This window comes from Bactrocera oleae, chromosome 2 (genome assembly GCF_042242935.1).
Source record: "Bactrocera oleae isolate idBacOlea1 chromosome 2, idBacOlea1, whole genome shotgun sequence".
Lineage (NCBI taxonomy): Eukaryota > Metazoa > Arthropoda > Insecta > Diptera > Tephritidae > Bactrocera > Bactrocera oleae.
In genome coordinates, this window is record NC_091536.1 from 39,567,250 (window position 1) to 39,711,428 (window position 144,179).

At 37.4% G+C, this 144,179-nt stretch overlaps 3 protein-coding genes, 1 long non-coding RNA gene and 1 pseudogene across 5 annotated transcripts; 1 reads left to right on the forward strand and 4 right to left on the reverse strand.

Annotated features, from left to right (window-relative positions):
• Positions 1-5,144: 5,144 nt before the first annotated feature.
• Positions 5,145-12,251, reverse strand: LOC138855731 (uncharacterized; annotated as a pseudogene).
• A 13,938-nt stretch (positions 12,252-26,189) lies between these two features.
• Positions 26,190-73,329, reverse strand: Stt3B (catalytic subunit 3B of the oligosaccharyltransferase complex). Its single transcript, XM_036374032.2, has 5 exons — positions 71,806-73,329; positions 61,420-61,616; positions 30,215-30,685; positions 26,462-26,660; positions 26,190-26,405 (listed from the first exon to the last, which is right to left on the reverse strand). Exons 1-5 carry the CDS (start codon positions 73,198-73,200, stop codon positions 26,328-26,330), a joined length of 2,340 nt encoding a protein of 779 aa, XP_036229925.1. The 5' UTR covers positions 73,201-73,329; the 3' UTR covers positions 26,190-26,327.
• Positions 73,330-78,765: 5,436 nt separating this feature from the next.
• LOC138858948 (uncharacterized) lies at positions 78,766-89,522 on the reverse strand. 2 transcript variants are annotated; one of them, XR_011397985.1, is made up of 4 exons: positions 87,944-89,522; positions 87,603-87,676; positions 80,004-80,152; positions 78,766-79,942 (listed from the first exon to the last, which is right to left on the reverse strand). It is a non-coding gene; the product is annotated as an uncharacterized lncRNA (long non-coding RNA). The 2 variants fall into 2 exon arrangements; XR_011397984.1 differs by lacking the exon at positions 87,603-87,676 and having other exon boundaries at positions 79,790-79,942.
• Positions 89,523-91,188: 1,666 nt separating this feature from the next.
• LOC138855737 (uncharacterized) lies at positions 91,189-104,795 on the reverse strand. Its single transcript, XM_070105583.1, has 6 exons — positions 103,563-104,795; positions 100,037-100,237; positions 97,941-98,363; positions 95,693-95,893; positions 93,596-94,018; positions 91,189-91,548 (listed from the first exon to the last, which is right to left on the reverse strand). The coding sequence occupies exons 1-6, from the start codon at positions 104,793-104,795 to the stop codon at positions 91,189-91,191; spliced, it is 2,841 nt and encodes a 946-aa protein (XP_069961684.1).
• Positions 104,796-108,312: 3,517 nt separating this feature from the next.
• On the forward strand, positions 108,313-113,370 carry LOC138855746 (uncharacterized). Its single transcript, XM_070105608.1, has 3 exons — positions 108,313-109,545; positions 109,600-111,159; positions 113,011-113,370. The coding sequence occupies exons 1-3, from the start codon at positions 108,313-108,315 to the stop codon at positions 113,368-113,370; spliced, it is 3,153 nt and encodes a 1,050-aa protein (XP_069961709.1).
• The last annotated feature ends 30,809 nt before the right edge of the window (positions 113,371-144,179 follow it).

The window sequence follows — 144,179 nt, forward strand, 5'->3', positions numbered from 1 at the left end:
TACAAGGACTCCTTCTGAAGGAATTCGCGTCAGGTCGTAGTTGCATGGGTGACCTTACCCCTCATCCAAGAATCTGGTATGGGTGCACGTAACAGTGATGAACGGGGTTGTGTGGTGCTAGGACTACACGCTTTCCGAAGATGTCGATGTTCCGTATCCAGCGTATTGTGCTTTTCGGGCGAAATTCGGTTTCCAGGCGCTTCGTCCAGGCATCGATGACGGTGTCTGTTATCAAGGATCCATCTTCCAGGGAGAGTAAGTCCCCTCGATGCAGGGAGACTACACCTTGTTCCGGTGGAAAGGTTAGTTCCGCCTTCTCCCTCTCTGGTTGTGTATTCCCTTGGTCTGATGAGAGTTCGACCACCGATGATTGTCGTGCTGTATCCTGCGGTATCGTCTGAACTAGACGCATCATAACTGGTCAAGCTGTTGTCGTTTGATGGTATTCTAACGGTTAGATTTCTGCGGGTGTTTTCGTGGTTTGGTTCACTCACTTCTTGGACAGCCACTCAGCCGATGATACATGGCGTCGTGGACGGGTTGGTTCTCAACGAGGCAGCAGTCCAAGATGATTAACGAGTCTTACCTACGTGGGCCGCGATAGTGCTTCTCATAGCGGCGTGTATTGTGCGTGCTTTGATTGCCCTTGTCGTGTCTTTTTGGTCAGTTAGCTGTATGGTGGTGTTGGTGTACTTATATACGTTGGCGATGCTATGTCCGTTTTAGGTGTCACGCCGCCGCGTACATAGCGTCTGCACATGCTGAGCTAACACTTCTCTACTGGGAAACTTTAGTTTCTTCTCCTCCATCTGTACACGGAACCGCTTTAAGCTATTTGCCCACTTATCGTCGTTGTTCATATTCGCAGTTTACTTGACTCCCGAAATGGCCGGTATGTGTTGTCTTGCTGACAGCTCGCGGTTGAATGAATGTGATTGTCTCGTTTGGTCACAAAATTTTGACATTTAAATAAAAGGATTTGTTTTAACACTGGCGGGGTGATATGATTTCAATTCGCTGATGTTCGTCGTCCTGCTGTAGTCTCTGCAGTACTTTTTGTAAATTCTGTATGTGTTTCGTCGAATGTAGAGCCTATGACGATTATGTCGTCGAGATAGGCGGAGGCGTGTGGTTCCATCTCAGGGCCAATGACCTGGTCGAGTACCCTCTGGAACGTCGCAGATGAAAAATGTAAGCTGAATGGCATGACGTGCCATTAGAATAGGTTACACCCAGGTACGGTGAAGGCTGTGTATGTGCGGCTGCCCTGCTCTAAAAATATCTGCCAGCAGCCGTTCTTGAGGTCAAGACTGCTAATATACCTTGCTTGTCGTAATTTGTCTAATATGTCCTAGGTAAAGGGTATGCGTCGGGTACTGATCGGGCGTTGCCGATAATCCACGCATAGACGCCACTCACCGTTTTTCATCCGGGCCAATACTTCGTACTCTTCTGCAAGCGTGATAAGTTCGGCTAGTGTCTTGAAATCTCGACGAAGAATGTAGAGTTGATAATGGATGGCTATTTCAAAAGATCCTTTCCAATCGCTGCTTCTGGTTATATCCAGCGTGTCTCATTAGATTCTACATATCATAGTCTTTGTATTTCTCGGACGTATTGTCTTCGTTGACGTATGTCATTTTCGAGGCGTTCGATGTAACGTGCTAATAAGAAGAAACGTAAGAAATATTTTTTAAAAGTGGTCCAACTCTTCCCATGTTCGTTTTTGTTGCGATATTATTGGACAGAAGAAGATCTATGCCTATCATATATTCTTCGGTGAGCTCTTCCAATCGCTCGATGAACGCTAATGGGTCTCGCCCGCCGTCGTATTTTAAGGACCACTACGTCACCTGGTCGATGATAGGAGCGAATGTAGCTATCTGGTTCTGTTGAGGTATCATGCCGTTATTCGGCAGTTCTATTAGCTCAAAATATGCTGAGTCTGCTGTTTAGGTCACGTATTGGCGAATCATGCGATGTGGTGCAGTGCATGCTGTCGTTATACAAACCTCCTCCACAGCCACTCTGAGAAGTCTCCTGACTTCTTTTATTTATAATTTTAAAACTTCCATTCTTATTTTTTTTTCTTAAGATGAGAAAAACAGCACTTATACTTATTAGTGTAATTATAATTACGGTGGCGCTATCACCATTATATACTATTATACTCAACCTCTCATCCTCCTGTTCGGTGCCTAACTTCTCTGCTTTAGATAATTTATGTTTTCTCTACGCCTTCTGCATTAAAGAAATGTATCAATTGTTCGGCCCTGAATTCATTATCCATTATGATTGGTTTTGGTTTCCCAAATTTCGCGAAATATTCAATTCTATAATCCTTCTTTGCCCTCCAATTTCTGTCAGTTATGCTGTATGCTGCCGCGAATTTTGTCAGTTTGTGAATAACTGTGACAAAATACTGCTTTTTGAAATGAAAAATGTCTACATGTATATTTCGTTTTTATCTGTTGGTGTTACTGTTAGTTTTAACTTTGGTATTATCAGTATCCTACCATACTTAACTCTTTGGCACTTTTCACAGATGTTTATTATTAACTGTATGTGATTTTTAAATTTGGGATAGTATATTTTGTCCCTAAGTGTATTGTAAGTTTCGTTTATTCCGCTATGCATTGACTCATTAGTATGGTAAAGTGAGATCTGATTATATAAATCTTCTTCTTTTTCTATTTCTGTTGCTCGAAATTTCGAAATCATTAATATCGGAATTTTGTGATAATCAAATTCAGTGACTTGTGATAATATGCCGACACTCCCTTTTCCTTTAATGTGCCGACTTAACACCTCTTTTATTATGTACTCTTCCTCCATTGGGTTGATCTCTATCATCTTCCCCCCATGGAGTATCTGCATTTCAAATTTTGGGCTGTACGTTAATATGATTTGAATTGCATGTTTATTCCCTATTTCTACCTTGATTACAAAGTGGTTTTCTTCTGCAAAATGTACTGTATCCGACATTTCTAAATTTGATTTATCGTCATTCCTTTTTGTTATTTTAGGCGAATTTTAAATTCGACTTATTACATCCGCTACTACGTTATCTTTACCCTTTACATACTCCATTTCGTAATTGTTCTCCTGGAGTTTTAGAAGCCACCTTTAATGGCGTGATGCAAATTCTTTCCTTGTATACTTGTTATTTAGATACTTAATCGGGCAGTGATCAGTTACTATCTTAAACTTTGCTCCGTATATGTATGGTCTAAAATAAGTCACTGCATACATGATTGCAAGGAATTCCTTGTCTGTCGTCGCATTGTTCTGCTCATGATAGTTTAATGTTCTTGAGATAGAGCATATTGGTTGGCCTTGCTGTGATAGAACAGCTCCAATAGCGTAATCGCTTGCATCCGTAGTAATTGTAAATTTTTTGTCATATTCAGGAAATTTTAAAATTAGATGTAATGAGATAAGGGTTTTTAAATTTTTAAAGCTGGCTATATATTTTATTATTGGATAAGCTATTCTTAAATAGTCTTTAATAAAGTTTCTATAATAGCCTGTGGTTCCCAAAACCCCTTTTAATTGCCTTTCTGTCGTTGTGATTGGTAATTTTTGTATGCCTAAAATTTTTTTCGGGTTGGGTTTAATGCCGTCTTTTGTCAAAACGTGGTCCAAAAATTCGATTTTTCTTTTTAACAAACTACACTTATTTGCCTGGATTTTTAGGTTATTTTCCTGAAGCTTTGGGCGTAGAAAATATTAATATGTCATCTAGATAGACTAGACATATATTATTAATATGTTCCCTTAGGATGTCGTTCATTATTCTGTGAAAAGTGGTTGAAGCATTTTAAGCCCAAAAGGTATACTGACGTATTCATACGATACGGGATATTTATCGGCAACAGTAATGTGCTTTAACCTCTTGTAATCAACCACTAATCGAAATTTGTTTATACCGCAATTATCTGATTTCTTTAGCTCAGTTATTATTGGTGAGCTGTATTTGCTTCGACTTTTTCGAATTATTCCTTGCTTTTCCATTTCTTCAATTTGCCTTTCCCTCTCTTCCGCATGTTTTTAGGGCGATCTGTAAATTCGGGAATTAATTTGCTGATCCGCTGTTGTTCTAATTTCATGAACAACGGTATTCGTGCTTGTTAGATTATCTCCTTTATAAATTAGCTTTTCGTATGTTTTTTAAAAGGTTACTTATTTTTCTCCTTTCTTCTGGGTTTAAATAGAAGCTTGACACCATTTCTCAATGCCATTTCTTTGTTTTCAAAGTTTATCGTTTTCACATGTTTAAATATAAAATCATTCCCCAGTATAAGGTCGTATGGCTTGTTAAAATCCTTTTTTAACCATCGCCTTTAGGCGTTATGAGGGCATCTAAATTCAAGTGGACATGGTGTCTTAACTCCTTCGTTCATCGCCCTTATTTCTCCATTCAGTGTTCTAGTTATTGTTTTATTTTTTTCTAAAACTTGTAAATTATACTTTTCGACTCTGGCTCTTTTCATTAGGCTTATGGCAGAGCATGTGTCTACTAATGCACACCATTTTTTATCAAATAAGTGAGTGAGATTAAAATTTTATTTTGATTTTCCGAGGCTAATTGGTAAAAAAATACCTCGTTGTTATATGTTTCCTCTGTTCTGCTTATAACGTCAACCTCCATGGGTGTTGGGCCATTTGAGCGTCTTGATTGCCGAGTGCCATTATGTACAGGTTGCCTTGAAGACTATTCGTAACCGTTATTACTATGATATTGATTATTTTGACCTGAATTTCCTGAATTAGTTTGTCTGTGGGGATTATTTGGGTGATAACTATTTTGCCCTGAAAAGTTTGTATATTTTTGGGAGTATGTTCTCGAACTATTTTGTGATAATATAATAATTATTATTACGGGGATGTTGTCCTGAATTACTTTGGAAACGATCGATATTTTGCTCTGTACCATTTTGTCTGCTAAAGTTGTCTGCTAAAGTTGTTTCTTTAATTATTCTGGTTTCTGTTACTATTAAAATTTCTAGTATTTTGAGAAAATAAGTCCGAATTTCTATACAATTGAGTAATGGCGACTAAACAATCTTGTATATTTTGAGCCATTTTCACAGATTTTTATTTATAGATATAGTAGAATACAATAAATAAATGTATATTGTACATATATTTAACAATTCGTATTTTAAACCTCTCGTAAAAGATTGCTTCAAATTATTTTAATAATATTATATAATATAAACTAATATAAGCTTATAAAAGTAGGCTTTGAATCTATACCATTCACTTGCCGCTTTTACCATTGCCAATGCTCTCCACGTACAACTACTGCTGCTATTTTTTTGTTTTGCCCTTATTGCTACTGTTGCTTGCTGCTAATGCTACTGTTGTTATTGTTGTTTTCCTTACTGCTTCTGTTGCTTGCTGCTTCTGCTATTTATTAAAAAACGCTTTTTGAAAAAGTTCTATTAAGCTTTTACTTTTCTGCGCCTTCGCTATATTAGATTTGCTGAATTTGCGTTTACTGTTAAGTTGTTGAATTGCTTGCTGCTGCCTTGGAGAATTTGTGATTAGCTTCCAATGCGGATATGTAAAATAACTATTAAATACAATTTTTTTTGTAGTTTGAAATCACAACATTTGATTCTGCTTTTACTTTTACCGACTGCGCGAATTATATATTTAATTTTGTGCACGCTAGTTATAGGTATATCAAGAAAACAACTTGGAGAATTTGTGTTTAGCTTCCAATGCGGATATGTAAAATAACTATTAAATTTAATTTTTTTTTTGTAGTTTGAAATCACAACATTTGATTCTGCTTTTACTTTTACCGACTGCGCGAATTATATATTTAATTTTGTGCACGCTAGTTATATATCAAGAAAACAACTTGATTCTTAGCTTACTTCAATCAGATTGCCTCTCGCATCAGATCGGCAACTCGAGCATGCTGCTATGCCTGGCTGTACCGCACATTCCAGCAAGCTCAAAATATGCTGATAGTTTGAGTCACGTATTGATGGATCATGCAGTGTGGTGCGTGATATGCGTTACCATCACACGGAATTAAGGAGGGCAGTGGCAGAGGCCGCGATGCCAAGCGTGGAGCAGGTCAGATCGACTCAATGCCGAACTCACTCTTAACAGACGGCATTGAGAAGTTAAAGCACCAAGACTGGCCTGAGGATCGACTGACTGCTGAGTCTATTGCCGGACGTACGTACGCTGTCCCAGTCCTGTGCTGCCTGACTGATGATCGGCCTGCCAACTTTCCGCCAAGCCGTATGTTGCTTGCTTGCGCATTCGAAACATGTTGCTTTAGGATGACGTGGGTTGCTAGAAGTGTCGTGGTTTTCCCGTTGCAGACCAATACTTGTTGTGTTGTTTATGTGGCGTGGTTTTACAGTTGGGTACGAGTGATATGTCTTGTTTTTCCTTCTTCTTGTATAATTTCTGTGTTTTATTTATTTAACAGGGTGCGCCTTCATGATTTATGTGAGCTAAATTCCGTATGGATATTTAGTTCTCACAGTACCGATACTTTGCATTAGTGCGTTTTCGAGCCATTGTTTCCTCTGTATACAGATTAATTTTAATTCATTAATTCTGTTTTCAAGCCCAAAGAAGGGAGGAACGATGGAAATTAGTAAATTAAGGCAAAATAGAATATATAAAAGAAAGCAAAAAATAGGAAAAAAACAGACATACACATATGCATATTATCTTAATATAGGGCTCAATAATTACAACAACACTGCAAACCTGTTACTTACTTGATTGTTTGTTGCTGATACTCAGCTGATCATCTGCAGTAATATTTAGGGAAATATTATTAAAAGAATAGTTACACAATTTAAAAAAAAAAAAACAATAAAATATTTATTCTAATATTGACTTACTTTTTGTCCTCCATTCCCAATAGAGCAGTGATAAGTCTTAAGCTGCGTTTGTTTTGATAGTGAGCAGCAACAGTTACTAATCGAACACCTGATGTTGTCACTGCTGCCGAAAATTTACAAAAGATCGTGATACTCTATTATAAAAATAAACACTTCCGCTTATGATTACATACCAAACATACCCATATAGAGCAGGGTTGATAATTTTTGAAAGCAAAAAAACTCAAATTTCAAATACATGAAGTACCTATTTTTTCGATATAAAATGAATTTAATACTTATAGTTTTCAATTTTATATCCAATATCACTTTTTTTTTTAATTTTTATTTTACAAAATAAAGAGCAGAAATAGCCTTAATTCAGTATTCAGCTTATTATTCAATTCTATTAATCCCACTATAACAAAATTGTTGCAAAATGACAAATAACCAGTGTTAAAATATTAACATATTTTGCAAACGAAGAAAAATAAAATACAACAGAAAAATTATATCCAAAATACAGGAACCATAATCATTGATGGACAATAATAGATTTTGTAGTATTTTTCTTCAATTGAGAAAACCCGTTGTTGGACCGATCGACCAGGGTAATTTTTTTAAAGCGTGTCCGAAGGCCGCTAACGCAAAAAAAAGTTCTACGCGAAAAAAAAACTGGGTACACCCCGGTTACTTTTTTGGAAGCCCGGCCGAAGGCCGCCAATACAAAAAGGAGTTCAACGCGAAAAAATAATATTGTCATCCTTAAAATTAATGTTCTATAATGGATATTACTACTGCTACTTTTGATACAAAGTACAAACAGTTTCTTTTTATTGTATTTGAAGAATTTCTTAATATATTGTATTTTTCTAGGCTTTGGAATGCCAATTACAGCGTATAATCTGTTTTATTTTTTATTTATTTTAGTTAATTTACAAAAGATGTCGATATAGTAACACTGGTTATATATTGAAATAAAGCTATTTTTGCACTATATAATGTAAAATGAATATGAACAAAAGAATTAGTGAAGTGTTAGTGGATATTAAAGTGAAAAAATATGTGTAAAATTCATTTTAAATCGAAAAAATACGTACTTTAAAAACTTTCAACTTTAAACGTAAATATTTTGAAAACTTCTTCTTGATCTGGAGGAGTTCCTCTATCCTCGGTACTTCCACTTCTTGTAATGTTTTTTATTCACTGTACCCATAAAATGAAAAAGGGTATATTAACGTTGTTTTAACAAGTTATATATACTGTACATGTTATTTACGAAAATTTTAAAAACAAAATTTATAACAAAATTAAAACAGTTCCAATGTATCGATGGCTTTATGCAAAAAGCTGGGATTAAATTTTACCAGCAAATTATTTTCAAGAACATGCTGGCTCAAGCGATTGCGGTAGTCAGGAAGCACAAGTCTTAATATAGAGAATGCTCGTTCAATCAATTCAAAACTAAATGAATAAGCAACTTTAACTAATTGAAATATTTGAATTTACCTGAGTTGGCGGTACAGCATAACAAACATTCCTTATTGCATATAACTCGTGGTCGACGTACTGTTTTCTTTTCCAAAAAACATCTGTGTCAATTCTTTGAATTAAGTTGCAGGTTTTTAATTTTTGAATGAACGTCAATTGTGTTAAAGCTAATTGTGTTAAATATTCACCCAGCAATGCATCTTCCTCATCAAAAAATGTGTTTTTTTATTAGAGCGTGAATTTGGCGTTGTGCATAAATTGCAGGGTTCAGACAATATATTCTATCCCAAATTGATTTTAAATGACTTATGGCATACATTTTTTGTTGGGATGATAAAATATGGTATGTTGGGAACGAAACGACGAATTTATTGTTTTATAATGTCTTCGTTTGTTTGTAGAACTTAATATAAGTTATCCAATAATTTTTGTTTTGTGATGACTTGCTTCATTTACTATCTCTTCAGGCGAAATTTTGAGTTTAAGACATTAAGCTTAAAATCTGCTGTGATGAAGTTGTTCCTTTTGAAAGTTTTTTATTGTCCTTTGTAAAGGACTAAGAACATAACAATAATTTTCAATAAATTCCCTAAAAGAAGAGTCCAGATCAAAATTTTCCTCTTCTGATTTGTTCAGATGCGACTTTACATAGGACTTCTTTAGCATCAAAAAAAAACATGGTGCAAGTCGAACCCAATCTGGTTGGACAATCCAGTTGCGGTATTTTCATTTGAATTTAAAAATTCCTTGTATCCATTTGATGTTTTACTAATGTATTTTGTCATATTGCGACAATTCAACAAGGCTTTTAAATGTCACATGATTTCAAGACGTCAAGAGCAACCAGCTGAGCTGTATGTGCAGCTCAACGACAAACTTGTATTGTTTTATTTAAGGACGATGATGATGAAGAGTTCTCAATAGTCAACAAATTAATTGTATGCCGTTTAATTAAATGTGACTATAAATTATTGTAGATAATCTATTGTTTTTCATAGAAGTTTTGCATATATTGCATATGTCGAAAGTCGACACTTTCTGCGGCTATGAATTATGATCATGACACAGATAAGCAAGAAACAAAAAAATTATAATGACGACTGTTGTAGCTATTTGATTTTTGATGCTGCTTCGACTGGGACTTCGGTTTTTCCCGGTTTTTTAAAACAAATGAAATGAAACTGCCGGCAATTTTTTAAACTCTACGTCCACCTATGTACAGAAAAAGTGTATATTCTATCCGAATAGACCATTTAACCCGTGGTAAAAAAGGGTTTACTCTTACAACTTGCAAAGAACAAAGCTGGGGAAATACCTTCAGGTGTTAGCAAGACTAAACTTAAAAAATGTTGCGAAAGAACTCAACATTTATTATTCGAATAAATTGTAAATGGATTATTGTACAATCAAATTTGGTATTTTATTAAGTTACATTATAGATCATAGGTACATATGGTTCAAATGGTCATAATTTTAACTTTGTATATTTTATTTCCCGTCAGCAAAAATTATAAAAAATGATGTAACAATTCAACATGCATTTTTCTTATTTCCATATACTATATGGATAAGGTATACCGTAGATATATATATATATATATACATGAAAGGCATAATAAAACGAATATATAAAAACATAACAATATTTCTAGTTTCCATAATGAATTTGGAGTTAAAGGAGGGCATGTCTCGTTTCCGGTATTTATCTAAAGAGCGGGTACTGAGGTATACCCCTCCAAACGTCGCGTTTTTGTTTTATGCTTGCATAATTTTCCACATTTTCCACATACTACAAATGCAACATTTAATTATATACAGAAAATATTTAATTTGTAACGTTTTCATATCTTTGTTTTCCATTTTAAATATACTGACAATCCACTTATAGAGATCACCGTAGATAATATTCGATTGTCGGTTTTCGTAACCATCTTGTTTCAAAGACAACATTATATTTTTATTTTTATTGGTAATTATGCTTTTTGACTGCGTTAAAGATTTAATATTTGTTACCGATACTTTTTTATACTCTCGCAACCTGTTGCTACAGAGTATAATAGTTTTGTTCACCTAACGGTTGTTTGTATCACCTAAAACTAATCGAGTTAGATATAGGGTTATATATATATAAATGATCAGGATGAAGAGACGAGTTGAAATCCGGGTGACTGTCTGTCCGTCCGTCCGTCCGTCTGTCCGTCCGTGCAAGCTCTAACTTGAGTAAAAATTGAGATATCTTTATGAAACTTGGTAGACATGTTTCTTGGTACCGTGAGACGGTTGGTATTGCAGATGGGCGTAATCGGACCACTGCCACGCCCACAAAACGCCATTAATCAAAAACAAATAACTTGCCATAACTAAGCTCCGCAATAAGATACAAGACTGTTATTTGGTACACAGGATCACATTAGGGAGGGGCATCTGCAGTTAAAATTTTTTTTTAAAAAGTGGGCGTGGTCCCGCCTCTAATAGGTTTAATGTGCATATCTCCTAAACCGCTAATGCTATAATAACAAAATTCACTAGAAGCAAATGTTTTTAGCACTTCTATTGACGGTGTGAAAATAGTTGAAATCGGGTGGCAACTCCGCCCACTCCCCATATAACGGTATTGTTAAAAACTACTAAAAGCGCGATAAATCAAGCACTAAACACGCCAGAGACATTAAATTTTATCTCTGAGATGGTATGAGTTGGCTTTATAGGAACCGCGTTCAAAATTAGTCAGTGGGCGTGGCACAGCACACTTTTAGGTGAAACCCCATATCTTGAGATCTGCTCAACCGATTTCAACCAAATTCGGTGCATAACGTTCTTTTTATGTTTCTATGTCATAGTGCGAAAATGGGCGAAATCAGACTACAACCACGCCTACTTCCCATGAAACACCATTTTCTATTCCGTCTGATTCTTTCACTTTTAACTATGCTTATCAAGCAACAATGATTATATCGGGGTAAAACTTTGCGTGAATAATACGTTTAAAGTATGCCACCTTGTGACCAAAAATTGTCTAAATCGAACCAAAACTGTTCAAGCCCCTAAGTACTAAATATGTGGACCCCAGTGCCTATAGTTGACCTTCTACCGAAAATATCAGTCAATCCACAAAGAAATCTCAAACGAGTATACCATTTGACTTTGCGAGAGTATAAAATGTTCGGTTACATCCGAACTTAGCCCTTCCTTACTTGTTTCATTCAGCCTTTATCTACATTGTGCTTCGTGTCATTTTTTGTCATATAAACGATTTTTATGATGAAAAGTTGATAAAATATGATTTTGTTCTACAAATGAGGCATGATAAAATGCGAAAGATTGTGCAAAAAAAATATTTTACTTTTTTAATAAATTTTTACAAAATTAATAATTAATGTATGTACATACTTATCTACATCAATATGGAGTTCATATACATTCTTTGGTATGTACACATGGAGGAATAGAATTTTTGATATTATCACTAATCAATAAATACATGTACGTGCACTGCTCTATATGTAAGTATGTATGTACAAATATGCGTATGACATTGCAAAATAAGTAATGCATACACAAATCAACATATATGTATGCGTACAAATGTAAGTATGTGAGCCAATAGAAAAAATACAAACTACAAAAACAGCAATTCTCTCAAATAGCATGAGCAGAAATCAATATGACAGCCAAATCCTCAATTTTAAGTAAATCACACAACAACAACATTTTTATTCATGAATGCTGGCGCACATGCAATAAGCTAAGCCGTTTCATTCATAAAAGCAAACGCTTTACACATCTCCCCGAGCATGCGAGAAATGTTATACCTATTATATGTTACTCCTGCTTGTGAGGTGAAATCCCAGACTGAAATTTTACAATTGGTCGCTGTCGAACCTGCACATTCTCGTCCATTTACGTTCTCTGGTTGCATGATTATTCTAATAGCAAGAGGCCACCATCTAAATCGATTTCAAAATAAAACAAGAAAAAACGTTAACTTCGGTTGCACCGAAGCTATAATACCCTTCACAAATACAAAGGCCCCTTGATTCCGAACGTTCAATTTGTATGGTATCTATATGATATAGTGATCTGATCTGACTAATTTCTGCAGAGAATAATTTGTTGCCTTAAGCGATAACTCGTGTTTAATTTCGTGAAGATACCTCGTCAAGTAAACAAATCTTCCATGCAAGCACTTTTCTCCGATCATTCAGTTAATATGGCAGCTATATGCTATAGTCATCCGATCTATACAATTTCTTTGGCGATTAGATTATTGCCTTAAATAATAATCCATGCCAAGTTCCGTTCAGATACCTCGTCAAATGAAAGAGTTTTCCATACAAGCACTTCATTGCGATTGTTCAGTTTGTATGGCAGCTATATACTATAGTAATCCGATCTCAATAATTTCTTCAGAGATTACATTGTTGCCTCATCAAATAATCCATGCCAAATCTCGTGAAGATATCTCGTCAAATGAAAGAACTCTTGATTCCGATTGATCAGTTTGTATGGCAACTATATGCTATAGTGGTCCGATATCGGCTGTTCCGGCAAATGAGCAGCTTCTTTGTAAGAAAAGGACAGGTGCAAAATTTTAGATCGATAGCTTAAAAACTGAGGAACTAGTTTGTATATATACAGACAGACGGACAGACAGAAGGACATGGCTAAATTAACTCAGCTCATCATGCTGATCATTTATGTATATATTGTATAGGGTCTCCGACGTTTCCTTCTGGGTGTTACAAACTTCGTGGCGAACTTAATATACCCTGTTCAGGGTATAAAAAGGGCGATTTTCAAGTTGCTACTCACGTTGGGGCCATTCAAGAATTTTTTTTAAATCCATTATTCCTTCAAATATACCGAATTTTTCGTTCGCGTAGAGAAAAATATACATGTTAATGATATATTCACACGAAGCTTACAATCAGGCAGAATAAGGATGTTTAACTCACACACCGACCAACATATTCGCATAAAGTCTGCTAGAATAGACAAAATAGATATAGGGTGGCGCACAACACCGTAATAACTTCTTTTTTAATCAATGCATTACATTTACTTTTTTTATTGTAGAGCTAATTTTATTTTATTAGTTATTTTTAAAAATTATGAACCGTAAATGACCTCCATGCTCAGCCGTGCATATGCGACACCTAATTAGAAAATTATTCATTGCGGCCTGAAGGGTTGAAGTCGGGACGACCCCAATTACGGGGGTACCCCCTTGACATAACGCCATAAAAAAATCTGGTGCAGTGGGCCAGCGGAAAGTGGAGTTTTTGATATTAATTTGTTTTCAAGTTTTCGTTGGAGCTCCGCAGTAACCAGTCTGGCTATGTGTGCAGTTGCTCTATCTTGCTGGAACTAAACGCTAGTGAAAGTCATACGTCTTGGTCGCAGTTCTGGGTAAAAAAAACTCATTCAACATATTTAAATAACGGGTAACATTGACAGTTACTGTTACAATTTTTTCTTCAAAGAAGTATGTCCCGACAGTACACCTTGATGAAACTGCGCACCACACAGTGGCTCATTCTGGATGAGGATCCGTCCGCTTCGATTATTTCTGGATTTAATTCACTCCATATACGGAAATTTTTCTTTTTTTTACATTTCTGTTTAGATCAAAATGGGCCACATTAGACATAAACAGGCAATTTATCAAGATATTGTCTTCTTTGGCCATTTCAATAATTTTTTGTCCATATACTCGGGAGAGAGCTGACGGGATCTCGTCTGAGATCCCTTTGGATGGAAATGACGGTCCGTAAAGCGTGGTACCGCTGCACTATCCAAACCCTCTTTTCGGTATCCCAAACATTCATTAAAAAAAAATATATATAATAACCTGCCAAATAAAAAACAAGTAAGTCGATTACTTACACAGAAGTTCTTACCATACCTTTTGTAGCACGGTTCGTAAGCCACATACTATCACCGATATATAAGTAGTAAAATCCACCGGATGTTTGAAATTTCTAATATTAGTTATATAGGGACTATGGCAAGTTTTAAAAAAAAACTCAATTTATTTATGATAACTAACATATCGATCGATATATGCGGTATAAAGTCAGCTAAAAGTTTTAAAATCTTTATATCATTTTTTGTTGGGCTACGGGAAGTTTTGACCCGATCCAGGCATACTATTAACTTTCTCCGAATTTAAATTATATATATTACCGATATTTTCGGTAAAAAGTCAGCTATAGGCACTGGAATCCATATCATCGGTATCTTGGGCTTAAACAGTTATAGTCCGATTTTGAAAATTTGTATACTTGAGTTGGCATACCTTAAAGGCACTATTTGTGCAAAGTTTTATCCCGATATATTCATTGGAGCTTGATTTGTATACTGGAAAGTGAAAGAATCAGATGGAACTTAAAGTTATGTTATATGGAAAGTTGGCGTGGTTTTTTTTTGCCATTTTCATATTGTAACATAGGAATTTCAAGATAAAGTTACCTATCAAATTTGGTTGAAATTGATTATTTTTGGGAATTTGGTTAGTGTGTAGTGTAAGAAAAAAATAAAATATATTTTTCCACAAACAAAAAAAATATACGTTCACGTTATTAATTCAATTTTTTTATTCTTTACCAAACTTGAGATACACGAGTATAAATACATTTTACACATATAACATTTAGTTTTACTTTATACACATATGTATATAACAAAACAAATATTAGATATTCTTCTGGCTTTTATGCTAAAATATATTATCACTAAACATATTCGATATATTATCACTAAACATATTCGAAGTTTAATATAATGTCTTAATTTGGTTTTTATTAAACTTAATTCAACGAATTTTCGCTCGGCAGTGGTTGAACTGTGCGGAAGACTAAATACATTATAAACAAAGTCGCTCAAATATCCGAAAGCTGCTTTTCCTAATCCATTCTTTATGCAAACTGCTATTTCCCATTAAAAGTTCTGTCTTGAAACAGTTCTGAAAGATTCCTTTTTATCTTCATCTTCATCTTCCTATTCATCTTCAACATGCTAAATTGAGATTCGATTACGTCCGAATCATATACCAATTTAGGGAATTGGACAAGTAGTGGCAAAATTGATATATCGGTATCAGATATTACTTTTGATGATGTGATAAGTTTCATAAATTTCAAATCTTCTCTATTAAATTAAAATTAGATTTCCATTTGTTGTAAGAGATCGACATAAAAGCTTATAATTGTACATTTAATTTTTCGCCGATATGTATCAGAAAACTTACTGTTTTGTAAATGTTTCTCAGTTCGAGAGACTATAAATATTTTATCAACTTCTAAAAATTTTAACTTATTATTAATATCAACTTGACTCAAACATGTCTTAACATACTGGTTTTGCATGTAATTGCTGAGAATGAGTTTGAAGTTAACTTCCAGGACTGAGTAAAGATAGTAAAGCTATACTGGTTCAGATTGGAATTATTTGTTCAAATCATTAATGAACTTTAAAATAGATGTCAGAAACAACATGTAAATTTCATTATTACCCATTAAGGTAGCAAGCTCCACCGATTTAATAACACTTATTTCGAGACAACAAAACAAAAGTAGTTATAGTCTGAGAGGTATTCACTGTTCAACAATTCGCTCAATTGCAGCCTCAAGCGCAAGCCACAATGCAATTTTCTGCACCATCTTTATTTTACAGCCAGTCAAACTGGCCAATCCAGTTAGGTCGAAACTTTCTTTTATTGGAATCGTCAACAGAGTCATAACTAAATTAAAATTTCGATGACCAACAGGAGGCAATCTTTACTTACCGATCTTTGTTTTCCTCAGATTCTGGCTTCTCTACTTTTTGGAAGTATCTGCATATAGGATTAACAAATTTAGATTATATAAAAATATATAAGTGACATTTTTTAACCTTTTCATTTCTTTTTCACAACTAAAGAGTAATAGCTTAAACACAATACGGGCGACGACGTCGGGCGGATTTTCGCAAAGTGTTGCCGCCGTGTAAAACACAATACGGACGATTTGCGTCACAGCTAGTGTATAATCCGCGCTCAAAAATATCACAATTAATGACGAAACCAAACATAAACAATCTTAATATTGCCAACGCAGACATTTTCTTCTTTTTTGAAAATCCTTAAGATTTTTACTGAAAATAATCTTCCTTTGATATGGTGATGCCGTTTTTGCCGCGGCGGTCGGCGATAAAATTAAAAATAGCTCTATCTCAAAAATGGTCATGGGGGGCGAAATTCGCCGCCGTCGCGTGTTGTGTTCATCGTCATACACAATCGCGTGTTCTTATCACCGACGGCGTCGCCGAGTACGCCGAATATTCGTCTTCGCCGGTATTGAGTTTACGCTATAACAGTTTAAAACTATGTTTGCACACCGTGTAACTTTTCCAGTGTTGCCACAAAATGTTCATAAAAAATCTGTCACGTGAAGATTAAATATTCAAAAATCGAACAAATTTAAGAAGATAAATCTGAATAATGATGATTTTTTACATGAAATTTCGTTTTAGTGTCTTCGCTTTAAGATTTTGATGCTATTTTTTATAAAAATTCTTCATTTTGGAGATAAATCTTCACCACTGGCAACACTGAACTTGTCCCAAATTTCACAGCTGATAACAAATTTTACAGCCAGATTCGATAACTTGGAGAATAGGCGGAGAATTATTTAGCAACGCAAGCTTTGAATATATGTGTGTTTCACACATTCTTGCGACAATTATTATACCATATAGTTCAAACAGTCACTGAAATTCCTCCCTTTCGTACTTAGCACCCGTATCAAACCAAATTTGTCAAAAACTAAGCCCGTAGTTGCAACGCAGGAATCAGTTGTTCTCTTTTGTTTTCATTTCACCAATGTTGCCATTGTTCTATTTTCATACACTTAGTTTTTAAGTTATAATTTTTCATAATGTAAAGCTCAAAACTAAAATCCCACTATTAAAACCAGTTTACCTATTTATAAATATATGTATTCGACTGTGATTTTGAGATATTTTAAGAATATTTCAAATATATTCAAGTTTATTTTTTAATTACTACAAAATATCCAGACTGGCAACCCTGCGTTGCAAGAGATTGGGCTCTCACTCGTTTCTACGACATCATCCTGATCATTTATTAATATATGTATAACACCATATCCAACTCGATTATTATTAGGTGATCTATCTCGATTAGTTTTGAATGTTACAAGCAACCGCTAAGTGAACAAAACTATTATACTTAATTATTCTGCAAGTCTGTTAAGTACCCTGTAGCAAGATGTTATGAGAGTAAAAAAATAAAAAACACACCTGCAGAAACACGCTCAAAATAGAGTGTAAAAAACGGCAAACGGGTTTGAAAGTGACATATTAATAATATTCAGGACTAGATTTTCGAAAATTACGTAGACATTCCACATCCGATAGTAGTGCTGCAGCAAATGCAAACAAGAGAGACAAGCTCAGGCATTTACCTCAAGAACACAGAACTAGCTGGAAATAGCATAAGCTTTTATTTCGCATACCAACAAGCCTTTATTTCGCATCTAAACAAAATAATGGTCTAAACAGCGAAACGTAGCATAACAGCGCTGCGCATAGACAGCGCATGAGAAACATAAAGCTGTTTAGTCTTTGCAAACATAGCACATGACTGTTGTCAAATTTTTTGTGTTTACCATTATGAAAAATATTGTATATAAACATAAATTATGGGACTGAAAATTTTATTTTTAATTTATAAAGCTTAAAATATTATAATTATAATTTTCATACTTACATTTTTTTAGCTACCAACATACCACTAAAAACTAGGATATTAGCTGCACTGTTATGACATTTGTTATTGGCAAAACATAAAAATCAAAATTTAAGAGACCTTTGTGTACTGTTCTGTTATGATAAGTTTCAGCAAAACTCATATAACAGAACCTTGATGTGACAGCTTCATTTATATGCACTGTGCTGCCATGTGCTAATCAGACCATAACAATACGCCATGCGAACTTGGAAGATGTTTATTAAAATCTAAAAATAAATTTAAAAAAACAAGTATGGAAAGACTCAGCTCGGGTGTAACCCAACATTTTATACTCTTGCAACTTGCAAGGATTAAAGCCGGGAAAATACTTTTAGGTGTTGGCAAAACTTTATATTAAAAAAAAAGGTTGCGAAAGAGTTCAACATTCAATATTCGACGAAATCGTGAATGGATAACAATCAAGTTTAGTATCTTATTAACTTATATTGAAGGTCATGTACTCACTTAGTTTTATAATTATATTTTAATCGCGTCAACGAAAATTTTATTAAAATCACCTTCAAATGAGAAATATAAATTCAACCGAAGATGCTAAACTTAAGATACTGAGTTGATGCGGAAAACGACCGTGGTCTCGACCAGTTCCGTTCATAGTCAGTGGTAAACCACATAATTTTCTACGAAACTTGTCCATTTAATTTCAACAAAATATCACACATTATGACCAGGTATACGGTTTGACGTCAGGTAAAAAGTCTATGCTATATTTGGGGCAGAGTAAGGATTTATTGAATTAATTTGGACGTTGCTCAGGTAAACTTGAGAATATATTTTCATGCAATTTTATAAATAAATAACTCACACACAGAACGATATGCCGTCATAAGGCTGAAAAATTGTATTAAGTATATGAGGTCAATGGGATGTATTGACCTGATTTTATTATATTATTATATGTATATTAACATGCCACATACTAGTAATATGCTCCTGAGTTTCATTATGGCACACTTATCATCACCAAAATCGTGATATTAGTTATGTTGGATCTAGGGAAAGTTTTAACCGGATTTTATATATTTTAGGCATAAAGATACATTGTTGGTAGTAAAACACGTATATGTTCGCTGTAGGAACTGGGGTCCACATATTCTGTATCTGGGGGCTTGCACAGTTGTACTCCAATGCTGCTTTATTTGCATACTGGAAAGTGAAGGAATCAGATGGAATTTAAAATTGTGTTATATGAGTAGTAGGCATTGTTATAGTCCGATAGTGCCCATTTTTAAATTGTAACATAGGATCGTCGGATGGTCCTGAGATTTGGGTTTTCACCTAAATATGGGCGGTGCCACGCCCATCGTCTTATTTTGACCACGGCTCCTATAAAGCCTTCTCGTATCATCTCGGGCGTAAAATTTAATGTCTTTGACACATTTATTTATTGATTTATCAAAACCGCTATGTGGGGAGTAGGCGGGGTTATCATCAGATTTCATCCTTTTATTCATTCATAGCAAATTTGGTTATTGTATCCTACATGGGTAGGAGATATGTACAAGTACATTAAAACTCTTAGACGGCGCGGCCCACAGGTGCTCCTTGCTACTGCAATCCCCTTTGCCAAAATAAAAGTTTTATATCTTAAGCTAGTGCTTAGTTATTGAACTTTAGGGATTTTTGTTTAATGGCGTTTTGTGGACTTGGCAGTGGTCCGATTACCCTGTCTACGAACTCGTCCTCTTTTTTTTTGCCAAGGTATCCCACGTGTACAAAGTTTCATGGCGATATCTCATTTTTTACTCAAGCTCCAACTTGCACAGACAGACGGACATCCGTCTCAACTCGTCTCGTCATCTTCATCATATACTATATATTATGTATATAACTCTATATCTGTATATATTAGTTTTATGTGATACAAACAACCTTTAAGTGAACAAGCAATATGTTGCAAGAGTATAAAAAACAAGAAAAGAAACGTTATATTCGGCAGCACCGATCTGAACAATTCAGATTGTCAGCTATATCCTCCATTAGTCCGGTTTGAACCATATTTCGGAGATTTTAGCACTGCCTTGGATAATAATCTATGCCAAATTTCGGTACCTTGTCAAAAATAAAAGTTGTCTATACCACTGAGTTTTATCGATCAGGTTGTATGACAACTGTATGCTTCTTGGGAAGAAAATGTCAAAATTTCAGATCGATATCTCGAAAACTGAGGGACTTACTCGCGTATATACATATGTACATACGGATAAAGCTAAATTGACTCAGCTCATCACGCCCATCTGTTCAGGGCAAATACCAACTACAGCACCCCTATTCGCACAGTAGAATACTTTTAAGCAAGGGTTACTAATAAATTTAACTTCGAAGTAAGTCCAAAAAAATGAAACAACATAGTCTTTAGAATAACAAAAAACAAAGCAACTGAACGCCAGCAGAGAATGAATGACACTTATTCCGTTAGTTTCGAGCGAGTCACCCCAAACCAGACATCGCCGGGCAATGCTACTTACTTGCTTTAATCATTTTGCACATTAATCTTAAGAAATGGTGTGTTTGTTGTAAGTGATGCTGTTGCAAGCCACTTGTTGTTCGGAGCTATAGAGCTTTAAAGGGACGAACAAATTTCAAACACACTTCTTGCTCTAAATATTATTTTCGGCTAGATACAAAGTAGACAAGTTACAGAAGCAGTTCGCACATTAACAACTTCAGTAGGGGAGATATCCAACAAAACCATAATTAGCAATTAAGCAAATTTTGGGAGTTTGAAGAACTCCTTACATAATACAACAGAAAATGGATTAACGCCTCGGGTAAATCATTAGCTCTACACAGCACGATTATGACAAACTGTATATTGGTATTGTGGCCGTCAGTGGAGCTGAGTGGAGTGAAGTCATCTTTTAGAGTGATGGAATCCTCCCTATTAGTCGCCTTTAATAAGGAACATTCTAAGATACTTAGTAAATTTCTACCCGTTTCTACACAATACCACGGATTTTCGTAATCCTATAGAATTGAACTTGAATTCGGTCACCAATATTGCCTTTCCTTTCAGAGAAGAGTGGAAAAAGGGATACCAAAACCGCCTTCCGTCTACAAGACCACCCCAGTGTCTTCCAAACGGAGATCACAGCAATTTAAAAAAAATATTCTTGTTCTGACAAGGAGTGTGCTCACAACAAGGAATATATTTATACATATGTATATACAGATAGCGTAGCGGCTTTAAAATGACTAAAGTTCCATAGAGTTTCGTCAAAGTAAATGAACTTTTTGATCGATAAGTGGATCTGACATCCTATTTCACGATAAACCTGCAATAGGTTCCAGGACAAAGTGATATTCCTGGTAACTGTGAAACATATGAACTAGCTAGAACTGGCACCACCCTCCTCAATTAGACCCCGGAAAAAAGGAAATTTATATGCCCCTGACTACTTGTAGATATTTAATCGACAGACACGTTGTAAATATTGCGGAGTCTCGGTGGAGGCAATTGCTAGTTTTTTTCAAAAAGCAAGCAAATGTGGCGTGAACGGGATATTAAAAAAGTAAGCCTATTCGCAAAAACAATTGAAGGTAAAACGTCATAGAAACGAACAAAATTTTCAACGACTTATCTTCTGAAAATCATCCACTCGTTTACAACGCGTCTATGAATCAAAAACAGTTACCACTGACACTGGAAGCGACTGTGAAGACTAAGAGAAACGATTCCCATGACAGCCGGTTCTACGCCTGTTTGGTTCGGCAAATTTGCATTGAGTCGACCCGAGCCCGCAGGAATTTTTCTGCTGCGTTTGCGCTAATATAATTTCTTCAAACTTCAACTATGTTAAGTTATCATATATATACTATATATTGTAAATCCATTGACCCAGACTGGATAAACATGTTGATGCTGAAGAATCTAGGGTCAACGGGAGTAAACTACCTAACCAAGGTCCACAATCTATCGCTTAAATTAAAAAGAAGAAAAGAGAGGTGTTAGAAACCCCGACTGCTAACAATCCTAAGATTGTAGGTTTAAGTAAGGTGAATTTGTTTATAATATGTAACTTCTTTATTTATTTTTTCACTTGTGAACGCTTTTTCCAGTCCTCGAAAGAGTCGGAATTGAATTATTCCGGTATAGCCTTCAGGACCTTGTTGGATTCTGTTTTTATCTCGTCAATCGTGTCAAAACGGTGTCCCCACCTTGAGCATTTCAGATTGCTGAATAGCCAGAAGCGGAGCCAAATCAGGCGAATACGGTGGTTACGAAATGATATAAATTGAGTTTTTGGCAAAAAGTCGCGAAGAACAGATGCAATATGACATGGTGCATTTGAACGATTCAAAATGATTGGGCTGAGTCAAATAGTATTCTAACGCTAACAGCGAGGTCTCTAAATGTCAATCGACGATTTTGAAGCAATAAGTATTTTTTTAACGTGGTCCTCGTCGGTATTGGTTGATGGTCGTCCAGAGCGCGGTTCATTTTAAATGCGTTCTCAGCCTACTTTGAACTCGTTGTACCACTTATAAACGTTTTTTTGTACCATACTTTGATAACCAAAGGCCTACAACAACATTTCCAACAGGTTCGCACAATAATATTCTTTCGGCAAACAAAAATTTAAGCAAGTTATTTGCTTAGCAAAAACAACCATTGTAAAAATCGAAAAACTCACTTTTGTTTGTTTACAACAACACGTGTAACTCAGAGATAATTCAATTTTTTGAGAAACAATTGGCAATTCTTATAGACAGCCCTACCAACCTGTATAAAATGTACCTGCCTTCCTGATGCCCGGAGTTTTAAATGACAATTTCAACTTATTTTTTGATCACAGTAGTACACTCGATGGCAGCAATTACCACAACAGCCGGTTCTAGGATACCAGAATTGACCTGCATTTTATTCGGCCAAGGGCGGTTATTTCCTATATCTGACCCTATTTCGATCGGTAATATGTTTCTAACCCGGGTCCGGAGGAATTATTCTGCTGCGTCTGGCCATTATAATACCTGTTCAGGCCTTAAGACACATAGGGAGTGGTACTCACGTTACGTAAACCAATGCTGCCAAAGCAATACTGCAACAAAGCCTATACGGCCGTGCAAAATGCACCTAGTTCCCACAATGCGCCACACTTCAGTGAAGTGGGGCAACAAGGAAGATCTACGGTCTCGCGGAGAGTAACTCAGTCTAATCAATATATATAAGATATCCGGTCAGGCGATGTCGACCTCGAAATATTTAACATATACATCCCCCAGTTACGTGTTGCCCAACAGGATATAACTTTAACATAGGCGCGCTGCATCATGGTGAGAACGGATTGGTACTTGGCGATTTTAACGCGCGTCATAATCTTTGGCACTCCTGCCTTTTAAACGATCTTATAGGGATGGAACTGGCGGAACAGGAAGACCATTCGATATTCTGCACAATGAATGACGAAGCCTTCACCAGAAATTTTGGCACCTGTAGCAGCTTGCCTGATATAACCAATGTGTGTTACCCGACGGTTGCACAAAATGCCAATATAGCAGCTGAAAAGGAATTTGTTCTTTTTTAGTTACGGAACCCACCGATTTTTACATTATTCTTCATACTCTCAAAAAATAAATACAATTTCAACTCCCATAACTCCCGACGAGTAGTTTAAGAGTGTCATTAACAAAGCAAAGGCATCTTAGTCCATCGGCGCAGGCGGAATATATATGCTAAAGTTAAAACTCCTGCGCTCGACGGGAGTAAGCTATCTCACCAAGGTCCTCAACTTGTCACTGACCACACTTGACATACGCGATGTGTGGAAAATCGTAATATTGGTTTCACTACTGAAGCCAGGGAAGCCTGCCAACTTTCCTATCTCCAGTAGTGAAAATGAGGCCATGCTACTCCCGACGTTCACACTATCTGAGCCTAGCCGAATACCAGCACGGCGTAATTAACGCCCAGATAGCTCGTGGCCTCAACCAGAAACCACCCAGTGAGAGGTCTGTCCTAAAGTCTAAAGTTTCTCGGTTCTTCACTGCAAAGGCTTAACATTCTCCCTCACTAAATCTACAGCGACCATATTCACGAACTTGACGAAGGAGTACAGACTGGATCTAAACATTGCAGTCGATGGCGTTAAAATTCCGGCGGTAGCTCATAGGGAAAAAAACAAAGAAACGTTATGGGCAACCGACCGGCCGGTCTTAAATTACGGCGCACCGATATGGTCGCCTGGATGTTGTGCAACGCAGACGAAGAAGCTTCAGACATGTCAGAACAATGCACTCCGAACTATCACGGAATGCCTCTTGATGTCTTCAATCAAACACCTACGCAGCGAAGCCCGTATGCTTCCTGTTAAAGAACATAACGAGGTCCACTCTAAGCAGTTTCTGCTGAGATGTTTTCGCAGAAATCACCCCTGCTCCGTCTGCTTGAATCGGAACCGCCTCCCAGGAACATCAAGAGATCCGTCCTTGGCTACGTCGTCGGCATTGAACAGTAGACCGACCAGACTTCGGACGCAACAAACTTTAGACATGCACTGACCGCCATTCACAGTAGAGCCATTAACACCTTCACCGACTCTCTCTCAGTGAATGGCGTACTTGGAGTCAACCCACCACCCATCGCAGACGAAGAGCTCGAGTTGCCACGAGAATCTACAGTGATCCTTGCTCAACTTCGTGCTGGATACTGTATCATGTTTATATGTTCAGCATGCAATGAGTCCCCGCATGACACTAACCACCTCTTTGCATGCCCAAACCTCGTTGAAACAGTTCTTTTTCTGGGACTTCCATTAGATGACTTCGACGACAACCAAACTGAACCTTACCATCCAAGCGGTTATTAGATAACCGTTACAACAAGAACAGGATTGTCCTCGTAGCGTTGTCAAACGCTTTTGACAATCAACCCTCAAACGCTACTTGATGACACCTAACAAATTACGCTCACTGAAGGACTGAAGAGTTGGACCATTAACTATCTGAGCGGTCGACAATCACGGATATTATTTCGAGCTAAATTAAGGAGAATTAAACAGGGGGTTCCGCAGGGTGGTGTTCTCTCCCCGCATATGATTGTACTATAATGACGTCGGGTAATAGAATTGATAGCATATGTTCAAATATCCTAGAACTTTCTCGCTTCTTCACTGCAAGGAGCCTAAGACTCTCCCCTGGCTAATCAACGGCCACCGTATTTACAAACTGGACCTCAACATTTCCGTCGATGATGTCAAAACTCTGACGGTAAACCACCGACAAATTTTAGCTACAGACGTGTCAGATAACTGTACGCCGAAATATTCAAGGATGCCTATGTCTACTGTCGAGCACGTACATAGTGAGATATGCATGCTTCCGGTTAAAAAACGCAATGCACTCCTCGTTTGGTAGAAATCATGCCTGCAGTCGTCTGCCTGATTCCGTCGACGTCATTGAACGAAACGCCGACCAGACTGCAGATGCAACTAACACCTTGGCCGACCCTCACCCTGTGAATGAATCTAGAGTGACCCTTCCGCAACTTCGTTATTAATATTGTAGCAGGTTAAACTCATACTTATCCAGAATTGAAACCGACATACTAAATATATGTCCAGCGTGCAATGAGTGCTCTCATGACACTAACCACGTCGAAACCGCAAGTTTCTTGAGCTTGTCATAATATGACTTCGATGACAGCCAACTTGAACCTTACCACCCTAGCTGGCATTATATAATCGCTACAACAACAACTAAGAGAAACCTCTTTGCTTAGACAAATGGTCCAGTTCGCACATAATCTAGGTGATATTTCACAGATGGAAATCCCACAATGGATAAACTATTTCCCTAAGCTTCCGCTAGCTTCTGCGACGCCTGTGAAAAAACATATTGCGCAAGCCACGAACTTACTTGACTCATCTGATCCACTTGTTATGTTTGTGGTGGAGCAGGTGTAGAAGGAGTTGTTTTATATCTGCAATATATCAAGCTCTTAAGAGTATAGTCGTAGTAATCATCTTGTAATTCATGGTATTTAAGGAAACATGTTATATGTTTTAATGTACTCTTATAACAAAACATTGGAATTATAAAAAAAATAGGCTTTTATTAACATAGCGACAGATATAATTTGCTATGCATGATGACATTTTCTAAAGTGATATTAAACCGAAAATAAGAGCTTGTCGCATGTGAAATAAAAACGTTTTAGTTTTTGGCTTTTATTATTGTAATTTTTTGGTTCTTTTTCCTTTGATAACAGTTGGTCGACTTCTTATGTATCCTTTACGACGTTTAGGATTCTGAAAGTATTCAAGGTATTAAAAATTGAATATTTATTTTCAAAATATAATAACACCTTTTTAGTGATATAATTGGTTGGTGTTAGTATCCTTTCACTGAGTTTTAATGAAGGTCGATTGAATTCATATGGCTTTTTTACGCGGTAGATGCGTACTAACCAATGTTCAGTAGTATAAGCTTCCTCAAGATAAGTAAGTTCGAAATCTTTGTTTCCTATAATTGCATTCCTTGTTCGATCGTATCCTGCAGGACCCCTGAAAAATAGAACCAAAAGCGATTATAATTATTATTCTATTGGGTATTGTGTATTTAATTATAATACACTGTCATTCCAAAATTGTAGGATTATTACAATAATTAAAACATATGAATATTAGGACTAAACACGTAAAGAAGGGCAAAGTACGGGTGTGATCGAAGATTTTATAATCTCGCAATTGGCAAGGATCTAAGCTGAGAAAATGATTTCGGTTTCATTAAAATAACACATCATTGGCCAACATAAACGGTTTAAAATCAGATGGAAAGTAGGAAACCACTATATCGGGTTCCAAATCCGCTGGAAAGTCTGAACTGACATCATTATGAACCAAGAGCACATTTTAATCGCAGAAAGATCCTTTCTGAATTTCAATACAATGTGATGTCGATAATTGACGTCCACTGACGGCCGTGATACGCATACATGCACTTTTAGTGCAAAATTTTTTTCCGATACGTTCATTGGTGTTTGTTTTATATTTTGTATAGTAAAAAAATCATATAAAATTTAAAATTGGAATCTATGATTCTAATAATATTACGCACCTAATTTGATTAAATAATTTCCGAGACAGTTTCTTAGCCAATTCCTATGAATATCTTAAGTACAAGCTTGGCTGTAGCATATATGGTATATTTACTGACTTATAGCACTTTTAGAAGTTTTCAACATAACCGAGCATGAAGGAGTGGGCGTGATTACCATCTCATTTCCACCCTTTTCCCAGAGAAGGAGAATGTGGGACCTATCCTCAGCAAGTTTGGTTGTTTCATCTTCAATGATTGGACATACATTTAAATTTAACCTATGAGGGGGCTGGGCCATGCTCATCTTTTAAAAAATTTCAAACTAGAGATGCTCTTCTATACTTCTATGACCTGTTCCAAATTGCAATTTTGTATCTTAATTTGTAGCTTACTTATAGCCCTTTATAGTTTTTTGCTTAACGGCATTTTTGGGCGTGCGTGACAGTGATCCGATTCCGAATTGTTGCAATACCACCCACCCTAGTGTGCAAATGAAGACGTGTACCATTCATTGTCATGTTACATCTATTTTTACTTAAGTTATCGCTTGCATGAACAGACGGCAAAATATTCAAAAAGTTTCTCATTTCAAAAATTGGGAAAGAAAATCAGTATTTAAAAATAAATGTAATCAGCATTTACATAAAAAAAATTATAATATAGTTAAACAAAACAAAAGATGTTTTCATTCCATACATAATAATTTTGTTTTCGACGGTAAATTACTTGCATGACTATTACGGGCGGACATCGCAAAAAAAAATTTCACTTTTTTAATATATATTTATATAAATCTGTTTATTTATATGAACAAAACTTACAAATGCGGTGTTATTACAGGATAATAAGATCATGAAATACCTATTAATTAAGGCACTGCAACAGAAGTAACAATATAATTTAACAAATCAAAATGCTCTTTATTCATTTGTATTTAAATAAAGAAAAAAATTTCAAGTTTAAACCAGTAACGATGGTTATTTCCAGTTATAAATTTAAGATTAATTTTAAATTTTGTTATTAAAATGAATTAATTATTTGATTATTTTTCAGGATTTAGGTAAATTTTTATATTATTTTTAATTCACTATTCAATAAATCTTCATTAACTGTGGGTTCGGTATACGTATATTTTTATATAAGCGCTTAAACGCACTTTGTCCTGACTGACTATCGCGATGCTTTAAATTAATTTTTTTCAAATCTGGAACTAATTCCAAGAAAGGAAATTACATCAGTATAGGAATGTAATAAAAAAAAGTGGTCGTCATGAGAGGAACTACGACTGTGTAGGTGAGCACGAAATAAAAGACACCCAGTGAGAACTCTCTTACCTTAAATTTTGTGAATCTTTTCTATTCTTTGTTTAAACAAGTATCTTCATGCTTTCTGATTTATTTTATGTATTCAACGATTAAAATAAATATATTAGAACCTAAAAACATTCATTTTTATTGTATTTAAGTAAAGTAAAACACAAAATGTAATTCATAATACCATAAAGCATAAATAATGACAAAAAATTTCGTGCAGTGCACATTTATCTTAACAGCAGGACCATACTCGATGTTGTTTTATCGATGTCTCGACAACGACTGAACGATAGAGCGTAAGCGTGTGAAGTTTGCTTGCACAATTGTGCAAAGAAATGCGGACCACTGATTTAGAGCGATGTAAACTTGAATAGCAATAGAACTTAATCAAAATAGTAATATGTAAAACAGCACTATTAAAATAACTTACATATTAATAGTTCACAAATAGTGGAAATAGATAAAGAAACTTATATTATGCTTCTTTGCAGAAAAAAGTGATATTATTTTTTATTATAATTTGTATGCAGTGTCCACTCATATATGAAAGTCAGTTCAGTGTTTGCTTTCGCTTATTAACAATGGAATGTGGAACGAAAGAAAATCGTATTGCGGTTAATATTTCGAGAATGCTTGTTTGTTCACTGCACTATTGATCTTTTTTTTTTTTAAATTAGTTGATGTGAAGAAGTGGTCGTTCTTGCTCTGTTCGAACTGATTCAGCCATAAAAATTGTCCACGAACGCATTCGGAGAAATCTCCGTAGAAAACAGAATCGACCAGATCAATGTCCAGACTTGTTCAAGGTGATTTTCATATTAAAGCCTACCGTCGATCAACACGTCATCTTGTGACAACGCGGTTGAAGCAAAGAAGGCTCAACAGATGCGAGCACGCGGTCAACAGCTATGAAAGTATCCTTTTTAGAGAGGAAAAATTTTCATTGTTGCAGAAGTTTTTAATAAGCAAAACCACAAAATCTACGCTAACATTTCCAAAGGCGCAAAAAATGTTATTCCAATGGTTCAACATGAGCACCATCTAGCTGATGAAATGGTTTGTCGTTACACCTCTTCATTTCTGTGAAAAAGCGGTTAAAACTGGGGCAAAAGTGTAGCTGTGTAGGATATTTTAGAAGGCGTGGTAATCAATACTCCTTTCGATGGAGAGCATTGGATCGTCCAGTAAGATTCTGCTTCAGCACAGAAGGCAAAAACCACCCAGCAGTTGCTTAAAAGCAATATTCCTGGTTTAATAGCGTAACTATGCCTGCCACTATTGATCAATAGCCGAATCATTTGAGGATTCTGTTAAATCAAAAGGAGACGATTTCGAAAAAAATTTTGCACATCGTTTATCTATTATATACATTATTAAATAATATTAACTTTATTAAACAATGTATTATAGTTTTATTTTTATAACGCTCTGAACTTGTAACAGAGCTTATGGCAGGACTAAGTAGTGTTGAATGTTATTTGAATAATAACACAAACATCCAACGTATTTTCAATATTTTATACTTAGTGAAATGATAATGATTTGTAATGAGTGATTTTTTTTTCCAGTTTTGTAGGTTTTATTATATTTTAATTGTTGTAAAGTTTAGATACTTATTAAAGGGAATATTATTTTCTATACAACCCCGGTAAAAAAAAAAAATATGTAACATTTAATATATATAGAAATATATATGCAAGCCTTACCTGTAATCAAGCTTTAATTCTCCGAATCGATAGTAACTTAGTTTATACATAAGACAGTTAAGAAGAGCAGGTGCACCTTCGGAATCTATACGAAACTCTCCCCTGTCTGTAAAGTAATCACTTTCTTTAATGTCCTTGGGATGCTCACCCTCAGCGATTCGAACCATCCACAAAAACTTATTAATATCATCACCGGAATAACCAATAACTCCACCGAATATAACGAGCACATAATCCACATCTAGAGAAGTCATAATTTCAAACGATTTTTCCTCCGTAGATGACATAGCTTTTCCAACTAATGCTATATGACTATTATTCCAAGTGTTATTGTCAACCAATGTAGTTCTGTTTGCCATTCCAGCAATTTGATAACCATAGTCCCACCATGACATAATACGGGCATTATCGTCAGTATTTTGCGATAGCCAATAATAAGCTTCCCGGAAGTCATCCAATATATTACGTGACCTATAAAATAAAAAAATATTAATTTTAATGTAAATATAACACCATTTAAGCATTTAATTAAATTAAGATTTAAAAAATTATGTTATTTTTAATCATGATTACTTATAAGAATAGAAGGACAGTATACTAGCATTACTACCTGTGAATTTTATTTGTAGTGGACAAGTAATTTCTAAACGTGCACCGCATACATTATATATGTACTTTCCTAGATTGATAGCTGTTAAACAGTTATTAACATGTGTTTGATATTTATGTTCAGTATATTTTGGTAACTCGAGTTCTATGGGACAAAATTACATTAACAATTACATCCTGAACATATCCATTAATAAGCAAATTGAGATATTTAGAGTGCGAATACCTTACAAGACTGGGCGGTGAAATTTTCTATTTTTTATATCATACAATTTTTTGAAAATTACAAATTTAAATGATGCTAATTCGTCTGTATGAACATAACGGTGTTAAGTCTTTCCTAGATTAGAGAAACATTGGCGGTTGACTAAATGAGCCTACGTCGTCCCGAAAACGTACACACCAACACACCTCCCACATCAACTAACACAATCTACATCACACATCAGCAACATTCACCACATCACCTCTCGCAACATTCACCATACACCTCACACAACGACACTACCACCCAGGATATCCAACACACCGGCCGATCACCCCACCAACCATCAACAAAACCTAAACACTGGAAGTGGCTGACCTCTTTTTGCGTATCAAATTCGAAGCAGACACCTCGTCAACGTACAGATTCCCGTCGCGTATCGTGCATGAGCAGACCTGAGCCGGGCAGTTCCATTTTTTTCTTATAATATAAGGCATTTTTATACACATTTTATACACTTTGATTGTTCTATTAAGTGGGTGCAAAATAAACGATAATTTCATTTTATTCCATTGTTGCGACACGTTATTGAAGAGTGAGTGGTGAGTGCAATAATTCCAAAGGGTTGGAATTTAAATATGGTGCTTCGAGCCTAAAAGAAAGGCATTATCGATTTACAACAAAAAAAAAATCTAAATTTATATATTATATATATATATATGCATATCCAAAAAGTGACAGTGCAGTGCAGTGTTAAAAAAACACATCCAAAGTGCTGTGCAGTGTACTAATCATATATACAGAAAGTTATACCTATATATAAATTTTTCCGATTTAAGTCAAATAAGTGCCGTTTTGTTCATAAACTTGTTGCCAACGAGATGCCAACTTCATAATACCCCTCTCGTAGAAGGCTGCGTCCCTATTGCCAAAAAACTCGGAGAGCAAATTTTCACAGGCCTCTCTTGAGGCTAACTTCTCACCATTAAGCGCGTTCGCCATGGACAGGAAAAGATGGTAATCACTTGGTGCCAGGTCCGGACTATAAGGTGGGTGCATTAGGACCCCCCATCCGAGCTCCCAGGGCTTCTGGCGCGTCACCAAAGACGTATGTGACCTGGCGTTGTCTTGATGGAACACAATTCGGTCTCTGTTGATCAAAGATGGCCTCTTCTGGATGAGTGCTGCCTTCAAGCGGTCCAGTTGTTGGCAGTAGAGGGCCGAATTGAGCGTTTGGCCATAGGGGAGCAACTCGTAGTAGATGTTTCCTTGCCAATCCCACCAAACACACAGCAAAACCTTCCTGGCCGTCAATCCGGTCTGGCCACCGTCTGGGCCGCTTCCCTGAGCTTTGACCACGACCGTTTGCGCTCGATGTTGTCGTAAGTGACCCATTTTTCATCGCCAGTCACAATCCGCTTCAGAAACGGGTCGATTTTGTTGCGATTCAGCAGCGATTCGCAGATGGAAATTCGGTGCATCATGTTTTTTTGGTTCCAAGCGGTTTTCTGGCTTATCTTTAGTTCCTCAGCAATTAAATAAATGCTCACGTGACGGTCTGTTTCCACTATTTTCATGATTTTATCGCAATTTTCGACGACAGGCCTCCCGACGCGTGGTGCATCTTTGACATCGAAATTACCGGAACGGAACCTAGCAAACCACTTTTGTGCTACACGTTCGTTTACAGTATCGGGCCCATAAACTAAATTAATTTTTTCAGTTGCTTTGGCTGCTTTTTCACCTTGATCGAAGAAAAATTGTAAAATATAGCGAGTTTTCTCTTTGTTGGTGTCCATCTTTGACGATAAACACGTTTTCAGCGCCGTATAGTATGACATGATGCGACACGTAACACTAAGACTATGGACAATAACGCCATCTCTTAGATAAAAACCGAACGAACTTTTTACTTTACCGAATATATACACGGTGTTTTCCTTGAGAAAAAAAAAATAACCTATGTGTGCATATGAAAAAACAAACAAAAAATAATTAAGACTTAAAAATGGTGTGACAAAAAACAAAAAACAGGAGATAAAAACTTAAACTAATTTACATACAAATAACAACAATAAACACAAAACGGGCGCGAAAATAATCCCAAAGTCATACCGGGTGCGGACCTAAAACCAAATTTAATCCTACAAGTATATACAAATATCACATACGGGCGCGAATTAACAAAAAAGAAATACACAAAGGCAACACCTAGCACATAAAATCAGAAACAACAGAGGACAAAGGAATTCGAAAGAAACACAGAAGCACACATAGACGTACATACACGTAACTATTGTATATACACGAAATTTCATATATTCCCCAAAAGTCCCTGGAGGAAATCAAAGTGAGTCATTTCGATTCCTTTACTAATATTTATGCACTTACATATGTATATTATTTCAATTTACAGTTTTTATTTTGTACAAACAATCTGTAATAATATAATAAAAAAAAAAAAACCGTTCAATATTTTAGTAACGGCTGGCAAGTTGGCCTAACTTACCGGTTTAAATTGCGGGTTCAACTTACGAAAATCCGTTTATTGTAATATATATAAACATTCATACACATACATTTCATATATAATATATAATAATTGACTACCTGTACATGCTTACCTTCGTGTATTCAAACACAATATACAAAAAAAAAACTAAAAATTTAAGTATTTTAATACTTACAAAATTTTCCGGCAATACCCCTTACGCTTAATTAAGCAGAAAGCAGGATTGCGTAATATATGTGAGCAAAGGTAAAGTCAAACTTAAAGCATAAAAGGCAAAATAAATATATTATACATACATATATACAATAAATGAAGTTAAACGAAAAAAAAAGAAAAAAAACAAGTAAGGAAGGGCTAAGTTCGGATGTAACCGAACATTTTATACTCTCGCAAAGTCAAATGGTATACTCGTTTAAGATTTCTTTGTGGATTGACTGATATTTTCGGTAGAAGGTCAACTATAGGCACTGGGATCCACATATTTAGTACTTAGGGGTTTGAACAGTTTTGGTTCGATTTAGACAATTTTTGGCCGCAAGGTGGCATACTTTAATTGCATTATTCACGCAAAGTTTTACCCCGATATAATCATTGTTACCTGATTTGCATAGTGGAAAGTGAAAGAATCAGATGGAATTGAAAATGGTGTTATATGGGAAGTAAGCGTGGTTGTAGTCCGATTTCGCCCATTTTCGCACTATGATATAGAAACATGAAAAGAACGTTATGCACCGAATTTGGTTGAAATCGGTTGAGCAGATCTCAAGATATGGGTTTTCACCTAAAAGTGGGCTGTGCCACGCCCACTGTCTAATTTTGAACGCGGTTCCTATAAAGTCATCTTATACCATCTCAGAGATAAAATTTAATGTCTCTGGCGTGTTTAGTGCTTGAGGAGTGGGCGGAGTTGCCACCCGATTTCAACTATTTTCACACCGTCAATAGAAGTGCTAAAAACATTTGCTTCTAGTGAATTTTGTTATTATAGCAGTAGCGGTTTAGGAGATATGCACATTAAACCTATTAGAGGCGGGACCACGCCTACTTTTTACAAAAAAGTTTTAACTGCAGATGCCCCTCCCTAATGTGATCCTGTGTACCAAATAACAGTCTTGTATCTTATTGCGGAGCTTAGTTATGGCAAGTTATTTGTTTTTGATTAATGGCGTTTGGTGGGCGTGGCAGTGGTCCGATTACGCCCATCTGCAATACCTACCGTCTCACGGTACCAAGAAACATGTCTACCAAGTTTCATAAAGATATCTCAATTTTACTCAAGTTAGAGCTTGCACGGACGGACAGACGGACGGACAGACAGTCACCCGGATTTCAACTCGTCTCTTCATCCTGATCATTTATATATATATAACCCTATATCTAACTCGATTAGTTTTAGGTGATACAAACAACCGTTAGGTGAACAAAACTATTATACTCTGTAGCAACAGGTTGCGAGAGTATAAATATATATGCGTACAAAAAAGAGTACTTATATTTACTTCTAACGTATATATAACAATTACATATATAAAATTATATACAGCGTGCATAGTTACGTATACATACATATGTATTTTAAATATTAAATCTTAAATATAAATATCGTATATCACATATCGTATTTTACCTTACATACGTACATACAGTGCTTACGGAAAATTGCGTCATTACCTGCTATTACCAATTTCTCTCTCCCGCTCTTTTACGATTATACATAATTCGCTTTTTTACATTACATTGAGTATACAATCCGCTTATACTTATATACCCTATATATGTACATAGGGTACAACTATAAGAAAACCAATCGGAACATTTCGCGTAACTACGGTTCGGTAAATAAACCGCGGATTATTTCATAAAAATCATACTATATTATATAAAAAATACAGAATTTTGAACAATATGCATACATATTGTTTCAAACTAAATTTATATTTTATATTCAAAAGTCCACTTTGGCATATATCCCGCAATACCCCTTGCAGCAAGCAAGCAGGATTGCGTAGAACATTTTTCAGCACAAATAATTCGTGCTTACTAGTACATAGGTACAAAGTGCATTGATCTCTTCAACGAGCTCTCAATTGCACAAGTACATATATACATACCTACAAGTCCACGCATTAGGGTGTACCTTCATACTCCTAAATAAAGAAAATAAAATAGATAAAAAGTTTTTCAATAAATTGTTAAATAAAATTAAATTAAAAATAAATACGAACCGGTATCTATAACAACTAAATTCGGGTATTTCAGTTATTTATGTCAAATTAAGAATGCTAATTAACAAAAAAAAGAGGGGTAGAGACATTTCTTACACAAAATTCATTTCGGAAAGTGACAGTTTAATAAGATACTGCACTAGATTCTCATCTTCGCCGATTCAGGACAACTCTGAATCGGTATTAGAATTCAAAACAGACAATCTTGACAATTTTTGGTCATGTCTCCAATTTACATATGACGCAATTGTAGAATCTGACGACTCAAATCTACCAGAAAATTTCAAATCTTCGGCTTACGCCAAATACGAAAACTGTTTAGACCAGTTCGAAGAAACTAAAGCAATGATTTTCAATCAACTTAAGCTAATAAAATCAATTGCACCTACTCCACATCAGCGAGTAGAGCTGCCACAAGTACAAAATCATGAGGCAAGTTCAGGCATCCATCTCAAGGTGCCCACATGTGATACAGAAATCATTCATGGTGGTTATGAACAATGGCCGATACAAAACAAAAGGTCAAGCAGGCGTCATAGTCAAACAGTTCGCACTAAATGACAATAATTTCAATCTGGCTTGGGAAGCTCTAAAAGCAAGATATGAAAATCAAAGAATATTGGTCGATAAGCAAGTAACGATACTAATGAACTTGCCTAAGATTCAAAAGGAAACAAGTGAAGAGTTTATAAAACTGCAATCCACTCTTTCTAATTGCTTGTCGGTTCTATCGACACAAAATATTCCCACAGACAGCTGGAACACAATACTGGTAAATATATGCACCTCCGCTTTACCAGAAAAATCGTTACTTTTGTGGGAGCAATCGCTCTCATCTCGGAAAAAATGCCCAACGTGGCAACAGATGAAAGACTTTTTAATAACCCAATACGAAATCGCAGAAAGGGTAGATAAAAAAATGGTCAGAACGAAAACCGTTCAACACGACCTAAATAGAAGCTTCCACAAACCCCAAGCCAGTAGCAACAACAATATAAACAGAAGCTTCTTCAGAAATCAAACGTTCACATCCGAACAGTACAAGCAAACGTCATGCGAACTATGTACAGGGGGGCATAAGCTCAAATCTTGCGAAAGATTCAAAAAGATGAATATTATCAACCGAAAAAATTTTATAAAAACAAAAATACTTTGTACAAATTGCCTATCACATGCACATACACTTAAAGAGTGCGAAAGCAAATTTAATTGCGTTTATTGTCATAAACGACATCATTCTATGCTGCATTACAACACATTTTCCAGCTCACCCCCAAACAGCGCAAATATGAAAAGAGCCACGGGTTTAGTTGCAACAGCAAATCCCGAAGTGCGAAATCCCGAAAATTGCCAAGAAATCAAAGTAGAGTACTACTACCCACAGCAGTCATCTGCATCGAACACCGAGCAGAACTTAAACTTAGGCCCTTAATAGACCAAGGATCACAACGATCTTTCGTAGCGTCTAGGGCTCAAAATAGGCTACAACTGCCAACAAAACAAGCCAATTTTGAAATCACGGGAATGGGCGGAAGAGTAGTTCAAAACTCAAATAAAATCTGCCCCATTACGCTAATTTCCCCTTATGCGGATAAGCACATACAAGTAGAAGCTATAGTCTTACCGCAACTTACAAATATGCTTCCAAGCTATCACATAAATAGCAAGCATTGGCAAAAGGTTTCACACCTAAAGCTAGCAGATCCCAACTGCAACACTCCTGCTCAAATAGATTTTCTTGTTGTTGTTGTTGTAGCGGCAGAATTCTGCCGAGTTGACACTCCTTGGCCGGAATAAACCCGGGTCCGTTCCGGTTACGTAGACTCGACTGTCGTGGGAACAGAAATAGATTTTCTATTAGGCAGCGATCTCATACCACAGATAATACTCGAAGGTATTAAGAAAATTTCAAATACACTATTGGCACAAAATACTATTTTTGGTTGGATCCTAAGTGGACTAGTTATGGAACCAGTTACCACCATGACCACTCAGGTTGAGGAAATCTCAAACGAATACCTCAATTCACAGTTAAAGAAATTTTGGGAGTTAGAAGAACTTCCCATTTCAATTACAACCCCAGAAGATCAGTATTGTGAAGACTTTTACAAAGCCACAACTATTAGATCAGATAATGGTCGGTACGTCGTACGACTACCACTAAAACAACAATTTCCTAACACACTCGGTTTAGGTCACTCTCGCAACTCTGCAATACAGCAGTTTCAAAGTATGGAGGCAAACCTACTTAAAAAAGGCGAACTCAAACCAGTATATGATGGTGTGTTGGAAGAATACCTCCATTTAGACCACATGGAGGAAGTAAGTCCCTGCGAAAAAATCATCAACGGCAAATACTACTCATTTTACTTGCCGCATCATGCAGTGGTAAAGCCAGACAGAAAAACAAATAAAGTGAGAGTTGTCTTTAATGCATCAAGATCCACCAGCTCGCGGAATTCCCTAAATGATATCCTATTTACGGGACCCACGCTCCAACCAGATTTAATGCTACTCATTTTAAATTGGCGTATATTTAAATACGTATTTAACGGAGACGTCGAAAAAATGTATAGGCAAATAGTCGTACATAAAGACGATCAAGATTTTCAGCGAATTATTTTCCGAAAATCTCCCAATAGTCCACTACGCGACTATAAACTTAAAACAGTTACCTTTGGCGTCAACTGTGCTCCATATTTAGCCATTCGAACACTCCACGAACTGGCAGAAAACACAAGGTCAGAATTTCCTCTGGCAACCAAAGTGTTAAAAACACAAACATATGTAGACGATATCTTGTCTGGAAGTCACAGTCTTCCACAAGCATACGAGTCACTCTCACAAGTGGTAAAAGCCCTCAAAACCGCAGGGTTTCCGTTGAAAAAGATAACGGCGAACCACCCTAATATCTTAAAGGACATACCTAAAGAAAATCTGTTGGATACTAATTTCCTTAAATTCGAAAAGGAAAGTACAACAAAAACTCTGGGGATCCAATGGAATGCGATATCTTACCAGTTTTCATACACTACAGAGTCAAAATCTGCATTATCCGCCATAACGAAGCGACAAATTCTATCCTCTGTGGCAAAACTTTTCGACCCCACAGGATGGCTTTCGCCAGTTATGATATAAGCCAAAATCCTAATACAAGAATTATGGTTAGATGGAACCGACTGGGACGAACAAGTAAAACCACTTCGTTTAGAAAAGTGGTCCCAGTTTGCGAGCAATCTAAATGATATTTCACAGATACAAATCCCACGTTGGGTAAATTATGCCCCAGAGCACAAAGTCGAACTACACGACTTCTGTGACGCTTCTGAAAAGGCATATTGCGCAACTATATATGTTCGCACACAAAGCGACACCGCGACCACAAGCCACTTATTAGTAGCAAAAGCAAAAGTGGCTCCTTTAAAAACAATAAGTCTACCACGACTTGAATTATGTGGATCGCTATTACTAGCCAAACTAGTGTCCATCTTACAAACGCATTTAAACATGGCACAATATAAATTATATCTATGGTCCGATTCCAAAATTGTACTAGCATGGTTAGAAAAACCACCACGTATATTTCCAATCGAACGTCTCAAATCCTTTGCCTAGTAGGATCAGCCACTTGGCGACATGTAGCCAGTGATGATAATCCTGCTGATCTAGGTACAAGAGGGTGCAAACCCCTGCATCTTGCCACCACCACCCTCTGGTGGAATGGCCCCTGATGGTTAACAGAATCTCACGATTCTTGGCCACAAGCGCCCATGCGTACTATAATTGCCTCAGAAAGTCGAAAAATCGACTATTTTCATGATACTGACATCCTTGAGCGATTCTCATCGTTCCCCCGAGCCCTTAGAGTAGTTGCCTACATGATCAAATTTATAGAGCAGCTCAAAACTGAAGTTAACGGAACACCTCCAATATACCCCCAATGCGATACATTAACGCACCTACACTTACAAAAGGCAAAAGGCGCTCTTATCGCATCTACTCAAACGCGCTACTTCAGCCGAGAAATATCATTGCTAAAAGATTCGAAGCCGATGGATAAAAAGAGCTCATTTTTAGTACTAAATCCATTTCTGGACACAAAGGGGCTGCTTCGTGCGAATGGTCGGCTTGTCAACTCCAGCCTGACATACAACGAACGACATCCTATAATCATACCAGAAAAAGCACGGCTTGCCACATTATGTCCAGATACTGATGCTACACGCCGAGCACCGCCTCATGCAACAAATAGTCCGCCAAGAGTTTTATATTCCCCGTCTTAAGCCTCAAATAAAGAAGTGCATTTACATGTGCAAAGTTTGCACAACGTACAAGCAAAAAATGCGAACGCAGATAATGGCAGCACTTCCACCTGAACGCTGCAACTTTGCTCTGCCCTTCAAAACAACAGGTGTCGATTTTGCTGGGCCTTTCCAGATAAAGGCTTCAATGTTAAGATCTCCCACTTTAATGAAAGGCTATGTGGCAGTTTTTGTTTGTTTTACTACAAAAGCTGATCACCTTGAGCTATGTACAAATCTGACGACAGAGGCTTTTCTCGCGGCATTCGCTCGCTTCGTCGGACGGCGTGGTTTTCCCTCAAAAATAATGAGTGACAACGGCAAAACGTTTATTGGAGCCAAAAGAGCCACTGAGAAACAGTTTGTGGACTTTATCAAACAAGTCTCACCTGAGATTGTACAGAAGTACTCACCCCAAGGCATTAATTGGCAGTTTAACCCTCCAAGCGCTCCTTATATAGGTAGTTTATGGGAATCAGCTGTAAAAAACTTCAAGTCCCACTTCAAAAAAGTAGCTGAAAACTACAAGTTTAATTATGAAGAATTCACGACCTTATTAATTCGAATTGAAGCCGTACTCAATTCACGGCCAATCACAATCCTCTCGCAAGATCCCTCCGATTTCACCGCCCAAACTCCTGGGCATTTTCTCAAAGGAGCACCAATTCTGACCATACCTGAGCCAGACGTCGAGTCGCTATCCTTATTAAACCGATGGGAAAGAATCAAAATTCTCCATCACAATTTTAGCCGCCGATGGAAAGAAGATTATCTAAAGGACCTCCACAAGAGGTACCGCTGGAAAGCTCCAGAAAAGGCGCCGAAGCTTGGAGATTGCGTGCTAGTACACGATGATTGTCTCCCCCTACCGAATGGCGGCTTGGCCGCATAGAAAACCTTCACCATGGTTCCGATGGTCACATCCGAGTAGTCGATCTCCGTACGCAAACCGGAACACTAACTAGACCGCTCGTAAAGCTATGCTTTTTACTCACAGCCGATAATACCGAACAGACGTAAATAATAACCCGAGAAGAACCAAAAACCGCTAAAATTAATAAATCAAAAAAAAGCCTAAATGCGGTAAAAGGTCGATCGAACTAACGACCCATGATGCCACTTAACGTGGCCCAAATTTCAAACTCAATCATGAGACAAACTTATAATCTAATTAACTTTTTTCCCATATAGATCATTATGGACGGAAACGCACCAACCCCAACGCCAGCAATACGTTCGGCCGTTAATGTGCTACGCCCTGGGGCAAATCCTGTACCTTGAACTACGGCTACCACAGCCCCTTCAATCGCTGTGGTAGCCTCCTGGCGCCCACGCAACGAAGCAATTACGCGCCGTTGTTGTTGTTGTTGTTGTAACGATTACCTAATTCCTGTTTGGGTGATAAATTCTAGATTCGTTGTCGTCGAGGTCATCTAACGGAAGGCCCAGGAAACGAGCTGTTTCGACGGGGTCGGACCATAGGGAGAGGGGTGTTAGATGAGTGGGGTTTGTTGGGCATGCAAAGAGGAGGTTAGTGTCATGCGGAGACTCATTGCATGCAGGACATGTGTTTGGTATGTCAGGCTCTATTCTGGATAGGTAGGAGTTTAACCTGCTACAGTATCCAGAACGAAGTTGCGCGAGGGTCACTCTAGATTCGCGAGGCAACTCGAGCTCTGTGTCTGCAATGGGTGGTGGTTTGACTCGTATTACGCCATTCACTGAGAGGGAGTCGGTGAAGGTGTTAATGGCTCCACTGTGAATGGCGGTCAGTGCCTGTCTGAAGTTAGTTGCATCCTAAGTCTGGTCGGCGTACTGTCTAATGTCGTCGACGTAGTCAAGGAAGGACCTCTTGATGTTCCTAGGAGGCGGCTCCGCTACAAGCAGGCGCCTGCAGGGGTGGTTTCTGCGGAAACATCTCAGCAGAAACTGCTTGGAGAGGAGCTCGTTATGTTCCTTAACCGGAAGCATACGGGCCTCACTATGTAGGTGTTCGATTGGAGACATTAAGAGGCATCCCGTGATAGTCCGGAGTTCAGTGTTCTGACAAGTCTGAAGCTTTTTCTTCTGCGTGTCACTGCATCCAGGCGACCATATTGCGGCTGCATAATTAAGGACCGGTCGGCCGATTGCCTTGTATGTTGCCAACAACGTTTCTTTGTCTTTTCCCCATAAGCTGCCGGCAAGCGACTTGAGGATTTTGTTGCGGCTCTGTACTTTGGCAGTTATCGCGGTCGTATGAGGAGTGAAAGAGCACAGACTGTCCAAAGTGACGCCTAAAATTTTAGGGTTATTTACTGTCGGAATTTTTGTGCCATCGACTGAAATGTTCAGGTCCTGTCTGTACTCCTTCGTCCAATTTGTGAAGATGGTCGCTGTGGATTTGGTGGGGGAGAGTGTTAGGTTCCTTGCAGAAAAGAAGCGAGAAAGATCGGAGAGGTAGCCGTTTACTTTTGAACACATGCCATCGATTCCATTGCCCGACGTCAATATCGTACAGTCATCAGCGTACGAGGTCATTGAAATTCCCGCTGGTGCTGGGGGAGTTTTGAAATATAGAAATTAAATAGTAGCGGGGTAGGACACCGCCCTGCGGAACCCCCTGTTTAATTTTCCTGAGTTTGGAGTTTTGACCTCGAAACAGTACGGATGAGTGCCGACCGCTCAGGTAGTTCATAGTCCACCGCTTCAGTCCTGGAGGGAGCGTTGATTGTTCCAGGTCCTCAAGTAGCATTGCGTGATTGACTGTGTCAAAAGCTTTTGACAAGTCCAACGGTACGAGGATCGTCCTCTCGCCGGGTGGCTTCTGGTTCAGGCCATGAACTATCTGGGCGTTTATGACGCTAAGTGCTGTGGTGGTACTGTGCACTCTACGGAAGCCATGCTGATGGTCTGATAGACTCAGGTGGTGAGTGAACGTCGAGAGTAGCAAGGCCTCAAGTGTCTTCACTACTGAGGAAAGGAGAGTTATCGGGCGATAAGACTCCCCTTTGTTGGCGGGTTTCCCAGGTTTCAGCAGTGGGACCACTCTTCCGACTTTCCACACATCGGGTATTTGAAGAGTGGATATCGACAGGTTGAGGACCTTGGTGAGGTAGTTTACTCCCGTTGGCCCTAGGTGTTTTAACATCAGCATGCTTATTCCATCAGGGCCGATGGATTTAGACGATTTCGCCTTTTTGATGACACTCTGAACCTCCCCATCGGTGAAAGTAAGTGGTGCGCAGTCTTTTGGCATTTTGCGCCGCCGTCGGGTAACACATCGTTTGGCCTTGTCGGTCGAAGGGTGCAGTATAAACTGCCGGCTAAAGTAGCTCGCGCACTTCTTCGGGTCCGAGGAGGCATGGCCATCGAATTGAATTTCAACCCGATCGTCATGTCTCCTCGGATTTGACAGGGCCTTGACAGTAGTCCAAAGCTTACTCACACCGGTGGAGAGGTTGCAGGACTTCAGGTGCTCTATCCATTTTGTCCGCTTATGATGATTTACCATTTGCCGAATCTCCAAATTGAGATCCCTTATTCGGGGATCACAGGGATCGGCATGGCGTAAGGTGTCGCGCTCATTTGCTAATACAGCTGCTTCGGCTGGGAAATTGGGGCGGAGTTCCGCGATTCTTCCAGCCGGTATGAAGCGAGCAGTAGCAGCAGCGATCACCTTGCGGAATTGACGCTCGCCAACGATGACGTCCGTAGGAATGGATAGTGCGTTGAAGGTGCTCTCAGTAAATTCTGTGAAACCGACCCAGTTAGCTTTGTTAAAGTTAACATAAGTGCGGTTGTCCACAGAAATAAAGTCAGGAGGTTTCTCGATCGAGATAATTATGGGCAGATGGTCTGATGCAAGAGTTAGCATAGGTCGCCAGGTTATACTATTTATCAGACCACCGCTAGCGATGGTAATATCTGGCGAGCTATAACAGGTGCCCATAATTCTGGTGGGGTCTTCGTCATTCATTGTGCATAATGTCGAATCGTCTATCTGTTCCGCCAGCTCCATCCCCTACGATCGTTTGACAGACAGGAATGGCAAAGATCGCGATGCGCGTTAAAGTCGCCTAGCACCAGACGGTTTTCACTACGAAGTAGCGCATCTATATTCGGGTGATATCCTGTTGGGCAACATGTAACTGGGGGATGTATATATTAAATATTTCGAGCTCGACATCGCCTGACCGGACAGCTATACCCTGACATTCTAGGGTGGTGTCCCTGCGGTCGATGTCAACATCGATTAGACGATATTGCACGGTGTTGTGCAATATGAAGGCTAGGCCTCCACCATTATCCCGCTCGCGATCCTTACGTAAAACGTTGAAACCTGCACAACTCAGAAGATCTGAGCGGCTGTTTAACTTGGTTTCTTGGACCGCAGCTATCGTTACGCGCCCCCGGCTCATAAATGCAACTATCTCCTCGATCTTGCTCTGGAGTCCGTTGCAGTTAAATTGTAAGAGTCGCGGGTGTCCAGTCGTGATCCTAGGGGTGAGTGGGGTGCGTGTAGGTGGTGGTTGTTGCAGCTGTGCTATCCGCATGGGCGGTTGTCGCACTGTGGTGTTGGTTGGCGACGCCACTGTATGTGATTGCGGGGGCAGACTCCTACAGCATGGGGCAACATACGACGCACTCCACTCTCGTGTGGTGCGCAGGCCAGAACACGACAGAAAGTGACACCAGCCAGTACAAGAATTGCACTTGACTGATGTGACATTCCGGCGTATTATGGTCTGACACACGGAACAGACTGTGCGAGGAACCAGGAGTTGCTGGGTGGTTCTCGCACGAGGATTGGAGCTGGATGAAGGTTGGGGTGGGGGGGTGGTGGGAGTTTGGTCAGATTGGGAGTTATGCTGTCTGTGTGAGCTCCTTGGGACCGTGGAGGTCCTATCTTGGCCACTCGACTGGAGTGGCAGCGCAGTGCGCGAACATGCTGCAGGTTGCACAGCCGTTGAGGCAGATGTCGCATTATTGCGTTGACAGCATGGGGCCACGTAACTCGTGGTCCACTCCCTGAGGCCTGAGCAGGTCTTAAGATGGCTCCATTCATTGCATGTATTGCACCTAACCGAGGTGGAATTTGGATGGAGCCTTTTTGCGCATACACAGCAGTAGAATTCCTCGGGGCCCGGCTTGGACTCGATGCCAGCACGGGTCAGGAGGATACGTAGCAACCCTGCTGCTAGGCGTTGCTCCAATGACGACAAACTTAATCTAAAACTTACCGATCCAAACAGGGTTAGATCGCCGAAATAACAGCCCTTGGCCGGATAAAATCCGGGTCAATTCCGGTATCGCAGAACCGGCTGTTGTGGGAATTGCAATTACGCGCCGTATCCAGCTTCGGTCACCACCCCGCCGTGCCAATGGGCTTAACAGCGTCGTTAACGCGCTGCAACAACTTCAGCGTCTGCTAGGCTAATATTCGCCTAGGGGGGCCGGGATGGCTAAATGAGCCTACGTCATCCCGAAAACGTACACACCAACACACCTCCCACATCACCTAACACAATCCACATCACCTCTCGCAACATTCATCATACACCTCACACAACGACACTACCACCCAGGATATCCAACACACCGGCCGATCACCCCACCAACCATCAATAAAACCAAAACACTGGAAGTGGCTGACCTCTTTTTGCGTATCAAATTCGAAGCAGACACCTCGTCAACGTACAGATTTCCATCGTGTATCGTGCATCAGCAGACCTGAGCCGGACGATTCCATTTTTTTCTTATAATATAAGGCATTTTTATACACATTTTATACACTTTGATTGTTCTATTAAGTGGGTGCAGAATATACGATAATTTCATTTTATTCCATTGTTGCGACACGTTATTGAAGAGTGAGTGGTGAGTGCAATAATTAAAAAGGGTTGGAATTTAAATAGCGGTATAGCTAATACAAGGTGTGTTCCAAAGTAAACAGGACTTTAAAAAAAACAGGCAGAACAAATGGTTTTATCGGCAAAATCAATTAATTTTATTCAAAATAGTCTCCTTCTTCTTTATTCCAGCTTTTTGCACGGTCCAAAAGCATATCGAATGAGTGTTTTAGCTCGTTGCTCGGTATGGCCGCCAGTATGCCGGTGCAAGCCTTTTGAATGGCCTCCACGTCTGCATAACGCTTTCCTTTCATCGGCAAATGCATTTTTCCGAAAAGGTAGAAGTCGCACGGTACCATATCAGGTGAATACGGGGAGTGGTTGATTGTTAAAATATGATTTTTGGCCAAATAATCGTCCGCAAGCGTCGATCGATGAGACGGCGCATTATCGTGCAACAAACGCCAACTTCCATCTTCGCGATATTCGGGCCGAATACGGCGCACCAAATGCTTCAAAACTCCAAGGTAGAATACCGCATTAACGTTTTGGCCGGGTGGAACAAATTCTTTGTGGACAATACCCTTGGAATCATAAAAACAGATCAGCATTGTCTTCACTTTTGACTTCTCCAGGCGCGATTTTTTGGGGTTCGGCTCATTTCTCATTTATGTCCTCACGACCACTTTGAAAACATTGAAACCACTCGTGCACTCTGCTATGGGATAGGCAACCATCGCCATAAACTTGTTTCATCAATTGAAACGTTTCGGTAAAAGTTTTACGAATTTAAAAAACAAAATTTATTGTTGGCTCTTTGTTCGAAGCTCATTTTCGCACCGATGACAAAAACATACTGACACTTAGAACGCAATAACTTCACTTCCAATAGATGAAATGTCTTTTACTAAAAGCCGACAAAGGATAGCAGATCCTAACGCACTAGTCGACATATAGATGGCGCCACTAGAGTTTACTTGGCTACTTTTTTACTGTTTACTTTGGAACGCACCTTGTAGATAGTATTAAAGTTGTTTGCTGCTAAGTTAAGCTAAAGTATTTTGTTTAAGTGCAACAAATTTGTAATTATTAATATTCCTTTTAATTTCAAGCACAATTAGCGCTCAAATCTCTGGCATACTGAAATCGACTGATGTCATAGTGCGCTCTTGGGCTTTAGATAGTAAATTTCAAGTGTTTTTAAGCAAATCTCAATTGAAACTGAAGCGACGAAGAGCAACTGCCATTTCATTTCTGTTTTTTATGAGGCCAAAAGGATTATTTGTTTAATTTGGCGTTGCTAAAAGAGCTACATTTAATATTATATAAATAAAAAATGCTAACGAAGTCAACTAACGCGCACATTTTTATACTCTCGCAACATGTTGCTACAGAGTATAATAGTTTTGTTCACCTAACTAGGTTTGTATCACCTAAAACTAATTGAGTTAGATATAGGGTTACGTATATATAAATGATCAGGAAGAAGAGACGAGTTGAAATCCGGGTGACTGTCTGTCCGTCCGTCTGTGCAAGCTGTAACTTGAGTAAAAATTGAGATATCTTTATGAAACTTGGTACACATGTTTCTTGATACCCTAAGACGGTTGGTGTTGCAGATGGGCGTAATCGGACCACTTCCGCGCCCACCAAACGCCATTAATCAAAAACAAATAAATTGCCATAATGTTTTAAGCACCCTTATCCACGGTCTGAAAATGGGTGACAACCCCGCCCACTCTCCATATAACGGTACTGTTTAAAACTGCTAAAAGCGCGATAAATCAAGCACTAAACACGCCAGAGTCATTACATTTTAACACAGGGATCATATGAGCTGACTTTATAGGGGCCGCGTTCGAAATTAGACAATGGGCGTCGCACCGCCCACATTAAGGTGAAAACCCATATCTTAGGATCTGCTTAACCGACTTCAACCAAATTCGGTACATAATATTCTTCTCATATTTCTATGCTATAGTGCGAAATGAGCGAAATCGGATTACAACCACGCCTATTTCCCATATAACACCATTTAATTTGATTTTTTCACTTTCCACTATGCGAATCAAACAACAATGATTGTATCGGGGTAAAACTTTGCGTGAATAATGCGTTTGAAGTATGCCACCTTGTGAGCAAAAATTTCCGAAATCGAATCAAAACTATTCAAGTCCCTATGTACTGAATTTGTAATAAAATAAATAAATAAAACTCTCGATAATAGTTTGTTTGTGTCAAAGAATGGGTTTCATCGAATCAATACTTCCTATAGCCCCCATATACCTAAATGAAGATTTTTGAGCTTCCGGGTGACTTTATACCGCATAAATCGGCCAATATGTGAGTTATCTGAATGAAAATGAGAGAGCGTGTTTTACTCATAACAAGGTATTTTTGTGCATAAAATGGATGAAATCGAGTGAAAATTTTACCTGGCCCCCATGTCACTAATATCAAGATTTTCGAACATTTGTCTGACTTTACATCATATGATTGGTGATGGTATGTGAGGTACTTTAATGAAACAGTGGAAGCATTTTATTAGTCTGTGGCATGTTAGTAGTATGTAGTATTGGCAAAAATTGATAAAATCGGGTTAATGCTACCCTCAACTTCCATATACTACTTATAATACTTCTCGTATGTCGTTCAGTGAGTATTAAAATTTTTTTTATATATAAAATTGCTTCAGAATATGTTCTCTATGCTCTAGTATAGCTGAGCAATGTAAAAATTAATATCTTTCTCTATCCCGAATATATACATGATTTCCGTCTTTCCTCTTGACTTTAAACCGTTCCGGTTGATCGAAATGTGATATTTTAATGTAATTAAGTGAATAAGTTTAAAAATAATGTGTTTATCGCTGCATATGAATGAAATTGGTCTTGACCTTTGTTTAAACCTTATAACCCTAATATACTGATTTCCGCTCCTTTCGTACAACAGCAAACTCATATACCCCACATATTAAATCTAACCCCTTTGGTTCAGTTTATATTACATATACCATGTTTGAGTTAAATAGCTTCTTTTTGTAAAGATACCAAATAATAATCGAATAATAAATGTTGAATTCTTTCGCAACATTTTTATACTTTCGCAACATGTTGCAAAAGAGTATAGTTTTGTTCACCAAACGATTGTTTGCATCACCTAAAACTAATCGAGATAGATATAGATTTCTATATACAAATATTTCTTCTAATATTTGGCGATAAGCGATTTCTTCTAAGATTTGGCGGGCCCAGCGCCGTTGGCAGCTTATGAAAGGTTTAGATATTAGGACAGAAAGAAGAAAATCTACATACCTGCTCTACATATGTGTATACCACACTTAATTATATGTAAGTTATTGTTAATTTAGCCTTCATGAGCAGACCTTTCAAAATAGGTACCATAGAACCCTGTTTTAAAAAGCGTTAGACAAAAGCAATTTACGGAGGGGTTTTTCGTGCACTTAATTTCAATACAATGAAATAAACTACTAATTTCTAAAATATAAATATAACTAAATAATCTGTACTATTATGTTAGTGAATAGCTAAGTAATGTATAGGTATACAAAAGTACGTAAGCTGTGTGTACAAAAATATACCATAATAAAACTATTATACACTGTAGCAACATGTTGCAAGAGTATAATAAATATCAGTACACTGTGTTTGTAGTTTCAATTATACTAGATTTCTTGACTAGCAAAGTGCTGTATTCAAACTAATTTCAGTGTATTAGTTATATAGTGTTTAAACTATTGTTATATACAGTGGCGAGCAAACACATATGTGCTCCAGTATACCATAGTACCTATACACCCAACAGGAAAGGAGTCATAGCAAGGATTCAATTACAGTGAAAGAGAGCAGCACCTAGGATCCAACTTTTCAGACCCGGACGGACGGAATTATATAAGTATTATATATAAGTATTTTATATTATATATTAAGCCATTTATTATTTATTAATTATGCCTAGATTAAGTAGAAAATCTGTATTACTAAGTCGTCTTCAGAATGGAAAACGTATGAGAGTTCTTCGTGCAAACTCTTTATATAGAGATAGTGAGCAGTCACAAGCTACTGTAAGTCACGCTAATCGTAGATTAGATTCCGATATATGTCTGTCCGAACAAAATATCAATACAAATCAACATAGAACCAGGCGGGAAAATCTCGAGGTAGAGTCTTTTGAACAAAATTTAAATACTGTTCAACATAGGACAAGACGTCTAAATCCCCAAATCCGCTCTGAAGAGCAAATAAGAAATACTCAAGGTCATAGATCTCGGTGCGAAGACCCCGAGGTTCGATCTGTTGAGCAAGTTGAAAATACTGTTCAACATAGAACAAGGCGGCAAGATCCACAAATTCGCTCTGAAGAGCAAATAGGAAATACTCGAGGTCATAGATCTCGGCGCGAAGACCCCGAGGTTCGATCTGTTGAGCAAATGAGAAATACTGTTTAACATAGAACAAGACGGCAAGATCCACAAATTCGCTCTGAAGAGCAAATAAAAAATACTCGAGGTCGTAGGTCTCGTCGAGAAAATCCCGAGGTACGTTATGATGAGCAAAGTAGGAACATTAGGGATCATAGAGAATTTCGCGCTAGAAATCCTGAGCATAGGAATTTAGAGCGCATTCGTGATCAAATGCAAAGAGAACATCCAAGAAGAAATCCTGAAATAAGGAGAGATTAGCGTGATAGAGAAACACAACGTCGACAGCTTAGTAGGAGGGGTATGAGGGAAGAAATTTTGAATCAGAGACGTCTTAGACAAAGTCAAGTTCGCCTTTGTAGAGATAACCTGGTCAATAGGCAAATTGAAAACGAAAGACAGTCCCAAGGAATCCGATTAACGAGAAAAAATAATGTTATAGAAAATGATTGTAATGGCAATTTAACAGATTTTAAAAACATTTATTTCCAAAATATAAATAAGGGCCCTACTGAAATATGTATTTGCTGCGGCGGATTATGGTTTTCACACCAAGTTCGCAAATTAAATTTCGAAACTATTGCGCAAGGTTACCCGAATGCTGCATCCGCCTTCTATTTAATGCAAAAATTAACTTCGGAAGATGGAAATTACAATTATTTTTACGATTGTTAAAAAGAACGTTCCAAAAATATGTTTACCTAACTAGTCTAGACTTTCTTGAAATACCGGATTGTTTGAAAGATTTAACCCTAATTGAACAACGTCTCATAATGCCTAGATAACCTTTTATGACAATGTCCGTTAGGATATCAAGGTCAGAGCTCTCTCAAAGGTGCTGTTGTTAATATACCAATTTCTGTTAACAATATGGTGACATCTCTACCAAGGTCCTTTGATGAAGCTCATGTGATACAAATTCACTTAAGAAGGCGTTTGGAGTACAATCATGATTACATGATCGATACCATCCGCCCCGCAAAGATTATGGAAGCTTTGCAATTCTTAGTGAATACCCCTCTGTATCGTGAGCACAATATACATATTAATGAGTAATGAATACGCCCACAAAACGCCATTAATCAAAAACAAATAAATTGCCATAAATAAGCTCCACAACAAGATACAAGACTCTTATTTGGTATACAGGATCACATTAGGAAAGGGTAACTGCAGTTGAAATTTTTTTTTTTAAGTGAGCGTGGTCCCCCCCTAATAGGTTTAATGTGCATATCTCCTATACCACTGAAGCCATAATAATAAAAATTCACTGGGAAATCGGGTGACAACCCAGCCCACTCCCCATATAACGGTACTGTTAAAAACTACTAAAAGCGCGATAAATCACGCACTAAACAAGCCAGAGACATTAAATTTTTATCTCTGGGATGGTATGAGATGACTTTATAGGAACCACGTTCAAAATTAGTCAGTGGGCGTGGCACCGCCCACTTTTAGGTGAAAACCCATATCTTGGGATCTGCTTAACCGATTTCAACCAAATTCGGTACATAATATTATTCTCATATTTCTATATTATAGTACGAAAATGGGCGAAATCGGATTACAACCACGCCTATTTCCCATATAACAGCATTTTAAATTCCATCTGATGTCTTCACTTTCGAGTATGCAAATGAAGCAACAATGATTATATCGGCGTAAAACTTTGCGTGAATAATACGTTTAAAGTATGCCACTTTGTGACCAAAAATGTCTAAATCGAATCAAAACTGTTCAAGCCCCTAGGTACTGAATATGTGGACCCCAGTGCCTATAGCTGACTTATTACCGAAAATATCGGTCAACATAGAACAAGGCGGCAAGATCCACAAAGAAATCTAAACGAGTATACCATTTGACTTTGCGAGAGTATAAAATGTACGGTTACTTCCGAACTTGGCCCTTCCTTACTTGTTTTCATTTTCGTTTATCCGACAAAATTTACGATTTTTGTGCAATGTTTTTCGACGTTACTGCATCTGTGCCTCAAATGCTTAAGAAAATACGAAACTAATTTTATTTTCATAGTAAAATTGTTGTATTTGTTTAATAGTATGGATATTTAGTTCTCACAACACACAACGTGTATTTAAATAGGGTGCGTTCGATTTATGTAATAATTGCAACAGTACAGCAGCTCTGTTGCATATTTGACACTTCATTGCTGATACTCTGTTGATGTGCAGATAAAAATTGAGTGATGCCAATTATTTGTGTAAATTGCGTACAAAGATGACAACAGGGCGTTCTGTTGTTGCAAGTGTTGCCAGAAATTCACGCAGAACGTGATACTTTGACATTTTTGTAATACTGCTGTCGTGACTGCCATCTTCAACTCACTCATACTTGCAGTTTTTTCATTAGTCCAATTGGGACTGCTACAAAAGGCTGCTACAAAACGTTTCTTATACTGATCACTTTCACGGAACAATGTAACATATTAGGAAGTTCGAAAAAAACTGACCGAACATGTGTTAATTTTCAAAATGCATACTTCAATGAGGAAGAAGTTCTAAATCGGACAGGTGCCCACGACTTACTAAGCAGAACAACAACACTGCTACTAAAAATACCGTTCAAATTTTCTAACCATTTACAGACAAAAAATTACTATAATCACTACCCGCTTGAGCATGATTTATCATGACAAGATCGTTCAGGTTTTTTGGCACCCGTATATTACACAAAATAAATATATTTCTTAAGTTATTTACAGTTTTTATTTAAAATTTAACCGTAGTGAAAGAAAGGGTAAAGACACAATTTGAAACAACAATTCCCTTGGATGTTTTTAAAATAGATAGAAGTGTTATATAAAATAAATCCCGCAAGTGTGAAATGTTATTGATAATGTAAGTTGCATTAATTTGTTTGTACTTGTATATTTATGTATGTATCTTTTTACGACCCTTTAGGGACAAACACAAAAATATTTTTAAAAAAAGGCAGTTCTACTGATTTTCATGAGATATAATCAAGATTTCGCTAAAGGGTTTTGTAAAGGAGACAAAATAACGATTGAAACGTTGTAAAAGGAACTTGCATCTGAACTCAATAGCCGCAGCTTTCCTCAAAGGGAACTAAACGGAAGCAAAACGATGTAGTTCCACTGAAAGGTTGTGGTGACAACGAAATAATAATCTAACACATCTTTTTCGTGATTGCTCGACTATTCGATTCGGTTCTGTGTAATTTCAATTATAGAACTTTACTCAGCTGTTGAATTTTTTGGGCCACCAGACAAAACTGGCAATGCGGGATAGAATATGGAAAATTAAAATATAATTCTTCAAAAAATTTGTTCGTTGTAAAAATTTGTTTGGTAACTATATTTTCATATGCTCCGTGTGGGAAAGTTAACTAAGATGTCAGAAGTGTTTAAATGTTATTATGTAGATACCTCCAATGATGCAACAATCTAGCGCAATTATTTTCGGATATAATTGCTAAACTAAAAGGTAAATTTAATATACATTAATAAACAAATAAAATATCATTAACTAACCCACACTATTTTATTTTTACAGAACTAGGTGGTGTTTTAGTAGAACATACTGTACTGTAGGAGAAGCTGCCTCAAAGAAAAAAGAACAACAGCTGCAGCGATAGCTTTGAAGGTATATTTCAATTAATTAATTGCAATTTTTTATATTTAATTTATATCAAAACAAGAAAAAACGTTAACTTCGGTTGCGCCGAAGCTATAATACCCTTCACAAAAACAAAGGCCCCTTACAAGAACTTGATTCCGAACGTTCAATTTGTATGGCAGCTATATGATATAGTGATCTGATCTGACCAATTTCTGTGGAGAATAATTTGTTGCCTTAAGCAATAACTCGTGCCTAATTTCGTGAAGATACCTCGTCAAATAAAAAAATGTTCCATGCAAGCACTTTACTCCGATCGTTCAGTTAATATGGCAGCTATATGCTATAGTAATCCGATGTGAAAAATTTCTTTGGAGATTGCATTACTTCTTTAGCAAAAACTTATGCCAAATATTGTGAACATATCTCGTCGAATGAAAAAGTTTCCATACAAGCACTTCATTCCGATTGTTCAGTTTGTATGGCAGCTATATGCTATAGTCATCCGATCTGAATAATTTCTTCGGAGATTACATTGTTGCCTTAACTAATAATCCGTGCCAAATTTCGTGAAGATACCTTGTCAAATGAAAGAGTTTCCCATACAAACACTTGATTCCGATTGTTCATTTGACGAGGTATCTTGACGAAATTTGGCATGAGTTATTTTCTCAGGCAAGAATATAATATCCGAAAAAATTGTTTAGATCGGATCGCTATGTCATATAGTTATCATCTAAACTGAACGATCGGAGTAAAGTACCTGCATGGAAAAAATTTTTATTTTTTATTGCCGATTCACGAAATTAGATCTGAATCAAGTTATTATAAGAAACCTTTGTATTTGTGAAGGGTATTATAGCTTCGGTGCAACCGAAGTTAACGTTTTTTCTTTTTGTTGGTTACAACGTAGCGTGTTCTTGTCCTAGTACGTAATGTTGGTCCTGCTTTTTGCAGGGAAAGTAGTAGAATTTACCAACAGTTGACGGTTTTATGCTAAAAAAAATCCAACAAAAAGCGGAGAGCGAAACAAGAAATCGAATGAAGAAAACTCTAATGGAGATACACTAAAAAAACGTGCAAAGGAGAAAGAGGTCAATTCGAAACAAATTTCAAAAATCAGAATGAAGAAATCAATCAGAAATTGGGGCAATCCTCTTAGTGAGCATTTAGAAGAAAATAAAAAGAAACATGGCGAAATGTTCGTAACTCGAAAATTCAAATAGCAAAAATTAAAGTAGAGATAAAAGAAAATATTGCCTTGTGTTGATGTAGTAAAAATTAAAATAACCGAAAATAAAAATGCAATTAAGAATACGTTTTGATAAACTTTTATGTTTGTTTAAGGAAGAATTGGGTTTTTACAATTTTTTTGTAATGTATCATTTTGGCAAACATGAAATATAGTTGAAACAACAACAAAAATGTGATGGTTTTAATTCATATTCAGGAGTCTTTTGAAATCCAAGACAGATTTGCTTAGTTGACGGAATTACAACGATTAGTCTAAACCTCATATCCCTAATGTAATGAATTTCGATCCTTTTGTTAGCGTTTCCCACATTAACTCAATATATGAAATTTAGCCTCTTAGAATTACAACGATTAGTCTAAACCTCATATCCCTAATGTAATGAATTTCGATCATTTTGTTAGCGTTTCCCACATTAACTCAATATATTAAATTTAGCCTCTTTTGTTGAGTTTATGCCCCATATATCTTATTTGCGAACGATTTTAATATGATTTTCGCTGACTGGAAATAAAATATAAGTAGTTATAAAACTAGTAAGTGTTTTTCCAGCACCCGAAGGTATTTCCCCATCTTTTATCTTTGCAAGTTGCGAGAGCACAACATTTTCGGTTAGACCCGAAATTATTTACAAATGGTCACAAAATATCCTGGATAAAGAATGGATATCTTTAATCAGTTTCAATAAAAAATAACAAAAGATCTTTACGGCATGAAACTGCTCAAATGCAGTATATAATTTCGGGACCTGAACAAAAAACACTAAATTAATACATCTGAACTTTCGCAACTGTTATTCTTACATTATGAATGATAAATTAGTGAAATCAAGAGTTACAGATGATCTTTGCTGTCCTTTGCACGAAGAAGGGGATACTATAAGTAATTAAACATGTTTGCTGTATCCCATATTGTTATTAGAGGCTATAACACAGAAATATAGATTTTCACCTAGATATGGGCAGTGCCACGCCCAATATCCAATTTTGATACCTATTTTGCACTTTTAGTACTTTTCAGCATAACCGTTATATGAGAAGTAGGCGGGGTTCTAATCCGATTTCAACCATTTTTACATTTACAATGCTAAACATATTTGTTATGAGCAAGTTTGGTTATTTAGCTTAAGTGGTTTGGGAGTTATGTACATAAGACCTATTAATTGCAGTAGTAACATATACATACCTACACCGTAAGTAATATATTGTCGTCTTGCAACCGGAGAAATCACTATTATAGAAGTAGTAACATCCTCTGTTGGCATATTAATCGGTTCATCCAATTTAATTTTCTCGAATGTTTTGGGCATGAAACGTGTGGCAGCGAAGTTTGTTCCGAAATTACTAAATTTTGAGCAAAAGCATTGTCGCATTAATATCACTCAGGAGTTGTTGAGTGGCCAAAAACAAAACCGTAATCATGCCTCAACCACCGTATTCATCAGATTTGGCTCCATGCGACTTCTTCCTGTTCCCAAAACTGAAGAAACCAATGAAAAGAAAACGTTGTGCCACAACTGATCAAGTCAGAATCGAAAAGCTGATGGCCATACCGAAAAGCGCATTTCAGAAGTGCTTCGAGGATTGGAAAAAGCGTTGTCACAAGTATATTATAAATGACAAAATAGATATTAATGAATAAATAAGTATTTTTAGAAAAAATTCATACATCCCCCTAGTTACATGTTGCCCAACAGGATGTCACCCGGACATAGGTGCGCTACTTCGTGGTAAAACTCTTTGGTACTAGGCGGTGGTCTGATAAATAGCATCACCTATGCTAAGCCTCGCATCAGCCCATAATTATCTCGATCGAGAAACCTCCCGACTTTATTTCTGTGGACATCATCCCGGCTGGAAGAATCGCGAAGCTCCGCCGCAATTTTCAAGCCGAAGCAGCTGTTTTAGCTAAGGAGCGCGACCCCTTACGTCATGCCGATCCATGAAATTGGAAATTCGGCAAATAATTAACCAGCATAAGTTCACAAAATGGGTAGAGCACCTGAAGTATTGTAACCTCTCCACCGCTGTGAGTAAGCTTTGGACTACTGTCAAGGTCTTGTCAAATCCGAAAAGGCTTTCCGACCAGGTAGCAATCCAATTCGATGCCATGCCTCCTCGAATCCTAAAAAGTGTGCGAGCTGTTTTAGCCGACAGTTCCCATTGCACCCTTTGACAGACAAGGCCAAACGATGTGTTACCCGGCGGCTGCGCAAAATGCCAAAAGAATGCGCGCCACTTACATTCCCCGATGGGTAGGGTTGCAGTGTCATCAACAAAGCAAAATCATCACAGTCCATTGACTCAGATGGAATATACATGCTGATACTAAAGCACCTAGGCTCGACGGGAGTAAGCTTTCTAACTAGGGTCCTCAACCTGTAGCTGACCACTCTTCAAATACCCGATGAGTGGAAAGTTGGAAGAGTGGGCCCACTACTCAAACCTGGGAAACCCGCCAACAATGGAGAATTTTATCGTTCGATAACTGTCCTTTTCCCAGTAGTGAAGACACTTGAGGCCTTGCTACTCTCGACGTTCACTCACCACCTGAGTCTATCAGACCACCAGCATAGCTTCCGTTACATGCACAGTACCACCACGTCATAAACACTCAGATAGTTCATGGCCTAAACCAAAGGCCACCCTATGAGAGGACGATCCTCGTAGCGTTGTGCGGTTGATTGCGTCAAAAAGGTGGCCTAAGAACTACCTAAACGGACGACAATCATTCGTACTGTTTTGAAATCAAAACTCTAAACTAAGAAGAAATAAACGAAGGGCCCCGCAGGGTGGTATCGTTTTCCCGATACTATTTAATTAAGAGTGATTTTCCATCACCTCGTACGCTGATGATTGCGCGATATTGACGTCGTGCAATGGAATGTTCAAAAATAAACGGCAATCTCCTGTTTCAATTAGCAAAACAGCTTTCCGCCGATTACACAACTGAAAAAGAGAAACATTCATCACAAAAGGAAAACCCACAAGTATCAACTGCAACATCTTCAAATACAACAGATTCTACCAAACTAAAAATTTGTCACAACAACAAAAGAAATAATATTTGTCAAATATGTAAAAAGTATGTTTGCGGAAGATGTACATCCAAAAAGATTTGCATTTTCATTTGCTCAATATTTCCAGATAATGTATAAATTATTTTTTTCCGAACTGAAATACGTTTTCTTTATTGTTATACTTTTTAATAACTTGTTATATGACTGTACGTGATATAAAATATATTAAAAATTACTGTTAAACAAATTTATTTGCGCATTATATTATTTTTTACAATGAAGTCATTTTGACTACTTTCAGACAATATAGGTATATACTAAGCTCATGTCTTTCTAGTGTTAATTTTTTAATACATCTTTACACTAACGTTGCATAGAGTCTATTAGATCCTTACAACGCTTCATAGGGATTTGAGCCTATGCTTCCTTGACCACTGGCCAAAGTTGTGTGATGGATTTTCTGTTGTTTCAACTCGTTTAATATCTCCCCATAAATTTTCGTTTGGATTAAGCTCCACTGCTTGCGCTGGCCAGGATACTACATCGATCCTTTCTGATGTAAACCACTCCTTGGCTAGTTTAATAGTATGTTTTGGGTCGTTACCCTGCTCAAACGATCTTTTTATAGACATTTTCCAGCTAGAAAATGGTAACATAACATCTTTCTGTAGGTTTACCTACACCGTTAGGTCCATGATGCCATAGATAGGACTCTTATTGCGTAAGGGTTAAGTAAAACTCACCGCATAACTATTATTGTGTTAACAATAAATAACTGTTATAAAATAACTCTTATCAAAAAACAATTATTTTGTGAAGAAAAAATTTAAATTGAAAAAAAATTATTAAAATTGATTTTTTGCCCATTTCCTCATAACTGTTACGGTCCCTGGTTCCAACAGCTTCTCTCAAAATATTATAGCTGCACACTAGGCTGATTCAAAAAAAATATTTTTTTTTTTTTCGAAATCCTCACGTAAAAACTTTCGTGGAGATGTAAAAAGACGCCTGTGAAAATCAGAGCCCTTAATATTAATATTAGGAGGTCGCGCATCGCAGATTTCTATTTCCCATTTAAATAACACAGAAAAAATTTTTCTTTAATTTTGGAATTTCGAAACATTCCTTTGACATACTAAATCAAAGTTTTTAATTACCTATAATAATTATAAAAAAAAAAAAGATAAAATGTTTACTTACGGGCTCAACATCGCTGCAGAGAAGTACTCAAAATTTTCCGACATTATATCTGTACCCTTTCACGTAACAAAATATAAAATTATTTCGTGAATACACTTTATTGCAACATGAAAGCAACTGACAGCGGTTTTGACAAATTATTGCAGCTATTGCTTATGAGAGCATTTTTACCGTTCTTTTTCAAAGAAGCGATGTAATTTATTTGATAGTCGAAAATAGTAACTAATAAGTTTATTTACGATATCATAAAATCTCAGATGTACAGCTTCTTGATTTCCGTGAGAAATATTAAATTAAAGTTGGTATAGGTCTGGCCAGAACCATAAGGGTTAAATACTCTTACTTTTCGCAACTATCTAATCATTTTTTAATTTATCGACCCCTAACGACAATCACTACTATTTTAATGAACAGCTTGATTTTTTTTTTGAAAATACGAAAATATCTTTAAATATAAGGCCCTGTTGCACTACTAATTACATGAACACGACTGTTTGTTATGTTTTGCAAATAATTAATTGGGCAGGTTGTCGTATCAATCGTTTTACAGGTCTAAAAGAATGCCAAGGATCGTGGTGATGCTCATTAGAATCGCCTAAAATAAATTGGGTTAGTACATCATGATTTCGTCTGATATACGAAACAAATTAAGCGATTAAAGTTAACGCGTGGTTCCTGAATAAGGATTAGAGATGAATGAATGATGAAGATAAGTTTGATCTGACTGGGGGATAGCTGCTTCATTGTTGAGGCCACTCACGGAGAGTGTTGGCGCTGTGCACAAGTTAAATACATTGTGCACTGCAGTAGAGACTTAGGAGCGGTTCGTTGCCTGAACAGGTCTTGTGATACTCAATCCAAAGCATGCAGTAACATATAACATTAAAAGTGCAGTAACAAAATAATTGTATTAACATTAAAAAAAAAATATTTTGTAGTCCCAAATACATGATAAAAAAATGTGGAAAACGGTTGGCCTCAAGGGCCATCCCTGCAACTTCCCTCTAATTTCATACGCTAACGTTCAAATTTCGCTTTTTTCACTGCTTTTGAGCTCTTCGAAATTTTTCGTTTTCGATATCTAGCAAGTAAATCAACCGATTTCGACCCGGTTTGCGGCAAACGATGTGTTTCTTCAAGGTTTAGAACTGATTAGTTTTTGGTGTCGATCGGTCAAGTCGTTTGGAAAAAATTTATTTTTGAGATTTCTCGAAATCTACTGGTCTGATTGGGTCCAAACTTACACGAAATTCAAGTGCAATGAAACCCTTTGGAATGCCGTTTAGTTTATTCAAATCGGTTGAGCAGTTTAATAGTTATAAGAGGGTCACATACATCCACACACACACACATACATCCACACATACATACAGACATACGGACATCATCGTAGAAATGTTCGGGGAAGCTTCCTCGACCCTCAGAACGTCGAGATCTGTTGAGAACTCGATTTTTGCAAAATGGGGTGAAACCAATATCTTCCCGATTTTTAGAAAATTTTCCATTTTCTTAGCGGGAAGTTAAAAAATAAAAATAATGTTAATCCCAAGTTTACAAGAATTTACATTTTTTCTTGTTTGCGTACTTCGTGTTCACCATTTTGAACTAGAGCTTCCACAGAGCCATAATTTTTAATTCTCTAAAGATAGTGGTTGGATTATATTTTATATATATTTTAAATCTGATTTTGAAATTCTAAATTTTTAGTGCTAAAATTTTTAAACCTAATTTTTAGCTCAACTTTTTTAAATTTAAAAACTCGCAGTCCTGCATCTAACCGAGTGGGAATTTGCCACTTCCAATATATTTTGGTTTAATGAAAACAATATAATTAACTACTACAATATTTACATTTTATAATTTCTGTAAATTCCGAAATTATATAGTGGCACACATTTAATTCATTACGGTTAGTATATGTGATTTAATTGCTTATATATTTTCATATCTTATTGCAATAAAGTTGCATATTTCTCACTTTTTCTAAGAAACTCTAATTAAGCTCATAAAAACTTACCCGTCCTGGTTGTTATGGAAGGCTAGAACAATCGATGGACTCGAATAAGCGTTGCTTGTAACCCATGTACAATGTACTGCAAACATCATCAATATCATTAAAATAGCAAGAATAATAACGCTTTTCAAATTGGAACCGATTCCGCTTCGGGTCTCATGTACAGAATCATGTTTCGGACGAAATTTAACTTTTCCAGCCTAAAAATAATAATATGTATAATATATAATAATAAAATGTTTTATTCAATGTTCGAACTTTAATAAACAATGAGTAAACCTTTATAGTCTATATGCAAATTAGAAATAAAATCAATATGTAGCTATGTTAACTTAATGATTTATTCGTTAGTTTGCCGTTATTTCATAAAAAAAAATATTTATGTTAAGCTGCTTTCATGTTTAAATTCTTTGATATGTATAAAAAATGTTTGTCTGTATATACTCGTATTCATTTTACTCATAAAACAAATAAAGAGGCTAAGCAAATATTTCAAAATACTTCTTTTACCACAAACTTACATTTAGTAAAAAGGACCACAGTGAACAGGGGCATCTGTAGTTTAAAAAGTTTCGCCCTAAAATAAAAAGTCGAAACTATGAAAACAATATCAACGAAATTCGCTACGCGAAAAGTTTGTCTGGCGATTTTTACCATGGTAAAAATATTAACTACAAGTATGTGTTTGCATTGACAAAGCATTTAGTGAAAGTCGTTCAGTCATCAAAAACTTGACTATGCGAGTCTTTTATCCACCTCTGTTAAAGACGATAACATCGTAAAAGTTTAAGAAACAGTGCTTGAAAGTCGTCTTGTTGGCATCAGAGAGATACGACCTCAACATCTCTTATGATCGACTCAACAGATTTTGGTCAGTTTTGGGTATGAAGCGTGTCAATGCTACCATAGACTCGTACAATAGACCTGGTTCTTTTGCAAAAACGACGTTTAGTAGATGTCGCAAAAGTTATGCTTGTTAACATATCTGAAAACCTTAATCAAACTCATCATTGTTGGTAATGAGACTTGGGTTTATGAATATGACGTCGACACTGTTCAACAATTTAGCGAATTGCTTTGCAAAAAATTCATGGATGTCTTAATACAATAGTCATCCGTTACTCCAGCATGTTTGTGACTGACTTTTTGGACAAACACGAATCGATAGTCATCGCTCAGCCAAGTATTTACCAGATTTGGCTCCCTGTGACTTTTCTCTGTTTACGAGACTGAAAAATCCGCTTTGGGCAACGCGCCATGAATCAATTTAAGCTATTAAAAATCATTCACTGATGGTACTGAAAGCCATCTCAGCCGAGGCTTATACCGACTATAAGGTAAGTTAGAATAAGCATTGGCATGCTTATATTGGCTCAAAGAGAGCCCATTTTTCCATTGTTAAGGCGATACTAAAGATTTATATTTAAACGTGAAAATGTTTGTTTTTTATCAGTCCGGGTCAAATTTGAACAGAAGGTATGATGCGTAGAAACATAAAACTACTTTGCATTAGGAAACTGTTAAGAATAACATATTGTACAGGGTAGAACCTCTCTTCTAAGCGTACTTTTGCTTCGCATATTTATGTACACCGCTATCGTACGCTATATTACTGAATAAATACACAATCGAGAACGTCAATTGCAATGCAAATTAGCAAAGTATAATCTGTACAGCATCCGTAATATTTCTGATATTAATCATGAAATATCCATGAATTGGAGAAAGGCGTACGCAGAGCTGTTAAGAAGAGTCCACATGGAACCAAATAAAAAAAAATCATAATTCATTATTTACATACAATTTTCAGCTTTGATGGATTTATGGTTAGCAATGACTTAGTAAAAGGCAGGAGAGTGAAAAGTAAAGGCATATAATTAATTAATTCCGAATTGTTAGAACTTGTTAAGACGATAAAAATGTTTAGCTGTGAATGTCAAATTACCGGTAAGATGGTTGTCACTGTTCTTGAAGAAAAAGTTAATGGCTTTTGACATATACATATGTAACAATTTCGGAATCAGTTTTTATTAATTAATAATAAATATAAATTAATTTCAGTGATTAGAGCAAATAATGTACTTATGAGGGAAAATTTTTAAACATTTTCCTATATAGCTTATGCTTCTATATGTTATTTTTAATTATACTATTAACCTTAAATTTATCCTTTTTATCTTTATCGACAAATAAAACAGCTTATATCGCAGAAAAACTTTGCAGTAAAAGTGTGTGCCCTATAGCGTCAAGTTATTCAACGCATCATTTTGCAACGTCGTTTGATGTACATATGTATTATACCGATGATGTATAAATAATGTACAAAAGTTACGTAGTTATGACTATTTTTATATTGTTTTATGAACGAGTTACATCGGATTACAAAACTTTAAAGCGTTTTCTCCACAACTGATGTTTTCAAAGTCGGTGACGCTCATAACTTCAAAACTACTGAACCGATCGTTTTGAAATTTTGAAGGCTATTTCTGTATCTACATAATTTCTATGGTAACACAGCAGTTATTTTCAAACTTGTTAATAATTTTTATTTTACAATAACAAAGTCGTCGATTTTTTCGCAGAAAAATCACGTTTTTTCCTTCATAATGTTCCACAAAAATTAAAGTTTTAGATTTCGAAATTTCGTTACCTGGGAAAAGCTACTATCTAACGAATGAAACTCGAAGTTTTGATTTCGGATAATCCAGCGTCCAGTTATGAGAAACACCGCAATCTATTGTTTTTCGGAGACTCTCCAGAGTAATTGCCGCCTTTGCTCTATTTATTAATATTTCTCCATAAAAATTTTACACAATATTCTTCAAATCACATACTATGTAATGTACCATTCGTTTTAATAGATTTCAATTGTTTCATAAAAAGAACAACCCTTAATACTTCTTTACGGCAATTTTGCATAGAGTAAACCAATTGTAAGCTGGACTCTATTTTTTGCCATTCTTGTTGAAGAACTTCCTTTAGTTGAGATTTGCTGGTAATATTTTGTATACTAACATGCCTACCAAGCTTATCCCACAAATTTTCTATGGGATTTATATTCAAGTAAACTGTTTCACCCATTGTCCCCTCAATTAATACATGATTTCCAACACCACCGCTGACATACAAGGTCATACAATGACCCCTACACCCCCGTGTTGAACTGTACTTATCGTATTATTGTTCTCTTGTTCAGTAATGGGTTTTCTTCAGACCCGCATTCTGCCAGTTGCTCCAGATCTCAGTTAGTTTATCTTGTATGCTTTTGCGAGTCTACCTTCTTTTTTTATTAGTCTTGTTGACAATAGGTTTTTTCACGCTATTCTTGAATCTTGAACCAGTCCTGCGTACTGTTTTTGCATTAATATTTTTCCCAGTTTCTTCACGTGCTTCTGCTGCCATCTGCGTAGAGGTAATTTTAAGCTTCCTTTTAATTTTTCTTACAATTTGACGTTAGTCAGCGGTGGTCAACGTGCCAGTATGAGCACGACTTTGCAAGTTTTCTTCTCCTTCTAAGCGGTTTATTATACTGTAAAGAGTATATCTGCTTCTCTTTACAATTTTACCAATTTCGGAACTTGATTTATTTTGTTTATGTTAATTAAAATTTTTTTTTTCTTTTGTCTGCTGTAGTTTTACAGTTTAGTCTTTTAGTTTAGACCCATTCTGAATATTGACATCGCACTTGCACAAATAACAATATCGAATGCGAAATTATAAATTTCGAGTGAAGTATTCATTGCGGTACTTTTCCAAATGCTTCCGTTACTGATATTTGTAAAAATTTTAATTTAAATGGCATGACTTTGAGTTATATGAATAATTTTGTTCCTCCCATAAATGAAGTAATATGTACTTTTGTAGATTTATTTAAAATGGAAAATTAATTAGTTAAATTATTGTTATTTTCAAACACCTAAGTTATGAACAAAGATTTCCTTATAATAAACCTAATAGCTGGTTTTTATTATTTCAAAGATACATTAGTTTTTATGGTAAACTGATTGATGTGTGAATAGTTGTGTCCGCCTCTGTAAATATTATTCAAACCAGAATATGGCGTAAACCTTAAATGCAAAACAACGTCACATCAAAAAATTCGAAATTGATTTTTTTTATTCATTACGAATAACTACATCATGGCTGACTTCGAAAACGTTAATTGCAATGTACAATATAAGAACAATGTATAATGTTCTGTAATGCATAAATATTTTTGATATTGCATCATGTTTTGAAACGCATTAACCCGGCATTCGATGCGCAGTGACAGAGAAAATCACACATCACAAATAAAGTTTATGCCTTTGGAAATTTTCCTATGCAACGATGGCGGAGTCAGATTGTAAAGCTTGTTATTAGTTGTTTTATTAATTTATACCAGATTTTCATTAAATTCATATTTCAACGTTCATAGAAAACAAGGTTACGACAATTTTGAAATAATATGGTTGATAATGAAGTTGGTAGTTTGAAAAAATCCCCGCTAAAGCATTGACGAGGATACCGACAGGTAATAGATACCACAGTTTCACGACGTAGGCAGGGACGAGCTGGCAGTAGTTCGCCCCTGTTGCAGTAATGAGGTAACTAGCTAAGGTCAGGCTTCCTACCAATGTGTTCGTTGCTCCTCAATAGCACAGCATCCAGATAGAAAGTCTTACTATGGTTGGAGGTACATTAAGGGCTGGATACCCGGGGGCCTCCGCAATAAAATAGCCTTACTTGAGTAGTAGATAATGGACACACTATTCCCTACAAAATATGAACCGATTGAATACGAATAAAAAAACGCCGGAGGGAGCGAGTTGTTCCCAGAAGAGAGCAGCGTATGGTACGAGCGCGACAATAGTCGGGGCGAGGGCAGGAGCGAAGCTTGATTCTGAAGCAAAGGCACTAGCAACAGCACCGGAAGCAGCGCATACCAAACGCTGTAGGCAAGGCTTGGTTACTAAGCAGGGGAAGGGAGATGCCATAAGTGCTGCAGATAGTAGTGCGTCAGCCAGAGAATGGCCTGTTTTTCCAATAACACGTAGTAGGGAAAGAATTAGGCGCCCTGGTGGTCTCCCATATTTAAGAACTTGCAAAAAGATTGCCGGAGGCAATTCAATTTAAACAAGCTATCCCAAGGAGAAAAAAAGTGGGATAACTATTATAACCGCTTAATGTCATATAAAAAAGAGGTAAGGAAGGCAAAACGAAATTCAGGGAAATCCTTTTGTTAAGATATCGATAATACGGCAGAAGCGTCTCCACTTAGAAAAATAATGGCACAGTCAGTACATAACATCGGATATCTTTAGAAGCCAAACCACAGCTGAACGGTATCCAGTGAAAAGTCTCTAGGTCTGCTAATGGATACTCACTTCCCAGACAGTTCCAAAATCACATAATAGAGCATCCACTGGGCAGTGAAGGGGAAGCAGACTCCCCTCCTGTAGACATAGTGTCAGATAGTAATGTTTATAGGGCGATAGGCAGCTTCAAGCCCTATAAATCGCCGGGACCAGACGCGATATTCCCGGCTCAGTAATAGCAGTCCCAGAACTACATTAAAAGCTGGTTAGCAACCATGCTTAAAGGGACACTGCAATTAAACTATATTCCCTCGATATGGAGAAAAGCCAAGGTAATATATACAATATACACACTAATCCAAAGGATTTCACACCAATTAGTCTTTCCTCATTTCTCTTAGAAACGTTTGAAAGGCCAATAGAAATACACTAAGAAGAGGAAAAAAAACTCAAAAAAAATGTCAGTTTCGCAGCATGCGTATTCATAGTACTCCAGAAATCACGTTGCCATTATTCAGTGGTACCAGGCTTTCGAACAGGAAGTTTTTTTAGAAGCTAGGGTAAAGAAAGCAGCTACAACACTTTACACGTGTAAAATAATGGTGGGGCCCAGATGGGGATTAACGCCTTGGGTAGCTCACTGGCTCTACACAGGAATTGTAAGGCCAATTATGACTTACGGTATATTGGTATAGTGGCCAATAACGTAAGAGAAGTACGCGGTTAGACATATAGAAAGCATACAAATATCAGCCAGTATTTACATTAGTGAAGCTCTCAGAACAACCCCAAGCCAGGCGCTAAACATAATTTTACACGTTCTGCCAACAGAATTGTTTAGGAATCAAATGGCGGCGAAGACAGCTCTTAAACTGCATCCTCCCTACTAGCCGCCAGTAACAAGAGCCATTCTATAATACTTAGGAAGTTCCCGTTTTTTCCCATAACCACGGATTTCCGTAATCCTACAGAGCTTCATCTAAACCCGGTCCCCAATATTGCCTTCAGAGAAGAGTGGGAAAGGGGCGAAGTAGATAGGGAGGCAGGGATAAGCATATATACGGACAGTTCCGAACTAGATAATCGTCTTACTCCTGTGGAGCCTACTTGTTTTAGCATCAACATGTTTGTGTCGTCTGGGCCAAAGGATTTCGCCTTGCTGATAATCGTTGGGTGACACGTATTTTGACCTTGTCAGTTGAAAGATGTAGTGTTCACTGCTGCCTAAACTAGCTCGCGTACATCTTCGGGTCCAAGGAGGCATGTCCATCGAATTGAATTTCAGTCCGATCGTCATGTTGCTTCGGATTGGACAAGGCATTGACAGTAGTCCTGAGCTTATTCACACCGGTAGAGGGGTGACAAGACTTCAAGTGCTCCACCCGCTTATGTGAATCTACCAGTTGTCGAATATCCAAATTGAGATCCTTTATGTAGGGATCACAGGGATCGACTTGGCAGAAGGTGTCCCTTTCATTTACTAAAACTACGACTGAGATTTAGAATAGCATCCCCCGAACTCGGTTAAAATGGGTATGTACGGATAGAGGAAATTCTCTAGATTTAGAACATATATATAGTTGCCGCTGACTTATGGTTTTTTGGATAATTGCTGGATATACCATCGTCTCATGTGCCCTACCCAGATGTTAGCAAAGTAATGAAAGTTTATGTTTCCATCTACTTAAATATTAAATTCGAACATTATGTATGTTATATACGGTTTCATTTCTATTCAAATATATTCGTCTCAAGACAGTAGTTAATGGATGTATAAAACTCATTATAAAAGGTAAAGTTATATACTTAAAAAGTAAAATTTATGATTTTTAAATACAACTTTTACAAAAATTATAAGACAGAGGCATCTATTAGTGATGACTCAAAAAACAATAATCCGATCATGAAAATTTTTTCTCCCTGTTCTGTACATAATTCTTTTTAGGGTGTCACACTAGGTGTGCCCTTTAACGAACATTAACCTTTAACAACATCCATATATATTTTTGTAGAAATAGCAGTAAATACTGGCAACACTGCGCATTCCGCACTGCTGATCTAATGCTAGCTGTTGCCAAGGATGACATGATACGAGACTCTTTCATTTTCATATTTTTCTCTCATACTCTTTCCCTGATGAATAAGATTAGGGAATTTTGAACGGCTGATATCAAAAAATTAATCTACCAGGGATAAACGGAAGTTCAAGCAACGACACAAATAATTTTAAGTTACGTGCAAAAGTTTGTTTTGCTATTACTATCCAGTATTTATTTATAATATGAATACGAGTATTTAAGGTTGTATTATATGTGGGACATAGTTCTACTCGGGAACCCAGAATAATAACCTAACCCAAAATAATATCGATATGCAAAATGGCCAACAGTTATTTTCAAAATACCCAATCCATTTTCTTTCAACAGGGGCTTAATTGAATATTTTATAAGGTGTAAAGGTGTAAAGGAGGCCTCAAAAATTAATTTTTTTTAAATCATCTTATTTTGACGCGAGGATTACAAATCCGTGAATTTTTTCAATAATTTTTGTATACACATAAAAATGTATTTAACACACTTTTTCAAGTAACTTAGTTGTTTTAATTATTTTGGCGGCAGAATTATTCAGCATTTAGAACACTTAGCTGTAATTACAAGTTAGTTACAATCAACAAGTTAGACATTTTCTAGTGAAAAAAATATTTAAGAAATGTAACAGGCATGATTACGATTTCTTTTGACCCGCGATGTTGTTGTGTTATTGTAACGATTATCAAATCCCCGCTTGGAGGGCCGTGAAACAAGCTGTTTCAACGGGGTCGGACAGTAGGGAAATGGGTGTTAGATGAGTGGGGTTCTTAGGGTATGCAAAGAGGTGGCTAGTGTCATGCGGAAACTCATTACATACAGGATATATATTTGGTATATCAGGGTCGATTCTGGATAAGTAGGAGTTTAACCTGCTACAGTATCCAGAACGAAATTACGCAAGGGTCTTTCTAGATTCAAGTACTACATTTACTGAGAGGGAGTCGGTGAAGGTGTTGATGGCTCCACTGTGAATGGCGGTCAGTGCATGTCTAAAGTTCGTTGCGTCCAAAGACTGGTCGGCATACTGTCCAATGTCGTCGACGTAATCAAGGAAGGACCTCTTGATGTTCCTAGGAGGCGGTTCCGCTTCAAACAGATGACTACAGGAGTGGTTTCTACGAAAACATCTCAGCAGAAACTGCTTAGAAAGGAGCTCGTTATGTTCCCTAACTGGAAGTATACGGGCTTCACTGCGTAGGTGTTAGGCTGGACACATAAAGAGGCATCCCGTGATAGTCCGGAGTGCAGTGTTCTGACATGTCTGAAGCTTCTTCGTCTGCGTTGCACTACATCGAGGCGACCGCATTGGTGCAGCGTAGTTTAGGACCGGCCGGCCGATTGCCTTGTAAGTTGCCAGCAACGTTTCTTTGTTGTAGATTTTGTTGCGCCTCTGTACTTTCGCAGTTATCGCGGTTGTGTGAGGAATGAAGCTGCACAAGCTGTCAAATGTAACACCTAAAATTTAGGGTTGTTGACTGTCGGAATTTTAAAGCCATCGACTGAAATGTTTAGATCGTCTGTACTCCTTTGTCCAGTTTGTAAAAATTGTTGCTGTGGATTTAATGGAGGAGTGTTAGGGCCTCTGCAGAGAAGAAGCGAGAAAGGTCGAAGAGATAGCCGTTTACTTTCGATTACATACCATCGATTCCATTGCCTGACGTAATATCGTGCATTCATCAGCGTACGAGGTTAAGGAAATTCCCTCTGCTAGTTGGGGAGTTACGAGATGTAGATATTAAACAGCAGCGGGGAGAGGACACCGCCTTACAAAAAAAAACCCCTGTTTAATTCTTCTAAGTTTGGAGTTCTACCCAGAAACAGTACGGATGAACCCAACCGCTCAGGTAGCAGGTGGCTTTTGATTTAGACCATGAACTATCTTCGTGTTTATGACGCTAATTGCTGTGGTGGTGCTGTGCACTTTTCGGAAGTCATGCTGACGGGCAGCTAGAATCAGGTGGTGAGTGAATGTCGGGAGTTGCAAGGCCTCAAGTGTGAGAGTTATCGGATGATTTACCATTGCCGATCCTCCAAATTGAGATCACTTATTCGGGGATCAAAGGGATTGGTATGGCGTAAAGTGTCGCGCTCGTTGTCTAATACAGCTGATTTTGCTGGAAAATTAGGGTCAGCCGGTGTGAAGCGAGCAGCAGGAGCGATCACGTTGCAGAAATGACACTTGTATCCCTTACGATCGTTTGAAAGTGCCAAAAATCATGGTGCGGGGTTAAGTCGCATAGCACCACGAAGTAGCGCACTTATGTTCGGGTGATATCCTATTGGGCAACATGTAACTGGGGGGATGTATATATAACCGAGGTGGAGTTTTGCTGGAGCCCTTTTGCGCAAAGGCAGCTGAAGAGTTCCTCGATGCCAGCACGGGTCAGGGGGATACGGAGCAACACTGCTGCTAGGACGACAAACTTAGATTAAAACTTACCATTCCAAACAGGGTTATATCGCCGCGATCTTATGGTATGGACGAATAGAGGCGATTGTCGGACCCTTTTCCGCAATAGTGGCCTTCGGCCGCTCTTCAAAAAAGGACCCTGGTCGATCCAACACAGGGTTAATTATAATTCATTCGCGTCGATCTACTTACTTCACTTACAAAAGCACTATGCACACCCCGGTGTTGCATAGACCAGGAATCTGAATTCCCGGGTTAAAAGAAGTCCACAAGAAGTTCGACGTGACAGAACATGTGCAAAGCGCGTTTATTTTTTTAATTTGTTTGTAACAATTCATATTTCAAAACATTAAAAAATAATCTAACTTCCCTCTCACGAAATCTTTTCGTCAAAATAAGACAACAAAATTATCATTCTTGAGGTCTCCTTCGTTGGGATATTTACTAAAATTTCATCCCAACTCTACACAGAGAAAAATGTTACCATTTGGCCTTACTACTATAACTATAAAATATTTTGCATTAAATACACTTTTTAATAAACTAATTTATTGCATATGTATATATATATTAGTATTTTAGAGTTTCTTACTTTGTCATACAGATTTTTCTTCTCCATTGAATTATCATCTTGATCCTCCACGTACGATGATATACTGTTTTGAGCAAATATATTTGAAGTGTGGTCTTCTTTAAGGAATACTTCAAACAAGTTAGAAAATGCAATACCAGCAAGAATACACACGACTGGAGTAAGAGTTAGCATCAAACGTACCATAACACCCGCAAAATATACAGCACTAATGGCATAGAGTATAACGAAAACACGTTCGTCATTAATATTCTTAATGCAATACCAAATTCCAACTGGAAACGAACAAGCCAGTATATGCAAATCGAAAAAAAAAGAAAACCAAGTGGTCGGTTGATGTTCCGATACGGAGGCAATAATAGGGATATGTATTTTAGCATATCCAGTGTCCCATAATGAGTAAAATCGACCACTCCATGGTGCAATAACACCCGATATTGTAAGTACAACCACACCAGTGAATACGATAAATGCAGCCGTTATGGCTCCAAACAGATATACTTTGCGATATTCACTTCGAGATAATACACTTTGTAAGTGACGAAGGACTGCGATAATAAGCAAAAGTACAAATATTCCAAGAGCAGCCATGTGCTCACTTGTTCGTATAGGTTGAAAACCTACAAACGGTATTTGCATCGATAGTAGTAATCCCAAAATGTAGAATGTCGAATAACTGGTTAGAATCCTCTCAGAGAACCGACCCATTATAAGCAAAACAAATACGTGAAGTGGTATTAAGTTAATAATAAATACATAACCTCCCCATGCGGACACCATGTAAAAATAAGATAAAGCTGCTCCGGCTGACCAAAAAACGGATCCAGTTTTCAAGGAACGTACCCATAAGAAATATGTAAATTGAAGTGCAAAAATAGCAATTCCTTCGTTATCATAAGAGCCTGCTACTGATCGACTTATATAACCAGGGACTATAGCTATAAAACTGGCAGCAAAAAGCCCTGCTCCTTGGGACCATAATTCACTAGTGAGCAAATAGGTTGAAATCGATGTTAATCCACTAAAAACCGGTGCCAAAAAAACGCATATATCACGTATATGGATCGGTATATTCAAAGTGTGTAAAATATAGTGTATACAACCAGATGTTATCATAAGTCCTGGATAAACTGTTCCACCAACAATTCTTCCTAAGGGATACCACGCTCGTTCATCAAACCAATTCAAAAATTTATAAAATCCATGTTCCACCATATACCCAGTCGCTCGGTAATTAAACCATGGATCGAACTCATGAATAATAGATTCAAATCGAATCACTGCAAACAACCGTGAAGAAAAACCGGCAAGCCACGCAATCAAAAGTACGGTGAACGTTATTAAACTTTTGTATCCAACATATCTCCTTGATACACCTCCGGACAAATGATACATTCTTCCAACAAATATAATATTCTATAATAAGGAATGCACAGTTCACCTATTCTAATTAAACATTAAAAAGTACACGTATTCACTCCTTAACACGATATTCTAAATAACTTTTTGATATAGATACAATTTAGCATCGAGGGCTAACTGGACATTTGGACAAGCAATAAATAATGCATAGATAACTATATTGCTGTAATTATTACCATAGGAAACTTAATATTGCTTTAGTTGGGCAATAATTGTCTAAATAATTTAAGGTCATTTACATACAACTTTCCTCGCTTTGTGTGATAATTCATACTAAAACACCGAAGCGCAGAACACATAACGTATGACACAATAACCGCTTTGCCTTCAGTATTTGTCTCTAATAAAAATGGCGACAGTTGTTTGGCAAAGCAGATGCCTAACGTTCCGCGTGGCTTCGGGTTGAAAACTTTTTACGTGAACGTACTCATACAAAAAGCTGAGTATTACAGTTCAATTTTCATTTCTACAAAAAAGTTTAATTGGCAATATGTACATAGTTTTCATCTCCTGACAACAATGTCCGATATTTTCATGTTTCGTTGGGTAAATTGTATTTGGGCAAAAGTATCGACATAACTCCGCTTCTCCATAGGCCATATACATTGCCAACCATATGTTAAATACATTGCCATTCACGTTGGCAATAGTCTTGAGTAGGCATTTTCATCCATAAAAAAATCATTATCGAAATAGGTATGTTCGAGCTGATATAGCGCATGTTTGAGCTGTTGAACCGTTTAAAAATCTTATAAGGATGACAAAAATTTATGCGAACAATGAAAAGGGTAGAAACCTACTTTTTTCTGTATTTATTAGAATAAATACATAAAGTATATTTACCAATTCAATAACGAAACTTCGCTACTCGAACATTCTGGGAACTACGAATTCGCTATCTAGTTGGTTCTAGCAGAATATTGTCAATTCTGATTTGTGCTGGCATTCGTGTTCGCCACAATACAATGCCCAATAATCTAGGGGCATCTCGATAGGCAATTAAACAAAGTTAAAAGTCTAATTTGCTAACAATATTGCCAATGAAGACTGCATTGTTAATGTTAGCAATTGAAGTCTAAATATATCATTGTATAAATCTACAAGTAACTAATCCTAAGATTTTCACTAATACACACGCAAAAATATCCCACTTGGTACGGGTTGCCTCGAAAATTCTACTACTAAAATCACACTTGGTACGGGCTGCCAACCAATATTCTGTCACTAAAGTCACACTTTGTACGGGTTGCCAACCAATATTCTAGTACTAAAACGTCCAAATGACAGAAATCTGCTCTAGTGTGTTGCCGTGTTATGTTTTAAAATTTATAACTTTAAGAATGTTTTTATTCCATATTCAAATATTTTTGGGTTGTTTTAACTCCTAAAGATTAAATTTACATAGTATTATTTAAATTATCATTTATTATATTGAAATATTATTAAATGTTTTCAATTTTATCAAATATATTATTGTGTAACGGTGATTTAGAATATTTTGTGAATATTATTTATTACTTAGTAGATTGTTTTAATTATTGTTATTGTTCCTGAATTTTACCTCATTTTTTATATTTATTTCTTTTTTGTTCAAATCAAATAATTAATATTCATGAACCTGATTTTATGTACATATCTTTTCGAGTTACACTTGTTATGAAAAGTAGATTGTTTTAGAACTGTATATATTATATGGGTGAATATAGGGAACCGAACACCCAAAAATGATCGGTAACGCACCTATATTGCAAGCTCAGAGGTTGTGAGGAAAAGCAATAAATATATAATAGTCTTTTGTTTCGAAAATATTCTTGAAAGTTTTCATTAATATTCTCCATTACAAATCCATGTTCACAAACAAGCCTTTCATTTACATCTCTGTGTCAAAAAAATGCAGATTCGATCAGGTGATCACGGCTGTTTCACACACATAGGAAAACAGCTGATTCTTTAGCTACTTGTAGGCTTATACAATGTTAACAATCTACTATATAAGGGTTGCCGGACTGTGCAACAGACATAGTTCTAATTAGAGTGTTGCCGTGCAATTGAGCTGTAAGCAATAAGTTGTAAATATTACAATATGTAATAATAATCAGGAATCTCTGATAATATTATTTAAGTTAATTTTTTCTTCGCAGGGAAGCTTAAAAAAAAAACCACAATAAGTTTTAGGTTTTTACCACCTTACTTTATTTATATAAAATAGCAACTGAACAATTAATTATTACAACTACACTATATAGCTGTGTAGTTCAGCTGAGAAATTGGTGCATCCGGTGTTGATAATTCGCTGTCAATATAATGGTTTTGTCAATATAATGGTTGTTAATTTATAGGTTGAAGTTACAAATTAGTAATTATTTGATGTAAATTAATTTTATTATTATAATTATTATATTATTTACCTTATATCCACTAATTTTTTTATATTTTTTTAAAATATGACCTAAAGCCGCCAATGCAGAAATAAGCTCTTCGCGGTAAAGTAATAATGTATTTGTTTCCTGAAATTAGGGTATAATCTGAATTCTTTATTTCTTTTGATTCGTTTGCAAAATCTCGATAAATCGTCTACCTAACTCACTCTTGAGTTCGAGCACTGGATTGTTAAGAAAAGTCCCAATTTATTGGCTATACACTTATTTTTATTTCTAGTTAAAAGAACTTTATACTGCTTATAACTCAATTCCCATTTACATGCAACGGTCCAATCAGAACAGTGTCTGCTGCACAATCTGGCAGCGCTTATATAGTGGATCTTTAACATGATTTCGCCTCTAGAACAGTAACTACGAATTCGCTGTCTAGTTGATTCTGGCGATTAACCGTCGATTCGATTTTGCTCTATCATCCGTGTTCGCCACAATATGTAGATATTTTTTATTGCGTGAATACATAGGGGCGAAGAAAATGTTTAATATTCAATTAAAACCATTTTTGGAATAATTATGTAAAAAGAATTTTATGAAAAGTGCATATTAGAAATTTAAAACTTCATATGAATAAAAAAAAATCTGAACTTGTTGTTTTTATGTATTTTATATACAAATATTTCAAAAACCATAAGTCAGCGGAATTTGAATATAGTCTATATATATATATGGAGAACTTTCGCTGCAGGTCATACCCATTTTAAAACCAAATTCAGGAGATGTTTTAAATTAATTGACGATTATGTAGTCAATAGATTAAAGTATTTATTTCATTTCACACAGCCGGCTACTCAATTAAAGATCAGCTGTTATACACTTTTTTGCTGTTAATAAGAAGTTTAAATTGAATGCGTTTTTTCTTGCGTATAATAATAAAATTTAATTGTTTTAGCTAGTGCAATCTAGGTACTTTCGCGGAGATCTGCAACACGCTCTGCCCACAAATCGCGAATGGCCACTTCTCCGCACTCAGCCCAAGATAGCCTCTTCTTTTTTTTATTTTTGGTGCTAAATAAAGAAGAATTAGACATTAAATTTTCTATTAAACATTTTGCATTGCAATTGTTTGTTTATTTACTGGTCATTCATATTTTTTCCATTTTTTTGTTTGCTTTTTTCTTTCGTATTTTTTCTAATGATCAAAATTCATCAGCAGATTGCTATTATATCAATAAACACAGTAAAATTTACAGAGTGGACAACAACCACTCAGCATTCCAGTTTCAACTTGTATTCGTCTAAGAGTTAATGTAGTAAATTAGGATCTTAATTTTGTATGGTAAATCGATCTAAATTAGGATCGTTTTTAACAGAAGGCAACAGAAATTGGTCTTCTTATAACCAAGAATAAAAACCCTGAGTTTACATTTTTGGGAAGTACTGCTCAAAATATTTGGCAGTATAACTCAGATTTTTTGCAAAACTCGTAACACGAAACATATAGAAATGGAAACGAATACGTTCATTAGAATAGAAAAAAAGGAGTAATAGGACCACTGCCACGCCCACAAAACACCATTTAACGAAAACTTATAAAATGCCATAACTAAGTACTTAATAAAGGCATGAAAGAGCGCCTTTAGGCAAAATTTTTTAAAAAATGGGCGCCCTCTAAGAGGTTTAATGTACATATTTCCTAATCAGCTAAAGCTATTATAACCAAAATCACTGAGGACAAATTCCTTAAGCACCCTTGCCGACACTGTAAAAATGGATGAAAATGAATGAAATCGGATGATAACCCCGTTTACTCCCCATCGGTTCGGTTAAAAACGACTGAAAGTGCAAAAAGCACCAGAAACATAAAATTTGCAACCCGAAATCAAAATGTCTGCGAAATCAAAGTAGGAGCCGCTTTTAAATTTTAATGTCGATGGGCGTGGCACCCCCCATATTTAGGTGAAAACCCATATCTCGGGACCTGCTATACCAATTTCAAGAAATTCGGTAGGTAGCATTATTCTGAAATTTCTATGTCACAGAGCGAAAATCGAACTACAACCATGCCTACTTTTCATACAACACAATTTTAAATTCCATCTGCTTCCTTCTCTTTCTAGTATACAAAGCACTAAGGAATGTATCGGGATAAAACATTGCACGATCACTCCTCTTGAAGTGCGCCAGCTTATAATCAAAAATGATCCAAATCGGACCAAAACTGTTCAAGCCCCCAGGTACCGGACCCCAGTTCCTATTCCGATTTTTTATCGTTTATATCGAAAATATCGGTCAACTATTATAGAAACTCAAAGAGAATCCTTATCTGATAATAATATGCCGTGTGCCAAAACTGGGTTGAATCGGATAAATAATTTCTTTAGTACCCATATACATAATAAAAGGCTTTCGAACTTCCGACTTTATACCGCAAATATCGGTCAATATGTATGTTATCTTAATGAAATTGAAAGAGCGTTTTTTTCCAATAATAATAATGTATCTTTGTGCATTAAATGCATATATGATATTTTAATTAATTTAAGGGACAAGCTTTCTTAAAAATTATGTGGTTTAGCGCTATGAATGGAATTGGTTTAGACCTTGGACCTAACCTCATATCCTTAATCAAATCAATTCCACAGTTCCGATCCTCTATTGACGTTTTGCGCATCAACTTAATATATCAAATTTAGCCTCGGTTAAGTTTATGCCAGTTATATCTTATTTGAAGATGATTTTAATATAATTTTTGCTGACGGGAAGTAAAATATGTATAATTATATAACTAAGTGAATCTATTGCCAATATTATAAGATATAGATAAAAATTTGATTGTAGACGATTTAGTTTCGTCGTACAATGACTATTGAATTATTTCGCAACATTTTTTGAAATAAAATTTTGCTAACACCTGAAGGTATTTCTCCCGATTTAATCTCTGTACGTTGTAAGCTCTTCCTTACTTGTTAGAATTATATTAATATATCAAAAGATAATGTAAAATTTTTCAAAATATTTCGAAAAGTGAGAAGTATTTACTTTCTCCTATGTGTAAATAACTGTTTGTAATATCTAATGCATTCTGATTTTTATTTATTTTAAAGGCTTTATATACAATTTTTAAAACAATCTTAACTAACTAAATATATGTGTAGGTATGTATGTGAATATGTATGTTACTTATTGTTTGATTTCGAAGCACATAAGCAATTGCCTAATAATATTTTTAGAACCAATTGGGTACAATGTGTATATATGATATAAACATATGCATGTTCTTATCTTAAATCAATGCATAAATTTTTTATGTAATATAACGCATTATGTCTATACAAGTATGTACGTTTTATATTACCTCAGCATTATCAATGATAATCATGTTCAAAGATATTTGAACATATTGCCTAGAGAAAATATTTTAGTGGACTGTACTTTTTTCTTATAATAATAGATATTACACGAGTAAGTGATGTCCCTTGGCACCAACGCACATGTTCATATTTGAACACTATAAGATAGGTAAAAGTTTATTATTTTACTCGCTCTATATCATTGCCTTACCTATAACCTATAACTGGTTACCATAGGTTATCAGTAATTAATGCATTTGTTACACAATAGGTTAGTTTTGTTCTAACCTTGGGAAAGAAGTTAACTTTTTTCCTTTTTTACTCTACGTCGCTTTGATTATATTACTCGCTCTCTTTAATTTGTCAACTATCTATTTTGCAAACTATCTGATACACTTTGGTTAACAGCGTCCTTTTTATTAGCTTTTGTTTGGTTAACCATCTTTTTTTGAAAATAGTTTTTTAGTTATTGCTATGGTTACCTTTAGGTTACAGAAAACTGGGGAATGTGTTATTTGTTTGGTTAGCTAAAATAAATAAAGAACAATAAAAAATAATTTTTTTTTGTATTTTTTAAAGTATTCATATTTTTTTTTAATTAATAAATGCATGACACAATTCTTATAAGAATCGAGGGATACAATATTTAACATGCTATTGAAGGTATGTTATCTACAGTGGTTATCCTGGTTTTCATGTTAAAAAACGTAAAATTTTCACATAGAATCTATGGTTGGTTTCCCGTAACATTTTGTTTAATTACCTTAACACTTTTTTGGAAGAAATTTTTAAAATAATTCAAGATACAAATATAAAATATTGGCCAGTTATTATTAAATTATTCATAATTACATATATATTATTATAATGCCGATAAAGAAAATTTTTATTTACACACTTACTTTCAATTCAGGATCCTTCCACTTTTTGTTTGATGTTTAAATCACATGAGTTGTTGTAATTAATGCTTCTTTGAAACAATACGTCCTACGTTACTAGTAAGAGTTGTAGTCATTTATACAGAATTGGAATTATTGTGAGCACATACCCAGGTCTTTACGAACATAGTCTGAGTTCCTAGTATAAGACTCTGGCGCTCCCTGATTCCTCAGTGGACTCACTAACAATAACTTCAACGCTTGGGACGTACAGATGAACTCTTCTTATTTTTCATAACGAACAGGAACCTCAACGGTGCTATAAATATAATGAGTTTTCTTACTATTTTTGTATAATTTATTAATTTTGTTTGTGTACTTGGATATAGTCACCAGGCCAACATTATTCTCCTGATTCAAGAGCGAACTTTTATGATTCAAACCAAGTTAATGCCACTCTTTTAAACGTTCATTCGTAACGGGAAATAATTACTATTTCTTTAATTATTACTATTGTCAAAACTAAAATGATGAAATAAAACCGTTTTCTAATACAATGGCACATAAAGTCGCTATAAAAATGGCACGACTACGATTTCTTTGACGCCGCGATCTGATAGTATTGACGGATAGAGGAGGTCCTCAGTGTTATTAAATGTATATAAATATGTATACCCGCCCCAGACTTATAGTTTGCGAGATATTTGTATTTAAGAGGTGAAACTTTACAAGTATAGTAGTGAATTGAGAATTATTTCAAAAATTCATAAGGGTTTAAGTAGAAAAATAAGGAAGCTTTCAACGGGGTTTAAAGAAGCTTTCAGAGTGCACGGACTTGTGTCCAAAGAACTTGTGTCGGCCATTTCAGGAGTCAAGTAAACTGCGAATTGAACAAAGATGATAAGTGGCCAAATAGCTTAAAGCGATTCCGTGTACAGATGGAAGAGAAGAAAGTAAAGTTTCCCAGTAGAGAAGTGTTAGCTCAGCATGTGCAGACGCTATGTACGCAGCGGCGTGACACCTAAACCGGACACAGCATCGCCAACGTATATAAAGCCGCCACCTCGCAGTACACCAACACCACCACACAGCTAACTGACCAAAAAGACACGACAAGGGCAATCAAAGCACGCACAATACACGCCGCTATGAGACGCACTATCGCGGCACACGTAGTCAAGAATTGTTAATCATCTTGGACTGCTGCCTCGTTGAGAACCAACCCGGCCACGACGCCATGTATCGTCGGCCGAGCGGCTGTCCAAGAAGTGAGTGAACCAAACCACGAAAACACCCGCAGCAGTCTAATCGTTAGAAGACCATCAAACGACAACAACTTGACCAGTTATGATGCGTCTAGTTCAGACGATACCGCAGGACACAGCACGACAATCATCGGTGGTCGAGCCCTCATTAGACCAAGGGAATACACAACCAGAGAGAGAGAAGGCGGAACTAACCTTTCCACCGGAACAAGGTGGAGTCTCCCTGCATCGAGGGGACTTACTCTCCTGGAAGATGGATCCTTGATAACCGACACCGTGATCGACGCCTGGCGAAGCGCCTGGAAACCGAATTTGGCCCGAAAAGCACAATACGCTGGATACGGAACATCGACATCTTCGGACAGCGTGTAGTTCTAGCACCGCACAACACCGTTCATCACTGTTACGTGCACCCATACCAGATATGGACTTCAGATTCCTGGATGAAGGGTAAGGTCTTCCATGCAACTACGACCTGACGCGAATTCCTTCAGAGGGAGTCCTTTAGAATGTACCACAACAGATACAGACGATTGCAGCATTTACGTACTGGAAACGATGGAACGAGTTATGCGCTATGTAGGACGAGGTGAAGGAGCGCTCGGATGTATCTTCGCCCAAATAGAACTATCATAAATTTTATCACAACCATCCGCGGAGGAACAGCTCCCAGCTGAAGGCACAAATATCCATTGCCGACGCAAACGGAACAGGACTAGAGGCCTTCTCACAGATCGCTAAAAGAGTCAAAAGAAGCCTCACGGACCTCTTGACCGGCACAGGGAAGCACCGGCTAAAATTTAGTACGGCCAAATACCAAATGGCCGTGTAACCATGTGGAGGTCAACAACAACGAGAAGAGCAGATTCTTAACCCTACTAGAGACAAAAAAATTATACAAATTTATAATTTAATTGAAAAAAAATTTAAAACAACATAAAAGAAAACTATGTAAATGAAAAATGAATTGAGAGATAAAGCTGTGAGAAAAAAAACTTAATATTGAAGAAGTTAAATTAAATTTAAAGAAAAAACAAAGGAAAGAAAAGGAGGGAAAAATAAATAAATTAGTGTGAATCGTGGAAAGGTAAAAACTTGATATAAAATTAATGGTACAAGAAAACTAAATATCCATACGGAATTTAGCCCACACAACGCATTTAATTAAACTATTAAACAAATACAACACAGTAAGTAAGCACTCATACACAACGGTAAAATCACGCCGCGTAAACAACAATACAAATAGTGGTCTGCAACGGGAAAACCACGCCACTTCTAGCACCACGCGCCATCCTAGAAAGCAACATGTTGCGAAGGCGCAAGCAAGCAACACACGGCTTGGCGGAAAGCAAGCAGGCCCATCAGCAGTCAGTCAGCACAGGACTGTAACAGCCTTTCGTTAAGGGTGAGCTCGGTAGTGAGTTGATCCTCTGACCGACTAAACCCTTAACTTTCGGTCGCCAACACAGTCTCTTGTGGCACGGAATTATTTTTTCACGGCTATACATGAACGCCGGCAGAAACATCCGAGCGTCGCCGTCGTAGCACCCACGAGCGTCAACGCACGCAGTAGGACATCGGCATCTAAGCCTACACGAGCGCCGGCAGAAACATCCGAGCATCGTCGTCGTAGCACATACGAGCGTCAACTCACGCAGCGGTAGAATCGAAATCGAAGCCATCATCACCAAAGGACTCAAACGTAAGTCATCCTAAGCCGCTGAGCTCCCCCAGAGCGTGGCAGAGTGGAATACGCTATCGAATAATAGCTATTCAAAGGGAGCGCGGAGAGGCGGATAACGCTACAGTGGTAAGGAGTAAATGCCTCGCAGTGAGTCTTCCTCTGGCAGGCATTTCACTCTTAACCGTACGAAGGCTGAAAGCACACGTGAAGTGGGTAGTGAGTCGATCCTCTGACCTGCTCCACGCTTGGCATCGCGGCCGCTGCTACTGCCTTCCGTAATTCCGCGTGATAGTGACGCGCTAACGGGCCACATAAACCACTATTCTGCAATAGCGCTATTATCGCGTGACGCTACTACAACGCGGAAGACACCATTTTGTACGGAAATTTAATAAAGTACGATTTATAAAAAGAGCCCCACAGTTTACAAATTTATTGTAACGAACCCTGGACACGGCGAGTATACCTCAGCAAATCACAAGAAGCAGGGGCAGTAAAAAGCTTAGTTACAGCAGAAGCAGCAATAAACAGCGATCGGGCAACAATAAACTTGTAGGCACCAACAAGTATGCATACACGGACGGCGAAGGAAAACAGAGTTGATGGTGAGAACGTACCTGTTTAAAAAGATACCCAATTTATTGGGGAGCACGAAATTTATTTTCACTAGCTTTAAATAAGATTGTAAAGGAAGGACTCGAATCATTAGTTTTATAATTGAACTCCGTTCAAATTTATTTATTTAACAATTTATTAAACATTAGTTCCAATTTAATTAAAAATAAAAGTAGTTGTGTCGGTAATACCAAACCGCCACCTATATATTTGGGCAAGCGCAGCTCTAATACCATTGTTTTTCAACTAAGTAACATTTTAAGCACAAACAATTTTCGCATGGTGCCCTTGAAAAAGGGTAATATTGATGAAACGAAAATACAAACGTACATTGAGAAAAAATTTATGGAAATGGTAAAAATCATGTCAAATAATAACAAAAAATATTTATCCTATCAATTGAAGAGCTCTAAGGGACTAGTTGTTGTTATATACCATATATATATTTAGAGTCTTCGGTAGATTCTATTGAAAAGAAGCTCTTGTAGAACGTGGTTACTACATTAAAACGGTTGTAAATATTTTTAATAGAAATGAAGTACCCCAACAATATTAAAAATTGAGTTGATGCCAAATGCTAACCAGTTAAAGAAAAATGGAACACATTTATATTTTTAATTTACAATATCTTCTACATCGTAGAGTTACCGTTGAAGAACCACATTAAAGAAGTGGTCCAGTACAATGCACTAACTGCCAAGAGTATGGACACACCAAATAATATTGCAATCTACGAAGGCTTTGTGTAGTATGTGGGGATTTACACCCTACATCCCAATGTACCCTCAAGAAAGAAGGTTTAAGAAAAAAGTGTAGTAGTATAATATAATGTAATAAATAAAAATGTACAAATGTACGTTTGTTTCAGCCACCAAAGCCTAAAAACAGGACTTAGATACATGATACCTTATATTCTATTCTTATTAACTATTAATTATTAGTTATTAACTATTGCATATCAATATTAAATACATGGTTAGAACTATTAATTTGAAAAATCTTTAAATCTTTAAGTCTTTTGATTACATTTTTAATCACTAAATAATCTTTAAATAATATTTTTTGGAAAGTTTTTAAAACATTAATTTTAATTTAAAAATTTTTAAATTACACTGGCCGTATCTATGATACTTCAAGCCTTTTTTTTTGCAATTTCTTTCAACCAGGTTACTGCTGCCTTCTCACCTTCAACGCTCAGGATTTCCTCCGTTGATAATACGGTTATTGTGCATTCTTGCCTCCAGTGATCTATTGAATCTTTGCCTGTACCACACAACCAACATCCTTTTACTTTGTCGTCAGCCCATTTTTTATTTGCGCCTTCTAACGTTCCACATCTTGCTTTTGCAATTAACGCGTAATCTTCACTAATTTTTAAGTATTCTGGGACTTCGCCTGATTATATAGATGAGTATCTTTGGTTGTATCTCAGCTTTTCGATGTTGTTCCACTGTAGCTGCCTTTGTACATCCATTCCTCGCGTTTTGACTTCATCTCCAACTGACCTACCAGCGTTTCTTACTGCATCAACTTCTTCTTCTTCATTTAAAAACTTCATCCTGTAGTTTAGGCTCACCTTACCTCCTCTTCCGATGCATCTTTCCACCATTCACTCTTTGACCAGGCTTTCTTCTTCCATAATTTTGCTTTCGTAATTAACAGCCAGTTTCACGTATCTTAGCCTTAGCTTTTCTCGTTTAGTCTCTTCCAGCAAAATGCAGTCTGGTGTACATTTTTCTAATCCAAGTGTCCACTTGAGGTACTTCTTCTGAATTTTTTCCATCTCTTCAACATCTTCCCACCCCCATATTTCGGCTCCATATGCCATTAATACTGACTACAAGGCTGTCGAATATTTTTATTCTCCTTAGATAGTCTTTCTTGAAAAGGCGCTCACTTATACTTCAAGTATGTTTCATCACTATAACAGCCTTTTTGACTCTTTCTCTGACATGAGCTCTATTTTTTCCGCTACTCTTGAAGAGGTACCCCAAAGAGATGAATTCATTTACTTCTTCCAGCTGTCTTCCTTTCCAGAACCAGGTGGTTCAGATTCTCCCAGTTGAAAAGGTTGGTCACATCCCTCAATTGTGGCAAATGTATACTTTGAATAAGCAAACATAAAAAACGCATACGCATACACATATAAAACAAAAACGCAAATGCAAAAAAAGTAATCAACAAAACAAGAATCTATGGTGAAAACTGTAAAAACAACTTCTGTGATCACTTTCTGTCCTTAAAAGGTGTAGTAATCGTGGAGGAAATCACATTGTTAACTATAGGGGTTGCCCTGTATATAAAGTCTTGAAATCGAAGTTGTGGCTCAGAATTCACGCACGTCGTAACCAAAAGCTAAATATTCCGCTCAGCGAAATTATTGAAATCACTGACCAGAGTTAAAAGCCTGGCAATGTTAAGAATAATGTAGTCCAAGGAAGTTATGCTAATATGGTAAAGGAAACACTCTACAAATGCAATTGCCCTAAAACCAAGCAAGTCGAAGAGTTGAAAGTATGATTCTAAACCTTACTTAATGTATGACACAATTCGTAGAAAGATCGCTTATATCTGCTGATACATGTATTGACTTTTAATGAAAGAATAACTAATGCAGCTGTCTAAGCAACTCCAAACCAAACTTGCAAACCGCCTGGTAGAAAAGCTTGTAACAGAAAAAAGGCAAACTAGGCGTGAATGGCAGATAAATTGTCCCCTTTCACTGATGATGAGATATATCTGGCATAAACTTAACCGAAGAGGCTGAATTTAAGAGGCTTGGCTACTGTAGAGTTAAAAAATAACCGTTTTTTCGCTTAAACTATTAAACCATTTTTTTAGCCACTTTATTACGAAATTATAAACTGAAATTTAATTTGTCTGTATAAATTCCTATACTCTTTGAACGAATCAATATTTTTAAATTTCCTTACGTATTTTTATGGGTATTCTTATGTAAAATAACGCTGATTTTTTATTTTGTCCCAGGATGACAATTGTAGATGCTAAATGTCTCGACGCTTAAATAAAACGTTCCAAGAGACATCGCACGATTAGTTTATTAACCAAATTAACAGAAAAAAATTATTTTCAAATTTGTTTAAATGAGCTAAGCCTCAGTACCACCACTCCCTCCATTAACAACTGGCGCACCCTAATGCAACATACCACACTTGAGAACATTCACAGGTTCTCACCACCCGATGAAATCACACCACACAGGACACAACATACCATAACACGGCACCTGTACACCTAACAAAAAGGACGGGATCATCGCCCACACTTTATACGCTTATCGTGTATGGGCCTAAGCGCCACATCAACATTCGCTTATACACCTTCGATTAAATAGCGATCCGACGGGCTAACTAGACTTCTCAACGGGACAGCGCACTTCGACAACTCAATCCTTCTTTTTTCGGACATAATTTTCGCGCAATCAGCTGGTTTGCTTCCAGTCCAGCACAACTACTTTTATTTTTAATTAAATTGGAACTAATGTTTAGTAATTAATAATTTGTTAAATAAATAAATCTGAACGGAGTTCAATTCTATAACTAATGATTCGAGTGCTTCCTTTATAATCCTATTTAAAGCTAGTGAAAAAAAATTTCGTGCTCCCCAATAAATTGTGTATCTTTTTATTCATGGTCCTTCGAGCCTTACTGAAAGGCACCTTCGGATTTTTACAAAAAAAAACTGTGTTAAGAAACACAATAAATAATTATAGTGGTGACAAAGAAACAGAAACACACAAAAAAAACAAACAAACTGAGTTAACAAAAGATATGCGTATAATAACAAAGTGCAGTGCAGTGGTACAACAAAAAAATTTGCAAACTAAAACAAAAAATTTTAAAAATGGTGCAGTAACTAAAAAAAAAAAAAGTGAATATATATATTATATATACATATACATACATATGTATATAAATAATTACAAAATAAAAGTATACATTAATATAAAAACTAAATATATATATATATATACATGCATATAAATGTTAAAATGTAGAAAACACACAAAACTCAGCAAAGATACAATGCTAATATATAATATATAATATATATACAACAACCAACATATAAACATTTTAAACATACAAAAATTCACACAACCGATTGCGAATCTTAAGCACAAAACATAAATAGAACAAACGGGCGCGAATTTTTAAACACAAAACAACAATACAACATACCTGTAAGCAGCTGGAGAAGAAGCACACGAATTGGCACAAAACGCTTAGGCATATATGTGTACAAACCATATACCCTACAAAGTGAGCGTATTTATTTCTTTTACTTATCGTATTTTATGCGCATACATATGTAAAAATTGCAGTTTTATATATTATAATTTAAAACCTATTACAGAAAATCCGTTTTAACAGCATAAAAAACGGTTACCCAACTGACACAGTTTCGAGTTTATTTTGCGGGAAAACCCGAACACAGTCTGGTATAACGTATATTTCAAAATGCATACTATTATATTAAAAAAAAAAATTTATCTTAACTTATTGCTCAATTAATAGCTTACCTTCGTGTATTCAAACACACCAACAAGAACCAAAAAACTAATTCAAGTATAACTTGCACATTAATCCAGCAATACCCCTTATGCGTAATAAAGCAATAAGCAGGATTGCATTCAATAAGTAAGCATAGGCAAAAAACATAAAACAAACAGAGAAAAAATAAAAACACAACAAACAAACATACATTTATGTATATCGAATTAACACTTACATATTGTAACGGATTTCTCGATAAATCGTCTACCTGTAACTCACTCTTGAGTTCGATCACTGGATTGTTAAATTAAAGTCCCAATTTAATGGCTATACACTTATCTTTACTTTTATTTCCAACAACTTAACACTTATTGCTCGATATTCTAGCTTACAACTTATTGCTTATGCTTAATTTCTTTTTACACGGCAACACTCTAATTAGAACTGTGTCTACTCCACAATCCGACAGCCCTTATATAGTAAATTTTTAATAAAAGTTCACTACTAGAACATTCTGACAACTAACATTCCCAATCGCCTTCAATAAAACCCTCAGAGTTTATTGCCTTGTCGTATTTTGCTTTCATCTTATCGCTCATAATTTTGGTGCGCTGTCTCACCATAGCATGTATATCCCTCATCTCGTCTTCTAGGATGCTATTGAATTCCTGTTGGCGTTAATTCCAAATTTTAAATCAATCGGTAGTCGAAGATCATTACCAAAAATTACCCTTGCTGGAGTGTGCCTCGTTTTTTCATGTACAGCAGACCGATAAGCCATCAGGAACAAGGATATAAAGGTATCCCAATCTTTTTGATACTTGTCCACAACTTTCCTTAAATGTTCTTCCAAAGTTCGATTGAATCGTTCTACCATGCCATCGGACTGCGGATGTAGTGGAGTTGTACGGGTTTTCCGGATACCCAGTTTTTGGCATATCTCCTGAATTAGAGCTGATTCAAAATTTCTCCCTTGATCAGAATGTAATTCTATTGGAACACCATATCTCGATACTCAATTGTTGATGACTACATCCGCCACTGTTCCTGCCTCTTGGTTAGGAATTGCGTATACCTCTGGCCATTTGCTGAAATAGTCCATGATAACCAAAGCATATTTGTTTCCTAACTAACGGATAGAAAATGGACCAGCAACATCTGACCATGACTTCTGGACCTCGGCCCTTTAGCAGCAATCGAGTGCATTGCTGCTAAAGGGCACAATTGGCGATCCACTCCGTAACTGATTGACGACAACCAACCCAATAAAGTCTTTGTTTTAATTTCTCCAAGGTTTTAGTGATACCCATGTGTTCTCCACTTGGACCGTTGTGCAGCTCGTTGAGAACTTCAGGAATTCTTACTTTTGGAATAATCATCAAAGCTCGTGAACTTTTGCCCATCTTCGCTTTCCCATACACGATGCGGCAAGCCAGACACTAACTTCAAACTATTCCATTGTGCCCAATAAGCCTTTGCGACTAGGCTTTCTGCAGCTATTTCTTCTCTCGTTGGATGTTTATTCATCTCAAATCCGTGTTGACCACTTTTCAAATCTGGATCCTCTTGCTGACATTTCCGTAGCTTTTCCGGATCCCAGTCTGATGTTATAGTCATTAATCGGACATCTATAATGTCTTCCTTGGCCTCTGCTTTTGAGCAATGTCTGCATTCCAGATTACAGGGAGGGCGGGACATGGCATCAGCATTTCCATGACTACTACCTTTGCGTTTACGTCCAGCTGGATTATTGGGCTGGTTCCAGTTGCATGCAATGTAACCACTTTATCCGCAATTGAAGCATTTAAGAAAACCATCATTTTTCTTATGCGCTTCCGTAGATTTTTCCAGTGCTTTCTGCATGTTGTCAATTTTTTCAAGTAATTGGTTCACCCAAGTGTGTTCCTCTATTTCTACTTTGTGAGCTTTAAATGTTTGATTGCAAAGCAGAGATGCAGTTTCCTGTGTCAGAAAATAAGAAAAGGTTTCTGCAAACGTCAATTTTGGACATGCTAATGCAGCGAAACGTGTAGTGTTATCTCGTATCCCATTGACGAAAGTCTGAATTTTCGTGTCTTCGATGTATTTCAGAGTGCTATATGAAAACCAAATGTGGTTTACCAAGCGCACAGAAACCATAGCGCGGCGCAGAGTTATGAACGAACGCACTTTGCGTTGAAGCAGACGCACATTTCTTATGAATGAATTTGTTGTCGTTGTAATATAAAATACTTAGAAACTATGCCGCGAGTTTGCTTGAATATTATTGGTCGATGATGCTGCGTCTTCGTTTTTTTGTCACTTGCGCGAATGTTTGATTTTTTGCGAAAGATATATTGAGGGACATACATATGTACATATGTGTGCATATATGCAAATATAATATTTGCACATGCGAATGAAGGAGGCAATTTCAAGAATATTCACATGTGACTATATGAACATTTGAAGCAAGTAAACAACGTGAAATATTTTGCCTAAGTTCAAAATCCTATCAGATATTTTTATATACTCTTTTTTTATTTTTATCATCCTTTTAATCAGGTTTAAAAACACAATCTTGCCAATAATGATATAAAAATCCCACTTCAAAAATCTTATGCTATATGGCGTGCTACTACTTGCCAAATTAGTGCATACGCATTTAACATAACATATTATATAACAAATTGTCCGAAGAAAGTCGAAAAATCGACATCTCCCTTTTACTTATGTAAATAACAATTCAAAAACAAAGTTAAGGGATCAGCATACTTCCGATGTGATGCAGTGACGCCCCCAGACTTAAAAAAAAGCAAAGGTCGCTATTTAGGAATGCACTAAACACTCAATGTTCTAATGACGGATTGCAAACACGATTTTGATTATTTTATTATTATCACTATTTCCACTATTTCTTTGGTACGCTCCAAGTACCATCAGATTCCTTTGACAAACAACTGAACACAATCTTATGCTTAACTTATGCTTATATAGAAAATTAGTATGTAAGAGAACTGACAAAAATAACAAAGTTGTTATTGCATACGGCAAAATGGCCTGACTAAACAACAGTAGAATGGTATGATATGCCAAAGCCAAACGCATCACCTGATAATGGTGATTACTGTTGTTCTTGTGTGCTTCACAATGGTCTGACCCAAACAACGGTAGAAATGCCGAACCTAAGGTGCGTCAGCTGATTATGATGATGCCAGATTGCACCTAGAGAATGGTGCTGCCAAATTGTATAGCATAAATCTCTCAAGTTAATGAAACTTATGATGAATCGTTAACATTCCTCCCCGGCTGAACCTTCTAGGTTCAGAACTTCTTGATTTGGGTCAATAAGACGGCAAATCTTTTGCACTGGACGTTGGCAGTAGTGTTTTACAAAAAGTCCTTCAGTTGTACGTTTGTCACTGTTATATTCAACATTTACTATTCGTACCAATCCGTCACTGCCTGGGTGAACTTCCGTGATGCGTCCAATGCGCCAATGCGTAGGGGGTAGATTCTCGTTTAAAATCAGTACTACATCTCCTTCTTGTAGATTCTGACGTCGACTTTCCCACTTGCGGCGCGCTTGAAGGGTGGATAAATATTCATAGTTCCAACGCTTCCAGAAGTGTTCGAACATTTGTTGTAATTGCTGAGAATATAAAAGACGATTTTTTGGAACATCCACAACAGGTGGTTCTGGTCTCGAATTGAGCGGTCGACCAATGAGAAAGTCGCCAGGTGTGAGAGCGTAACTCCCACTGGGATCATCGTGAAGAGGAACGAGAGGCCTGGAATTCAAACAGGCTTCAATCCTAACTAGTAGAGTACTTAGTTGATTGAAGCGTAAGATTTGGCGACCAATTGTGCGATAGAGATGTTTTTTTGCTGAACGTACAGCTGCCTCCCAAAGACCTCCATGATGGGGTGCGGCTGGAGTGATGAATTTCCATTACGTTCCGGAAGATGCTATATGCTGAGTTGCGTATATATTTCTCCAACTTTGTAGGTCTTGATTCATAACCCGACTAGCACCTACAAATTGCGTTCCATTGTCGCTATAAAGAACCGAACATATGCCGCGTCGGCTTATGAAGCGATCAAACACATCGATAAACGCCTGACTTGACAAATCTTCCGCAAGTTCGATATGTACGGCCTTTGTAGCCATACAAGTGACGACATCTGTTGCTGATGCGTTATCCGGGAGTGTCTACGGCATACGACACACTGATGTAGATATGACTTTACAATCCGACGTGCATGGAGAATCCAAAATCGCATGCGCAAGTATTGCAGCATTTCCTGTATCCCACCATGGAGACAGCATTTGTGAGCATCAGCTACGAGGAGTTTTGCTAGTGGGCAAGTATAAGCAAGAATGATTGGATGTTTTTGCTCATACGGTAATTCCGAGTTTGTCAACCGACCTCCTACGCGGAGTATGCCTTCTTCATCCAAAATCGGATTTAATGGAAGCAATTTACTGGACGAGTCGATGCTGGAATGGGATTTGAGTGCTTTAATTTCAGAATGATACATATTACCTTGACTTTGACGAATATGCGTGATCAGTGCCCACTCCTTCTCTTCAGCAGTAATCAACTCATTTGATCTCTGACTCCTAAGTGCCGGCATAATTCGACGAATTCGCGCAGTTGTATTAAGTAAGGGATTCAAACGGCTAAAACTTGCTACCAAAGGTATTCGATCTGTTCGAAAGGATGTCATCAATAAACCATTCCCAATGCCAAGGCCAAGATGCACCCTAAACGGTCGGCTTTCTCCAATCAAAAATTGGTTTTCTTCAGTCGTGAGACTTGGTAACGGTGATGACGATTCATTAAACGCGTGGATGAGAGGAGGTCCCTTCCACCAGAGTTCATTCCCCTTGATAGCGACCGGTGTAATTCCGCGCCTCGCGCAGTCGGCGGGGTTGTATTCTGATCGAATGTGTCGCCACGCGTTTATATCCGATTTTGATTGTATGAAAGCTATCCTATTCGCTACATACTGTTTCAATGAAGAGGGTTGTCGCCGAATCCAATGGAGAACAATTGTCGAGTCACTCCATAATGTGTAAGCAGCATCCTCAAACTGCAAAGCACGACGTATGTTGTTCATAGTTGTAACCAGTAGTTGAGCTGCAGAAAGCTCTAGACGAGGGATCGTCATTTCCTTCAATGGGGCAACTCTTGTTTTTGCGGCAATCAAGGATGTATGGCATGCTCCGTCAGCACTGGTATTGCCCAAGTAAATAACTGCTGCGTAAGCTTTGGTACTCGCATCGCAAAACCCATGCAGCGTCGATACAGAATTTTCGTTGATTCCCAGCCATCGTGGTATTTTGATATTTTCAAGAACCTGTAGACTGTTCCGGTATTTCATCCAAGTCTCACAAAGATCAGATGGGAGCGGCGTATCCCAACTTAACTTCGCCAACCATAGATTTTGAACAAATATCTTGGCCGTCACGACAACTGGTGCCAGCATCCCCAATGGATCATACAACCTTGCAATATCACTCAAAACAATCCGTTTAGTAGGAATTGTGTCAAAGTTACATACCTTAACCTTGAAAAATAAGGTATCGGCTAAGGTATAGCTAAAATTTATCTCCGATGCAGACGCCTTAGAGCCACTGATTCCTTCCAGGGTCTGGACGCAGTTGGAGTTCCACTTATCTAATTCAAATTTACCTTGTTGAAGAATGGCATCAACGTCGCTTGCCCGGTTGAATAATCATCAAAGCTCGTGAACTTTTGCCCATCTTCGCTTTCCCATACACGATGCGGCAAGCCAGACACTAACTTCAAACTATTCCATTGTGCCCAATAAGCCTTTGCGACTAGGCTTTCTGCAGCTATTTCTTCTCTCGTTGGATGTTTATTCATCTCAAATCCGTGTTGACCACTTTTCAAATCTGGATCCTCTTGCTGACATTTCCGTAGCTTTTCCGGATCCCAGTCTGATGTTATAGTCATTAATCGGACATCTATAATGTCCTCCTTGGCCTCTGCTTTTGAGCAATGTCTGCATTCCAGATTACAGGGAGGGCGGGACATGGCATCAGCATTTCCATGACTACTACCTTTGCGTTTACGTCCAGCTGGATTATTGGGCTGGTTCCAGTTGCATGCAATGTAACCACTTTATCCGCAATTGAAGCATTTAAGAAAACCATCATTTTTCTTATGCGCTTCCGTAGATTTTTCCAGTGCTTTCTGCATGTTGTCAATTTTTTCAAGTAATTGGTTCACCCAAGTGTGTTCCTCTATTTCTACTTTGTGAGCTTTAAATGTTTGATTGCAAAGCAGAGATGCAGTTTCCTGTGTCAGAAAATAAGAAAAGGTTTCTGCAAACGTCAATTTTGGACATGCTAATGCAGCGAAACGTGTAGTGTTATCTCGTATCCCATTGACGAAAGTCTGAATTTTCGTGTCCTCGATGTATTTCAGAGTGCTATATGAAAACCAAATGTGGTTTACCAAGCGCACAGAAACCATAGCGCGGCGCAGAGTTATGAACGAACGCACTTTGCGTTGAAGCAGACGCACATTTCTTATGAATGAATTTGTTGTCGTTGTAATATAAAATACTTAGAAACTATGCCGCGAGTTTGCTTGAATATTATTGGTCGATGATGCTGCGTCTTCGTTTTTGTCACTTGCGCGAATGTTTGATTTTTTGCGAAAGATATATTGAGGGACATACATATGTACATATGTGTGCATATATGCAAATATAATATTTGCACATGCGAATGAAGGAGGCAATTTCAAGAATATTCACATGTAACTATATGAACATTTGAAGCAAGTAAACAACGTGAAATATTTTGCCTAAGTTCAAAATCCTATCAGATATTTTTATATACTCTTTTTTTATTTTTATCACCCTTTTAATCAGGTTTAAAAACACAATCTTGCCAATAATGATATAAAAATCCCACTTCAAAAATCTTATGCTATATGGCGTGCTACTACTTGCCAAATTAGTGCATACGCATTTAACATAACATATTATATAACAAATTGTCCGAAGAAAGTCGAAAAATCGACATCTCCCTTTTACTTATGTAAATAACAATTCAAAAACAAAGTTAAGGGATCAGCATACTTCCGATGTGATGCAGTGACGCGCCCAGACTTAAAAAAAAAGCAAAGGTCGCTGTTTAGGAATGCACTAAACACTCAATGTTCTAATGACGGATTGCAAACACGATTTTGATTATTTTATTATTATCACTATTTCCACTACTTCTTTGGTACGCTCCAAGTACCATCCAATTCCTTTGACAAACAACTGAACACAATCTTATGCTTAACTTATGCTTATATAGAAAATTAGTATGTAAGAGAACTGACAAAAATAACAAAGTTGTTATTGCATACGGCAAAATGGCCTGACTAAACAACAGTAGAATGGTATGATATGCCAAAGCCAAACGCATCACCTGATAATGGTGATTACTGTTGTTCTTGTGTGCTTCACAATGGTCTGACCCAAACAACGGTAGAAATGCCGAACCTAAGGTGCGTCAGCTGATTATGATGATGCCAGATTGCACCTAGAGAATGGTGCTGCCAAATTGTATAGCATAAATCTCTCAAGTTAATGAAACTTATGATGAATCGTTAACATTCCTCCCCGGCTGAACCTTCTAGGTTCAGAACTTCTTGATTTGGGTCAATAAGACGGCAAATCTTTTGCACTGGACGTTGGCAGTAGTGTTTTACAAAAAGTCCTTCAGTTGTACGTTTGTCACTGTTATATTCAACAGTTACTATTCGTACCAATCCGTTACTGCCTGGGTGAACTTCCGTGATGCGTCCAATGCGCCAATGCGTAGGGGGTAGATTCTCGTTTAAAATCAGTACTACATCTCCTTCTTGTAGATTCTGACGTCGACTTTCCCACTTGCGGCGCGCTTGAAGGGTGGATAAATATTCATAGTTCCAACGCTTCCAGAAGTGTTCGAACATTTGTTGTAATTGCTGAGAATATAAAAGACGATTTTTTGGAACATCCACAACAGGTGGTTCTGGTATCGAATTGAGCGGTCGACCAATGAGAAAGTCGCCAGGTGTGAGAGCGTAACTCCCACTGGGATCATCGTGAAGAGGAACGAGAGGCCTGGAATTCAAACAGGCTTCAATCCTAACTAGTAGAGTACTTAGTTGATTGAAGCGTAAGATTTGGCGACCAATTGTGCGATAGAGATGTTTTTTTGCTGAACGTACAGCTGCCTCCCAAAGACCTCCATGATGGGGTGCGGCTGGAGTGATGAATTTCCATTACGTTCCGGAAGATGCTATATGCTGAGTTGCGTATATATTTCTCCAACTTTGTAGGTCTTGATTCATAACCCGACTAGCACCTACAAATTGCGTTCCATTGTCGCTATAAAGAACCGAACATATGCCGCGTCGGCTTATGAAGCGATCAAACACATCGATAAACGCCTGACTTGACAAACCTTCCGCAAGTTCGATATGTACGGCCTTTGTAGCCATACAAGTGACGACATCTGTTGCTGATGCGTTATCCGGGAGTGTCGACGGCATACGACACACTGATGTAGATATGACTTTACAATCCGACGTGCATGGAGAATCCAAAATCGCATGCGCAAGTATTGCAGCATTTCCTGTATCCCACCATGGAGACAGCACTTGTGAGCATCAGCTACGAGGAGTTTTGCTAGTGGGCAAGTATAAGCAAGAATGATTGGATGTTTTTGCTCATACGGTAATTCCGAGTTTGTCAACCGACCTCCTACGCGGAGTATGCCTTCTTCATCCAAAATCGGATTTAATGGAAGCAATTTACTGGACGAGTCGATGCTGGAATGGGATTTGAGTGCTTTAATTTCAGAATGATACATATTACCTTGACTTTGACGAATATGCGTGATCAGTGCCCACTCCTTCTCTTCAGCAGTAATCAACTCATTTGATCTCTGACTCCTAAGTGCCGGCATAATTCGACGAATTCGCGCAGTTGTATTAAGTAAGGGATTCAAACGGCTAAAACTTGCTACCAAAGGTATTCGATCTGTTCGAAAGGATGTCATCAATAAACCATTCCCAATGCCAAGGCCAAGATGCACCCTAAACGGTCGGCTTTCTCCAATCAAAAATTGGTTTTCTTCAGTCGTGAGACTTGGTAACGGTGATGACGATTCATTAAACGCGTGGATGAGAGGAGGTCCCTTCCACCAGAGTTCATTCCCCTTGATAGCGACCGGTGTAATTCCGCGCCTCGCGCAGTCGGCGGGGTTGTATTCTGATCGAATGTGTCGCCACGCGTTTATATCCGATTTTGATTGTATGAAAGCTATCCTATTCGCTACATACTGTTTCAATGAAGAGGGTTGTCGCCGAATCCAATGGAGAACAATTGTCGAGTCACTCCATAATGTGTAAGCAGCATCCTCAAACTGCAAAGCACGACGTATGTTGTTCATAGTTGTAACCAGTAGTTGAGCTGCAGAAAGCTCTAGACGAGGGATCGTCATTTCCTTCAATGGGGCAACTCTTGTTTTTGCGGCAATCAAGGATGTATGGCATGCTCCGTCAGCACTGGTATTGCCCAAGTAAATAACTGCTGCGTAAGCTTTGGTACTCGCATCGCAAAACCCATGCAGCGTCGATACAGAATTTTCGTTGATTCCCAGCCATCGTGGTATTTTGATATTTTCAAGAACCTGTAGACTGTTCCGGTATTTCATCCAAGTCTCACAAAGATCAGATGGGAGAGGCGTATCCCAACTTAACTTCGCCAACCATAGATTTTGAACAAATATCTTGGCCGTCACGACAACTGGTGCCAGTATCCCCAATGGATCATACAACCTTGCAATATCACTCAAAACAATCCGTTTAGTAGGAATTGTGTCAAAGTTACATACCTTAACCTTGAAAAATAAGGTATCGGCTAAGGTATAGCTAAAATTTATCTCCGATGCAGACGCCTTAGAGCCACTGATTCCTTCCAGGGTCTGGACGCAGTTGGAGTTCCACTTATCTAATTCAAATTTACCTTGTTGAAGAATGGCATCAACGTCGCTTGCCCGGTTGAATAATCATCAAAGCTCGTGAACTTTTGCCCATCTTCGCTTTCCCATACACGATGCGGCAAGCCAGACACTAACTTCAAACTATTCCATTGTGCCCAATAAGCCTTTGCGACTAGGCTTTCTGCAGCTATTTCTTCTCTCGTTGGATGTTTATTCATCTCAAATCCGTGTTGACCACTTTTCAAATCTGGATCCTCTTGCTGACATTTCCGTAGCTTTTCCGGATCCCAGTCTGATGTTATAGTCATTAATCGGACATCTATAATGTCTTCCTTGGCCTCTGCTTTTGAGCAATGTCTGCATTCCAGATTACAGGGAGGGCGGGACATGGCATCAGCATTTCCATGACTACTACCTTTGCGTTTACGTCCAGCTGGATTATTGGGCTGGTTCCAGTTGCATGCAATGTAACCACTTTATCCGCAATTGAAGCATTTAAGAAAACCATCATTTTTCTTATGCGCTTCCGTAGATTTTTCCAGTGCTTTCTGCATGTTGTCAATTTTTTCAAGTAATTGGTTCACCCAAGTGTGTTCCTCTATTTCTACTTTGTGAGCTTTAAATGTTTGATTGCAAAGCAGAGATGCAGTTTCCTGTGTCAGAAAATAAGAAAAGGTTTCTGCAAACGTCAATTTTGGACATGCTAATGCAGCGAAACGTGTAGTGTTATCTCGTATCCCATTGACGAAAGTCTGAATTTTCGTGTCCTCGATGTATTTCAGAGTGCTATATGAAAACCAAATGTGGTTTACCAAGCGCACAGAAACCATAGCGCGGCGCAGAGTTATGAACGAACGCACTTTGCGTTGAAGCAGACGCACATTTCTTATGAATGAATTTGTTGTCGTTGTAATATAAAATACTTAGAAACTATGCCGCGAGTTTGCTTGAATATTATTGGTCGATGATGCTGCGTCTTCGTTTTTGTCACTTGCGCGAATGTTTGATTTTTTGCGAAAGATATATTGAGGGACATACATATGTACATATGTGTGCATATATGCAAATATAATATTTGCACATGCGAATGAAGGAGGCAATTTCAAGAATATTCACATGTAACTATATGAACATTTGAGGCAAGTAAACAACGTGAAATATTTTGCCTAAGTTCAAAATCCTATCAGATATTTTTATATACTCTTTTTTTATTTTTATCACCCTTTTAATCAGGTTTAAAAACACAATCTTGCCAATAATGATATAAAAATCCCACTTCAAAAATCTTATGCTATATGGCGTGCTACTACTTGCCAAATTAGTGCATACGCATTTAACATAACATATTATATAACAAATTGTCCGAAGAAAGTCGAAAAATCGACATCTCCCTTTTACTTATGTAAATAACAATTCAAAAACAAAGTTAAGGGATCAGCATACTTCCGATGTGATGCAGTGACGCCCCCAGACTTAAAAAAAAGCAAAGGTCGCTGTTTAGGAATGCACTAAACACTCAATGTTCTAATGACGGATTGCAAACACGATTTTGATTATTTTATTATTATCACTATTTCCACTATTTCTTTGGTACGCTCCAAGTACCATCCAATTCCTTTGACAAACAACTGAACACAATCTTATGCTTAACTTATGCTTATATAGAAAATTAGTATGTAAGAGAACTGACAAAAATAACAAAGTTGTTATTGCATACGGCAAAATGGCCTGACTAAACAACAGTAGAATGGTATGATATGCCAAAGCCAAACGCATCACCTGATAATGGTGATTCCTGTTGTTCTTGTGTGCTTCACAATGGTCTGACCCAAACAACGGTAGAAATGCCGAACCTAAAGTGCGTCAGCTGATTATGATGATGCCAGATTGCACCTAGAGAATGGTGCTGCCAAATTGTATAGCATAAATCTCTCAAGTTAATGGAACTTATGATGAATCGTTAACATTCCTCCCCGGCTGAACCTTCTAGGTTCAGAACTTCTTGATTTGGGTCAATAAGACGGCAAATCTTTTGCACTGGACGTTGGCAGTAGTGTTTTACAAAAAGTCCTTCAGTTGTACGTTTGTCACTGTTATATTCAACAGTTACTATTCGTACCAATCCGTCACTGCCTGGGTGAACTTCCGTGATGCGTCCAATGCGCCAATGCGTAGGGGGTAGATTCTCGTTTAAAATCAGTACTACATCTCCTTCTTGTAGATTCTGACGTCGACTTTCCCACTTGCGGCGCGCTTGAAGGGTGGATAAATATTCATAGTTCCAACGCTTCCAGAAGTGTTCGAACATTTGTTGTAATTGCTAAGAATATAAAAGACGATTTTTTGGAACATCCACAACAGGTGGTTCTGGTCTCGAATTGAGCGGTCGACCAATGAGAAAGTCGCCAGGTGTGAGAGCGTAACTCCCACTGGGATCATCGTGAAGAGGAACGAGAGGCCTGGAATTCAAACAGGCTTCAATCCTAACTAGTAGAGTACTTAGTTGATTGAAGCGTAAGATTTGGCGACCAATTGTGTGATAGAGATGTTTTTTTGGGATGGGGTGCGGCTGGAGTGATGAATTTCCATTACGTTCCGGAAGATGCTATATGCTGAGTTGCGTATATATTTCTCCAACTTTGTAGGTCTTGATTCATAACCCGACTAGCACCTACAAATTGCGTTCCATTGTCGCTATAAAGAACCGAACATATGCCGCGTCGGCTTATGAAGCGATCAAACACATCGATAAACGCCTGACTTGACAAATCTTCCGCAAGTTCGATATGTACGGCCTTTGTAGCCATACAAGTGACGACATCTGTTGCTGATGCGTTATCCGGGAGTGTCGACGGCATACGACACACTGATGTAGATATGACTTTACAATCCGACGTGCATGGAGAATCCAAAATCGCATGCGCAAGTATTGCAGCATTTCCTGTATCCCACCATGGAGACAGCACTTGTGAGCATCAGCTACGAGGAGTTTTGCTAGTGGGCAAGTATAAGCAAGAATGATTGGATGTTTTTGCTCATACGGTAATTCCGAGTTTGTCAACCGACCTCCTACGCGGAGTATGCCTTCTTCATCCAAAATCGGATTTAATGGAAGCAATTTACTGGACGAGTCGATGCTGGAATGGGATTTGAGTGCTTTAATTTCAGAATGATACATATTACCTTGACTTTGACGAATATGCGTGATCAGTGCCCACTCCTTCTCTTCAGCAGTAATCAACTCATTTGATCTCTGACTCCTAAGTGCCGGCATAATTCGACGAATTCGCGCAGTTGTATTAAGTAAGGGATTCAAACGGCTAAAACTTGCTACCAAAGGTATTCGATCTGTTCGAAAGGATGTCATCAATAAACCATTCCCAATGCCAAGGCCAAGATGCACCCTAAACGGTCGGCTTTCTCCAATCAAAAATTGGTTTTCTTCAGTCGTGAGACTTGGTAACGGTGATGACGATTCATTAAACGCGTGGATGAGAGGAGGTCCCTTCCACCAGAGTTCATTCCCCTTGATAGCGACCGGTGTAATTCCGCGCCTCGCGCAGTCGGCGGGGTTGTATTCTGATCGAATGTGTCGCCACGCGTTTATATCCGATTTTGATTGTATGAAAGCTATCCTATTCGCTACATACTGTTTCAATGAAGAGGGTTGTCGCCGAATCCAATGGAGAACAATTGTCGAGTCACTCCATAATGTGTAAGCAGCATCCTCAAACTGCAAAGCACGACGTATGTTGTTCATAGTTGTAACCAGTAGTTGAGCTGCAGAAAGCTCTAATCGAGGGATCGTCATTTCCTTCAATGGGGCAACTCTTGTTTTTGCGGCAATCAAGGATGTATGGCATGCTCCGTCAGCACTGGTATTGCCCAAGTAAATAACTGCTGCGTAAGCTTTGGTACTCGCATCGCAAAACCCATGCAGCGTCGATACAGAATTTTCGTTGATTCCCAGCCATCGTGGTATTTTGATATTTTCAAGAACCTGTAGACTGTTCCGGTATTTCATCCAAGTCTCACAAAGATCAGATGGGAGAGGCGTATCCCAACTTAACTTCGCCAACCATAGATTTTGAACAAATATCTTGGCCGTCACGACAACTGGTGCCAGCATCCCCAATGGATCATACAACCTTGCAATATCACTCAAAACAATCCGTTTAGTAGGAATTGTGTCAAAGTTACATACTTAACCTTGAAAAATAAGGTATCAGTAATAGGATTCCAGTGTAGGCCCAATACCGTTGTGCTGGAATCGCTAAAATTTATCTCCGATGCAGACGCCTTAGAGCCACTGATTCCTTCCAGGGTCTGGACGCAGTTGGAGTTCCACTTATCTAATTCAAATTTACCTTGTTGAAGAATGGCATCAACGTCGCTTGCCCGGTTGATGGCCTGTTCTGTCGTGTGAACACTTTCCAAATAATCATCGACATAAAAGCTATGAAGGATGCTGTCCCGTGCTGCAGCTGCCCGGTTGACGTCAGCGATCACTTCCCAATTATCATAGGCACACTGCCTCAATGTTCTAATAGCATTAAAAGGACTGCTTGCCATACCGTACGTCACTGTAGACAGTTGATAGGTACGCAAGAGTTCATTATGGCACTCCCTCCAAAGTATCTGTTGCCATTTTCGATGCCTTGAATCAACCATTACTTGTCGGAACATCTTTCTGATATCAGCTGTGAGAGCAACTGAATACCGCCGAAATCGATGAAGTATGTCAACCAGGTTTTCCTGTAGCTGGGGTCCACTTAGTTGCGTATCGTTAAGAGATACGCCGTTGGTTGTTTTACACGATGCGTTAAACACTACTCTGAATTTAGTCGTAACAGCATGGTGAGGGATGTAATAACAGCTTCCCATGCCATCTGGAGAACCATCTATCGCCTCCATGTGTCCCAACTTGATGTATTCCCTCATGAATTCCACGTATTTCTCCCTCAGTGCGTAGTCGTTTGCCAATATCCGCTCTAGTTTCAAAAATTGTCGAAGTGCCGCCGGATGTGAGTTTCCAAGGGCAGGTGCATCAGATCGAAACGGGATCTGTACAATATACTGACCATTTGGAAGTCGTGTAACCGTTCTGGCAAAAATCTCTTCACATTCGTCCACCTCTGCCTTGGTGTTATCAGAAGGTTCTTCGATTTCCCAAAATTTTCGTAGAAGTTTATCGGTGGTAGAATCATCTTGAACGTCCACAAGAGAGGAAAGTAAGACTGGTTTCGACTCGTTCGGTGCTACTGGACCAAGCCCTACCCATCCGAGACGAGTTTGTAATGCGCATGGTTCGTTATGAGAACCGACAACAACATCGTTTAATACTAGGGCAGGCCAAATATCTGCGCCAATAAGTAGTTCTACTTGACCTGGTATACCGAACGCCGGATCTGCCAAATGAAGACCATTTAAATGATGACTGGTCCTGATGTCTATAGTAGTGGCAGGAGTCATAGACGTGATTGAATCAATGATGTACGCATTAAAACTGATCTTGAACTTCTCATCCGCACGGGACCAATCCAATCAGCAAGAAGCACGTTTGCCGTTGCTAAGAGTATAGTGCGGTCACCCTGCAAGAGGAATGACTGGACGTCGCTCCTTTGTCATTGTTGTCGGGGAAGTACCTTGGGTGCCACCAATGACGCTGAAGCCGCCGGTACAGGAGTATATCTGGTAGAAGTGCCTTCAACGCTTCTCTGCTGGGGCCTGCTACATAGGAGAGTAGTGTTTCTGCTGGCAGTTGAGACACAACCCAGATGGTCACGATTACGATGACCGGCCTTGAGGCAATTGAAACATAATGATGCCTGTTTCACCAGATTCCAGCGTTCATCCAGTTGAAGATTACGAAACTTTTGGCATTTCGTAATGCGATGAAATTCATTACAAGATGGACAATTAGTTGCCCTGTCAGGTGCTGCTAACGGATTAGTAATTTTTCCAGAATTTATAGCCAGATGCGTCTTCACGACACGACTTGATGTGCGACCGCTTGAAAACTGTGGAGTAATGGGCGAAGATGTCGGCAGGTTAGCTGCACGCCGTTCCACGAACATTATAACGTCTTCCATCTTCGGGATGTCATTGGATTTTAGGCTCATTCCCCACTCGGTTCGGGTAACAACCGGTAGTTTGGGTAATAGCAGTGGTACGGCTATAGCATCCCATTGTTTTACTGGCACATTCATCATTTCGAGCGCTCTAAAGGAATTACGAACAGTATCTACCAAATTTAGTAGCGTAGCTCGAGATTCTGGTGGATGGGTCGGCAAGTCTAGTAGATACTGAACATGGTGCTCCGAAAGAGTACGGGGGTTGTCATAACGTTGTTTCAATTCAGCCCAGACTTCTTCATACCCACCTGTGTACAAGCCACCTACTAATGGAACATTTTCTGCCTTCACATACTGTCGCAGTTTTCCCAGTTTATAGGTGGGTTGTAAGTCACTTCTGTTGTGAACTAGTGTCTCAAACATATCCTTGAACGCTAACCAGTTTGACGGCTGTCCGTCAAAGCTTGGAATAGAAACGGGATCCAACCGCATGTCTGGAGCCTGACTGTACTCCTGGTTGGGGATCTCGCCTGATGTTGACATTTTACGTTTTAATTTGATGCAAATGTTGTTGAAAATCTCCTCCGTTGAAGCGAGCAAATCGTCATGCTCTGCCATCTCGCCTCCATGTGCGCTGGAAACGAGTGCAAAATGGTTGTCCATAAAACGGGAGAAATGCTGTCGGGCACTACCCAAGAGCTGTTCACTTTCGACACAGTCTGGATGGTAGTTTTCCGCTTGAGCTTGCGTCCAGATGTGCAAAATAGAGGTGCGCGCTGATGTACGCAAGTTTAATGCCGACATATTACTCCAAAATTCACTTAACACTGTGATTGATATATATCTACCTCACAGGGGGCACCAAAAATGTTTAGGAATGCACTAAACACTCAATTTTCTAATGGCGGATTGCATTACAATAAAACACGATTTTGATTATTTTATTATTATCACTATTTCCACTATTTCTTTGGTACGCTCCAAGTACCATCCAACTCCTTTGACAAACAACTGAACACAATCTTATGCTTAACTTATGCTTATATAGAAAATTAGTATGTAAGAGAACTGACAAAAATAGCAAAGTTGTTATTGCATACGGCAAAATGGCCTGACTAAACAACAGTAGAATGGTATGATATACCAAAGCCAAACGCATCACCTGATAATGGTGATTCCTGTTGTTCTTGTGTGCTTCACAATGGTCTGACCCAAACAACGGTAGAAATGCCGAACCTAAAGTGCGTCAGCTGATAATGATGATGCCAGATTGCACCTAGAGAATGGTGCTGCCAAATTGTATAGCATAAATCTCTCAAGTTAATGGAACTTATGATGAATCGTTAACAACCAACATGTAAGATATTTTAAGATAATTAACTGAACCTATTATATTGTATATACTTTAGTTTAATGCCGAAAATATATGCAATTATATTGTTCTACATATAATAATTTTGAATAAAAAGATACCCAATTTATTGGGGAGCACGAAATTTATTTTCACTAGCTTTAAATAGGATTATAAAGGAAACACTCCAATCATTACTTTTATAATTGAACTCCGTTCAAATTTATTTATTTAACAAATTATTAATTATTAAACATTAGTTCCAGTTTAATTTAAAAAAAGGTAGTTGTGCTGGACTGGAAGCAAACCAGCGAAGCGAAAATTTTGTCCGAAAAAAGATGGATTGAGTTGTCGAAGCGCGCTGTCCCGCTGAGAAGTCTAGTTAGCGCGTCGGATCGCTATTTAATCGAATGTGTATAAGCGAATGTTGATGTGGCGCTCAGGCCCGTAGACGATAAGCGTATAAAGTGTGATCCCGTCCTTTTTGTTAGGTGTACAGGTGCCGTGTTATGGTACGCTGTGTTGTCCTCTGTGGTGTGATTTCATCGGGTGTTGTTCTCAAGTGCGGTATGTTGCATTAGGGTGCGCCAGTTGTTGCCGGAGGGAGTGGTGGTATTGAGGCTTAGCTTATTTAAACATCCTGGGCCCCCTAGGCGAATATTTTGCCTAGTATTACACATATTAGCGGTATATGTTGATAGTATTTCGGCTTGCTGGTAGAGTAGCCGAGGGCGCAGAATGTTAAGTGTAAGAAGCGATTTTGGTTTTAGTCGATATGGATTTTGATCTACCATAGGTATTGATGCGCGATGTAAGCAACTTTATTTTGCGTGTTTATTGATTTACTATTTTGATTACTGGTTATTATAGTAAAGGTATATGCGTTTTTGTGTTTATTTTTTTAATTGGAGGTTATTTTAAATTTATTTATTATGGCTTAGTAAGGATAGCGACTCCACGCCTGGCTCAGATATGGTCAGAGTGGGTGCTCCTTTGAAAACATACCCTGGGATTAGAGCTGCGAAATCGTATCTTGGGAGATTACAATATTTGGCCGAATTGAGAACAGCTTCATTTCGAGTTAGTAAACATACTCCATACCCTATAACATTTGTTATATGAAGGTACAACTGCGCGAATTCGTCGAATTATGCCGGCACTTAGGAGTCAGAGATCAAATGAGTTGATTACTGCTGAAGAGAAGGAGTGGGCACTGATCACGCATATTCGTCAAAGTCAAGGTAATATGTATCATTCTGAAATTAAAGCACTCAAATCCCATTCCAGCATCGACTCGTCCAGTAAATTGCTTCCATTAAATCCGATTTTGGATGAAGAAGGCATACTCCGCGTAGGAGGTCGGTTGACAAACTCGGAATTACCGTATGAGCAAAAACATCCAATCATTCTTGCTTATACTTGCCCACTAGCAAGTATGGTTGCCCCACCGTTTACCCATACCGGGTTGGACTATTGCGGTCCATTCAACGTTCGTCATGGAGGAAAGCGATCCACTACCATGACTAAAACATACGGCGCAATTTTCATTTGTATGGCTACAAAGGCCGTACATATCGAACTTGCGGAAGATTTGTCAAGTCAGGCGTTTATCGATGTGTTTGATCGCTTCATAAGCCGACGCGGCATATGTTCGGTTCTTTATAGCGACAATGGAACGCAATTTGTAGGTGCTAGTCGGGTTATGAATCAAGACCTACAAAGTTGGAGAAATATATACGCAACTCAGCATATAGCATCTTCCGGAACGTAATGGAAATTCATCACTCCAGCCGCACCCCATCATGGAGGTCTTTGGGAGGCAGCTGTACGTTCAGCAAAAAAACATCTCTATCGCACAATTGGTCGCCAAATCTTACGCTTCAATCAACTAAGTACTCTACTAGTTAGGATTGAAGCCTGTTTGAATTCCAGGCCTCTCGTTCCTCTTCACGATGATCCCAGTGGGAGTTACGCTCTCACACCTGGCGACTTTCTCATTGGTCGACCGCCCAATTCGAGACCAGAACCACCTGTTGTGGATGTTCCAAAAAATCGTCTTTTATATTCTCAGCAATTACAACAAATGTTCGAACACTTCTGGAAGCGTTGGAACTATGAATATTTATCCACCCTTCAAGCGCGACGCAAGTGGGAAAGTCGACGTCAGAATCTACCAGAAGGAGATGTAGTACTGATTTTAAACGAGAATCTACCCCCTACGCATTGGCGCATTGGACGCATCACGGAAGTTCACCCAGGCAGTGACGGATTGGTACGAATAGTATCTGTTGAATATAACAGTGACAAACGTACAACTGAAGGACTTTTTGTAAAACACTACTGCCAACGTCCAGTGCAAAAGATTTGCCGTCTTATTGACCCAAATCAAGAAGTTCTGAACCTAGAAGGTTCAGCCGGGGAGGAATGTTAACAATTCATCATAAGTTCCATTAACTTGAGAGATTTATGCTATACAATTTGGCAGCACCATTCTCTAGGTGCAATCTGGCATCATCATTATCAGCTGACGCACTTTAGGTTCGGCATTTCTACCGTTGTTTGGGTCAGACCATTGTGAAGCACACAAGAACAACAGGAATCACCATTATCAGGTGATGCGTTTGGCTTTGGCATATCATACCATTCTACTGTTGTTTAGTCAGGCCATTTTGCCGTATGCAATAACAACTTTGCTATTTTTGTCAGTTCTCTTACATACTAATTTTCTATATAAGCATAAGTTAAGCATAAGATTGTGTTCAGTTGTTTGTCAAAGGAGTTGGATGGTACTTGGAGCGTACCAAAGAAATAGTGGAAATAGTGATAATAATAAAATAATCAAAATCGTGTTTTATTGTAATGCAATCCGCCATTAGAAAATTGAGTGTTTAGTGCATTCCTAAACATTTTTGGTGCCCCCTGTGAGGTAGATATATATCAATCACAGTGTTAAGTGAATTTTGGAGTAATATGTCGGCATTAAACTTGCGTACATCAGCGCGCACCTCTATTTTGCACATCTGGACGCAAGCTCAAGCGGAAAACTACCATCCAGACTGTGTCGAAAGTGAACAGCTCTTGGGTAGTGCCCGACAGCATTTCTCCCGTTTTATGGACAACCATTTTGCACTCGTTTCCAGCGCACATGGAGGCGAGATGGCAGAGCATGACGATTTGCTCGCTTCAACGGAGGAGATTTTCAACAACATTTGCATCAAATTAAAACGTAAAATGTCAACATCAGGCGAGATCCCCAACCAGGAGTACAGTCAGGCTCCAGACATGCGGTTGGATCCCGTTTCTATTCCAAGCTTTGACGGACAGCCGTCAAACTGGTTAGCGTTCAAGGATATGTTTGAGACACTAGTTCACAACAGAAGTGACTTACAACCCACCTATAAACTGGGAAAACTGCGACAGTATGTGAAGGCAGAAAATGTTCCATTAGTAGGTGGCTTGTACACAGGTGGGTATGAAGAAGTCTGGGCTGAATTGAAACAACGTTATGACAACCCCCGTACTCTTTCGGAGCACCATGTTCAGTATCTACTAGACTTGCCGACCCATCCACCAGAATCTCGAGCTACGCTACTAAATTTGGTAGATACTGTTCGTAATTCCTTTAGAGCGCTCGAAATGATGAATGTGCCAGTAAAACAATGGGATGCTATAGCCGTACCACTGCTATTACCCAAACTACCGGTTGTTACCCGAACCGAGTGGGGAATGAGCCTAAAATCCAATGACATCCCGAAGATGGAAGACGTTATAATGTTCGTGGAACGGCGTGCAGCTAACCTGCCGACATCTTCGCCCATTACTCCACAGTTTTCAAGCGGTCGCACATCAAGTCGTGTCGTGAAGACGCATCTGGCTATAAATTCTGGAAAAATTACTAATCCGTTAGCAGCACCTGACAGGGCAACTAATTGTCCATCTTGTAATGAATTTCATCGCATTACGAAATGCCAAAAGTTTCGTAATCTTCAACTGGATGAACGCTGGAATCTGGTGAAACAGGCATCATTATGTTTCAATTGCCTCAAGGCCGGTCATCGTAATCGTGACCATCTGGGTTGTGTCTCAACTGCCAGCAGAAACACTACTCTCCTATGTAGCAGGCCCCAGCAGAGAAGCGTTGAAGGCACTTCTACCAGATATACTCCTGTACCGGCGGCTTCAGCGTCATTGGTGGCGCCCAAGGTACTTCCCCGACAACAATGACAAAGGAGCGACGTCCAGTCATTCCTCTTGCAGGGTGACCGCACTATACTCTTAGCAACGGCAAACGTGCTTCTTGCTGATTGGAAAGGTCATTTAAGGGAATGTCGCGCACTTTGTGATATTGGTTCTCAGGTGAGCTTCATTTGCGAATCATTAGTAACTGTTTTGAATCTTCCTAGAAGCCCGTACGAGTGTCAAGTCGAAGGTATTGATCAAAGTCTTTCAACCCGTACAAAAGGCATTGTGCGAGTTAGTATGCGGTCCCGTGCGGATGAGAAGTTCAAGATCAGTTTTAATGCGTACATCATTGATTCAATCACGTCTATGACTCCTGCCACTACTAAAGACATCAGGACCAGTCATCATTTAAGTGGTCTTCATTTGGCAGATCCGGCGTTCGGTATACCAGGTCAAGTAGAACTACTTATTGGCGCAGATATTTGGCCTGCCCTAGTATTAAACGATGTTGTTGTCGGTTCTCATAACGAACCATGCGCATTACAAACTCGTCTCGGATGGGTAGGGCTTGGTCCAGTAGCACCGAACGAGTCGAAACCAGTCTTACTTTCCTCTCTTGTGGACGTTCAAGATGATTCTACCACCGATAAACTTCTACGAAAATTTTGGGAAATCGAAGAACCTTCTGATAACACCAAGGCAGAGGTGGACGAATGTGAAGAGATTTTTGCCAGAACGGTTACACGACTTCCAAATGGCCAGTATATTGTACAGATCCCGTTTCGATCTGATGCACCTGCCCTTGGAAACTCACATCCGGCGGCACTTCGACAATTTTTGAAACTAGAGCGGATATTGGCAAACGACTACGCACTGAGGGAGAAATACGTGGAATTCATGAGGGAATACATCAAGTTGGGACACATGGAGGCGATAGATGGTTCTCCAGATGGCATGGGAAGCTGTTATTACATCCCTCACCATGCTGTTACGACTAAATTCAGAGTAGTGTTTAACGCATCGTGTAAAACAACCAACGGCGTATCTCTTAACGATACGCAACTAAGTGGACCCCAGCTACAGGAAAACCTGGTTGACATACTTCATCGATTTCGGCGGTATTCAGTTGCTCTCACAGCTGATATCAGAAAGATGTTCCGACAAGTAATGGTTGATTCAAGGCATCGAAAATGGCAACAGATACTTTGGAGGGAGTGCCATAATGAACTCTTGCGTACCTATCAACTGTCTACAGTGACGTACGGTATGGCAAGCAGTCCTTTTAATGCTATTAGAACATTGAGGCAGTGTGCCTATGATAATTGGGAAGTGATCGCTGACGTCAGCCGGGCAGCTGCAGCACGGGACAGCATCCTTCATAGCTTTTATGTCGATGATTATTTGGAAAGTGTTCACACGACAGAACAGGCCATCAACCGGGCAAGCGACGTTGATGCCATTCTTCAACAAGGTAAATTTGAATTAGATAAGTGGAACTCCAACTGCGTCCAGACCCTGGAAAGAATCAGTGGCTCTAAGGCGTCTGCATCGGAGATAAATTTTAGCGATTCCAGCACAACGGTATTGGGCCTACACTGGAATCCTATTACTGATACCTTATTTTTCAAGGTTAAGGTATGTAACTTTGACACAATTCCTACTAAACGGATTGTTTTGAGTGATATTGCAAGGTTGTATGATCCATTGGGGATGCTGGCACCAGTTGTCGTGACGGCCAAGATATTTGTTCAAAATCTATGGTTGGCGAAGTTAAGTTGGGATACGCCTCTCCCATCTGATCTTTGTGAGACTTGGATGAAATACCGGAACAGTCTACAGGTTCTTGAAAATATCAAAATACCACGATGGCTGGGAATCAACGAAAATTCTGTATCGACGCTGCATGGGTTTTGCGATGCGAGTACCAAAGCTTACGCAGCAGTTATTTACTTGGGCAATACCAGTGCTGACGGAGCATGCCATACATCCTTGATTGCCGCAAAAACAAGAGTTGCCCCATTGAAGGAAATGACGATCCCTCGTCTAGAGCTTTCTGCAGCTCAACTACTGGTTACAACTATGAACAACATACGTCGTGCTTTGCAGTTTGAGGATGCTGCTTACACATTATGGAGTGACTCGACAATTGTTCTCCATTGGATTCGGCGACAACCCTCTTCATTGAAACAGTATGTAGCGAATAGGATAGCTTTCATACAATCAAAATCGGATATAAACGCGTGGCGACACATTCGATCAGAATACAACCCCGCCGACTGCGCGAGGCGCGGAATTACACCGGTCGCTATCAAGGGGAATGAACTCTGGTGGAAGGGACCTCCTCTCATCCACGCGTTTAATGAATCGTCATCACCGTTACCAAGTCTCACGACTGAAGAAAACCAATTTTTGATTGGAGAAAGCCGACCGTTTAGGGTGCATCTTGGCCTTGGCATTGGGAATGGTTTATTGATGACATCCTTTCGAACAGATCGAATACCTTTGGTAGCAAGTTTTAGCCGTTTGAATCCCTTACTTAATACAACTGCGCGAATTCGTCGAATTATGCCGGCACTTAGGAGTCAGAGATCAAATGAGTTGATTACTGCTGAAGAGAAGGAGTGGGCACTGATCACGCATATTCGTCAAAGTCAAGGTAATATGTATCATTCTGAAATTAAAGCACTCAAATCCCATTCCAGCATCGACTCGTCCAGTAAATTGCTTCCATTAAATCCGATTTTGGATGAAGAAGGCATACTCCGCGTAGGAGGTCGGTTGACAAACTCGGAATTACCGTATGAGCAAAAACATCCAATCATTCTTGCTTATACTTGCCCACTAGCAAGTATGGTTGCCCCACCGTTTACCCATACCGGGTTGGACTATTGCGGTCCATTCAACGTTCGTCATGGAGGAAAGCGATCCACTACCATGACTAAAACATACGGCGCAATTTTCATTTGTATGGCTACAAAGGCCGTACATATCGAACTTGCGGAAGATTTGTCAAGTCAGGCGTTTATCGATGTGTTTGATCGCTTCATAAGCCGACGCGGCATATGTTCGGTTCTTTATAGCGACAATGGAACGCAATTTGTAGGTGCTAGTCGGGTTATGAATCAAGACCTACAAAGTTGGAGAAATATATACGCAACTCAGCATATAGCATCTTCCGGAACGTAATGGAAATTCATCACTCCAGCCGCACCCCATCATGGAGGTCTTTGGGAGGCAGCTGTACGTTCAGCAAAAAAACATCTCTATCGCACAATTGGTCGCCAAATCTTACGCTTCAATCAACTAAGTACTCTACTAGTTAGGATTGAAGCCTGTTTGAATTCCAGGCCTCTCGTTCCTCTTCACGATGATCCCAGTGGGAGTTACGCTCTCACACCTGGCGACTTTCTCATTGGTCGACCGCCCAATTCGAGACCAGAACCACCTGTTGTGGATGTTCCAAAAAATCGTCTTTTATATTCTCAGCAATTACAACAAATGTTCGAACACTTCTGGAAGCGTTGGAACTATGAATATTTATCCACCCTTCAAGCGCGACGCAAGTGGGAAAGTCGACGTCAGAATCTACCAGAAGGAGATGTAGTACTGATTTTAAACGAGAATCTACCCCCTACGCATTGGCGCATTGGACGCATCACGGAAGTTCACCCAGGCAGTGACGGATTGGTACGAATAGTATCTGTTGAATATAACAGTGACAAACGTACAACTGAAGGACTTTTTGTAAAACACTACTGCCAACGTCCAGTGCAAAAGATTTGCCGTCTTATTGACCCAAATCAAGAAGTTCTGAACCTAGAAGGTTCAGCCGGGGAGGAATGTTAACAATTCATCATAAGTTCCATTAACTTGAGAGATTTATGCTATACAATTTGGCAGCACCATTCTCTAGGTGCAATCTGGCATCATCATTATCAGCTGACGCACTTTAGGTTCGGCATTTCTACCGTTGTTTGGGTCAGACCATTGTGAAGCACACAAGAACAACAGGAATCACCATTATCAGGTGATGCGTTTGGCTTTGGCATATCATACCATTCTACTGTTGTTTAGTCAGGCCATTTTGCCGTATGCAATAACAACTTTGTTATTTTTGTCAGTTCTCTTACATACTAATTTTCTATATAAGCATAAGTTAAGCATAAGATTGTGTTCAGTTGTTTGTCAAAGGAATTGGATGGTACTTGGAGCGTACCAAAGAAATAGTGGAAATAGTGATAATAATAAAATAATCAAAATCGTGTTTTATTGTAATGCAATCCGCCATTAGAACATTGAGTGTTTAGTGCATTCCTAAACATTGGTATATAGGTGTAGTATTGACCCGATTTTTATCTATTTTTGGCATTACTACATAATATTAACAAAATAAGATATTTTTATTAAAGTACCTCACGTACCATCACTAATATGTATATACGGAGTAAATTCTACCGGATATTTGCAAATCCTGATAATAGTTATATGGCTCACTCAATTTCATTAAGGTAACTCACATATTGACCAATATATGGGGTATAAAGTTACCAGAAAATTCGAAAATTTTTCTATTAGGTATTTGGGGGCTAAGGGAAATACATACTCAATTAAATCAATTTTTGGCGTTCAGACATATTATTATCAGGAAAGGATTCTTTCCTAATTTCAATTATATGTATATCTCACATATTGACCGACAGTTTCTGTAGAAAGTCAGCCAGAGGCTCTCGGATCCATATTTCAGGTATCTGGGGGCTTGTTAAACCCACTTGTTAAACATTTTCAAATTACGAGATCCGTTGTACCAATTTGGAGTTTTGTATCCTAATTTGCGGCTTAGTTATGGAAATTTATAGGGTTCCGATCAATGGTGTTTTGGTCCAGTTATGCCAATCTACGAACTCGTCCTCCTACGAACTCGACCGTCAAGAAACACGTGTACCAAATTTTATAAAGATATCGTAATTTTCGCTCAATTTATAGCTAGCACAGATGAACGGAAGGACGGACAAACAGTCACTCGGGTTTCAATTCGTCTATTTATCCTGTTCATTTATATATTCATAAACCTATATCTATCGATAGGGGGAAAAACTATTATCCGATGTAGCAAGATGTTACAAGAGTATAAAAACTATTAACATTATACGTTTAATGTAAGTCAAAGAATATAATACTATTAATTATTAAAAATTAATTTTTTAATATTATTTTTAGTAGGAGAAAGGTTACTGTTAATAAAGACAATTAGAGTAAAAATGCAGGGTGTAGTTTAATATAGCGGAAAGCACTCTAACAAACTAAACTAAACGAATAGGTTTCATTGACCAAGTGTTGGATACGCTAACAGAGCCCTATTACAATTTTTTTATACAATTAAATGTTTGAAAACTTACTCACATCTTTTAACATGAACTATTTCGTGTTTTTTGTTTTTTGAATTAGCCGTAAATTGTTATTTTGTATACAAAAGAACATTAAACAAACTTGAAATCAATAAATAGACTGTGACCTCTAAAATAAGCATTTCAATAAAAAAACTTTAAATTTCAGAAGTTCGAATTTTAATTTTTCTATTTTAAAGTGTAAAGTTTTGTGCCAGACGATACCCTAAAAAACAGGCATGACGTTATTAATATCTTCAGATGTAATTACACTGGGAAACAGTAGGTTTTTTTGTTTGAAGTTTCTTACCCGATTTTGGATGATTTTGCCACGCTGATTCCAAATATGGAGTTAGTTTTTCTCTAGCAGATCTAGTTTTCGAAATACGAACATATTACATATTTAGTCAAAAATACTACAATTTTATATTTAAAAAATATATTGCTCTTACTTAACATGAAAAAAACTTTCTTTTATGTGCTTTTCTTGCATGGGTAGAAATATCAGTCTTTGTTTTGAATGCTCCAGCAGTAAGCAGCCATAATATTTGCATCCCAACGAACCTGGTATCGCTCTTCTATAGTGCGAATATCCTGATGAAGGCCATTTCCTTATCCTCCGCTTAAGTCGCCAAAATTTGCTGGGAAGCGGTCTAAACGGCTGAAGAGGAAGTGCATCTTGATCATAAGCATCATACATTCTAGTCTCATGTGCTGCTTAATGTGTTGAATGTAGTCTGGGGACTTTTTATTTCCTAAGAAATTTTGCACAACCCAAATAAACTCAATCCATGAAGATTTCTCCTTATCTGTCATACAATGAGTAAAATGTTGGTCTTTTACTAGTTTCTGATTTGAGGACCGCTTTATCAGCTTTAATTTTTTCTGTGCTCAATTTCAAAAATATTTTACTGATATATTTAAAACATTACCAATCCTTGTTTAGAGCTTTTACAAACTGCTTTATCAGACCTAACTTTATTTAAAGAGGGGTATTATAACGCGATCCCTGGCCTTCACTATCTAATATATATGTTGCAGCTATTGTGATCCAGTATTTTAAAGTTTTTTATTTTTCATCGAAGTAGTAGGATGATTTTTGTTGCTTTCACTTCTAGTTTATTTCCTTTTACTCTTTTGATTTTTAACTCGTTTGAGAATTTCTGTCACAGTTTTAACCTTACTAAATAATAATCATTGTCGCTCTTAGACTGCGTACGTCGGTTATGCTGAGCTTTCTTCAGCGATTGATAAGCACATGTTTAATTTGATTCCCTTCATTGCTTCCGGGATCTTCCACGTCCCTTTGTGCAGTACTCGCAATGAAATTTGTTGTGGGGTTTTAGAAATTACATATGCGTTTGCCGTTATCGGATGTTTTTTCATGAAGTAAATATTTATCGGCAACATTTCTATTGCAATTTTGGATAAGCACATTGGCATTAAAGTCTTCTAGGATGAAAGTTATGTCATATTTGCTTTGTTTGTGGTATGTACCTTTTAGTTTCGTGAAGAATAAGTCTTTCTTTTTTTCGGTAGCGTCTTCGGTTAGTGCATACGGCAGTATTAATGTGAAGTTGTTATACAACCCTTTAACACGCAATTTAGAGAGTGTGCCGTTCACTGGCTCGAAACCTAGTATTATATTTTCAATTTTTGAGTTTGTGCAGAAACCAGTACCATTTCTACCAGATTTGTTTTCTGTGTCATTATAAAACAAGTCGGATTTATTTTTTTGAATTTATCTAATGTACTTCGAACATATTTCTTCGACGTCTACAATGCCCATTGTGAAATTATACCAGCTTGCTGCATAATTCTTTTATTCCATGCGACAAGTTTCCTTCCAATCATTCCTGACGTCCTGTCGCCAATATTGTTTAGGGTTATTCTCCGAGGCACTTGGTTTGCTTCCTTGACAATTAATTACCTCCGAGTTGGTTTCCCGCCCTACGTCGACAAGGCCGAACTCAAGCGCCGTGATAACTTGTTATACCTCAAGCTATCAGATTTCCATTTAATCTAAGATGCTGGCTAATAAGGTTATACCGCCTATATTCTGTAACTAACGCATTCAGTACCCAATACTAATAGGTAATTTAAATTTTAATAATTTAAGAACTATTTGATTTTGAACTCCAATTCTTAATAAAAAAAAAATAATTAAAATTTATTTTTATTTTGTATTTTTTAAAGTATCTATATTATAACCAAACACATTATAAACACTAGTTACCTAAGTTATGGTAAAGATTCTAGGTTAAGAATTGCAATTTTCCACTTTGAATTTTGTACTAAATTGAGCCAGAAGAACGAAATAACTTCATAATATAAATAAATACTGATCTTATTCACACTCCTGCATGTAAGTATATATAACAATTATTATTAACAATTCCAATAAATAAAGTATAAATGTATTCATTATATTAAAAATTCAACATACCAATAAACAATTTTGACCAGTTATGATTAAATTATTTTAACGTATACTCGTGTATTATTATAATGGCTACATATGCCCACAATTATATACAATATCAATAAAAGTTATATAACTTGCATTCAGGATACTTTTACTTTTTGCTTGATGAATCCAGAATTTTTTGCTAACTAATTAAATGCTCAAATAAATAATATTCATAAGTGTGCAGATCGCGAACTGGAAATTTAATACGATTAAGACTCATTTAAGCATCAATATGCGTATGGTATTTCTTATTTAATAAAATTGTATATTTATATTTGTTCGACCATAAGTTGATTTAATGGAAAAAGTTACTGAGACCACAGTAAGACAGCCCATCAACTCGCCTGAGATAATGGAGGCGATGTGTTACCCTTGCCGGTACATTGTCCAGGTGACTTGACTTCTTCTTATTATTGTACAATTTCAAACAACAAGGTGTAGAGCTCGCATTATCGACGGTTATTCGACGGTTATTCGACGACCTTACCTATATACACTAATATCAATGTTGATATCCATATTACCATAAATGAAGTACTGCTTCATTATCACAGCAAATTACAAGTTGTTCTTTGTGATATATTTCACGATCATATCTACAACGATATAGGAAAGCAAACCTTAGAGAACGAAGTGTTGGAGAATATCTACACTCTGACTGCTACTGATATCTAGAGGTTTTCATACTATCAATATGTGTCATTGTCCCAATGTTTCTTTGACCTTATCAATCGTTTCTAAAATTGAAGAACTTCCTCGTTCGTTACGTTAATACTTCGAGTGATATCGAGAATCTCTTCCCTTTACTTCGTTACGCATTAATTGACAGGGTCTACAACCCACATTAGCTGAGTCGATATAGCCATGCCCGTCTGTATATTTGTATATACGCGAAGTTTTGAAGATATTGATCTGAAATTTTGAACATATCCTTTTCAACACAATAAGCTGCTCATTTGCTTACATTTGGAATCATCGATATCGGACAACTATAGCATATAGCTGCCATAAAAACTGAACAATCGGAATCAAGTGCTTGTATGGAAAACTTTTTCATTTGACTAAATATCTTCACGAAAATAGGCCCGTATTATTGCCCAAAGCAACGGGGCACTCTCCCAAGAAATTGTTCTGATCGAACCACTATAACATATAGCTGCCATACAAACTGAACGATCGGAATCAAGTCCTTGTATTGTTATTTTGTGTTTGACGAGATATCTTTACTAAATTTAGTATAATCTATTTTCTAAGACAAGGCTACAATACCTGAAGAAACTTTCTAGAACGGACTAAATTATTTTCTAAGACAACGCTAGAATACCTGAAGAAACTTTCTAGAACGGACTATATAATCGGAATCAAGTCCTTGTATGGAAATCTTTTGTATTTGATGAGATATCTTTACGAAATTTAGTATAGTGTTTTTAACTCACTGAAAAAACATCATTTCAAATTGCAAAGCTATTAGTGTTGTAGGAAATTTACTGCTTTACAAAATGGACTCTTTTTTCTTCTTTTTTTTAAGTTTTCCTTTGATAGGCATTGATATATGACGATGAGTACCTCGTAAACGCCTAACTTAATGAAAAAATTATATAGGCCATAAAATAGCGTCAAGCTATTGCCGGAAAAGCTAAAAATCTTGTCGAACGATGGTTGTCAAAGTTGTATGGAGGTGGGTGAGATAGAAACATCCAGGCACTTTCTCCTTCATTGTTCGGCCTTTGCAAGATTGAAGCTGAAACATCTCGGTAGTCTTACCTTAAACCAGAAGATATAGCCGAAAGTGGTATTAGCTGTCTCAACAAATTTGGGACAGGCTCAAAGTGCTATGTCGATCTGTAAGGGTTTTGAAATCCAACACCTCTATATGTTTTTAGGTACCACAACGGGCCAGTGTTTAAGCTCCAAGTAAGATGCTTCTCGAGATCGACCACTCAACCTAACCTAACCTAGGCTCAGAAAAAACTGTCTGGGAAATTCCCGCTAATCACTGAAATATTTTATTGCAGTTGCAATTATTCCACAACCCTGCAATTGCTTTAGGCAATGGTCGAGTTTGGCTTGGAGCTACTATGTATTCATGCATACATATACAGCGGAAGAAGCCTTGTTGCTTTGAAATATTTGCATTCAAAGTCCAAAAATTAACCTATTTAAAGTTTGCAATCGCTTCCAACGTATGTATGTATCGTAACCCTTATTAGTATTTGTTTGCACGCTACTCTTTTGTTATTGTGTTAATAAGCTGAATTGAAGAAAAACTTTAATTATGATTCAAAGCTATTTGTGTATTATTGAATATGAAATACAAGTTGGTTGGTCTCAAAAAAAAAAAAAAAACACTTCCAACTCCAAATATTTGTTTTCTCAAGTTAGTACATCAGTCGTGAGAACACGTTCAAAGTTACAAGTCATTTTGTCAGTTAATTTTTTGTTTAGAAGCCATTTGAAGGTGACGTGTCAGAGTATTTTTTTAATATGGAAAAAAATTTAATATCGTGTGATGATTAGATTCTTTGTTTTGAAAGGTTTAAAAGCAACGGAAATTTATGTACAATTGTTAGTATAGTGTATAAGGAGTCCTCACCTTCAAAGTTGAATTTTTTGCTGGTGAATTTAAACGTAATCGTACTAGGTTTGAAGACGATCCACGCCACGGACGACCAAAAACCGCAACCACACCACCCAAAATCATTGAGCAAGTTCATAATATTGTAAGTGAAGATCTAAGTATGACTAAGCGTGAAATTGCTAATGCCAGGATCAGTTTTTTGGGATACAAAAGAAATTTTGTTAATTGATTATCTTCAGAAAGGTAAAACAATCAACTCTGAATATTATTGCAGCATTTTGAATCAGCTTTATTAAAAAGTTGGTAGGAAAGCTACTGGTTTGCAGCATAAAAAATCATTTTTATCAAGACAATGCACCTGTTCACAAAGGTGTTTTAACAATGACAAAACTCAACGAATTAAAGTACGAATTGCTTGAACACCTACCGTTTTCTCCAGATGGCTCCCAGCGACTTCTACTTTTTCAGAAACCTGACACACCCTTTGTCGGAAGCGTTTTTCGTCGAGTGAAGAAGCTATTACAGCCGGAGACGGGTATTTTGTAGAGCTTTCGGAAAGTCATTATATGGATGGCATAAAATTATTTGAGGATTATTGGAACAAGTGTATTGAAGTTAAGGGAGATTATATTGAATAAAAAAATATAATATTATATTATAATATTATTATATACCAAAAACAGTATTTTTTCATTTCGAGAACCTATATATCTATCTATCTGCTAATATCCATTTTAACCCCGAATTAGAGGGATATTCTAAAGCCCATTAAAATTCGGAACAAATCGACAGAATTAAAAGCATAGTCCTAAGAAATATCAAAGTGAGGGCATCATCATCAAAGTCCATTCCAATTGCGGAGACACAACCTTAGACAATATACTTAAAAATGTCAAACTAAAAAAAAAATTTGTTGTCCTCTTCCGAAAAATAACAGTAAATTCAACATCAAAATGTACCACTGTTGGCGTGCATAACTGTACGCATAGTTTCGTTTTAATTTTCCTATTAAGTTATTTATGTTGTCATTTCTAATTTTTATTTTACTTCACGTTTAAAGAAATAAATAAATATTTGAAATAAAAAATTTCTAAAAATTTAATAATTATTGACTTTTTTGTTGCATCTTACGTTGAGTTTTGGCAAACATCCGACGAGTATAGCTTACCACTGTGTACTTGTACAACTAGTACAATTAAAAAATAGACAACTTTTTATGTAAGAAATTACCACTATTATTTTTAAAGTAATTCTATCCACATTTATATGCATTTATATTATGAAACCAAAAGTAGTACGTTTCTCCGCACATGTTAACTATAAGAAAGCTCAATTTCTTAGCTTCTACACTGGCTCTGTTGCTAGTACTCAACCTAGTAACCTGGCATCAAATAGACGAAACGTTTCTTATGCTGAAGTGTTAAGGAGAGATGTACAAATGCCACGCAAAATGATAAAAACGCACAAAAATTTTCTTTAGAATCAAAGGCTACTACACCTATGATACTAAGCATCCAAGTGGAAGGGTATGCGGTGGTCGCGCCATTATTGTGAAGAAAAATGTGAGACATTCCCCAATGCCGAAATGTAAAGAAGAATTTATACAAGCCACAACTATAAACATATTAGATTCAAATAAACAGTTACTTCATCATACGACTTATCATCTGATCACTCACCTACAATTCTCACTCTGTACAATAATTTTACCATACAATGTGAACAGTTGCATTTCTTCCCAAACAGAAACATGGACTGGTTAAAATACAAAATGTATCTAAGTTCCCACCTCTCACAGAACATTACTCTGAGAAATGCAGTAAATATTCAGTTAGCTATCGAGCTCCGCACTGAAACCATGACTTTGGCGGCGAAAGCGGCAACGCCGGTGAAGCTTGGTCTGAGGAAAATTCGTATCAATCCTGTGCAGATATTCAGGCTCTTGTAAGAGAAAAAAGAATTCTTAGAAGGCAGTGGCAAAATAGTCGCTCTCCTCTCCTGAAGGCGCAGCTGAATAGATGTATTATGTTACTGCGAAACATGCTGCAGCTGAAAAGAAAATCCGGACTCGCAAACTACCTTCAGAATTTGGATACAACAAAGAACACAAATTATAGTCTGTGGAAAGCCGTAAGGCACATGAAATGTCCTATCACTCACGAATCACCTTTGAGATTGGTAAACCACACTGGGGCCAATACCCCCAGCGAAAAAGTTAACGCTTTTGCAAATAGGCTGGAGAAAGGCTTCACACCACACGACACAAACGCTCATATGAGCTCACCAAACATAAGTAATATTGTTAACGCACCTATCAAATTTTGAAAAGCCTTAACGTGAAAAAGTCGGCAGGTCCAGATGGCATTACAGGATTAATGAGAATCAATTCACTCATTTGTGCTATACGAATTTTACTATCAATTTTTACGCAATGTTAAGAATTGGTTACTTCCCACCATCTTGGAAGATTTCTACAATTGTTATGATTCCCAAGCCGGGAAAAGACGCTAGTCAAATTACATTATATAGGCCTATTAGCTTGCTACCAATATTTTAAAAAGTGTTCAAGAAAATTCTTTTCCAAAGTTTAGCTTCGTTCCTCCATGAGCGACAAATAATCCCTGAACATCAGTTGGGATTTCGAGCTAATCACGGTACTATTGAACAGGTACACAGAATCGTCACTATCATCAGATCGGCTTTTGAAAAGAAGCAGTATTGTTCAGCATTCTTTATTGACATATCCCAGGCATTCGATAAGGTTGGGCACGATGGCCTGATCCGCAAAATAATTCGACTGCTACCCCAGAACACACACAAACTTCTCAAAAGCTATTTAACTGATAGAACTTTTAGGGTCAGATTGAAGGACGAACTATCTAATTCTTATTCTTAAAACTAGTCTTAAGATTTTAATATATTCTAGTAAATTTCTTAAGAAAAGATTTAATAAAAAAAAAGAAAAAACAAATTTATATCTAAAGGTTTCGATCGTTATACGTATATACGCCTTATTATTTTAATTAGAATCTAAACACGTACATCTTACTCTACTTAAATATTTACACATAAACCTGCAATATTTACATCTTTAAGTATTTACGTAGTATTAAAACTTGAACTGATGAACAGATGTATATATGTATGTATATACTCATTTGGAAGGGAAATGGGATTCCCACTTTAATTTAACACTATTTCACTGAATATCGAAAGAAGGTATGAACTTGTGACTTTTGATATACAGTTAAAATTATTATTATAGTTATTGTATAATAATAATTTGATAGCATTAATTTTGCATATCTAGGCATAAACTAGATATGGCTAAGTAAATGTGCGTATTTTCGAACGTCGATGTTTGTATCCAGAACGAGTGATCCCAAAAAGCAACAATGAGGCAGTTGTTCTGCCGATATGACAATTTTGGATAAATGTTCCAAATACTCCATGTCAACTGTGGTGCGGCCAAATTTCTGGGTTCTAGCCGCCAGCACATTGTATTCTCGCAAAAATTTCTTTGTGCATGAACCTCAGCTTTTTACAGCATCTGAAATAAAATAAAGTACGTGTGGCACTCGGGGACTGCCGCGGTAAAGCTATCGCATAGCATTTTATATCAACTTATGTAATTATAATTATGTATTTATTTTTTATGCAGTATTTTGTTTTCTTTGATATTGATTCCAGTTACACTTTTTGAGCGTGGTGATCCATAAGAAAACAATTTTTTTTCTTTTATTGAATAAATGAGAAGTTAACATTGTTTAAAATATTTTTATTATCTTATAAGTTTGAGACTTGGTCCCATATTTTGCTGTGGATTCTTGTGGATCATTAATTATTTTCAAATTAAATTTTTAAGAATGAAAAGTTGTCAACCGCTCTGATATTTTATCAGCGAAGTTGATCTTGAAATCGCCAGCCAAGATAAATGGAAATTTATTACCACTGATAATCCGATTGAAATACCTAATTTCAATTGTATTGTTAAAGTCAGACGAGATACTGTTTCAAAAGGCGTAGTAGCTATTTACCAAAATAATAACAATAGTACTGAAATTATGACGCCGAATATTGAATAATTTAGTTTTATTTAATTCCATATTTTTATTTGCCATTAAAAAAATTTCATCTTAATTTAATATATATTTCAAAATATACCTTCATGATTATTTGGAGAAGCTTCTGAACTACCAGGACAAGACATTGGGGGATCGCGCGCTGATATTATAATTTTTTAATTACAATTTTAATGAAATTAAGTACCTTCCAGAATGGTGGAAACTTGAATAGATTCATTAATCGACATATCATCGAAAATATCTTCCATATTAAATACAATCTAACAAAATCAATTAATAAAAATCATTAAATGATGTAAAATTTAGTACCCATTTTACATAATTTAATAATTTTACTTATATTATTTAATACTTATTATTATACTGCATTTAAAAATACTTATGTATGTATATAAGTATAACCTCGTTCTTACTTATGATAAGCTACATAATATAACCTCAACCTTTATTCGAATCTATTGGTTCTTAAAAATACGGCTTTAGTTCAACTAAAACGAGGCCTACAAATACATCGGAGTCATCTAGTTCACCAATGAGTTTTATAGGCCCCGTTTTTTTCGCTAAAACAGTAGCTTTCTTTAATCTCCTTATAAAAAAGTACAAAATCACCAAGATTAGAAATTTTACTGGAATCTACAAAATTTGTTTGTTCTAAATACCTATTTTTAATATCTCCAAAATTTTATTGGGTTTTGTATTTACTTTTTTCAAAAGTTGCATATATGGTAAGGAACCATTTTTGGTAGACCAGTAAATTTATTAGAGAACTATGAGGTTTGCAATTTGAAATGATTTTTTTTTTCATTAAGTTATGAAATTTATAAGGAAAAAAAATTGGCTGAAAATAATTAAACTTTAAATATATATGTATATATATTAAATAATATATATTTTAAACGGTTAATTTTACGTAAGAGTATAGTAGGTAATCGTAGGAGGCCGTTTTGTAGAACATTCAATTTCCTAGAAAGGCTATGAATATTTTTTCAAGCAGTTGGAAGCGAGATATGAATATTTCTATCTGATAATAAGAAAAAAATAGAGATAGATAGTTAGACGGCAGACCTTGCCGTTATAATTCAGAATTCATACTTGGAGGGCCTTTCTTAGAGGTGTATATCAATAAATTTTTTAGACTATGAAGCGAAAATGAACATTCGTCACCCACCCTATTATATATACATAGATACTTTCTGCATGCAAAAGTATACTGACTAGACAGTCTGCAGCTGAAAGCAGATCTGCATGGCATGTGAAATTTTTCTGTGCAGAATCAATGCTGTCAAAAATATTTCTTTGAGTTCTACAGCTACAAATATCTCAATTATTTCACCAGTTCTTGTAAAAGAGAACAATATAAACTTTTTGTGCTCATAATTTTTTATTTGTTCTGTAATGTTTAAATACTACCACACAAACGGTATAACATAACACAAAATGTAAATTAAGGTTATTCTTTATTAAGGAAAAGATAATTTTTAAGGAGGCACTTCGTTTTGCGTTCGCGCTTGACAGTGTACAGGGCATTTTTCGAAAAACACACCCAAAGAATTGTCGAGAACTCGCTTTCTAGCTACCAAAATACCAAAGGTAAGGTTTTCAATTGTAACTCGCGCACTGGATAAACATTTATTATTTACATTTGACATGCGTAAGCCCCTATGTGGTGAATGTGAATTTGCTATCACACACGGCTAATAATACAATAGTGAAGTATTGCTTATAACTATAATAAATTGATCCAGATTTTGGGCGACACTTAAATTGTATTTCTACAACATGAGGATCCCTGTCTTGAGGTAGATTGAATCGGCTATTTCCCTCCACTCATATTCATTTAGTTGCGAAAGTATATACTCGAAAGTTCTTTCCAAATGGCTGCGTTTGTTACCAATATAATCTTGCCAATTTTCGATACTTCTACTCTGTAAGCCAAAGCCAACTTTTAGCGGCAAACTCTGTCGGTCAAATTTCTATTGTAAGAGTTAATAAGTGTATTTAGATTTACACTAATGTTATTGTCAGTCAACATTCTGCTGGTTTTGGGTGGCGTATATGAAATAGTTTTGTTATACGCCTTTTATTAAATTAAGAAGTACATTAAATTGATGCACTTATATTCGCATAGCCTTTTGGAACTGAGTGGAATGTTTGTTTTTTCTATAGGTATGCAAATTGTGAAAAATCCATGCAGCGATCGCTCCTGTTCCGTATATATGGTAATCGACCATAACCGTGTTCTTATCTCTTCATTTAATGAGGGCAAGCTCAGAAGATCAATATATATTTTTTTGGGCTGCTAGAAGTAGTAGAAGCAGTCTTTTTTTATTTAATTTCAATTTATTAACTTACTGTAAATAGAGGGAGCGTTAATAGAAAATTTTGGAGTTAAGGAAACATAACATTATTTTTATCAGAAGGTATGGGAGCCAAAAATCAACCAAAATATTAGAGAATATTATACCTGTTATCGAAAATTAATGAAAAATATGAATATTATATATTATAATGGGTTAGGAGGCCGAAGTGTGATTGCCGAGATGTTTCAGTCTCAGCCTACCAAAAACCGGACAGTGGAGGAGAAAGTGCCGGGATGTTTCCACCTCACCCTCTTCCATACAACTTTGATAACTAGCATCGGGTAGTATTCTAAGCCCTACCGCATGAGTACCCATTGGACAGTATCCAGTGAGAACTCCTACCATATCACGTCAAGAATAAAGTACTCTACCGAAACGTATTTTTAATATAAATCTCTTGATTTCATATTACATTAGTAAATGTTATAAACATGTACCTTTTTTTTAAGTTGGTCATCCCTCTTGTCAGTGTTGCGTGTGGTCATAGGTCATTGAATTCCATTTTTTCATGTATTCTGCGACGTTAGTAGTATCTCCGCTTTTCTCTCGCTCTGAATCGATTTCCTCAGCGCAGGTATTTAAAAGCTTTTGCATATTCGGCATCTCAGACACTCGTATTACTAATCTAGTTAGTATTTTAAACGGCGATGTTTTTGTACTACGAGATGGAGTGTTGTATATAGTCGGTCTTTCTCACAATAATCTTAAAAAAGGGCTGATTTAAATGCTGATCCTCTGTCGGTAATAATGCTCTTCGGATTTCCAAACATCGATGACTGCTTCCGAAATCTGTCAACTACCGCCCTTTCTCTCGTGGTTTTTGTTGAATAAGGTCAAACAAATTTGGAAAATGCGCCACAACCACTGTTGAGTTATTATAAGATAAGCTGGCTTCATTTCAGTGCTACTTCGATGCTGTATTTCGTAATAAGAATTTTGCAAATATATTGCCCAGCGCGAAACTCCAAGGGCACGTCTCGTTTCTTCATCGTCATTGGTAACGCGTTACAATCGGTTACTATTCGGAATTTAATACAAGTCATTTCTTGAGTGCTTTGATGATGGCTAAGATTTCATATTCGTACGAGTGGTAAAATTCTTCACATGGATTAGTTTTCCCGCTCATATATTGGACTGCGTGTAAGTTCTGATCATCCCTATTCCTCCTTATGTTCGTCATTGTATTCATGCTACCCCTTTTTGGCTTGCTGACCTTGGCAATGATTTTACAATCCGATGCTTTATGCCCTTCTCTTACGCAACTGTAGTACTTGGATCTGTTCCGTAGACAATCTCTCGCCATGTGTGACCTTTTTCCGCAACTACAATAACTTTCTTTCTAAGGAATTGAAATTCGATATTACCCTGTCCCCGTTAGACCTGTCCTGATATACCTTGCTTGGTACAAATTAATGTCCGATGTACATCAATTGTCTATACGATAGTACCAAAGTCATGCAATCTTGCACATCACGAAATGTAAACATCGATCACTCTACAACCGGTGTATTCACGCTACGTCTACTATCATTGCTTACATTTAGGCCGAAGTGCTCCAGCAATCTATCCTGCAGTACGGCTTTCCGTCCACTAGCTACTATCCCCAACCTTTCCTTTATAATACAGGGTAGCTCACGAATCATGCTACAAAACAAACCGTAATAACTTTTTATGTACCGAAAAGAGGGTTTGGATAGTGTAGCGATACCATTTTTTGCAGTCCGTCATTTCCGTCCAAAGACGAGATTTTGACTACACTCCCGCGAGTAGATGGACCATTATGAGGTTAGTAAATATATTTTCCGAATCTAGAGGTATCATCGAGATCCGTATTTTCGTGTTCAAGAAACAATCGCGGCTATTGCATCGTTAATTCAAGCAAATCCAAGAGTTTCGACTCACAACTTATCGGCGCAACTTGGAGTTAGCAGACGGTCATTACAACGGATAGTTCATGATGACTTAAACCTGGTTCCGTACAAAATATAAATAACAAGCCGGTTAAACCTTCTAGATTTGCCTGTTCGCATGGAATATTGCCAAAAAATGATTGAAATGGCCAAAGAAGACAATAACTTGATAAATTGCCTGAATAGTTTTCTAATTAGGTGTCGCATATGCGTGGTTGAGCATGGAGGCCATTTACGGTCCATAATTTTTAAAAATAATTCATTAATTATAAAATGAAATAAAATTTGCTATACAAAAAGAAAAAAAAATGTAACGCTTTTATTAAAAAAAGTTATTAGAGTTGGTTTTTGTAGCACGATTTGTGAGTCACTCTGTATTAGAATAAAATGAATATAAAATTTACGGCCTTACTTTATTTGGCTCAACTGTATTTGCTTAAATTGTCTTAAAGTTGTCTTCTTTTGGTTACTGCTACTGTACTCCAATAAGATTTTATGCATAATAGCAGAGAATGTTGAAGAATAGAGAAGGAGCAAATGTTAAATGAAAACTTTTTGAGTACTAATTTGTAATTCCACATGAAGGAACATCGAAAAATATAACTTCGAAAAAGAAAAATACACCACACAATGTGCGAAATGCTATAAATAGACACAACGAATATTTCTATATGAAAAATCATTGCGCATACCTATTTAGATTTATGTTTTCAATTTCTATGATATGACAAATTTATAATTATGAAAAGCCTTCTGAATTAAAAATCTGTATTACCGGTAAAAACCCCAGAATTCATAATAAAATAAACATTTAATAGGCTAGTTTTCCAACTTATGTATGTGCGTTATGTGAGCAATTGCTTATTAAACAAAGGATAACAATAAAACGATGGCTAAGCGGCCGCGTTTCCACTTTTGTGGTGGCTGAGGTCGTAAGCGGGAAGGGGTTAAGCTCAATCCGAATACGAATATATACGTTCGAATCCTAAAACTCATGAAACTGAAATTTTATTTAATTTTTTATTTTATTAATTGGAATCTAAGCATATCATAATTCAATTACTTTAATAGCATATTTAACTTCCTGAGATAATTAAAATATTTCAGGAAAATATGTTCATATGTTTGGGTTTATTGCATATTCCCTTATTTATGCGTATTTACACAAATGTGATAATCACACATACATTCATAAGTACACGTACGCTGATGCTTGCTTCTTCTTGCCCCGCACAAGCAATGACTTTTGTCCACACTTTTTGCTTTTTGCGAGTTGAACGATCGCAGGCAAGGAGGGATTGGGGCGCACTGCCACATAATTATTTCAGATATATATTTTATTTATCGAATTTAGTTTAAAAACGATTATAGGTATGAGTTTATGTGTATTTATATATATATATAATATATATTATATATACTAAGAGTCCTCAGTTAGAACGCCTCTGTGTATAGTGGCAAGTCAACGAAATAACGGCGAGTTCGCGCAGACATTGTGTTGTTGAAAGTAACCAAATGACGACAAACATACATACATATATACATATGAGCTCGCATACATATTGACGCCGAATTTTGCGCATCGTGGCGGAGTTGACAAAATTTGTTTCAATCGACAATTTTACGACAATGTCGATCGGCTATGTTGTCTCGTTTGTCCTTTTTGCAGTGGTTTGCTATTGAACGTTGACTTATGCTCTTTTGAAATATTGCGATTACCAATTGGGCTGCATTTTCATAGCGTCGTATTTAGATAAAATGGGCTAAATCGACAAACTATGAAATAATGATAATAAGTAAACATATAAAAGTACTATATGGAGGGTGCTTAGAATATATAGAAGTAGTTAATGATTTCATATGAATGGCAATTTTATATAAATTTTATAATTTAATGCCATAAATAGTTCATAATATGTAAAAAATTAAAATAATATTTCAAATCGCTAAGAGGTCATGTTGCCAATTCTCCTTTCTGAAGGGAACACCAGACAAATTCTTCAATTTCTGATTTTTAGCAAATGTATTGAAGCAGCAGCTTGTGGGCAACATACAAATGCGAGGGGAATGGTAGGATCAGTTGTAAAATTGAAACTTCTTCAATTTTACTGAAGACATTTAAAATTCAATTTCACTCATTCATTTTTTATAAACTTTTGCGTAGGAATTCTATATGCAAACCAAATGTGGTTTACCAGGCGCACAAAAAAAATAGCGCGGCGCAGAGTTATGAACGAACGCACTTTGCTTTGAAGCAGACGCACGTTCCTTATGAATGAATTTGTTGGCATTGTAATATGAAATACTTAGAAAATAAGCCGCGAGTTCGCTTGAATATTATTGGCCGATGGTGGTGCGTCTACGTTTTTTTGTCACTTGCGCCAGTGTGTGATTTTTTGCGAAAGACATATTGATGGACATACATATGTATATGTACATATATGCAAATATATTTGGACAAGCGAATGAAGGAAGGCAATTTCAAGAATATTCACATATCGACATATGAACATTTGAAGCAAGTAAACAGCAATAGCTGTTTGAGTTCACAGATTAGACAACTTTGCTCGATTATCGTCTGTGGTGCTGCTTCTATAGCACACTTCTTTATGGCAATGTAAAATATTTTGCCTAAGTTCAAATCCTATCAGATATTTTTATATACTCTTTTTTTATTTTTGTAACTCTTTTATATTAAATGATATTTTAGTTCTATTTTCATATTATTTCCCTCATTACTTATATTTTCTTTTCATAAGTCAGTTATTTTCCTTTTTATTATTTTAAGTTTTGTTTATGCACATATCAAAGAACATCTCTGCATATGTATGTATATACATTTTGCTTATAGAGTGGTGTAGTTCGTTGCGTAAATTGACAGCTGTGGTGACATTTTATTTTCGAACTTGCGCGTTTTCGATGTTCCTCCATCGTAATTAACATTTTAGTACTGCTAACATTTGCTCCTTCTCTATTCTTCAACATTCTCTGATAATAGCAGAGAATGTTAATGAATAGAGAAGGAGCAAATGTTAACTGAAATCTTTTTGAGTACTAACAGAGAATGTTGATGAATAGAGAAGGAGCAAATGTTAGCTGTTCTAAAATGTTAATTACGATGAAGGAACATCGAAAACGCGCAAGTTCGAAAATAAAATTTCACCACAACTATCAGGGTACGAAACGAACTACACCACCCTATAAGCAAAATGTATACACATCCATATGCACAGATGTTCTTTGATATGCGCATAAACAAAAATTGAAATAATAAAAACGAAAGTAATTGACTTCCGACAAGAAAATATAAATAATGAGGGAAATAATATGAAAATTGAATTAAAATATCATTTAATAAAAAAGGGTTATAAAAATAAAAAAAGACTATATAAAAATATGATAGGATTTGAACTTAGGCAAAATATTTCACGTTGCAATAAAGAAGTCTGCTAAACAAGCAGCACCACAGACAATATTCATGCTGCTTTGTCTAATCTGTGAACTCAAACAGCTATTGCTGTTTACTTGCTTCAAATGTTCATATGGCTATATGTGAATATTCTTGAAATTGCCTTCCTTCATTCGCATGTCCAAATATATTTGCATATATGTACACATATGTACATATGTATGTCCCTCAATATGTCTTTCGCAAAAAATCAAACATTCGCACAAGTGACAAAAAAACGTAGACGCACCATCATCGGCCAATAAAATTCAAGCGAAGTCGCGGCATATTTTCTAAGTATTTCATATTACAACGACAACAAATTCATTCATAAGGAACGTGCGTCTGCTTCAAAGCAAAGTGCGCTCGTTCATAACTCTGCGCCGCGCTATTTTTTCTGTGCGCCTGGTAAATCACATTTGGTTTTCATATAGAATTCCTACGCATATGCGAAATTTTAAATAAAATGAATGAATGAAATTGAATTTGAAGTATTCAGTAAAATTGAAGAAGTTTCAATTTAACAACTGATCCTACCATTCCCCTCGCATTTGTATGTTGCCCACAAGCTGCTTCCTCACAACATTTGCTAAAAATCAGAAATTGAAGAATTTGTCTGATGTTCACTTCAGAAAGGAGAATTGGCAACATGACCTATTAGCGAGTTTAAATAATATTTATATTTTTGCATATTATGCACTATATATGGCATTAAATTAAAAAATTTATATAAAATTGCCATTTATAAGAAATCTTTAACTACTTCTATATATTCTATGCACACTGCATATAGTACTTTTACATGTTTACTTATTATCATTGTTTCATAGTTTTTCGATTTAGCCCATTTTATCTAAATACGACGCTATGAAAATGCAGCCCAATCGGTAATCGCAATATTTCAAAAGAGCATAAGTCAACTTTCAATAGCAAACCACTGCAAAAAGGGCAAACGAGACAACATAGCCGACCGACATTGTCGCAAAATTGTCGGTACAAACAAATTTTGTCAACCCCGCGACGATTCACACAATTTGGTGTCAATATGTATGCGAGCTCATATATGTATGTATGTATGTATATACATATGTATGTTTGTCGGCAAAGTCGGCAAAGTCGTCATTTGGTTTTTTTCAACAACACAATGTCCGCGCGAACTCGCCGTTATTTTGTTGGCTTGCCACCATGCACATAGGCGTGTCAAGTGAGGGCCATAATATATTAATATGTTGCTTAATTTGTTTTGAAATATTGATGCATTTATGAATTATTTTCGTAATATAATATATATTATATATATATATATAAATACACATAAATTCATACCTATAATCGTTTTAAACTAAATTCGATAAATAAAATATATATCTGAAATAATTATGTGGCAGTGCGCCCCAATATCTCCTTGCCTGCGATCGTTCAACTCGCAAAAAGCAAAAAGCGTAGACAAAAGTCATTGCTTGTGCGGGGCAAGAAGAAGCAAGCATCAGCCTACATGTATTTAAGAATGTATGTGTGATTATCACATTTGTGTAAATACGTATAATAAGGAAATATGCAATAAACCCAAACATATGAACATATTTTCCTGAAATATGTTCATTATCTCAGGAAGTTAAATATGCTATTAAAGAAATTGAATTATGATATGCTTAGACTCCAATTAATAAAATAAAAAAATTAAATAAAATTTCAGTTTTAGGATTCGAACGTATAGGCTCGTATTCGGATTGTGCTTAACCCCTTCTCGCTTACGACCTCAGCCACCACAAAAGTGGAAACGCGGCCGCTTAGCCACTGTTTTATTGTTATCTTTTGTTCAATAAGCAATTACTCACTCAACGCACATACATAAGTTGGAAAACTAGCCTATTAAATGTTTATTTTATTATGAATTCTGGGGTTTTTACTGATAATACAGATTTTTAATTCAGAAGGCTTTTCATAATTATAAATTTGTCATATCATAGAAATTGAAAACATAAATATAAATAGGTATGCGCAACGATTTTTCATATAGGAATATTCGTTGTGTCTATTTATAGCATTTCGCATATTGTGTGGTGTATTTTTCTTTTTCGAAGTTATATTTTTCGATGTTCCCTCATGTGGAATTACAAATTAGTACTCAAAAAGATTTCAGTTAACATTTGCTCCTTCTCTATTCATTAACATACAGCTCTCTTAACATGCCCAACGGCGAAGAGAATATAATAAATATGTACGCATTTGAAATATATTCCCTTTTATTAAACTATTATTTTAGTTTTAAGCTGTTACATTATGAAAAATTATAACTAAACCACTAAATGTGTAAAAAGCCGTGTATAAGTTAACAATAGTTAACTAAGTCAGTCTCTTGAACTGCCAAAATTGCAACCTATGCAGTTTGGATTTCTGAATGACCGACAGCCGCAATTCAACACCTTACAGTAGCCACCGACCGTGTGACCGGCGGATGTAACGCAATGACTTACACAAGCTTAGGCGTCAGCAGAAGGCTATAAATAAGAGAAATGTAATTTTAATAAAACAGTTTTGGAACGGAACTGAACTTGTGTTTATTTAAAATAACATAATTCCGTGGTAGTCGATAACACCGTCGCTATCGCATAAACGGAATATTATTTAAATAGTTCGTGGGTAGTCGACAACACCGTCGCTACCACTCACAACGCACATAAATATTCAAACTACTTAAAGTAAAAGTAGTGATAATAAAAAAAATAACTATTATTTAAATAGTTCGTGGGTAGTCGACAACACCGTCGCTACCGAATAAAGGAACAGTAAAATTTAATAAAAATATAACTTATACAAATTGAACAATGGCAATATTGCTTAAATAAAAAAAAAAGAGAACAACTGATTTCTACGTTGTCACTTCGGCCATAACTTTTGACAATTTGTTTAATACGGGCGGTAAGTACGGAAGGGCGGAACGTCAGTGACTGTTTCCTGCATTATTCCAATAATAATATTCGGTTTGCGGATAGTCGTAAGTTGTCGAATATTCGATTAACCGCGCATTTTCGACTACTTGGTTAACCTATTCGAATAGTAAGCGTTCATTAAAAAAAAAGGTAAAAATCAAAGGCTACTTGGATTTCAAACAATTTTCATTTATTCAAATACTTGCAGCAGAGCAACTATTCGAATAGCACTGTCGGGGTACTCGACGATGAATTTGCCGGTGTGCCAAATAAAATAAATATGATATGAATATAACATAATTTCTTTTTGTCCGTCTGTGTTGATATATTTTGCTCTTACTCGGTTTCGTTCTTATTAGAAACTGGTAAGAGTTATGTTGGCGCTGTTAAGTCTTTTGCATTGTCATTTAATTAATATTTAGACCAGTTTGGAGGACAATATAGGGATGTGTTTGTTTAGTATGAACATCCCGACCGCCTTGCACCCTACGAATAAAAGAGTTGTTAGTTATATTTTGGTTAGTTACATCCGGATTGCATCATCCTCGGGCATATGTCTGCTCCGAGTTCCATCATTATTTTATCATCCTTGTGAAACATAGGGTCGGCTAAGACAAAGTGGTCGAATTCCTTAACGATTTCGCCACTTATGTTACGATTATAGGGTTGGGTCGGTAATTCATGCGTCATAAGGCAGTTGACTTCGACATCCGGATCAGTTAGTAATCCTATGACGACGTAACGTTGGAATATCTGTTTGTGCAGTATTTCGTCGTTCCTTGGTGTTTTGGTTGGCTCTTTGCAGAACAAACAGGGGTGCGTGTGTAAGGTTAAATGGTGCTCCCCGTTACGCATCCTACATTGTTTGATGCTTGTGCACCTTTGTCTCGTGTGCGATTAAGTGGTAGGCGTCTAGCCATTGTTCTATCGTAGGAGAGTGGGGAAATGCTTCGGGTCACGATGAGTGATCGGATGGTGAAGGCTGGGCTGCTCTGTCGGCTGCAGACTGGTTTAGTACTATTTTGCGGAGCCATGTCACTAATTTGGTTATTGGGCGGGTAATTATTCCTTGAGAGGTACGTATGTAACTACTCTTGTCTTATTGTTTGCACCGAGATAAGTTTTTTCGATGCGACCATCGCGTTTCCATTCATTTCAGGGTAGTGTTTCTTTGCGTAAACCTATCATATTATTTATCTCTATATTGTGTTGAGGATATTTCCACTTATTCCGTTTGTAGAGTTCTTTTAAATACTCTTCTTTTTTTATCGTTTGCGGAAGTCTTTAGATTTTGCCATATATGTACGATGCTTAGATGTGCATCTTTCAAGGTGGGTTCTGCTGGGGATAGTAAAGGGGTACCTATTAAGAAATGGAAAGGTTCTAAACTCGAGAGGTCTTCACTTAGTGGGCTTTAAGGGCAAGAATTCAAGCAACTTTCAATTCGGGTTCGGAGGGTAGCTAATTCGACGAAAATGAAATTTGGGTCTGGTACACCTTTTTTAAGTGGCTCATTAAACTTCACTCCTTCTTCCCAGAGTCCATCCATGTGTGGAGCTTCTGGAGGACTATAGTGCCAGTTCATGTTTTGGTGTGCCTCATTTGTTGTTAGTTGTGTTTTAATAATTTTATTAATTCTCGACGATCGTTGATTGATTAAAAATTAGTACAATTGTCGGAATAGAGAGCGACGGGACACCCGCGCCTGGAAAAGAAGTATGCAAATCCGGCCATGAATGATTGGATCACTGTGTACTTTTTTATGTCGTAGGGATCGGCGAAATCAATTCCTGTTGCTGCGAATGGGCGTATTAGTGTGGTAGATTCCGCTGGGTAGGTATCCAAAATTTAGTGCGCATAAATTGTAAAGTTTTGTTAATCAATTGAATTTCTCAGCCGACCATTAACTCTCATTATTCCATTGGGACCAATTGAAGCGTTTAGGGTCAAAATTATACTTTTTCTGAGCATGTTGGTTTTTGGGTTAAGGCGTCATACTCCTGCAGGAAGTGCCTTTTTTGAGTTAAAATAATTAGCTTCGTGCGGGTAGTTTTGAACTCGTCTGCAGTTATTTCCACGTTGTTGTGATCTATTGGGTGACGCCTTCGAGCAGAATCTGAATAAATATGCTATGAATCGAATGACTTTAGGGAGTGATGATAATATATCTAGTATATCCTTTTGTGTCGTGTTGAGGAAAGTCTTGACTGGTCGTTCCAGTGTTGTATCGATTGATTTTTGGGTAATTGGCCAATGTGTCGGATCGAGTTTTAGCCATTGGGTTCCGTGCCACCAGAGTTCATTACTAACCATTTCCAGAGGTAAGCATCCGGGACTAGCCAGATCTGTTGGATTATCCTCGCTTTCAAAGCGACTCCAATTTTTGGTTGCAAGCTTTTCTACAGTTGCGGTAACTCGATGGGACACAAAGATTGTCCATGAGCATGGGGGTTTGCTTAGAGAAACAACAATTGTAGAGCCGCAAAGTTTTAGCCTTGGTAAGGATACACTTATTTATTGGGGCCACACGAGTCTTGGATACCAAAACGAGTTGTCCAGATGTATGTGTTTGTAGAAACACTAATCATAGTGTTACTGCGAAAGCTTTTTCAGAGGCTTCGTAATCCTTTATGAAGTTTTTCTATCGATGGAGAGTTAATCTCAATCTCATACCAATCGGATTTATCCAGGCATATCTGATGCATTATAATTTTGGCTAAGACTAGAACGGGGCTGAGCCAACCAGCTGGGCCAACAATTTTGCTATAATCAATTATACTTCCCCTTTAGTAAACGATGTTTCATCCTGAATATGGTTGTGAGAAAAAATAATTAATAATTATTTTTGCATTCCATTTGATTGACATTGATTGAATGTTTTTGTTACTGGAACCTGGTAAACTATGTAATTTTGGTATCCAATAGGTGATCTTGAGGGATTCCAGATAAGACTTTTCGGTCATTTCTGGTCCATTTGGGAAAAGCAAATTCTGCGGACTCCAAAGATGAAGTGAGTTCGTCTCATGCCGTTTTCGCAGTTGCTACGCCATATGCTCCTGCAAGTACATCATCATTCCGTTTATAAGTATCTCTGTAGGCGGGTACCTTGTACATCATCCTTTAATTTGAAGAGGAAACGGATAGCTAAATATGGGGCACACTTATCAAATGTAACAGTTTGTAATTCAAAATCTTCAATTATTGGGTCGTTAGGAGATTTTCTAAATACGATCCTTTAAAACGATAGGGATTTTTCATATCTTAGAAATTACGCTACAGCTATATGTCTTGAGTTGCCCAAGTCTATGTTTTCTGGGCTTTTAAAGAGTAATCTTGCCACATAGCGCCCAGTGGAGTGTCTTCGGGTTGTGTTTTGATAATTTTGCTTCTGACTCAGAGTCTACATGTAAAAACTATCGACATGTAAAAACTTTGGGCATTCTCGAATGTTGTGTTCTACATAATTTACAATTTTAATGTCTTGGGGATTTTTTTGAGATAATGCTGCCTCTTACAGGGTTTTCACTAGCGTGAAAAACGCAAGGTCGAAATACCAGAGATGTTCGCGTAAAAGGTATTAAGTTTCCTGTATGTTCCTTTTTTATAGGGTCCACAGTCGGATTGGGCAACTTCACGTGAAACGTCTTTTTTCGTTGTCGTCTGTTTGAAAGCTGCGCAATCCGTTATTAGGACAAACTCGACACCTAGCAGCTAATGCCGTAACCTTTTCGAGCTAAGTAAGCTGCTTTCACTTCCAAGACGTAGCTATGCTGTAGTCTTCTTGCTTCAGTAATATACTGGGTGTCACTTACCATCATGCAACTGTAAGAGTACTCCGCCAAAGCCATATTTGGAGGCATCTACGTGAAGTTGAGTTTTTGCTGTTTGTTTGAAAATCTTTAATACCGGCTCTTCGACTAATGCTGCTGTCGACTTAGTTACTGCTGCCAATTGTTCTTCCCCGATCTTAAACTCTGCATTTCGCTTAAGCAGTTGAGTCAATGGCATTGCTAGATTTATACTGTTCCCACCTACTAGTATTTTTTATAATCTTTTAGAAACGAAATTGACGTTTAACTTTGTGCAGATTTTCGCAATGTGGCCGCTGCCATTGCATTGGAAACATTTTGTTTCTTCTCTATATTCCGATTTCAAATGTCTTGTTGACCCACGGTTGTGGGCTTACGTTCACTCATTCTCTTTATTTCACTCATTTGCGCATTATACCTACTCGCAGTTTTCACAGTTGCGTCGCTTTCCATGCTGCTGTTCACAGTTTCCATAATTTCGTATTGTTCCGTTAACGCTTTGTACGTCTTTGCGCTCAAAAGAAGGATTTTCAACTCATTTCGAACTTTTAACCCTTCGACGATGTATCGGTTTACTGATGTTTCTTCTATTTCACCCATAGCTGCTAATTTTCACATATTTAAGATGTACTCATGCATGCTTTCTGACTTTTCGTTTTTCTGACCCTTAGTTGTTGGTGTACTTTGGCGCTACTGATTTCTCGAATTCTGTTATAAGTGCATTTTGTTTCTGGCCTTTACATACATTTGTTTTTCGCATAGTCCTCGAAATTCTGTAACCACTGTCTTATATATATGCTTATTCCATCGCAATCAGGAACAATTTTAGCAAAGCTTTCGATTGAAACCGTATTTCTTGAATTGTTGCATAGTTTTTCTGTTAATATACGTAAAAGTTCAAAATTTAAACTTTCTCTTTTTACACTGTCTGAGGTTTGGTTGTTGAGTGCCATTTCGTTTTTCAGATTTTGTTAAATTTTTTTTTTGGCCGTTTCTTCACTTTCACTTTCTGTTGATTCTTCTTTAGCAATTTTCACTGTATTTACCCCTTTTCCAGAATCGCATATTATGCACAATACTAAATTGACTTTTTATGGCGTGATGGGTTGAGCCTACATGTAACAAGTGAATTGTTGGTTAAATATTAATGCTTATTCAATGCAAATAATAGTGAACAAAGTAATGTGATTTCAAAAATTCCGACTTATAACGACTTGAGGATTTGACGACTTGACGTCTCGACGAATTGACAACTGAATAATCACCTTTTGTATCGACCGCTGATTTTTTAACTTGACCCTATTAGCTTTCGACAACTTGACTACTGCCCAGCTTAACGAGTCATTTGACCACTTCTGACGATTCTACAGCTGATGGTGTTGCCACCCTTTTACATGTATGTATGTCCTTCAATATGCCTTTTGTCAAAAATCAAACATTCGCACATGCACAAAAAATAGCAGGCGCACCATCATCGACCAATAAGATTCGAGCAAGCTGGAGCCATAGTTTCTAAATATTTCATATAGCAACAACAAAAAATCCATTCATAACGTGCGTATGCTACAAAACGAAGCGCGTTCATTTATAACTCTGCACTGCATTCTTTTTTCTGTGCGCCTACCGTTCTCCTCGCATTTGCATGTTGATCACAAGCTGAAGCAGAAATTGAAGAATTCGTCTGATGTTCCCTTCAAAAAGGAGGACTGACAACATGGGTCATTAGCGATTTAAAATATAATATTATTTTAATTTATTACATATTATGCACTATATGTGGCATTAAATTATACAATTTCTCCAATTACCTCTTATGTGAAATTTTTAACTACGACTATATGTCCTAAGCACACTCCATATAGTATTTTTATATATTTACATATTATCACTATATCATAGTCTTTGATTTAGCTCATTTTATCTACGATGCGTAAAATTTGGCGTCAATATGTATGCGGGCCCGATGATGACGCATAAATGACTTATTTTCGTAATATTATAATAATATACGTAAAAATAAAAGTACACATTAATTCATACTTAAAAACGTTTTAAAAATAAATTCGATTAATAAAAAATATATCTGAAATAATTATGTGGCAGTGCGCCCCTGATTCATCCTTGCCTCCGATCGTTCAATTTGCTGAATTTGGCTGCTTAGCCACTGTTTTATTGTTATCCTTTGCCTATTAGATACTGTTTAAGCAACGCACAAAAATGTGTGGAAGAATTTATCTATTAGTTACCTATTTCATTGTGAATTCTGGGGCTTTAGCCAATAAGCTCTCATATAATTCGAAGATCATTTTAGATTACAAAAATTATGATTCTTTGGTAATAAGCAAATGTAAATCAGCATGCGCATAATTCATGTAACAACATTGTTTGTGTCTATTTATAGCCTTTCCCCGTTTCGGTCATTACGTGGGGTAAAAAGTTAAAAGTTTCGAACTTGTATTTTTCTATTTTCCCTCTTGTGAAAATTTCAAATTCGTACTTTTCAACATTTGCAGAAAACTGAATATGCATACAAACCCATTCATGTATGCATTGTCAAATAAGCATACTGCCAACGCCTTGTTTACTGCATACCATCGTAAAGGGGAGTAGACAAATTATCAGCTGATCAGATGTAAACAAAGCGACAGCTGAGAGGTGTCCATGGAGAAATGTCAAGTCACCTTCGGGGTTGGGTTTCTATTCGCATTCAAAATGGCCGACTTTTGACCGGAAAATTATACGAAAAAGTTGTCCCAAAATATTAGTCATATGGAAAACCTTTAAATTTTTTTAAAAATAAAATCACTTATTTTTAATATATATTTTAAACGAGCAGGTATTATTGGACAATTCCAGAATAATAAAGATTTATATTTATGCCTCGTTTTAACTGTGGTAAATTAATAAATTTCCCCACAGAAAAATGTAAGGTGCAATTAAGCAACCATGTCAAATAACGGAATCCAGAAAATGCTTATTCAAGAAAATGGAGACAAGTTTTATAAATTTCCGTTTTAAATTACTTTTTAGGAAAGAAATATATTTACCGTACTTTATACTATAAAGATATTGCAAATTCAACAATTCATTTATTTAAGAAGTCTATATATTTTAAAACTAAGCACAGAACTATATAATAATGTGGTAATTTTATGTAAAGAGTTGTTAACAAAATATTGTACATATTGTGACGAACACGGATGATAGAACAAAATCGAATAACGGAAAAACGGCCAGAAGCAACTAGTTAGCGAATTCGTAGTTGCCAGAATGTTCTAGAAGCAATGTTTTGTTACATATTTACTATATAAGGGCTGCCGGATTGTGCAGCAAACACAGTTCTAGTTAGAGTGTTCTCGTGATAAGAACTATTGAGACATAAGCAAGAAGTTGTAAGCTCGAATATCGAGCAATAAGTGTTAAGTTGTTGGAATTAGAAATAAAGATAAGTGTGTAGCCATTAAATTGGGGAGTTTTATTTAACAATCCAGTGATCGAGCTCAAGAGTGAGTTATAGTTAGACGATTTATCGGGAAATTCGTTACAATATTGTACAAAATTAAAGTCTCAATTTAATGCTATACACTTATCTTTATTTCCAATTCCAACAACTTAACACTTATTGCTCGCTATTCGAACTTACAACTTATTGCTTATAGCTTAATTGCTCTTTACACGGCAACACTCTAATTAGAACTGTGTCTGCTGCACAATCCGGCAGCCCTTATATAGTAAATTTTTAACAAAAGTTCGCTACTAGAACATTCTGGCAACTACAATTCGCTGTCTAGTTGCTTGTGGCAGTTTATCGGCAATTCTGATTTGTTCTGATACTCGTGTTTGCCACACTGCCCTCTACCTAAGTCTGATCGTCCCGATTAGACATATTTGCGGTACCAAACGCTGCAAGCCGTTCCAGATGAACCACCTTCATTTATTCCTTGGTCTTCCAATGGTCTGTATGCGATACACTACATAATTGAGTCGTTTAATAACCTGGTATGGTCCTTCCCAATTTCACTGATATTTGGGAGACAGCCCTTTCTCATGATGGACTCTCTGCTTGGACAGCTCGAGCCACTCTGTAAATGTTGTGCGTATGCGGATGATCTTCTCCTTCTGGTTGAAGGTCGATCGAGATTAGAGCTAGAGCGGGCTGGAGGACAATTTCTAGAAATTGTAAATAGTTGGGGTTTAGGTGTGGGGGTTGACATATCGATGGACAAAACGGTGACAATGCTGCTTAAGGGCAGATTGTCGCCGGTTCGTCCACCGATTGTCCGGGTGAATGGGGTCAGCATCAAGTATGTGACGCAAGTCAAATACCTGGGGCTGACCATGACTGAAAGGATGTGCTTCACTCCACACTTAGCGATTCTGAAGGAGCGACTGCAGGCGGTCGTAGGCAAGGTGCGACGCATCTTGAGGAGCGATTGGGGCCTTGGACGCCGTGCTGTTCGCACCATATACCGTGGTCTATTTGTGGCTTGTGCCACTTATGGAGCCGCAATATGGTGGGAATCAGCGATGACGGTCTCTGGTCGCCGAAAACTCCTCTCGGTGCAACGTTGCATGATGCTTGCATGTTTGCCTGTATGTCGCACCGTTTCAACGGATGCGATGCAGGTTTTATTAGGTGCACCCCCTCTTGACCTGATTGTTGTACAGCGAGCTGTTGCATTCAGGTTAAGAAGGGGCTTGAGTGTGTCATTGCTGCGGAATGATTGGATTTCCGATGATGATGTGGAGAGGGAGGGATTTCTAGGGAGCAAGAGGCTTCTAGATGATAGGGTTAGGAGAAGTCGGGTGACTTATAAGTACATCCGGGATGTTAGGTTCGTTGAGGGTAACCCTTCCGATTTTGTCTGAGTCTAACAAAAAGTTAACGGGGCATGGGCCTCTGAATGCATTTTTGCATCAGAGGCACCTTTCTGATAGGTCGGGGTGTTTGTGTGGGGCGCGTCGTGAAGACTGGGTTTACTTGATCGCGGAGTGCCCGATGTACTCGGACATTAGGGATCTAGGGGGTATGGGGATTAGCTGGACTGATGGACGGTTAGATGTTAGCGGTGTGATCTCCACTAGTCGGAATGCCGAACAGTTAGGGTCGTTTGCGCGTGAATTGTTTAGGCGGCGGAGGCGTTTAACTGTGCGTTAGGGTTAGCTTCTTGTGTGAAAGGTGTGTGCGTGTAATGTGCGTATGGGGTCAACCCTTGGTTACCAGTCCAGAGCTGTATGGAGGCTCAACTGGTAGTAGCCCCGGCTACGAGGTCTGACCGGAGACTTAATTCTGGTACCACGGGGAGCAGGGGCCCTTGGAGTTCGCTCCAACCTGCTCGTGCGGACTGGCCCTTCGGGGACTATCGTGGTGGTTGTGGTTTATACCCAAATGCGGGAAGAACTGACGTTTGTCAGTTGAATGTGGAGTTGCATTGCAACCGGGTGCCGGACCCAAAGTACGGCAGAGGTTTTAGATAGGCCTCGAACCTCACCAAGGTGTGTAGTGTGTCCATTCTACACTACCAATCGGTACTGAAAAATGCCTAGCATTTTCGGGGCGCTGATCAACGCATTGTATTGATACGCTGTGCTTTTGAGCGCCGTGAGATAAGGCCGTCGACGGCAGGTACTCACGTTAAACACACCGGACGTTGTCCTTCTGGGTTCCTGAATTGTAG

What these genes read in the sequence shown, in the direction of transcription:
- Stt3B (XM_036374032.2), bottom strand. Translation starts at nt 73,200, where the DNA reads ATGTATCATTTGTCCGGAGGTGTATCAAGGAGATATGTTGGATACAAA. An exon ending in GAATTAAAGCTTGATTACAG is followed by an intron (nt 26,661 to 30,214) that starts GTAAGGCTTGCA and finishes TCTATTTTTCAG; the next exon opens with GGGTCCTGCAGGATACGATC. An exon ending in CCAATTATATCACTAAAAAG is followed by an intron (nt 26,406 to 26,461) that starts GTGTTATTATAT and finishes GAATACTTTCAG; the next exon opens with AATCCTAAACGTCGTAAAGG.
- LOC138855737 (XM_070105583.1), bottom strand. Translation starts at nt 104,795, where the DNA reads ATGTCGGCATTAAACTTGCGTACATCAGCGCGCACCTCTATTTTGCAC. An exon ending in CGTCATTGGTGGCACCCAAG is followed by an intron (nt 100,238 to 103,562) that starts GTACTTCCCCGA and finishes TTATATTCTTAG; the next exon opens with CAATTACAACAAATGTTCGA. An exon ending in ACCCAGGCAGTAACGGATTG is followed by an intron (nt 94,019 to 95,692) that starts GTACGAATAGTA and finishes AACTGGAACCAG; the next exon opens with CCCAATAATCCAGCTGGACG.
- LOC138855746 (XM_070105608.1), top strand. Translation starts at nt 108,313, where the DNA reads ATGTCGGCATTAAACTTGCGTACATCAGCGCGCACCTCTATTTTGCAC. An exon ending in CGTCATTGGTGGCGCCCAAG is followed by an intron (nt 109,546 to 109,599) that starts GTACTTCCCCGA and finishes TTCCTCTTGCAG; the next exon opens with GGTGACCGCACTATACTCTT. An exon ending in CCTTATTTTTCAAGGTTAAG is followed by an intron (nt 111,160 to 113,010) that starts GTATGTAACTTT and finishes TTATATTCTCAG; the next exon opens with CAATTACAACAAATGTTCGA.